At 37.7% G+C, this 109,568-nt stretch overlaps 1 long non-coding RNA gene across 1 annotated transcript; it reads right to left on the bottom strand.

Annotated features, from left to right (window-relative positions):
• Positions 1 to 24,455: 24,455 nt before the first annotated feature.
• LOC143664455 (uncharacterized) lies at positions 24,456 to 109,014 on the bottom strand. The gene is made up of 4 exons (XR_013166428.1): positions 108,890 to 109,014; positions 39,845 to 39,944; positions 35,371 to 35,426; positions 24,456 to 24,598 (listed from the first exon to the last, which is right to left on the bottom strand). It is a non-coding gene; the product is annotated as an uncharacterized LOC143664455 (long non-coding RNA).
• Positions 109,015 to 109,568: the final 554 nt, after the last annotated feature.

Here is a 109,568-nt window from a genome sequence, read left to right as displayed (position 1 = left end):
CAGTTCCACCAGGACGACTTTCTGAAAAAATAATACTAGTAAAGTAGGAATAGAAGAAAACATCCTCAACATGAGAAAGCACATATAAAAAAACCCCACAACTAACGTCATATTCAATGGTGAATGACTGAAAGCTTTTCCTTTAAGATTAGGAGCAAGAGAAAGAGGCCCACTGTCATCACTGTTACCCAATATCATACTTGAAATTCTAGCCAGAGGAATTCGGCCAGAAAAAGAAATAAAAGTCATCCAAATTGTAAGGGAAGAAGTAAAACTTGCCCTATTTGCAGATGACATGATCCTGCATACAGAAAATCCTAAAAAAAAAAACCTCACCCAACGCACCTAGAGCTAGTAAATGGATTCAGCAAAGTGGTGGGGTACAAGACCAACATCTCCAAATTAGTAGTGTTTCTATACATTAGCAATGAACAACTGGAAGAAGACATCCAGAAAAAAAAAAATCCATTTACAGTAGCAACTAAAAGAATCAAATATCTAGGAATAAACCTAACCAAGGATGTAAATGACACATAAGAGGAAAACTACAAATCACTGCTAAGAGAAATTAAAGAAGACTTAAATAAATGGAAGGACATTCTGTGTCCTTGAATTGGAAGATTAAATCTTATTAAGATGTCAATTCTATCCAAAATTTTTTACAGAGTCAATGCAATCCCAATCAAAATTACAACAACTTCTTTGCAGAAGTGGAAAAGCCAATCACCAAATTATATGGAAGGCTAAAGTGACTCAATAGGCAAAGCCTCTTGGAAAATAAAAAAAAAAAAAAGAACAAAGTTGTATGACTCATACTTCACTAACTTAAAATTTATTCCAAAGCCACAGTAATCAAAACAGTATGGTATTGGCAGCAGGATGGACATATAGACAAATGTAATCAAATTGAGAGTTCAGAAATCAATCCTTACATTTATGGCCAACTGACTTTCGACAAGGGGACAAAAGAGAAAGAATAGTCTTTTCAACAAATGGTGCTGGGAAAACTGGATCTTAAATGGAGATCCCCTACTTCACACTACATACACACAATCAACTACCTACATAGAAGAGCCAAAACAATAAAACTCTAGAAGAAAGTATAGGGAAGCATCTTCAGGACCTTATATTAGGTAACAGTTTCTACAACTTTACATATTTCTCTAAAGAAGATATACAAATGGCCAACAAGCCCATGAAAAGATGGCAACATCATTCACCATTAGGGAAATACAAATCAAAACCACAATGAGACACCATTTCCTACACACTAGAATGGCTATATATTTTTTGTATGCTGTATGGTGGGGGTCACATTTCATTCTTTTTTCCATGTGACTATTGCATTATTGCAGCACCATTTGTTGAATTTTGTTGCTGTTCTTGTTTTGGGGAAGTGCATGGGCCGAGAATTGAACCCGGGTCTCCTGTATGGCAGGCCAGAATTCTACCACTGAACTGTCCTTGCACCCCCATGGCTACTTTTTTTTTTTTTTGCTACTATTTTTTTTAAAATAGAAAATTACAGGTGTTGGAGAGAATATGTAAAAATAGTAATATGTGCTCACTGTGGTGGGGAATGTAAAATAGTACAAGTGATATGGAAAACAGTTACAGTTGGTGGTTCCTCAGAAAGTTAAGAATAAAATTACCATATGACCTGGCATTGAAATCAGAACTGAACATATATTTGTACAGCATTATTCATTGCCAAAAGATGGAAGAAACCCTAGTGTCTATCAAATGAGGAATGAATAAACAAAACGGTTGCATGCATACAAGAGAACATTACTGAGCTGTAAAAAGGAATGAAGTTCTGGTACATGTGACAATGTTGATGAACTTTGAAGACATCAATGAAAATATTCAATGATACAATGCATGACAAATAAGGAGGAAAAAGGGAAGACAAAAAATTGTATTATCTCACTGATTTGAAAGACTTAGAATAAGGAAATTCATGGAGTCAGAAATTAGAATACAGATTACCAGGGGCCCCTGTGGTTGTAGGTTATGGGGAGTTAATACTTAACTAATATAGAATTTCTATTTGGGGTGACAAAAAAAAAAAAGCCTTGATAATAGATGATAGTGACTATAGCACAACATTGTGAATGTAATTCCCATGAATACCTTGGGGTTTTTCAAGATGCTTAGAGACATCTAATTTCCTAACTTTTCCTTTTAAGACTTAGGTTAGTTTATTTTTTGCTCCAACTGCTACCCACCGTCTCAGGCAGCTGAAATGTTCAACAATTGCCTTTAACTGTTCTCCAGAAATGCTTCTGGAGGAAAGGCTGTTTGTTCTGTGTGAGCTCCGAGTCAGGTCTAATAAAAACAGCCTTGCAAGTGAGGTCTTCCAAGGAACCACCATTCATCAAATATTGACAATCCTCTGTGAACAGTGCTCTGAAGGAGCTCTGACCCCATCCCGACCCCTCCAGGTCTGCTGAGTTTTAGTGTAATCATAGGCTGTTGGTTTTTGAGGCTACTGTGGAGCAGGGGAGGGGGAGACGGGAATAGAGCAAGTTACAACATCATCAAGATCACTGTTCTTACTGAGAATCTGTCCTTTTTCTTGAATAAATGCTCCCCAGATTGCTGTAAGCCTTTGGTTAATTTCCAGAGTTCTAAAAATGTTGACAGTATTATTAATACTTGCTTTTATGGAGGGGAGCACTGTCAGATGCCCCTACTCTTCCATTTCTCTCATGTCACTCCACTCCAGTCTTGCACTTCACAGTGCATTCTCTCCATAGAAGTCAGAATCCACTTACTATTAAAAAAAGATCACCCCCAATTGAAACCCTTCAATGGCTTCCAATTTACACTTAAAATAAAATATGCATAATCTATACTGTCCCACAAATGCCTGTTGTGACCTGCACCAACCTCATCTCCTTTCATGTTCCCCTTCAATTTCTGTCGCTCCGACGCAATAGTTTTTGTTTGTTTTCTTTAATTCCTTGAACATGCCCCAATTATTCCTGTCTTGGGGTCTTTGTAGACATTGGTTACTTTGCCTGGAATGTTCTTACTCAAGGTCTTCGCTCTCTCCTGCCCTCCAGGTCTAGACTAGATGTCACAGCCTCAGAGGTCTTCGCTCTCTCCTACCCTCCAGGTCTAGACTAGATGTCACAACCTCAGAGGGTTTCCCAGGACACTCGGTGTAAAGCAGCAATTCCAATAAGCAAAGCACAGTGCTGTCTTTTATTTTTATCCTAGAACTTCGGAATGACCTGATATTATTTATTTAATTTTTTACTTTCTATTTCCACTTTCCCTCTTCCCCACAGGTAGACCTGGAGTGTAATTTCCATGAGAACAGGAGTTTTGGCTGTCTTCAGCAGCAATCTGACCTGCGAACCTAGAATGATGGTTGGTATATAGTACATGTATAATAAATATTTCCTGAATATATCTGCTTTACATTTTAAGCCTTGCCCAATTTAGTTAACATCTTTGAGCTTCTATTTCCTCAACTGTAAAATGAGAGTAGTAATAGTAATAGCAGCAGAAGTAGTATTATATTATGGCCTTGACCATAACTTCTGCTTGAGATGTTCAAGAAAAATCTATGCTTTCAGGAAAAGCATAGATAACTTGACCTCTGAAATCTTTCCTCTCCATCCCTAACACTACCTTCCAAGTCTTTTTCTCAGTGATGCTTTGCCTCCCGGTCACCTCATCTAAAGTACCTTGTTAAACAAGGAGATAATTTACATAGAGCTCAACTTTATGATTATTAACACATTACCTATTAGCTGCAATGAACAGAACCTCTGTGAATTTGCAGAAAAATGTGAAGTCTCACCTCCATATGAGATTGTTCATTTTCTTGTGACTTCTTCGTCTAGAAGATCCATGTTGATCTCGCTACTCATCTCACTGGTTTCATTACTGCTTCGACAATTGTGCTGAGAGAATGGCCAGTTACTTCTCAGCCAGACTTTCAATCCAGTAGCATGTTAACTACCTCTTATTTCTCAGTAATCAGGTTGCCAAACAAGGTTTGACCTTACCACAGACCTTTTTTTACATTTCATCATTAATCAAATGTTGCTTCCATGTGTGCTGTTTTCTGTTATTCTCATTTGCAAGTGCATTTGTGAACAGTGGAATTTTGGCCACTCTTATCCAACAGCCTTTGAATTAACTTTTACAAAAGTCATTATCCAAGATGACTGTATTCACATCTGTCTGCTAAATATCTCCAGCAGAGATCATCTGAAGGGGGTCTTGTTTTCAGACCAAGCCATTGTGTGAAGCATTCAAGCACCAGGCTTGCAATTATTGAGCAGCTGTAATATGTAATTCCAGGGTTATTTTGTTCTGAAAAGTCTATGGGCAAGAAGTAATCAGAGAAAAAGAAGAAAAGAAGAGCCAAGGTATGAATGAGTTAGGAGAAAATCAAAATGAGTACTCAAAGAACTGTATGAGTAAGCCACAAATAAGTTTTTTCTTTAAAATACAGTTTATGACCCACGGAGGAGGCGCCCATAGCTCGTGGAGTACTTGGGCCATGTGCGTGTTTTTTTTGCACAGGCAGACACCAGGAATTGAACCCAGGTCTCCAGCGTGACAGATGATCACACTTTAAACTGCATTAAAGGAGAGTCCTCCATGAAAATGCTACCTTTTCCAAACTGATAAAGAACCTCTGAGTGTGGAATTTGATGAAAGCATCACCATTTTGCTTACTCAGTGCTTATCTTGTTGTGAGTGTAAACCCAGAGGAAAACAATTCTCAGCTGAGTTGTTGACTATGCAGCCACTGTTTCTTCTCCAGGACACCTACTAGGGGAGTAGAAACGATACAGAAAGCGCCCAAAGCCACAACAGAGATAAAAAAGACAGCGTACCCCATCCTGGAACGGCTGGCTGGCTGAGAGAAGCAGCTCGGGTGAGATCGCCGAGGTGCGCAGGCCTTACCGGGCGGGGTGGCAAGCGGCCGGAGTTACTCCCTTCCCCCTTCCCGGGCCGGCTGGGAGAATTGGAGAGGTGGTCCCCTGAAACCAAGGCGACTGGCGCCCACACCACGCGCAGCCCCCGGACCAACTGAGAGAATTGGATCGGAAACCCCCAGACCGCGGAGAACGGTGACCCCGTGACTCCCGGGGAACGTGCACTCTCTCAGGCGGGCCGCTGCCACTGGCGCCCTCCCGCCACGCTTGTTGCCCAGGGCCGACTAGGAAATTCGGACGGGCTCTTTCCCTGGCTGCGGCGACCAGCAACCCTCCCTGCGTTCGGACACCCTCCCTGCGTTCGGACCCCGGGCCGGCTCAAGCCGCTTCGGATAGCGAACCCCCAGGACGGCGAGAGTTTTCCAAAGTTTAAGGTCCCACAGCACCTTTTACTGGTGGGACCCGCAGACAAACGTGTGCCACGAGCGCCACCTACTGGGCAGGATAAGAAAAACAGAACCCAGAGATTTCACAGAAAAATATTACAACCTTGCTGGGTCCAACACCAAGAGAAATCTGAATAAATGCCCAGACGCCAGCAGCAGAAGATAACTGTCCACGCTCAAAAGATTGAGAATATGGCTCAGTCAAAGGAACAAACCAATAGCTCAAATGAGACACAAGAGCTGAGACAACTAATGCTGAATATACGAACAGAAATGGAAAACCTCTTCAAAAATGAAATCGATAAATTGAGGGAGGACATGAAGAGGACATGGGCTGAACATAAAGAAGAAATAGAAAAACTGAAAAAACAAATCGCAGAATTTATGGAAGTGAAGGATAAAGTAGCAAACATAGAAAAAATAATGGATAGCTACAATGATAGATTTAAAGAGACAGAAGATAGAATTAGTGATTTGGAGGATGGAACATCTGAATTCCAAAAAGAAACAGAAACTATCGGGAAAAGAATGGAAAAATTTGAACAGGGTATCAGGGAACTCAAGGACAATATGAACTGCACAAATATACGTGTTGTGGGTGTCCCAGAAGGAGAAGAGAAGGGAAAAGGAGGAGAAAAACTAATGGAAGAAATTATCACTGAAAATTTCCCAACTCTTATGAAAGACCTAAAATTACAGATCCAAGAAGTGCAGCGCACCCCAAAGAGATTAGACCCAAATAGGCGTTCTCCAAGACACTTACTAGTTAGAATGTCAGAGGTCAAAGAGAAAGAGAAGATCTTGAAAGCAGCAAGAGAAAAACAATCCATTACATACAAGGGAAACCCAATAAGACTTTGTGTAGATTTCTCAGCAGAAACCATGGAAGCTAGAAGACAGTGGGATGATATATTTAAAATACTAAAAGAGAAAAACTGCCAACCAAGACTCCTATATCCAGCAAAATTATCCTTCAAAAATGAGGGAGAAATTAAAACATTCTCAGACAAAAAGTCACTGAAAGAATTTGTGACCAAGAGACCAGCTCTGCAAGAAATACTAAAGGGAGCACTAGAGTCAGATACAAAAAGACAGAAGAGAGAGATATGGAAAAGAGTGTAGAAAGAAGGAAAATCAGATATGATATATATAATACAAAAGGCACAATGTTAGAGGAAAATATTATCCAAACAGTAATAACACTAAATGTCAATGGACTGAATTCCCCAATCAAAAGACATAGATTGGCAGAATGGATTAAAAAACAGGATCCTTCTATATGCTGTCTACAGGAAACACATCTTAGACCCAAAGATAAACATAGGTTGAAAGTGAAAGGTTGGGAAAAGATATTTCATGCAAATAACAACCAGAAAAGAGCAGGAGTGGCTATACTAATATCCAACAAATTAGACTTCAAATGTAAAACAGTTAAAAGAGACAAAGAAGGACACTATATACTAATAAAAGGAACAATTAAACAAGAAGACATAACAATCATAAATATTTACGCACCGAATCAGAATGCCCCAAAATACGTGAGGAATATACTGCAAACACTGAAAAGGGAAATAGACTCATATACCATAATAGTTGGAGACTTCAACTCACCACTCTCATCAAGGGACAGAACATCTAGACAGAGGATCAACAAAGAAATAGAGAATCTGAATATTACTATAAATGAACTAGACTTAATAGACATTTATAGGACATTACATCTCACAACAGCAGGATACACCTTTTTCTCAAGTGCTCATGGATCATTCTCAAAGATAGACCATATGCTGGGTCACAAAGCAAGTCTTAACAAATTTAAAAAGATTGAAATCTTACACAACACTTTCTCGGACCATAAAGGAATGATGTTGGAAATCAATAATAGGCAGAGTGCCAGAAAATTCACAAATACGTGGAGGCTCAACAACACACTCCTAAACAACGACTGGGTCAAAGAAGAAATTGCAAGAGAAATTAGCAAATACCTCGAGGCGAATGAAAATGAAAACACAACATATCAAAACTTATGGGACGCAGCAAAGGCAGTGCTAAGAGGGAAATTTATTGCTCTAAATGCCTATATCAGAAAAGAAGAAAAGGCAAAAATTCAGGAATTAACTATCCATTTGGAAGAACTGGGGAAAGAACAGCAAACTAACCCCAAAGCAAGCAAAAGGAAAGAAATAACAAAGATTAGAGCACAAATAAATGAAATTGAAAACATGAAATCAATAGAGAAAATCAATAAGGCCAGAAGTTGGTTCTATGAGAAAATCAATAAGATTGATGGGCCCTTAGCAAGATTGACAAAAAGAAGAAGAGAGAGGATGCAAATAAATAAGATCAGAAATGGAAGAGGAGACATAACTACTGACCTCACAGAAATAAAGGAGGTAATAACAGGATACTATGAACAACTTTACGCTAATAAATACAACAATTTAGAGGAAATGGACGGGTTCCTGGAAAGACATGAACAACCAACTTTGACTCAAGAAGACATAGATGACCTCAACAAACCAATCACAAGTAAAGAAATTGAATTAGTCATTCAAAAGCTTCCTAAAAAGAAAAGTCCAGGACCAGATGGCTTCACATCTGAAGTCTACCAAACGTTCCAGAAAGAATTAGTACCAATTCTCTTCAAACTCTTCAAAAAAATCGAAGTGGAGGGAAAACTACCTAATTCATTCTATGAAGCCAACATCACCCTCATACCAAAACCAGGCAAAGATATTACAAAAAAAGAAAACTACAGACCAATCTCTCTAATGAATACAGATGCAAAAATCCTCAATAAAATTCTAGCAAATCGTATCCGACAACACATTAAAAGAATTATACATCATGACCAAGTAGGATTCATCCCAGGTATGCAAGGATGGTTCAACATAAGAAAATCAATTAATGTAATACACCATATCAACAAATCAAAGCAGAAAAATCACATGATCATCTCAATTGATGCAGAGAAGGCATTCGACAAGATTCAACATCCTTTCCTGCTGAAAACACTCCAAAAGATAGGAATACAAGGGAACTTCCTTAAAATGATAGAGGGAATATATGAAAAACCCACAGCTAATATCATCCTCAATGGGGAAAAATTGAAAACTTTCCCCCTAAGATCAGGAACAAGACAAGGATGTCCACTATCACCACTATTATTCAACATTGTGTTGGAGGTTCTAGCCAGAGCAATTAGACAAGAAAAAGAAATACAAGGCATCAAAATTGGAAAGGAAGAAGTAAAACTATCACTGTTTGCAGACGATATGATACTATACGTCGAAAACCCGGAAAAATCCACAACAAAACTACTAGAGCTAATAAATGAGTACAGCAAAGTAGCAGGTTACAAGATCAACATTCAAAAATCTGTAGCATTTCTATACACTAGTAATGAACAAGCTGAGGGGGAAATCAAGAAACGAATCCCATTTACAATTGCAACTAAAAGAATAAAATACCTAGGAATAAATTTAACTAAAGAGACAAAAAACCTATATAAAGAAAACTACAAAAAACTGCTAAAAGAAATCACAGAAGACCTAAATAGATGGAAGGGCATACCGTGTTCATGGATTGGAAGACTAAATATAGTTAAGATGTCAATACTACCTAAATTGATTTACAGATTCAATGCAATACCAATCAAAATCCCAACAACTTATTTTTCAGAAATAGAAAAACCAATAAGCAAATTTATCTGGAAGGGCAGGGTGCCCCGAATTGCTAAAAACATCTTGAGGAAAAAAAGCGAAGCTGGAGGTCTCGCGCTGCCTGACTTTAAGGCATATTATGAAGCCACAGTGGTCAAAACAGCATGGTATTGGCATAAAGATAGATATATCGACCAATGGAATCGAATAGAGTGCTCAGATATAGACCCTCTCATCTATGGACATTTGATCTTTGATAAGGCAGTCAAGCCAACTCACCTGGGACAGAGCAGTCTCTTCAATAAATGGTGCCTAGAGAACTGGATATCCATATGCAAAAGAATGAAAGAAGACCCATCTCTCACACCCTATACAAAAGTTAACTCAAAATGGATCAAAGATCTAAACATTAGGTCTAAGACCATAAAACAGTTAGAGGAAAATGTTGGGAGATATCTTATGGATCTTACAACTGGAGGCGGTTTTATGGACCTTAAACCTAAAGCAAGAGCACTGAAGAAGGAAATAAATAAATGGGAACTCCTCAAAATTAAACACTTTTGTGCATCAAAGAACTTCATCAAGAAAGTAGAAAGACAGCCTTCACAATGGGAGACAATATTTGGAAATGATATATCAGATAAAGGTCTAGTATCCAGAATTTATAAAGAGATTGTTCATCTCAACAACAAAAAGACAGCCAACCCAATTACAAAATGGGAAAAAGACTTGAACAGACACCTCTCAGAAGAGGAAATACGGATGGCCAAGAGGCACATGAAGAGATGCTCAATGTCCCTGGCCATTAGAGAAATGCAAATCAAAACCACAATGAGATATCATCTCACACCCACCAGAATGGCCATTATCAACAAAACAGAAAATGACAAGTGCTGGAGAGGATGCGGAGAAAGAGGCACACTTATCCACTGTTGGTGGGAATGTCAAAGGGTGCAACCACTGTGGAAGGCAGTTTGGCGGTTCCTCAAAAAGCTGAATATAGAATTGCCATACGACCCAGCAATACCATTGCTAGGTATCTACTCAAAGGACTTAAGGGCAAAGACACAAACGGACATTTGCACACCAATGTTTATAGCAGCATTATTTACAATTGCAAAGAGATGGAAACAGCCAAAATCTCCATCAACAGAAGAGTGGCTAAACAAACTGTGGTATATACATACGATGGAATATTATGCAGCATTAAGACAAGATAAACTTATGAACCATGTAATAACATGGATGGACCTAGAGAATATTATGCTGAGTGAATCCAGCCAAAAACTAAAGGACAAATACTGTATGGTCCCACTGATGTGAACGGACATTCGAGAATAAACTTGAAATATGTCATTGGTAACAGAGTTCAGCAGGAGTTAGAAACAGGGTAAGACAATGGGTAATTGAAGCTGAAGGGATACAGACTGTGCAACAGGACTAGATACAAAAACTCAAAAATGGACAGCACAATAATACCTAATTGTAAAGTAATCATGTTAAAACACTGAATGAAGCTGCATCTGAGCTATAGGTTTTTGTTTTGTTTTGTTTTGTTTTGTTTTGATTTTACTATTATTACTTTTATTTTTTTCTCTATATTAACATTCTATATCTTTTTCGGTTATGTTGCTAGTTCTTCTAAACCAATGCAAATGTACTAAGAAATGATGATCATGCATCTATGTGATGATGTTAAGAATTAATGATTGCATGTGTAGAATGGTATGATCTCTAAATGTTGGGTTAATTTCTTTTTTTCCGTTAATTAAAAAAAAAAAAAAAAAAGAGAAGGGATAATTGGAGATGAAGGGATACAGACTGTACAACGGGACTGGATATAAAAACTCAGAAATGGACAGCACAATACTACCCAATTGTAATGCAATTATGTTAAAACACTGAATGAAGCTGCATGTGAGGTATAGGTTTTTTGTTTTTGTTTTTTTGTTTTTTTTTCTTTCTATTATTGTTTTAATTCTTATTCTGTTGTCTTTTTATTTCTTTTTCTAAATCGATGCAAATGTACTAAGAAATGATGAATATGCAACTATGTGATGTTATTAAGAATTACTGATTGTACATGTAGATTGGAATGATTTCTAATTGTTTTGTTAATTCTTTTTTTAATTAATAAAAAAATAAAATAAAATAAAATAAAATACAGTTTATAAGAACTGAAGGCAGAGTTGTCTTTGTTAGAAAAGCAACATGCCCAGTTATATGAACCAGACACTGTCCCAATCCAAAAGGAATTCTCCCACAACTATTACCACAAACCTAGAGAGAAGAAAAGCCTAATGTTTTTAAAGGAAGATCATTTAATGGAAAAAGATAGGATCTATCTTTGTCACATAAATGATAGGATATCTATCAATCAATAGGATTGATAGGATCTTTCTCCTCTAATGTGTTCCATGTACTACTATCTTTTCTGACCAAAATAGTTTTCTCACCATAGAGTTTTTCCAGTAATTTTTCCCTCCTGTGAGGCCAATGCCCAGATACAACTCATGTCTTGAAGTTCTCTTCTCTAAGGTCTATAAATCAATGGAAAGTACCCTCTGTTTTGTAGGTTGCAGGAAACTTTCCAACCGGAGCCTACTAACAGTCAATTCCATCAGATTTACAAACTTCTCCTGAAGAGAGAGCATGAGGAGAAGATATTCTCCTCCAGGATAGATCTGAATGGTGGGCTGATATCTTCAAGGACAGCAATACCAGACTACAACTAGAGAAGGTGTATCATCTTCATCCCAGACTATAGCTTTGAAAGTTTATGGAACACTCCATTCAAAACTGATGCCCTCTGCATCTTTCAAAAGTTGCCCATGTGGGTTTTTCCCAGTCACGCTTTACAAAGGAGCATGTAGATGTGCATTGTTTCCCTCATCATCTAGTAAGGAATTCTACCAAGCACTATATTAAATTGTGTGCATCCTTCTTCATCTTTGGTTTAGTGGGCAGGAAAGAGTTTTAGGTAAGTTCCATGGGTTGAACATTACTTCTGTTTTTTTTAATTAAACTTGTTATTTTGAGATAATTTTAGATTCACATATCATTGTAAGAAATAATACAAAGAGATCCTGTGTACACTTTACCCAGTTTCTCCAGATGGTAATAACTTGCAAAACTATAATCCAATGTCACAACCAGCATATTGACATTGACAGAATCAATATACTCAACATTTCCGTCCCCACAAGGATGTCTCATATTGCCCTTTTATAGCCTCAAGCACCTTCCTTGCCACCCTTCTCTGACCTCTGACTTCTACTTTGATCCTAATACAGCATCACATTCACCCATCCATTTCTTTATTCATTTATTTATTCAGTGAACAAAATAACTGAACACCTCTATGCCAAGCACTAGGGATACCTGTATTAGTCAGGGTTCTTTAGAGGAACAGAATCAACAGGAGATATCTGTAAAGATGCCTCACGCAACCGTGGGAATGGAAGAGTTCAAAATCCACAGGGCAGGCTGTGAAGATGGCGGCTCTGATGAAGGGTCTGGATGAATTCCACAGGAGAGGCTCGTTTGCTGAAGAAGCAGTGAAATAGGCTCACTTCTTCCATAAAAGTCGTTAACTGATTGGATTATCTTGTTGGTGGGAGATGCACCTTAGTTGATTTCAGATGTAATCAGCCACAAACACAATCAACTGACTGATGATTTAATACACCAACCTTCCAGTTTATCAACCAGCCACAAAATATCCTTGCAGCAACGGTCAGGCCAGTGCTTGCCTGACCAGACAACTGGGCATCATCACTTGGCCAAGTTTTACACCAGGACTTAACCATCACAATTCCTCCATGTGTAAAAATCAGATTCAATCCAGTGGGTTTCACTAGCCAAGTAACATTCAAATAAACTCAAATTTCAAAAGTGATAAATGCCACAATGAGGCAGTAAATTCTATGAAGTATAGTAATAGTGAGGTTTAATGGGAAGGGAGATAGAGTAGGCTTCCCAGAGGAAGCAAAAATTGAGCTGTCGGTTGAAAGGCAAGTTGGAGTAACTAAGAGAAAAACTTACACAGAGTATTCCAGGTAGAGGGAACAGATGTAAAGCTCTGAAGGAAGCAGGGGCCTGGAGGACTACCACAGACTCCTCGACAGTTTTCCACCCTCAGCTATGCCTCTCACTCCTCCTCCCAACCCTGACATTCACCACGCACCAGCAGCCATCCATCTCTGCAGTAACCAGAGCCAATTTTTGAAAATGCAAATCTGATCACATCATTTTCCTGATTAAATTCATCACCTGTTTCCATTGCACTAGTAAACAGCTTCCACCAGGTCCTCTACAATTAGATGTCTTCCTATTTCTCAAGCCTCATTTTTTAAGTGGGCATTTTTTCTCTATTTCAGAAGCTTTTTTCAAATTATGAAATGTAACATTCATACCAAATATTACGCACATACAAAAAGACATATAAAATATCAGGTACTATAAAGCAAACACTAGTGTAATCCAGATAATGAAAAAGAAAATGCCAACTCCAAACAATTCCTTCACATGCACTCTCCAAAGCAATATCCTGCACCCCAAAAAGATAACTGCATTCTTTTACATAATTTTTTCTTTTCCTTTTAAAGATTTGTTCCTATGTATGTATGCATCCCCAAATACTATAATCTAATTTCTCCTGTTAACTTTAATACAAATGAAAACATATAGTATACATTACTTTGAGTTACATATAGGTCATTAAATACTATGTGAAATTTAAATTATTATTAAATTATTAATAAATTATTAATAAATAAATAATTACTAATAAATTATTAAATACTATGTGAAATTCATCCAAGTTATTGTGTGAAGCTCTGGTTTATTCTGTTTCAATGATATATAGTATTCCTTTATTAATATACTGCCACTTATTTCTCTATATTATAGCATATGGACATTTTGTGCTGTTTCCAGTTTAGCGTTATTATAAATACATTCTTATGCAAGTTTAGTGGTGAGCTTACTGGGTACTTGCTATTTCACATCCTTGCCAACACCTAGCAAAAAAATATATATATATATATATGTGTGTGTGTTTTCAATTTTTATAATTCTAGTGGACATGTATCTCATTGTCGTTTTAATAAGCATTTCCAAAATTATCCATTATGTTAAAGGCATCGCATTTATTGGCCATTGAGACAACCTTTTTCTGAATTGTTTTTTAAGTTTCTTGCCCATATTTTTATTGGGTTCTGCTTTCCTATAATTGCTTTGCAGGATATATCCTTTGTTGGTTATGTGTTGCACATATCTTCACCCACTCTGTGGCTTGCCTTTTCACTCTCATAATGGGGAATTTTATGAAATTGAAGTTTATTATTTTAATGTGGTTCGATTTATTAATCTTTTGTTTCTATTTAAGACATTCTTTCCTAGTTCAAGGTCATGAAGAGCCCCCATGGTTTCTTCCAGAAGCTTAATTTATCTTTTATATTTGTCTCTACAAACATCTGGAATTAATTTTTGTGTGTGATCAGGTTAAGTTCCTTTCTTTACCCACATTTATTTCAATTGACCCAGCACTATTTATTGAAAAACTTCTTTTCTAACTCATCTGTAAGGCCATCTTTGTCATAAATCAGTATCGATAGGATCTGTTTTTAGACTGTATTCAGCTCTTGTGCCAATACTATACTGTCTTAATAAATGTAGCTTAATACTAAGTCTTGAGATCTGGAAGTGATTCTGCCCAATTTTGTTCTTCTCTTTAAAATTATCTCATTATTCTTAACTTTTTTTGAATCTCCTAATGAATTGTAGAATTAAGTTTGTCAGTATCCACAAAAACAAAAATGTTGATGGGCTCTTAATTAGAGTTGCATTAAATCTATAGATAAATTTGATGAAAACTGAAATATTTACAATTAAGTTTTCCAATCCACGAACATGGACTGTGTCTCCTTTTATTTAGATCTTTAATTTTTAAATGGTATTATATGTTTTCTGCACAGAAGTTATACACATCTTTTGAGAGGAATATTCTTCTTTGGTGTTTGATTTTTTTATAATATTATAAATGGCATATGCATATTTGTAATTATATGTTCTAACTGTTCCTAGTAAATAAGAGTATAATTGATTTTTGTCTATAATGACTTTGTATCTAACAACTTACTAAACTCACTCTAATCCCTTTATTTCCTTTTTTTGCTTTTTTGCTTTACCAGGTCCCCCATTCAAGACTGAAGAGAAGTGGTAGCAGTGAGCATTTTATTCTTAGATTCAAAGGGAAAGACTTCACCATTACTAATTAAGTATATTTTCTTTGGGTTTTTGCAGCTACCTGGGATCTAATTAAGAAAGTTCCTTTCAATTGCTAGTTTATCAAGAGTTTTTTTAAAAATCATGAATGGTTGCTGACTTTTACAAAAATATTAAAAATATATTTTGTCATGGTCATATGATTATTCTGTTAACAAAGCAAATGAAATTGATTGATTTTCAAGTGTTAAAAGAACTTGAATTTGTTTCATTATATCACTCACAGTCACGATTTAGTAACCTTTTTTGTATATTGCTAGACTAGAACTAATACTGTTTTGTTTGAGACTTTTTCCTCTCTATACATGTGGGGACTGGCCTATAAAACTATGGCACTGGCCTTTTATTTAATGTCCTTATTTGGCTTAGGTAACAAGGTTGTTCTGCTTCTTTAATAACTAGAGGCTGCTTCCTCTTTTTCTAATCTCTGATTTCGCAAAAGTATGGCATTATTCCTTCCTTAGATGTTTTCTTTGTGGGAAAGTTTTAAATTATGGGTTCAATTCTTTCAAATAGTTATAGGAGTATTCAACTTTCTATTTATTCTTGGTTCTATTTTTTAATAAGTTTTTCTACTAATTGCCCATTTCATATAAATTTTCAAATTTATTGACATAAGGTTGTCATAATTTCCTTTATATATTTGCTATCTGCAGAATATTAATTCACGTCCCCTGTCTCATTACTGACATGAGTTATTTATACTGTCTCCCTGTTTACCTTGGTTAGTCTTTCCAGAGGCTTATCAGTTTTGCTAATCCTAAACAAACTTCTGGCTTTTCTATCCTATCTGTTAGATATTTGCTCTTTGTACGTCATTAATTTATTATCTTACTTTTATGATTTTCTTCCTTTTACTTTCTTTGAATTTACTTTCCTAATTTTTTGAGATGGATATTAGCTCATTGTTATTTCATCTTCACTTCTATGTATGCAATTAGGGCTATAAATTGTTCTGAATTTGGCTTTACTTGCATCCTATAATTTTTAATAACTTTTACATAAAGTATAACATTCATGTAATTCCCAATATATAGTTTAAATAATTCTCACAAAATGAACATATCCATAAAATAGAATAGTATATTACCAGTACTCCAGAAGACCTTCGCATGTTCCCCATCCAATCCTTTCTCCTAAAAGATAGCTGCTGTATAGACTTCTAACACCATAGGTCACTTTATCCTGTTTTTCAACTTCACGTAAATGAAATTATGCAATATGCATTAGTTTGCTCTTGATTTCTTTCACTCAACATTACATTGGTCTGATTTATCAAATTGCCACATGCAGGGGTAGTTCATTCATTTTCATTGCTGAATGATATTTGATTTGTGAATATACCTCAATTTATTTATCCACTGTAGACTTGATGGATATTTGAGTTATTTCCAATTTAGAGATTTTATGCTATTGGATACAATGTTGTATAAACCTCTAAATGCATATGTGTAAGCATTTTTCTGTAGGAATATATACCTAGGAATGGAATTGCTGTTCATAAAATATGCATATAGTCCTTTTTTTTTGTACGCTGTATGGCGGGGTCATATTTTATTCTTTTTCCGTGTGAGTATCCCCTTATTGCAGCACCATTTTTACTGAATTTTGTTTGTTTGTTTGTTTGTTTGTTTGGTTTGGTTTGGGGAAGTACATGGGCCGGGAATCGAATCCGGGTCTCCCACATGGCAGATGAGAATTCTACCACTGAACCACCATTACATTCTCTGTACATGTTCAATTTTAACAGATAACGACAGTTTGGAAAATGGTTTTACCAATTACCTTCCCAATGGCAATGTTTAAAAAAAAAAAAGAGTTCCAGTTCCATCATATCCTGGATAAATATTTGCCACTTTCATATTTCAAAGTTTTAAATATTCTGGTGGATGTATAGTATTAACTTGTGATTTTTATTTGGAGAACCAGTTTCTTGATTTCCACAAAAAAGCATTCTGGGATATTGATTAGTGCTTTATTAGAGTATAAATCAATTAAGGGAGAATTAAATCTTTACAATATTGAGTCTCTCAATTCACGAAAATGGTTAAAATTTGTTTGAATGGCATTTTCTAACTTTCAGTATAGAAGTCATGTAATTTATATCATTTTAGTTATGTAAGTATTTGATAGTTCTGAAGCTATTGTGTATGATATTTAAGTTTTCATTTTCTTTCTCGTGTTAGGATATTAAATACAAATTTTTAATATATTGACACTACACGATATTGCTGAATTTATAATTAATTCTAAGTGGATACTAGGTGCTCCTTTTGGATTTTCTTCATACATAATAATACAGCATCTTCAAATATTGATAGTTTTATGTCTTCCTTTCCAATTCCCCTTTTTTTTTTTTTGGCATTGGCAGTCTCTGGGCATCAAACCTGGGTCTCCAGCATGGCAGGTGAGAATTCTGAGCCATCGTTGCCTGCTCTTCAATGCCTATATTTAAAATTTCTTTTTCTTGCTTTATTCACTATAAAGGACCTCAAATACAATTTCAAGCAGAAGTAGTGGTAGCAAGCATCCTGGTCTTGTTCGTAATCACAAAAGGAAAGTATTAACAGTTAATTATTAAATATGTTTTCAGTAGGTTTTTTTGTAGATATCATTTTTTAGTTTAAAGAATTTTCTTTTCATTACAAGTTTCCTAAGTTAAATAACGATGAAATTTAAATTCTCTGCCGGAGCACTGCCTCTTACATGGCTATTTCTACCTTCCCTTACTCACTCTGATCTGGATAATTTATCTTAGTCTTTCAAGTTTCAACATTAATGCCAGTTCATTATGCAGGCCTTTGCAGACATGTTTAAATTCAAATCCCTCTACTATATGCTATCCTTCACTATCCTTGTTTTAATTAGTTATTCACCTCTAACCTTCACTAAAGTGTCACCTCCTAAAGCTGGGCCACGTGTGTTCCTCAGCGGTCTATCCTCAGGGTCCAGAACACAGACTGACCCCCACATGACATTGGCTTAATCAACAGCTATGGTAAGGAGGGAAGATGGGGAGAAGGGAAGGAGTCACCCGAAGTTACAAACCATAGAGCAGCATTTATCGTAAAGTCAGTGTTCCTTTTTATTCAGTGATCCCTGCTTTTCTCCAGTTGAGATAAACTGAAGAATTTTCCCCTTTGGAAAAGTAAGAGAAGAGAGAATGAACTATCAGCTGTGCAATCTTATAGTAGGCAGGGTACAGACAACAATATTCCCCAAAGAAGAAAACGTTTAAATAGCATCTAACAAAACAATGAGCAAAGAAATAGTGGAAGAATTATGACTGATGGAAGAGCAGAGAAAGTCTTTACTATAATAATGATCTGCCTTAACAGTGTCTCATCTCTACAAGGCAGTGGCAGAATCTTCGGACAGGGATGTAGAGAGCAGCAGTAAGAGTGTAAAACCCATTAAAGTAGCTATTATCAATCCCTATGGATATTCTATTGTGAGACGAAGCTACCAAACATAGAACATGTGCCTAGCTCTCTTAAAAACACAACTTCTAGCAGGGAGACCCTGTTGTTTACTGTTGTGCTGTTCTCTCATACAGTCTACATTTCTCTTAGTAATGAGATTATTTCTTCTTCATTTAATGGAGAGATTTAATATTCAAGAAATGTCCAGTGCCTTAAAAATCAAAATGGCTTTTGATCATATACTCCCATAAGAATATAGTCCTATGGAAAAACCCAGGAATAAAAAAAGAGTGTGTATATATATATATATATATATATATATATATACTTTTTATCCCATTGTTATTTACTGTAGCAAAAAAATTAGATATTAACTATCAAAAGATAGGGCATTGAGTACATGAATTATGGAAAGGCATATGACATAAAGTCATTGCTGCATTTTATAGCTGTGTTTTCAAAGTTTTTGTAACAACATTGGAAAATGTTTTTGTTTAAGGGTAAGCAAATAAACAAACAAACCAAAACTAGGATAAAACCTGTATATACATATAATGTCAGTAGCGTTAAGGAACAAAAGGAAATAGAGCCAATTGGTGGTGGTTATTGCCGATGGTGGGATTTTAGAAAACTGTTGTTTTCTTGTTTAGATTTTTCTTTAGATGTGCATTTATTTATTTTATATTAAGAATAAAACCAATAAACTATTACTTATTTTTTAAAAGTCAAGAATATGATAGGTGGAAGAAATCATAATATAAGTTTTGGTTTTACCTCTGACCTGACTAGATTTGTGACCTTGGCATCAGGGTCTGAATTTCACTCATCCACTGGAGAATTTGCCCTGCTTTCTTCACAGAGTTGAGCATAAAGAGAGAAATAAGAATGCTCCATACAATAAAAATGTAAGGCATCAAAAGCAGTATCAGTGACAGAATTCTGCCAAGTACTACATGGTGTAAAAATTAATGATTTTCCAAGAGCCCTGCCTTCCGATTCCTTGTCATTTAAGATGGAAAATTCAGAGAAGCACAGAAATGCAGTAGGTAAATAAATAATGTATCAATGTAATCATTTTAAGGCTGACTTACATTCTTTCTCAGTTGGCAATAATGATCTCTGATCCCTCTGCAAATTCTTGAAATTTTGGTTCAATGTGGTGGCTCTTTCTATGATTTAATTTATGTATATGTCATTTTTAAATCATTGCCTTGTAACTTTTTGAGATTCTCAAGAGGTTGAGAACTGTTTTTTTCCTCCAAGATGAGTACTTGACAGCTCAAACATGTTTTCAGCTGAATGCAAACCTTCAGCTGTGCTAGAAAACCATGGCATGCATATTCTATTTAAGGGGATAAGTAGATTTTTGAAGGCTTGGAGAATGTCACTATATATGCTTAGAAACAATAAAAGTTCCCAATCTGATGCTACCTTTTTAGAGAGAAGAGTCTATTTTGATGCCTTTCTTTTGTGAGATGTAACAGCTAGAGATACTTCTGCTTGCAGTGAAAGTGGTCTAGTTACAGACATAAACAGCCCTCTGGGAAACACGTCTGGAATGTGTCATTGTATTTATGCAGTAAAGAAGAAGTGTATCCCCGACAAACACTGTGCTCATCTTCAACAGGTAGCTTTGAGTCAGTGATCCGAAGCTTGGGGAAGGGAACTAGTTTCAATTCTGATCCTGGCCTGATAATAATTAAGCTGATCAACTGCTCTTGAAATAAATGGAGTTCTGCATAAGAGGAGGTAGGGGGCAAGCACCGGAATTAGGGCTTCCCTCTTTTATAGTTGTGGGTCCTTAAATAAGCCATTAACCTCTATAGGCTTCCAATCTCTTTTCTGAAAACAGGGGGTGACATGCTTCAAAAGTTTGTCATGTGGATAAATGCAAGATGATTGTGAAAGCACTTTGCTAATTCACAAACACTAATCAAATAATGAGAGGCTGGAGAGGGCAAGGAAAAGATGTTATGCCTATTTAGTCCTTTATAATATAATGAATTTGGGGATTGCCTGCTGGGGGAGATGGAAAAGCCACAAATTCTTTGTGATCTTTCCAATCAAGAATTGCAGTCTGTTTCCCCACTCCTTAGGTCTGGACTGGTTTTGTGACTTGCTTTGACAAACAAAATGCAGCAGAGCTGACAATGCGAGACTTCTGAGTAGGCTTCAAGTGGCACTCATGATATCCAAACCTCTCGTGGGGCCCATGGAAAGAAGCCTGAGCCTCTTGGAGGATGGGTACCATGAGGTGTGAGGGGGTCAGCTCCCCAGCTATCCCAGGGTCCCAGCTGAAGTTCCAGATGACACAAAGTGGAGCAGGAATAAGCCACCCCAGCTGAGCCTGCTTCTAAATTTTGACCCACAGACTCATAAACAAAGATTGTTCTTTTAAACTTCTAAGCTTTAGAGTGGCTTGTTACATAGCAAAGCTTAACTGATACAGTTGTCATGTCTCTGCTATATATGTCCAGAAAGAACACAGTGATTTCTCTTGAGTGATTTTGGTTCAGATGGTTAACAATTCAAGGGAGGAGGAAAAATCAGCTAAGAAAAAATGATATTCATTCCTCAGCATAGCAATACTTTCTATGCCTGGAATTCAGCTCTGACAATCTCGTTGTTTCAGAATACAATAGAAAACTCATTCTCTAGTAGAAAAGGTTGTTGTTACAAGGTCCATGCCCTAAAATTTAAGAATTTTAATCACAAGCAAAGACCTCTTCATCCTTATTTTTATACTTAAGTTTAACCAGTCCAATTTTCTTGTTTCTAAGCCAATAGAAAATTAAAAGGATGCAATGTTCAGGCATACTTTCACTGGTGACAAATGTGAGACTATTCAGAAAGCAAAGAAGAAATGGAAAAAAAAAAACCTCCAAAAATAAATGTCTGCAAGGACATCACTGGATTTATAGATTGATAAGGAAATTTAAAACATATTAGTAAATTTCAGAAGTTTTCAACTAAAAACAACAACTCAGTTTGGATGTTTAGTTTTGTGAGTCTTCAGGGGATCTAGTTAGCTCAACCCACCCTTCCCTCATAGTTCCAGCTAATCAGAGCCTCTGCTTCAAGACATAGGGCCAGACTATGCCTCAAACTGCCTGCAACTGGCTCACTGGCTGATTCACTTAAATCTGTTTCTGTCTAGTTTTCTTATCCCTGGCAGCTCTCCAGGGAAGTCTGTCTAGAAGGGATGGAGACAGTGTTTGTAGAAAGGCCAAGGTCAGACACCTCCTGTCAGATGCCCGTCAGGTCAGATGGGGTCTGAGTGTGGGTTCTTTGGTTGAAAGCCGTAGAAACCTACCCTGGCAAGCTCCAGCAGAAAGGAAATCTGCTGGAAGGATATGGAGATGCTTCAGGATCAAAGCAAAAGCTAAAGCTAAAGCATCTGGCTTAGAATATTCAACTGCAAAATGGATGGGCACATGCCGTGGATTTGCCACCACCACAGGACTGCACACTGTGAGATGCTGTAGTTGCCCCAGCAGAAATTGGAGAGCTCTTTGGAATGGAATATGAGTGAGGAAAATGGAATGGATTATGAGTGAGGAAAACGCCCAGCAAAAGCCCCACACATTCAGGACTGCATGTCTGGGCCCCCAGTGTGTCCAGCTTGGGCTCCTGAAGGGAGACCTGGCAGCGTCCAGCTCCAGGACTGGGGATGATGATGAAGTCAGATGCCTTCTGCTCTACCTATGATGTGGTAGGTTTCACGATGCAACTCAACTGGATGCCTGAGGCCCTGTACCTGTAAAAGGTGCATTTCCCTTTGGATCTGATCATTTGGATTAGACGCAGTTTTTTCTTTACTTTGGTTTCTATCATACCTCTGCCCTCATCTACCCAGCAGCCTATCCCATAGCTACTGCAGATGCTGACCTAATCCCACATTGCATGGCTGTGGCAGAGGGATCAGTCATGCAGGCATCAAATTCCAGTGACAGGAAAGGCTTTTATCTCTTTGGCTTGTTATGACAGGAGTTCGGGGATCTGGTTGGAGGGGCCTCTCTGACAAGTGTGCCTCAAGTCAGGTTGCTCACAGCTGCCAGTGACGCTGCTCCTCCCTGGGGTTCCCAAATCTGAGCAATAGGTAAGAGAAGCCACACACCGTGCACTGGAGCCTCTCCGGGACAGCCCAGGAAGGGGGCACACCCACAAGGATCCTGTCCCAGGAATGGTTCCAGCAAGGAGTCCCGACTACACTGCCACAGCTGTCAGCACACCCTCCAGTGTGGTGGCTGCTTTAACCCAGCAGAGCCACCTCGAGACGAGGGGAAACATCTGGAATGGCAGCTGGAAGGACCGCAGAGAGCACCTCAAAGCAGTCAAAGGTTTACTTGGATTACACAGTGTAATTATGCATACTTAAAGCGCTCAAATCAAATCACCCTGTTATTGACCTAGTATCTGGGGCTTAGCAGACTTAGTGAAGCTTCCCATTGCCTCTGCCAGATGGTCCTTCTCTCATTTGCAAACTGATTTATTCCTCGGGAGCAGTGATGGGTATAGATTTTTTTTCCCCAGATTTCACTTAAGTGGTTGTGATTCTTGTGTATTTAAACAAAAATACTAAGATAATATCCTGTGAACTGGACCTTCTTACTTTGATTATACCTTCTAATTTTTTTGAGCTGCTGAGACACACACTCCAAAAAAGACAACTTAAATATTAAGGTAGAGAACGAAGGAATAAGAACCCCTTTTAAAAGCACCGAAAGGATTGTGAGGATTTGAACAATGAACTAGACATGTTCCTTCATTCCTACCAGGGACCTTACGGTATAACATACAGAAAAATAGAAACAGTGAAAATCACATCAAACATTGGCAGAGTACTTCTGGTGTCCCAGGCACGCTGCTAAATGGCTTACATACAGTACACCATTGGATCCTCTAAAAACAACCTGGCGAGGGAGGTAATTTTAGAAGCCCCGAGTTTACAGATGAGGAAACTGAGGCTTATGAAGTGGTTTAAGTGTCTGCTCAAGGCCTCCCATGGGCAAGGGCTAGGGGCAGGATTTGGATCTGGGCAGCATGCCTGGACTTCTGACTGCGGGGCTATGCAGCCTCCCTAAAAGTACCATCAACAACAGGGAGCTGGGATAGAAGAAAAACAAGCTGAAGTGCTTCATGGGATGAAAGGATCACTTCCTGCTGCAACAACTGAAGCCGTCTTCAAGAAAGAGCAGCATTCGGCCTTGTCTCTAAAGGATGAGTAAGATTGCAAAAGGGGGAGAGGGCATGTGGTACAGAGGAACGCACGGAGTCAGCGGCAAAGGGCAGGAGACACACAGCCCTGTTAGATGTGGCGGAGAGCAAAGGGAAGCTGAGGGGAGATGTCAAAGACTTTTAAGTGCCAGCTGGAAAGTTGGGACTCGGTCATGAAAGCCATAGAGGTTTCTGAAGGGTGGAGGAACCTGCTCTGAGGTGCACTGGGGAGCAGCTGAGCTAGCAGCACGTGTCAGGTGGTAAGTCGGATGACCAACAGCAATAAAGCGAACACCCCCCGCCAGTGTGGACAGACATGGGAGGGGACTTCGAGAGCGGGGAAGCACCAGCAATACAACTGAGCAGTGCCTAGCTGGAAAGGGGATTCCAAGGTTACTGGAAAACTAGGATGCCATCAATTGAGAGAGGAGATATGAGTGAGAAACAGGTCTGGTGGGGAAGAAGACCTTGAGATAGGTCTGAAGTACCAGCAGGATGCTCCAGGGAGTTGTCCTTCTTGCAGCTGGGCACGCAGGGAAGATGGAGTGCTGGAACACTGATAAGGGATTCATTTCAGGGAGAAGATGGTTGAAGCCGGGAGTAGGGATCCGATGCCCACTTAGCTCTGTAGTTTAACATCCAGGGTCTCATCCACACTTCTGAAATGCAACAAGTTTAAAAGTAGATCTGTTTATTCGTAGTGCCCGACAAACTCACTTGGTTGCAAAAACCTGACATGAGGTTTCTTATTGTCTCTACTTTTCCCACTTAGAGTAGGCAGCCATACATATCAGTACAGAAATATTTCGGTATTTCATTATGGTGTGCTGTCCCAGACACTTTTTACCTTTCTAAAAATCTAAAAATTTCTGTATTCCTAAATAAACCTGGACCCAAGAATTTTAGGTAACAATTTGTAGAATTGCACTTATTGAAAACCTAAGTCAGTCAATAATCTTAACAGCTAATGACTTTTAAAGAGCTTACTCTATGCCTAGCACTCTTCCAAGTGCTTTATTTTAATTCTCAGAACAATTGTATGAGGTGGGAACTGTTATTACCATTATTTTACAGAAAAGAAACTGAGGATCAGGTAGGTTAGCTGTCAGGGAGAGGGCCGGTGTTTAACCCAGGTAGGCTGACTCCTGAAGCTGGGCTCTTACCACTCTGTTAAACTACCTACAGATTAATTAGTAAAAATATTAAGAAATGAATTGCATAAGTCTTTTATTAGACTGGTGAATTGCAGAGAACAAATGCCTTTGATCACATTTCCACAAATGATGCAAGGATATGGTTCTTCCAGGTTATTCTCTCTCATTTACATTCTGGCAAAGTTGAAGGGAACAATATTAGGAGATATTTCCGAGTGAGGCCTACAGTCTATGTACAGAGCTTTGCATAGTTTTTCTTTTCAGGTTAAGAAGCCAGGAAATTTATCCAGAGTATACAACCATTCTGTAATAGCAAAGCAGAGATAAGAGCATAGGCTTAGATGGCAGAGTGCTTTGACTCTACTGCCTCATAGCTGTGTGACCCTCGCCAAGTTATTTAACTCTCTGTGCCTCTGTTTTCCCTTCTGTAAAATGGAATTAATTACAAACTATATCACAGAGTTGGATGATTTAAATGAGATTAATGCTTGTAAAGTCTTTGGGAGAGTACCAGGCTAATAGTGATTTCTCAATAAGCCTTGAATATATTTTAATATTTAGCAAAGCCCCTGCAAGTCTAGAAATCCTGGTGGGGAAATTTTGATGACTTGTAAGTTTTGTGTATTTCTATAAAGGTAGGTGTATTAATCAGGGTTCTCTAGGGAAACAGAACCAACAGGATATATATATGTAAATATTATGAGGTTTTTTAAAAGAATTGTCTCATGCAACTGTGGTGATGGGCAAGTCTAAATTCCATAGGGCAGCCCACAAGCTGTGAATTCTGACAAAGATTTTCAGTGAATTCCCCATGAGAAGCTGGCTGACTAAAGTAGAGATGGAAAATCTCTCTTCTGACTGCTGAAATCATTGTTCCTCTTATTAAGACCTTCAACTGATTGGATGAGACTTCTCTCATTGCTGAAGGTAATCTCCTTAGTTGATTGTAGGTACAATCAGCCATAGATGCAATCAGCTCATTGATGATTTAAGTACATGAAATATCCTCACAGTAGCAGTCAGACCAGAGCTTGCTTGTATGTGTCAAACAACTGGACACCATAATCCGGCCAAGTTGACACATGAACTTAACCATCACAGGAGGGTTATTATTTGCCATCCTGCCATTTTCTGGCATTTGAGATTCATGAACATCCATCCAAAGGGCATTCATCCTTCCTAATTCATTAGTCAAAGGGCAAATTGTCTGGTGGGTCTATCTGTGATTAATACATGTCTGACTTGGAAGGATACTTTTAACTTCGTTTTCTCTCTAGTGTCTTCTTTGGCTCTTTAGTCAGTTGAGCAAGTATCTATACCCAATTGAACATGTGTCTGTTAAGACGCATCACCATGGCATGAGATGAAGCGCAAATTCCTGGAGCATCAGAACTAGGTCTGATGTGTGTTATATCCCATTCAAATGGATACTTGTATAAATAGTCTCTGAACATGGGGAAAGAATTACATTTCTACTTAATCTTGTTTCTTAGCTACTTTCTGAATTGGAAAGGGTGATTGGATTTTATCTAAACCTTCTTCAGCAATGATGAGGTCAATTGCACATTGCAGTGATGATGTGTCGCTACAGATCATACACATAGTAGGCATTTGATAAGCATCATATGGTACACAATGTGACCAATGACCACAAAATGGACTGATTTGGATGCTTTGTGCTCTGCAGCCCAGGGTTACCGTGCTAAAGTCTTCTGCAGACAATACTTTGTCAAATGTTAAGTGATGCTCATTTTCTGTGATCAGAATGGGTTGTTCTTGTTCACAGAAAACTGGAAAGTCTGAGTCTGTTTTCCTTGTTTGGCTCTTCATTTATCTCCCAGTTAGCGGTTCAGCTACTTGTATTGGCATGTTCTCTCACATAGAGAAAGAAAATAGAAGAATCCAACAAAGGGCTAACGAGGTGCTTGGCAGAGTAAAATTAGGACCTATTCATGTGGCAGATGAACTGATAATTGCCTTTGTTATTCTAGGCTAGATTGAGGTCATTGTCTGATGAAATTGGACAATTTAGGGAATGGAAAAAAATGAACACAACATTTTAGTCTGTTTAGACACAAATTCTATATTTTATTTCACTATCTTAGCAATTTTTGGCTTTTAGGAGGAGAGAACATGGAAGAACAAGAGGAGATGGAGGAGAGTCCAGTAAACAGGGAGGGATATATTGAGGAAAATAATCCTTGACACATTGTTTCTTTATTTAAAATAGGAAGTGATGAAGAAGCCAATAAATATAAAAAGTATTGTGAATTAGTACAAATACTTCCATTGCATTAATGACAGTTTATAACACTATCAATCTATTATCACATGTTGCACTTCTAATCCTGGCCTCTGACAAATGTGGCAGATTGAGTTATGTACCCCAGAAAAAAACCACGTTCTTAATCTTAATTCATTCCTGTGGGTGTGAGCGCATTGTAAATAGGACCTTTTGAAGATATTATTTTTAGTGACGGTGTGATCAACTGAATGAGAGGGGTCTTAATCCTATTACTGAGGCCTTATAGGACAAAAGCCATGGGGAAGAGCTGAGTTGGAAGCCTAAGCAACCCAGAACGCAGAAAATAAAGGAAAGGACATCGCCATGTGATAGGAAAGCCAAGGAATGCAAGGACTGCCAGCCAGCCAGAATGTTCCTAACCTCTGCAGGAAGCAAGCCTTCTAACCTCTGAGACCCAAGACAATAAATTCCCAATGTTTAAGCCAATCCCTTTCTGTCATAGCAGCCAGGAAACTAAGACAACTAATTTCCACCTCAAGTATTTAAAAAATACATCTGTCATGGATCATAACTTTTCTCACTATGCCTCGATTAACTAGAATTCAGAAAATGTTTTCTTTAAATGGCATCTATTGGATTAAAACCAAAAATGCCAGTGATTAAATGCTTGTAATAGCTCAATCCTACTAGGGACCTATTTCCTAAAACTTTAAAAGCATTTAAAAATGTCTGCAAAATAATGGTCACATATCACCTGAGAACAACTAAATATGAACACAGCAAAAGTTAGTGTCAAGATATCCCTGGTGGCCATAATTAATTTAGAGAAAAAAATCACTAGAGCCAATACCATCTATTGAAATGTACATAACTCACTTGCTCTCAAAAATAAGCTATATTCAATACACTCATCAGGACCAGAAGTTGATTGTAACTTGGAAGCGTTTATTTTTATGTTCTTTCCTTTCAATGGCCATGTTTTATAAATCCGAATTTAAAAGCCACAGCCTGGAAATAAAAAAGATGATCTGTCATAAAAATGTTCCTGGAAATAAAAAAGATGATCCGTCATAAAAATGTTCCTGGAAACTTGGGGATGTAGGTCTCTACTTCCATTCAATTTTGGAGGCAATACAAGCAAGAGTGTGGCCATGGGACATCACAGGATGTCCCTTCCTTACCCTTTCCTGATATTAATCTTTTTCTCCCCTCTCTCCCTACTTATTCTTATTTTCCATGCACTTCTGTTTTCTCTGTGTGTCGTTTCCTCTCCTAGCACTAGTAGTTCCTGACCACGTATTTTCTCTGCTGGGGGCTCTTGATGCTGTAGAATGCCCTTGATAAACCTCAGAGAAGCCACAAGCAGCCTTGGGCAGATTTAGAAAACAGATCAAGTTGCGGGCTCCTTAGGGATGAAAGCCTGCTTGCAATTTAAAAAAGAAAGTTATATGCGCTTTGTAGTAATCACAATGTCCCAACCTGTACAACTCCTTCCTTTCTCATCAGTGTTTGGAAAACAAATTATTGAGCAATACTGTACATGCTTAGATCTAAACTCTTCTGGTGCATGCTGTGGATTCCTACAACATTCTGCATCGATTCTGATGTCTCTTTTGTCAGCTGCTGTGTTGAGTAAGGAATCCATGGATAGCCTTCCTCTGTTGTTCCCTTGGCTCCAGAGTTTCCCTGATTGCAGAGAAGGAAGTAGTAAGGAAGTATGTACACTCCAAAAGACATGTTCTTAATCTGAATCTTAATTCCTATGGGCATAAGAGTGGCCTCCAGAATAGCCTCTTGGCTCCATTTGAAATCTCTTAGGCCATTGATACATTATTTTGTTACATTTCTTTTCCCCCTTTTGGTCTGGAAGACATTGTTGATCCCATGTTGCCAGGGCCAGGCTCATCCCTGGGAATCATGTCCCATGCTTTCAGGGAGACTTTCAGCCCTGGATGTCCTATCCCACACAGGGGGGAGGATAACAATTTTCCTTGCAGAGTTGGGTTTAGAGAGAGAGGGGCCACATCTGAGCAGTAAAATAAGTTTCCTGGGAGCAACTCTTAGTAGTCTTGGCTTCTCTGCTATAGAAATGAGTTTTGCATGGGCAATCCCAAAATCAAGGGTTTGGCCTATTTTCTTGGGAGTCCCTAATGTTTGAGAGAGTGCCAGGTGTTTCCCAGATGGAGAAATTTAATAGTCCCATGTTTTTTTTCCAGTCCTAGAAGATACTCTACAAATACTTTTTAATTATCAGTCTGGGATGTACCTGGATATTACATTAAGAATTTCTTTAGGATCCATAGCAACAACCCTACTCTCATTTCTTATTTTATTTGTGTCTCTATTTTCTTTGTCAACCTAGCTAGAGGTCCATCGGTTTTGACTTTCTCAAAGAACCAGCTTTTGGTTTTGTTGATTCTTTCTATGGTATTTTTTGTTCTCCAGTTCATTTATTTCTACTTTAATCTTTGTTATTTCTCTTATTCTATTTGTTTTGGGGTTAGTTTGCTGTTCTTTCTCTAGTTCCCCCAGGTGAGCAGTTAACTCCTCAATTTTTGCTCTTTTTTTTTTTTAATAGGCATTTAGGGCAATAGTTACCCCTCTCAGCATTGCCGTTGCCACATCCCACAAATTCTGATATGTTGTGTTCCCATTTTCATTTGTCTCCAGATATTTGCTTATTTCTTTACAAATTTTTTCTTTGACCCACTGATTTAGAGTTGTTGTTTAATTCCCACATATTTGTGAAAGTTCTGGTTCTTTGGTAGTTATTCCAGCTTCATTCTGTGTGGTCAGAGAAAGTGCTTTGAAAAATTTCAATCTTACTAAATGTATAAGGACTTATTTTGTGTCCCAGCATATGATCTATCTGGGAAAATATTCCATGAAAACTAGAAAGAATGTATATGCTGGTGTTTTGGGGTATAGGGATCTAAATATGTCTGTCAGGTCCAATTCATTTAACACACCAGGTTCTCTGTTTCTTTGTTGAGCCTCTGTTTGGTTGTTCTATCTAGAGAGGAGGGTGGTGTATTGATGTCTTCTACTATTATTGTTGAAAGTTTATAGCTCCCTTCAGTTTTGCCAACGTTCACCTCATGTATTTTGGAGCTCCTTGATTGGGAGCATAAATATTTATAATTGTTATTTCTTCTTGGTGAATTTTCCCTTTTATTAATATGTAATGTCTTTCCTTGTGACTTATGAAATCCTTACATATAAAGTCTATTTTATGTGATATAGCTACTGATAGTTACTCCTGCTTTCATTTGGTTACAGCTTGCATAGATCTTTATCCTTTCACTTTCAGTCTATTTATATCCTTCTGTCTGAGATGAGTCTCTTGTAACAGCATATAGATGGATCATATTTTTATTCATATTCTGTCAATTGATATCTTTAAATTGGTGAGTTTAGTCCATTAACATTCAATGTTTTTCCTATAAAGGAAGCTCTCCAATCTACCATAACATCCCTTTAGTTTTTATTTTTCAGATCTATATATTCTTTCCTTCTCTCTCCTTTCATCCTTTAAGTTACCCTTACTAATACTCTTCAGTTCTGTTCCCTTTTCCAGACCTCACTCTCCTGTCTATTTTTTCAGTTGTCAGAATTCCCTTTAGAATTTCTCATAGGGCAGGTCTCTTATTGACAAATTCTCTCAGCCTGTGTTTGTCTGAGATTTAATCCTCCCTCAATTTAAAGGACAACTTGTCTGAATAAAGAATTCTTGGCTGTAATTCTTTCTTGTTTAGGATCTTAAATATATCATACCACTGCCTTCTTGCCTCCATGGTGCCAGCTGAGTAGTACAAACTGTCTTATGTGGTTTCCGTTGTATGTAGTGGATCACTTTTTTCTTGCTGCTTTTGGGATGTCTCTTCAACATGTGGCAGTCTGATTAGTATATGTCTTAGAGTATGTCTATCTGGATTTATTCTATTTGGGGTTTGTTGGGCTTCTTTGATTTGCATATTTATGTCTTTTATGAGATTTGGGAAGTTTTCCCCAATTATCTCTTCAACTAACCTTTCTAGCCCTTTACTTTTCTCATATTTGTGCTCTTCGTGTTGTCCATCATTTGCCTGAAATCCTCTTCCATTTTTTTCCATCTCTCGTGCTATTTGATCTTTAGTGTATTTGAATTTCATCATCCTGTCTTTTAGCTCACGTATACTTTTTTCCGCTTCTTCAAATCTGCTGTTGTGTCTCTCTGGTGTATTTTTTTTTTCTTCTTCTTCTTGTTTTTGTTTCTTTTTTCTTTCCCTTTTTAAAATTATTTTTCTTTCTTTTGTTTTTTATCATCTCTGGTGTATTTTTAATTTGTTCTACAGTAACCTTTATCTCTGAGATTAGCTATTGTTCAATTTATTCTTTTAAATTCTTATCTTTGTTCCTCCAGTGTCTTCTTGATATCCTTTATGTCATTATGAGCATTCTTAATTAGTTGTTCCAGATTCTGTGCCCCTCCTGCTATTCTAATTTGGTCATTTGGCTGGGCCATATATGCCTAAATCTTCAGGTACTTTGTGATTTTCTATTGTGGTTGGTGCACTTGTTTATCTTGATGAGGTTACTTTGCAAGTTGATTTCCTCGACTTGTCTAAGTTTTTTGATGGCCCTCTTTCGCTCCTGGTTTGTCAGTAATTACTCACCAAACACCAAACTAGAGGCCCAGATCTCATGGAAGGGATGCAGATCAACTTGAGTATCACCAATAGATGGCATTCTTGAACCACCTCTTCCCCACAGCCCCACCTCTCCCTGACTGTGGTGGACAGCTAAGCAAGATGGTGTGGGCCCAGGGAGGGCTTCTATCAGAACCCCGCAGGGCTGCTATTCTCTGTGCTGGGCAGGGTGGCTACTGCACCTGTTGGGGTGGCTATTCTTGGCACCCAGCAGGACAGCTATTCTCTGCGCTGCCCTATCCCTGTCATGGTGGAGGGAGACAGCTACTCCTGGCACCCAGTGGAGTGGCTGGTCCCTGTAGGCCAAGGGGAGCTTCTCATTCCCTCAGGGAATCAGCCTGCTATGCCCATGGGGGAGAGGCACCAGCCTCCACAGCTTGGACAACTCACATTTCTATGTGGGTCCTCGGCTGTTCCATCATTCCAGACTGGTGTACGATATGTGTCTGGTCATTGAGGTCCCCAAAGAGTTGTTCCATACAGTTCCTAGCTATATACTAACTGCAATAGAGGATGAACTAAATTCAGCTCCTCACTACACTGCTGTCTTGCCCCACCCGTGTAAATATGACCTTTGAAGATGTATTATTACTTAAGGTATGGCCCGACTGAATCAGGGTGGGCTTTAATTTGTATACTGGAGTCCTTTACAAACAGAAGACACTCTGATGCAGTTAATCAGAGAAGTCCACAGGAAGAAGCTGGAAGTCAGTGGAAATTGGAAGAGAAGACACATAAGGAAACAGAGGTCATCATGTGAGGAGAGGTAGAGAATGCAGCCAAGAACTCCAAGGATTACAGCAAGCCAGCAACAGAATCCTACAGTCTTTGCAGAGAGAGCATGGTCTTGCTGACACCCGGTTTTGGTCTTCTAGCCTCTGAAACCATGGGCCAATAATGCTTGTTATTAAAGCCAACCTATAGTCTGGTGTTTGTCACAGCAGCCTGGCTTTAGCCTGGGATAGGCAGGAAAGAAGTCTGAACCTCAAGTTTAGCCACAAGGCAGAGCTTTCTAGAGCCATCAAGCTGACTTAGAATTGCTGAGTCAGAACATTCCAGAAGCAGCAGAGTCATGGGTTTGAAGATCTTATTCTTTCCACTAGACGAGACCCTGGGCAACTGTGATTAATGCTTGGTAAAACAACATGAGGCTGGCCAATTTATTGCCTGTGATCCTTAACCGGAATGAATCTCAGGGGGTGCTTATTCACAAGGCTATTTAAAATCAAACTGTGAGTCTGTAATCCAACAATCATGTTTGCTGTGATTAAATCCCAGTGAGCCGTATCACATACACTTTTATTTTCCAGGGAAAACCAAAAAAAAAAAGCCATGCATATTGAGTTTGGATGAGGTCAAGAATAAACCAATGGAGGGAAAAGACCATAGGGATCTAAGAGTATTTAGTTTCATATGAAAATGGCATAGCAATTTAAATCTGTGTAGGTCTTAAGAGTCAAACAGACTTGGAAGTATATTGGGGGGTAGGAAATGTGGGTAAAGATTAAAGAGCTCAGTAAGTAGAATAGTCATTTTGTGATGGTACAGGAAGACAAATTAGAGGCCAAATGCCTTTTATCTGGGTTTGTTGTGATTGATTAAAAAATGTAAATTGGAAATTGTTGGCAAATAGCTTTTTCAATAAAACTCCACACTATCACTTTGCATTTAATTTCCTTGCCTTTTTATCTTACCTGCAAATGCAACTGTAGCTATGGGACATTAACCCAATTCTGCAAGCAATTGGTATTGCAATGGGCAAACCTTATGCTTGGCCTTCTGAATGTTTCCCTAATAGCATCCTTGATTGTTTGAGATGAGGAAATGTAATCTTCTCTTCCATGCTGTTGATCCTGAGTGTGTGACCCTTAGAGGAGGAAGAACGTAGCCTCATTTCCTATAAGATATGTCCAGCTGAATGCTTTTACCCTACTGTTCCCAGGATTTAAGTATTTAAATGCCCATCCCCAACTGCCACTCTTTATTAGAAACCCTGTCTTATTTCTTTCTGCAGCAAGTTAGAAGAATATCAGCCAGTCTTGCATGGCTCTGTTTTATCCAGACCCATTACATCACCTGTCCTGATTCCCAGGACCCTGCAAAGTGCATTCTTACCTCCAGTTAACTGGTCCCCTCTCTTAACTCCACATACACCTCCAATGTTGTTGCCCTCTTTCCTGGATTCCCCTCTCTTCTTCACCTATCATAGTAATGGGTCAACATTCATTGCACACTCTCCTTTTACCACTGGTACTGGGCACTTTCTATGTCTTATCCCATCCAATCTTCACAGCAACCCTATCATGTATGGTTATTATCCCCATTTTACAGATAAGGTAATTGAAGTTCAGAAAGATGAAGGAATTTATTAAATCACAAGATGTGGAACTTTGGTTTAAGCCTCGGTCTGTTGCAACCAGAACCTTAGGACTTGCCCCTTTATCCCCTGCCCCATGTGTCTAGCTAGAGAGTGGGTAGCTTCCAGAATTTGGGTTTGAGCTAAGGATTTTGATGAGTCTGTAAGTTTTTAGGCTAGATTGAATGCTCAAGTCCAGCCTATTTCCAGCCAGTCCAGCTTTCCATTTAGGTATGAGCCAACAAATAATAAAAATAAATAAATAAAGCAGTAAATTTTTACCTACTTGCTCTTGTTTTCTGTATATATTCTTCTCTTAAAGACTTCCAGGGACAGAATTCAGGCTCCCCTAGACAGATGCTACTTAATACCCTAAGCCCCAGGATCTTTCCAATATCCCTCTTCCTGGGTTCTTCTTGGCTGTGGAAGATTACTAGAGCTGACCTTTGTGGAATTTTGTGGTATATAAATGCATATGTGTTTTCATTGCTTATGATGGTTGATGTGATATTATTAAGCTTCAGCTTTTCTATTAGTCTTCGTCTTCCAAGAAGAAGGTACCAAGTTGGATACACAACGATTTTTTTAGGACATTTTCCATATGAAAGGAAATAGGGAAAAATTGGGATAGACTAGGGAGTCATCAGAATGTAATAATAGTTGGGCTGCAGGTAAGAGAGAGGAAGAGAAGATGGAGTGGAAGGCTCTTAGTGTGCTGTGAAGTCAAAAGAAAATTCAAAAAAGACACTGAATTGGAATCATCCTTCGGCCAAAGGTTGCTTTCTTTAAAGAGTCTCATGTCTCCCAGGAATGAATCTGCTTTATTATCCTCACCACACTAAATTGCTGGCTGGGAGCAGCTTGTGCCTTGGCACAAACCTATGATGAGTTTCAAAGTGCAGCCGCTGGGGCCCTTAATAGTAAGAGGGGGTAAAATGCATTCTTATATCATCTCAACTTTCATCCTTTATCAATGAATGCTGCTTACCTTGATCTCTCATTGCAAAGCCATTCTGAATTTTTCCTTAGACTTTTGTTTTCAAGCTGTAGGGGGAGGAAACATGTTTGACAAAAGAAATACTCTGAATAGAAAACAGAACCACAGTATATTCAGGGAGATTTCAACCTGAGCAAATGCAGGCTATTCAGAGCCTCTGACTGTGGGAAGTCTTAGGAAAACTCAGACGAGATTGCACCTTCTTTGAACTTTTCAACTCTGAGGATCCATAAGGTTCTCCTATCCTTTAAGCCTGATTCTTGACTTTAATCATGTCTGGAAATGTATAACCCAGACCCAGTGCTCAAGGGCTGTGCCCTATCTGAGGCCCTGATTCTCTCTCTGAAGAGGAACCCTTTAGTGATACTGTTGGATCCTAGTCCTGTCACTTTGAAAAGGGAAATATGAACAGGATGTCATGGTCACTAGAACATTCTCGTGGTAAATATGCACTACAGCTCTCACTCCTCCACCACAATACCTTGCCAGAGGAGATAAAGATTTGCTAATTTGGCTACTGTGCAGATGCCATTCAGTTAGAAATGGGTAGAAAAAGTTAGTGGTCACCAACATTATGAATCTTTACTTCCTTGGCATGAAGCTTGCCCCTGCTTCCTGAAGCTGGTCTACCCTGTGACTACGTTCTGGCCAATAGAAAGTGAAGAGGTAAGTGCCATTTTCACTTGATCCCTTATTTCTAATGCATTACTCTCTCTTCTTCTCCATGTTCTGGTGAACTCTAGAGTTCTAGGACCTAGAGGAGGGTGGAGCCTGGGTTCCTAAATTACATTCCATCTCAACCCACATCGGACTATGACACAAGAAAGAAACAAACTTTACTGTGCAAAATTATTGAGAATCAGGGTTATCTGTCACAACAGCTGAAGTCAATTTACCTTTAATAATATGGATCCAAATAGCATTTTTCCTAAATGGCCGTGAGCTGTTCTAGCCAAATTCTTCTGACTAAGAACTGGTGGCATATGAAACAAGCTACATGTAAAAACTCTAAAATTTATAGAAAGCAATCATGCATATTCCAAAAACAATTTATGCATACAAAATAATTCTAAATGGGATTTCTTTAAATATCATATTCTCCAGGAATGGTGAATCCATTCACAGTTATTTGGGACCATATCTATTTTCCAGAATGAAATATCTCTGTAGCTGAGAGAGGATACATTTCTCTCAGGTATGCCTTACTCAATTTTTGGTCTTCTTTTGACCAGCACATTCTAAAAAATTCAGCATGTGGCTTGCTTCAAATATGAACATTTTGTTATTTTATGGAAGTGGAATGATGGGGAAAGAGTACTGGGCTATGGGCAATGAGCCCTGATTTGCTGTTTTAGTTTCACTGCTAATTAGTTATGTCTCCAGGCAAGCTTCACTCATTCTCCATGACTCATTTTCCTCAATGGTTAAATGAAAGTGTTAGAGACTCTCTAAGAGCTCTCCTAGTTCTAAAATGCTATGGAAACACATGATATTATTCCAGTTGCTCATTGCTAGCCTTCCAGATTTGCCTGCTTATTTGACACCCAGAGTGGATCCTTTAGTCTTTTAAATTGAGGTATGATTTACATAAAGCAAAATTCACCTTTTTTAGTGAATAGTTCTTGACTTTCAACCACACATTTGATCATTTTAAATACATCCCTTTTCTATCCAATATAATTATTTTCAGAAGTAATCACACATAAACAGAAATAATCATCCTATTCTTGATGTGTTTTTTTAGTTTTAAAACAAATAATTTTAAATAACCATTTTGATTTTAAAGATATTACTCAAATTCAGTCAATGATTCCAAGTATGAACTAAAATTTGCACTAGCTAAACAACAATATTGCAACTCTCAGTTCTCATATTTCACTGATTTAAGTTTTTAAGCATAAAAACCCCAAGTGGTCACATGGAATGGTAGAGCTGAAGTAATTTGCTATCATTGTGCTAGCACTGTTCATTTCAAATCAACTATTTAAATGCATGAATATGTAGTGCCACACAGCTGGAGACATGAACTGCACCCGAAGCAAGTGCAAATGATGCCAAACCATTATGAAGTTGTAACTATGAACATGAACTATATTAATCTTGAAATAAAAGCCTATAGCTCAGTCTACAAGTGTTGGAGGCTAACTGTATAACCAGGAGTTCGCCAAGTTATTTCATGTCTAATACAATGTTTATTAAAGGATAAATAATTAAGATGTGCTCATTTGAAGCATACATATATATATATTATTAAAATGCAATATTAATCACAGCAATTGTTTAGAACTTGGACCAACAAAATATTTTTTTGCAGCAGAGAATTTTATCACTGGCATTGTTCCGTATGTTGGCCCAAGATGATGATAAAAAGCGGACTGAATTTCAACTGGCCTTATTACTATTTATAAATTCACTGAAGCGATGCACCTCTCATTGCCTATACCAATGCCAGACAGCATCCACTGCCCTGAGTTTGGTATGCTTCTGGTTTATTAGGGACATTCACATCTATGCCATAAGTGGGATGTCTGTCATTAACTGGAAGAGTAAAACCAGGAGCTTTCTAAGAATGGTGCACAAAAAAGACAAAGGCAATCAGGAATTCTATAGAAAGGCAGAAATTGATGTGGGCTTCCACAGGGAAAATTTACCCCAGCTATGACTGAAATATCCAACTATAGCGGTGTTTCCAAAGCCTCAGTTATCTACATAACACAATTTGGGCTGTATCTGTATATAGTACGTACCATTTTCTACCTGTTTTCCTTTAAACCAACTCACTTTATTTACTAAAAAGCATTCATGAATAAAACCATACATCTCTATCATAATTAGAAAAACCATAAGTACAATAAAGCAAAACCATGTCATCTAATTAAAAATGAAATCTAAAAATAAAACAATATAATGAGTAATAATCAATAAAATCAATTTGTAGAGTTACACACTCAAAAATAAATTTCTAAGCAAGAAGAATGGAAATGTTTGTAATTAATCAGGAGTAAAGTAGGTGATCAAAGCCAATGAGTTTTAGAAGAGAAGTTCATCATCATCGATAAAATGGTTTTGGTGTTTAGTTATTATTTAACTAAATTCTAACTCGCACGGATATGGAATCATGAATTGGATCCTGAGAAATAATTCTTAAACAAAATGATTTTTTCCCCCAAAATTTTTACTTCAAAATATACCTGGGGCAGGCCACAGTGGCTCAGCAGGCAGAATTCTCCCCTGCCATGCTGGACATCCAGGTTCGATTCCCAGAACCTGCCCATGCAAAAAAAAATCTGAAGGATGCTTCAGACTGTTTCTTTCTTTTTATGATATTTGCTAATGTCTTCAAATTAAGAGAAAGTGGTTTTTTTTTCAAATTAACTTACCAACAATATCTCATTTAGAAAATAATTTTGAAAAGTTTATCTCAAGTTTTCCAAGTGCTTTTCATAACATTCAAAGTATTTTTAGTGGACTTTCAGTAAAGCTTCATCATCAGGTTGTCTGCACAATTAAGAAATCCCAACTCATTACCTGAGCCACAAACCCTAAGCTCCAGTTTGGTATCATCATGTTCACTTCGTTGTCTGTAAACCTATCTTATGAGCTATCTTTAAGTTTGACAAAATGAATATAAGTACGCCAATTTGCAAAGCCATTTTCAATTCAGCATATGACCTCACAGAAGGTTTCATCAGGAAAGTGTTGACACTCTTCTCAAAACCTTAATAACTGGTCAGGACCCTTCTATGTGAAAGCTCAGGATTATCAGAATAAAGCAGAAACTGTTTGGGTTTCTCCTGCCTCCCAGGAAACTTGCCAGAGTACGGTGGTCTGTGGATTTGGCTCCCAGTGCAACAGTTCAAATTCCAGCCACCACTTGCACTCACAGTCCAGCTCAGGCTCCCCTTTACACTGTAAAGGTCGTATTTTTAATCACATCTCTCTAATGGGCCCAACATAAGAATCAAAACACAGGACAAAAGTCCAACTCTAATATATTTATATTTCACTTTCTAATGAATGACAGCTTCCGGAAGTTAAATTTTCACACATTTCAGAAAAAAAAAACAAAGCAAAAACATAGATATGGATCATGGTATCAGAGCCTTCTGGTCACTGGGCTGTGACCCTCACTGCAAATGGGTTACAAGTTCCAGGACAGAGGTCTCTCAGCCCTCTGGAGAGAGACTGTAGCCAAAAGCCCCAGGGCCAGTTAATTCTGTGCATAAATAATCTTATCCATTTACCTGGCATATTAAAATTATTACCATTTTTTCTACTAGGACCATCAGGTTAAAAGAATAGTTGAAGAAGCATGGAGCTGTATTAGCAACATGTGTTATCCATATGGATTAGTTAGGACGCTTTAGGCTCAATTGACAGAAAACCCAACCTAAACTGGCTTGAATGGTAGTAAATGCACTGGCTCATGTAAGTGAAAGTCAAGTTAGAATTGTGTAATACAAACCTCTTTGAACTCTGTTCTCTGCTGTGAGCTGACTTGGTCCTCAATCTTCCTTCTTCCCTTATGGTACCAAGGTGATGGTATCATATCATGTCTGTTGCCTCTACATTCAGAGAAAGAGAGGGTGTCACTTCTAATGGTTGACTCTTAAAAGTGAGGAACACTTTCTCTCAAAGTCCCTGGTAGATCTCTTCTCATTGGGCTGAATTGTGCCATGTTTCCATTCCTGAAATAATCCATGTGGCCTGGAGGGTGGGACCACCCCATTCATATCCTGATTTTGCAGAACAGCTATAATCATGCAATCTGTAAAAATGGGGTACCATGGCACTGCCTACTATAGACCTTCCCAGGTAAAAATATCCATGAGGTCATTGATGCAATGTGACAATTTGTTTATTCCCTAATACATATAATACCTACTTTTAAAACGCACAAAATAAAGTTAAATGATTAGGTCTACCACCTGATTGTATAATGTTATACATACCACACTTTGACAATTCTGGGGTTAACCAAAGAAAAGGGAAGGAAGAAAGCAAATGGTGCTGGAGAGTGAGCTATGGAAGAGCAAAGGGTGCAGCATGTTACAGGGACAATGAGCCCACCAATTTAACTGGACAAGAAGACTCAGTAGGAAACAAACCACTGATGAGTCGTGAGAAGTCTGGGTATTGCTGCATATGTAAATGGAAGCAGTTTTGAGCAGTGAATGGTATGATAAAAGAATTGCTTTAATACTAGTAAATTAACAGTTCTATGGAGGATTGATTGGAATGGGAGATCTTTGCAAAACAAAGAAATACAGGCAATAAGACTTAAAGGGGGAGACAGAAGGGGATATTTTAAACAAAAAATCGACTAAAGTGGAGAAATTTGGCATGTAGCACAAAAAGAGTGAATAATGTCGAGTGATTCCAAGAATTATTAGAACAGCTTCTCTAATGCAACATCCATAAAACCCTATTTAGACTCACTGTGTGTGTGTGTGTGTGTGTGTGTGTGTGCACGCGCTCGTGCACTTGGGCCCGTATATGTACTCTCATTCAGATTTCTGGCTATCCAAGAATCAAAGTCCCAGCACAACAGACTCTTGAATCTTTTCTAATATATCACTGCTCTAGAAAAAAGAAGTCATGAGTAGGAAAATCTGACCTCAAAAGGACATTGACATCACGTCAACAGGTGGGTCCTGAAAATTAGACCCTATAATCCACTCAAACCTCCTTCCCCCAACAAGAGCAGGGCTGGACACTTCCTTGTGGACAAAGAACCTGCCTTGCTTTTTTTAAAGAATGAGAAAAATTCTCAAAAGCTCTCCCCAAAGAAGACTACTCCTTTGCTAGTGTAGTTTCGTGTGCCCATATCTAAACCAATAAATCATTATTGGCGTAAATCAGCTTTCTATCTTTTAACACAACTCACATATACTTTTTATATCACAAATATTACAATGTTAGTATACATATACATGGAACAGAAGATTCATCCTCATGGATCCCTAATTATCTCTCCCTCTCTCTGTTAACTGAACTTGGTCACAGTGTTTTTGTGATTTGTACAGTTATTATTAAGGAGCCCAGTGATATTTTCTATTCTACTTTCTTTCCACTCTTGTATTTTACTTCTACTGTATTCTATTCTATTTCAATTTTTATGTAGGTGATTGCTTAACCTAGTGTTTCTCAAACTCTAATGTGTACAGGAATCAACTGGGGGTCTTGTTAAAAATGCAGATTCTGGTTCAGTTAGTCTGCCCCTGCCCCTTTGTGATGTCACACACCTCCTTCCATCCCAGGGTTTGCATTATAGAACCATAAGGAGTCTATCATACAGAGGCTGTCAGAACCCTGCTTCTAGAACATGCAGTCTTCTGGATGCTGCTGGCCATCTTCCTGGAAGAGTGAACAAAAGGAGCAGGTGCTGGAGAGAAGCTGCTGTGGGATCAGTCAAACCCAGCACAAAATTGCATTGGCTGCCTTCCTATTCATTCACTGCAAGATATTTTACAATAACTTCCACCCTGTGTCCTGGATTCTATGACTCCTATTTCTCAGCATTGCTGGCTGCTAGCCACCATGGTCATCTAGGGGAAGCTCTTGGCAGCTGCATCCCAGAGCCATGGTAAACAGAGGCCCAACTGGACGTGGCTACCAGGCAGCTACCACAGCTGTGGTCTCAGAAGCCAGTTGCATACCAGGCAGCTGCCCCTGGAATGAAGGCTGCAGAGCACTTTGGCTTCCTGGTCAGGTGGTAGAGAGCTCAGAGTTGTCTCCGAGGTGCCAGAAAATGTAGAACTGACAAGGTGACTTGGAAAGCACTCTTTTGATAAACATCTATTCATTTGGCTGATACTATTTAAGCAAAATATAGCATTACTTCATAAACATCCTCACAATTCTCTTTTTCTGAGACTATTTCCTGAAGTTGTGTATTATTGGAAAATACATAAATCCAGATGGCCAAATATATCTTTCAACTTCCTAGTCTTTCTAACTATTGTGATTGGCAGGAAATTCTGAATACTAAATAATAAAATAATAATAATAATAATGTTAAGATAATAGCAACTATTATTCTGAAGTTTTACTATATGTCAGATAATATACTAAGCAACTTTCAATGTGTTATCCCATTAAATAAACTCAACAATCCTAAGACTTAAGGACTACTGTCATCACTGTTTTTCTGATGAGAAAACAGAATTGGGAGTATTAAATGACTTGCCTTAATGTCACACAGCAAATTAATGGCAAAGCCAGGGTTTGAGCCCATATCTGTCAATGTCAAGACCAAAGCACTTCCTAAGCACACCAATAAGCCCATCTGTAGAAACATAGTCCATGAAATTTACCTTTTTTTAAGCAATAATCAAATGTACAGATTTCACAAAGCTAAATATATGTTAACATAATAAAAAGCCTACTTTCTTCTCTTAAAAGTTAAGAAGAGGGCCCCACCCTGACCAAGATGGCAAAGCAAAACATATCAGGGCTGCGTCCCCTCATTGAAACTTTGAACAACCAGCAAGAACTGGCAGAAATATATTTCTCAAAGCTCCAGAAAACAGATAAAGGACTGTAATAACAGGGTGAGTATGGAATCAAGAACAAAGACTACTTTAAAAGAATTAGTATCACAAGAGGCCTTTGTCTTTTTCCCTTTCCTACTAGGCACAGTGCTGGCCAACACTCCCAGAATGGATCCTTGGTTCCAGTTCTGGAGGTAGCATAGCAAATCTTGTGGGCATACTGGAAGCATGTACATGTCTGGCCCAATCTGTCTGGTGGTGGCCTGAAGGACTTGTCATACCAAAACTTGTCCTTTGTGTAGCAGGTTGCTCATGGAACTCTGAGGAGCAGGTAAGTCAAGTTGCTTGAGTCAGGGGACTTAAGAAAGAGAAAAACTGCCAACCAAGACTTCTATATCTGGCAAAACTCTCCTTCAAAAATGGGGGAGGGGGAAATGAGGGGAAGTTTAAAATATTTACAGGTAAACATACTCTGAGAGAGTTCATGAACAAGAGACCTGCTCTACAAGAAATAATAAAGGGAGTACTACAGGCATAAAGAAAAAGACAGAAGAGGTCTGGAGGAAAGTGTGGAAATGAAGACTATTAGTTAGGATAAAAAGAGAGAGAAAAAAAGGTAACATAAAATATGAAAGACAAAATGGTAGAAGATAGTACTGCTTTTACAGTAACAACATTAAATGTTAATGGACTAAACTCTCCAATAAAAAAGACCAGACTAGCAAAATGGATTAAAAAACAGGACCCATCTATACGCTGTCTACAAGAGACTCATGGTCAAAAATGGGTTGAAAGTGAAAGGTTGTAAAAAGATATTTCATGCAAACAAAACTAGAAAAGTGGAGGGATAACTATACTAATATCCAACAAATTAGACTTCAAATGTAAAATAATTAAAAGAGACAAATAAGGACACTATCCATTAATAAAAGGAACAATTCATCAAGAAGACATAACATTCATAAATATTTATGCACTGAGTTAGAGTGCCCCCAAATACATGAGGCACACACTGATGACACTGAAGGGAGAAGTAGACACCTCTACAATAATAGTTGGAGACTTCAATACACCACATTCATCAATGGACAGAACATCTAGACAGATGATCAAAAAGGAAACAGAGATTTTGAATAATATGATAAACTAGACTTAACAGACATTTACAGAACATTACATCCTATAATAGCAGGATACACATTTTTCTCAAGAGTTCATGGATCATTTCTCAGGATAGACCACATATTGGGTGACAAAGTAAGTCTCAATAAATTTTAAAAGATTTAAATTATAAAAAACACTTTCTCAGATCACAATGGAATGAAGTTGGAAATCACTAACAGGTGGACAGTCAGAAAATTCACAAACATACGGAGTCTAAAAAACACACTCTTAAACAACCAGTGGGTCAAAGAAGAAATTACAAGAGAAAACAGAAAATATCTTGGGCCAAATGAAAAAGAAAACACAACATATCAAAACTTATGGGATGCAGCAAAGATGGTGCTGACAGAGAAATTTATTGCCCTAAATGCTTATATAAAAAAGAAGAAAAAGTAAAAATTGAGGAATTAACTATTCCCCTGGAGGAACTAGATAAAGAACAGCAAACTAACCCCAAAGCAAACAGAAGGAAAGAAATAACAAAGATTAGAGCAAAAATAAATGAAAGTGAGAACATGAAAGCAATAGAGAGAATAAACAAAACCAGAAAGTGGTTCTTTGAGAAAATCAGTAAAACCAGAGGACCCTTAGCTAAACTGACAAAAAAAGAAATGATGTAAATAAGTAAAACCAGAAATGAGGAAGAAAACATAACTACTGACTCTGCAGAAATAAAGGAGATAATGAGAAGGATACTATGAACAATTATATGGTAATAAACTAGACAATATAGACAAGGTAGACAACTTCCCAGAAAAGCATGAACAACCAACATTGACTCGAGAAGATAAAGACAACCTCAGCAAACCAATCACAAGTGATGAGACTGAATAAGTCATCAAGCAGCTCTCAGAAAAGAAACCAGATGGCTTCACATGTGAATCCATCAGGACCAGATGGCTTCACATGTGAATTCTACCAAACATTCAAGAAAGAATTATTATCAATCCTACTGAAACTCTTCAAAAAAACTGAAGGGGAGGGAAAGCTACCTAACTCATTTATGAAGCCAACATCACCCTAATACCACAGCCAGACAAGATACTTCAAGAAAAGAAAATTATAGACCAATCTCTTTAATGAATAAGGATGGAAAAAGTACTCAACAAAATACTTGCAAATCAAATCCAGCAGCACACTGAAGAACTATACACCATAACCAAGTGGGATTTACTGCAGGTATGCAAAGCTGGTTCAAAACAAGAAAATCAATTAATGTAATTCACCACATCAATAACTCAAAGCAGAAAAACCACATAATCATCTCAATTGATGCAGAAAAGGCATTTGACAAAATTCAATATCCTTTCTTGATGAAAACACTTCAGAGGGTAGGAAGAGAAGGGAACTTCTTCAACATGATAAAGGGAATACATGAAAAACCCACAGCTAACATCATACTCAATGGGGAAAGACTGAACACTTTCCCTCTAAGATCAGGAATAAGACAAGGATTCCCACTGTCAACATTGTTATTCAGTATTGTGCTGGAAGTTCTAGCTAAAGCAATTAAACAAGAAAAAGAAATAAAAGCTATCTAAAATGGAAAGGAAGAAATTAAAATTTCACTGTTTTCAGATGACATGATACTGTATGTCAAAAATTCCCCCCCCACACCCAAAAAAAAATCTACAGCAAAGCTACTGGAGCCAATAAATGAGTACAGCAAAGTGGCAGGTCACAAGATCAATACCCAAAAATCAGTTGTGTTTCTATACACTAGTAATGAGCAATCTAAGGAGGAAGTAAAAAGAAACCCATATACACTAGCTACCAAATAAATACAATATTTAAGAATAAATTTAACTAAGGCCTCAAAAGACCTAAATGTAGAAACCTACAAGAAATTGCTAAAAGGAATCAAAGAAGACCTAAATAAATGGAAGGACATACTGTGTTCATGGCCTGGAAGACTAAATATAGTTAAAATATCAATTCTACCCAAATTGATTTATAGATTCAATGCAATGCCAATTAAAATTCCAAAACTTACTTTGCAGAAATAGAAAAACAGCCAAATTTATTTGGAAGGGCAGGGTGTCCCAAACAGCTAAAAATATCTTGAGAAAGAGGAATGAAGTGGAAGGTGTCATACCACCTGACTTTAAAGCACATTACAAAGCTACAGTGGTCAAAACAGCATGGTACTGGCATAAAGATAGATAAAGTGATGAATGGAATTAAATTGAGTGTTCAGAAATAGATCTTCTCATCTATGGACAATAGATCTCTGACAAAATGCTCAAGCCAACTCATCTGGGACAGAGCAGCATCTTCAATAAATGGTGTTTGGAGAACTAGATATCTATACACAAAAGAATGAAAGAGGATCCATATCTCACACCCTATACAAAAATTAACTCAAAATGGATCAAAGACCTAAACATTAGAGTTAAGACCATAAAACTGCTAGAAGAAAAATGCAGGGAAATATCTTATAGATCTTATGATAGGAGGTGGTTTCCTAGACTTTACACCCAAAGTGTGAGCAATGAAAAAGAATAGATAATTGGGATCGCCTCAAAATTAAACACTTTTGTGTATCAAAGGACTTTGTCAGGAAAGTAAAAAGGCAGCCTACACAATGGGAGATAATATTTGGAAATCACATATCAGATAAGGGTTTAATTTCCAGAATATATAAAGAGATTTTACAACTCACAATAAAAAGATAAACAACACAATTTAAAAATGGGCAAAAGACATGGACAGATACTTATTCAAGAGGAAATACAAGTGGCTCAAAAACATGAAGAGATGCTAAACCTCATTGGCTATTAGGGAAATGCAAATCAGAACCACAAAGAGATATCATCTCATACCTACTATAATGACCATGACAAAAAAAAACAACAGAAAACTACAAGTGCTTAGAGGATGTGTAGAAAGAGGCATACTTATCCATTATTGGTAGGAATGCAGAATGGTGCAACTGCTCTGGAAAGCACTCTGGCAGTTCCTCAGGAAGCTAAGTATAGAATTGCCACATGATCCAGCAACCCCATTACTAGGTATATATTGAGTGGAACGGAAAGCAAGGACATGAATGGACATTTGCACACCAATGTTTATAGTGGCATTATTTACGATTGCCAAGAGATGGAAACAGTATAAATGTCCATCCAATGAAAGAGTGGCTAAACAAACTGTGCTATGTACATATGATGGAATATTATGCAGCTGTAAGACAGAATAAAGTCATGAAGCATGTAACAATGTAGATGAATCTTGAGGACATTATGCTGAGTGAAATTAGCCGGAAACAAAAGGACAAATACTGTATGGTCTCACTAATCTAAACTAACATTAATGAGAGAACTAACGTTGAGAACACAGGTTATCAGGTGATAGAAACAGGGTAGAGATTGGGCAATTGGTGCTGAAGAAATGCAGATTGTACAACAGGACTGACTGTAAAGACCCAGAAATGGATAACACAATACTCTCTGATGGCAGCACAATATTTTAAGTACCCTGAACAAAGCTGAGTATGAGTATGGTTGAGGGGGGAGGGCTGGGTCATGTATGACACCAGACAGAAAATAAAGGATAAAGACTGGGGCTGTATAACTTAGCAATGCCCGGAATGAACAATGATGGTGATTCAATGTACAAATACAAGAATGTTTTTGCATGAGAGAAAACAAATGAATGTCAACATTTCAAGGTGTTGAAAGTGGGATGGTATACAGGGAAGAAATACAATCAATGCAAGCTAGGGTCTACAGTTAATAGTGACATTGTAATATGCTTCCACGGAACGTAACACACATTATGCCAAAACTAAATGTCAACAGGTGGGGGTTATAGGGAAGAGGTATGGAACTTTTTGTGGAAGAAATGGAAATGTCTACATATAGATTGTGATGGTGAAGGTATGGCTATGTAATTATACCGGGAACCACTGATTTTTATTACTTTGGCTGGATTGTCTGATGTATGAATAAAACTGTTAAAAAATGAACAGCACAAAACAAGTGCTGGAGAAAATATAGAGAGGGAAACGAACCTATTCACTGTTGGTAGGGATATAGAATGAAGCAGTCCCTCTGGAGGGCAGGCTGGTGGTTCCACAGGAGGCTAGGGTTGCCATATGATCCTGAAACCCACTAGCAAGGTCTATACTTGGAGAAACAGAGACGTGAATGGATAATTGCACAGTGGTCTTTATATTGACAGTGTTTGCAATGTGCCTAGGATGGAGGTGTCCTAAGAGTACACTGACTGAGGAATGGAATGGGAGACTAGTGGTGTATACATACAATGGACCTACTTAGTGGTGGCTACAAGAAGGAACAAAGTGAGGCAAGCAACTTAAGTGAATGAAACTTGAGGACAGTATGTTGAGAGAAATAAGCTACACGCCAAAAGACAACTACTGTAACACCTCACTAATATGGACTAACTATAATATGCAAAATCTGAAAATTGAATTTGAGAGCAGAGATTATCAGGCGAAACCTATTGTAAAGGTTCATAGATTGTAAGCTTTTATAGCAGTCACATCTATTCCAGAATTGTAATAGTTATTTCTAAATTCTGAGTTGCTGAGCTATTTGTGTATAACCTAGTCGTTCCTTGGAACTTTGGGCATTTACGTGACACCTGAGACTCAGAGCTACAGTTCTGCAGCTATGAAAGTCAGCATTACCCCACACAACAACTTTTAAAAACACTAAAAAAGTGATCAGACTTCAATTAGAGATATGAATGAAGCAGAGCTGGGTAGGACTAAGAATATAAGAATATATATCTTAATAAAATTGCATTTAAAGAGTAAAGGATAATATCATATTTTAAAACTTCAGCTTCTGTGTGAGACCAAAGAAAGGGATGTTTATTTGGTGCAAAATTTATATTTTTGGTAGCACACTATCTAATTTGACTTGTGTAGTCAGCTTATTTGAACACCATAATTACATGGAACATTGAATAGGGAGTGAGATCTTATTGGTTTGTACAGGTTGGTGTGATGCCCCGTATATCCCAGAATAATCTGGGCTGAAGTTAAAAAAAATATTTGCAATGTCCCCTTCAGGGACTGGGGTATAAGACAGAAATATTAAACCTTCCCACTTGGAGAAGACCTGATAATCTCACAAGCATTGGAGACTGCCAATTTAATAGGCCAAGCCCTTGATTTGGGGGCTTGCTTTTATGATACTTATTCCTGCAAAGAAGTTAAGCCTGCTTAGGATTATGCCTAAGAGTCACCCCCAAATAACCTCTTGCTGCTCAGATGTGGCCTCTCTCTCTAAGCCAGCTATGCAGGTGAATGTACTGCCTTCCCCCATGTATGGGACATGATTCCCAGATGTGTAAATCTCCCTGGCAATATGGGACAGGACTCCTGGGGATGAGCCTGGCCCTGGCATTGTGGGACTGAGAAAGTCTTCTGGCCAAAAGGGGGAAAAGAAATGAAACAAAATATATTTCAGTGGCTGAAAGATTTCAAATAGAGTCGAGAGGTCATTCTGAAGGTTATTCTTATGTAGTATACAGATATCCCTTTTCAATCTTGGCTGTTTTGGAGTAGATAGAGGAAATGCCTTCAACGGTTGAACTGTCATCCAACAGCCTAGATTTTTGAAAGTGATTGTATAACTATATAGTTCTAAGTTGTGACTGTGTGATTATGAAAACCTTGTGACTGACACTCTCTTTATCCAGTGTATGGACAGAGGTGTACGGAAAAAGGACAAAAATAAATAAATAAAGGGGGGTGGGGGGATGGGGGATGGAATGTTTTGGGTGTTCTTTTTACTTTTATTTTTATTCTTATGTTTACTTTTTTGGAGTCATGAAAATGTTCAAAATCAGTTGTGATGATGAAAGCACAGCTTTATGATAATATTGTGAACAACTGATTTTACACTGTGGATGATAATATGGTCTTTGAATATATATCTTAATAAAATTGAATTTAAAAAGGAGGGAAATATTAAAATATTCTCAGAGAAACAAAAACTAAGAAAGTTGATTACCACTAAAGATGCTAAAAAGAGTTCTGCAGGTTGAAAAGAAAGGATAATAGGCAATAGATTGAAGCTATATGAAGAAATAAAGATCTCCAGGAAGGCTGACCATAGAGGTAAATACAAATGCCAGTACTATTATTATATTTTTCAGTTTGTTACTCCATTTTTTTACTTCCTATGGGATCTAAAAGGCAAATGCATAAAATGTCATGATAAATCAGTGGTTTTGGATTCATGATATATAAATATATAATTTGTGACAAGAACTCCATAAAGATGGGTGGACAGGAAGGGTATAAAACATAGTTCGTGTATGCTGGTATCAAAGCAAACAAGATTGGTATAGATCTAGGATATCAAAGTTAAGCCCCATGGTATCTACAAAAAAAATATTGGAGAATGTGCACACTCACAGAGTTAGAGTACGGGTTGCCAGTGACAGGGATTGGGGTAATGGAGATTTATTTGGTGACATGGGAAAGTTTTAGTATTAGAAGGTGGTAAGGTATCCCAACACAGTGAATGTGATTAATCCTACTGAGTGTTATGCTTGGGACTGGCTGAGATGGAAAGTTTATGTTACATATATTTTTCCATAATAGAAAAAGAGAAAGAGCAACTAAAGAGGCAATGATGATTAAAGGCAATACCATATCCTGGACAGGATCTAACCAGGGAGGAGAGAAGGCTAAAATGGACATTACTGAGATATATGAAAAAATTGGAATAAAAACTACAAGCTTTATATCAATGTTAAATCTCTTGAACTTGATAACTGCACTTAAGGTGGATACCTAAGTGAATATCTTTGTTTTTAGGGAATGCATATGGCAGTACTGAGTGCTCAAGGAGAAAGATATACACAACCTACATTCATGTGTTCCAAAAATGGATGGAGAAATAGAAGGACAGATAGGTGGATAGATGGATTGATAGATTAATGGATAGGCAGAATGATAAGGCAATTGTGAGAAAACTGGTGGATCTGAATATGTGGAGGTATAGGGGTTTGTTGGCGTTATCTGTTAGAGTTTGTATTTTTTTTTTTACACTGTTTTGTAAGTTTGGAAGTATGTGTGCTGGTTTGAAAGGATGTATGTACCCTAGAAAAGCCATGTCTTGACCAAAATTCCATTTTATAAAGGCAGAATAATCCCTGTTCAATACTGTATGTTTGAAACTGTAATCAGATCATCTCCCTGGAGATGTGATTTAATCAAGAGTGGTTGTTAAGCTGGATTAGGTGACAACATGTCTCCACCCATTTGGGTGGATCTTGATAAGTTTCTGGAGTCCTATAAAAGGGGAAACATTTTGGAGAATAAAAGAGAGATTCAGAGAGAGTAGAGCAAAACGACATAGCCATGAGAACCAGAGCCCACCAGTCACTGACCTTTGGAGATGAAGAAGGAAAATGCCTCCCAGGGAGCTTCATGAAACAGGAAGCCAGGAGAAGAAGCTAGCAGATGACACCATGTTTGCCATGTGCCCTTCCAGATGAGAGAGGAACCCTGACCATGTTCACCAAGTGCCTTTCCAGATGAGAGAGAAACTCTGACTGTGTTCGTCATGTGCCCTTCCACTTGAGAGAGAAACCCTGAACTTCATCGGCCATCTTGACTTAAGGTATCTTTCCCTGGATGCCTTAGATAGGACATTTCTATAGACTTGTTTTAACTGGGACATTTTCTCAGTCTTAGAACTGTAAACTAGCAACCTATTAAATTCCCCCTTTTAAAAGCCATTCCTTTTCTGGTATATTGCATTCTGGCAGCTAGCAAACTAGAATATTATGTCAAAATAAAAAAGTTTGCCTGCCATGCAAGAGGACCCAAGTTCAATTCCTGGTGCCTGCCCATGTAAAAAAAAAAAATTTTTTTTTAAAGTTTAAAATTAAAAAAAGGTTAAGAAGAGAATTATCCTGTACTTTTCATGAGAGTATAAACTGAGGCAACCACTTTGTAAAATCATTAACAATATTTACTAACATTGAAGATTCACTTATTATATGATCCAGCAATTCTATTCCTGAGTATATGCCCAAAAGAAATGCAAGCACACATGCATCAAATGAAATTACATGGCGTCGTTATTTGAAGTGGCCCTACACTAAAAATAATCCAAGTGCTCACCATCAGGTGCTTGATTACATAACTGGGTTTATCCATGCAATGAAATACCATACAGCAATGAGAACTAATGAACCCATAGATGAAAGCTGTGCTTAGGAAACCAGACATGACTCAATTTATTTAAGCTTCAATTTATTTTTTTTTTACATGGGCAGGCACCAGGAATTGAACCTGGGTCTTCTTGCATGGCAGGCAAACTTTTTTATTTTGACATAATATTCTAGTTTGCTAGCTACCAGAATGCAATATACCAGAAAAGGAATGGCTTTTAAAAGGGGGAATTTATTTAAACTAAACTATAGTGCTTAGAGATGATAAAATTATAAAGTAAAACAAGGAAGCGTTTAACATAAAAGTCATGAAGGTGGAAAGGGGAAGGGAAGTTGTTGTCATGGGAAAAGGCATTGCAGAGGTGTCTGAGGTGCTGGCAATGTTTTACTTGTTGGAGTAGAATATTCTATTTCTTAGAAGGTAGTTGCATGTGGTTTGCTTTATAATAATTTGTTATAAATGTATATGTGTATGCATATTTTGCCAATTTTTCTGTATGTATATAATATTTTATAACACAAATGGCTTAAAAATAAATTTAAGGGAGGAAAAGGCCAAAAAAGCAACAACAACAAAGGAACATTGAGCTTGTACTTTAAACTTAAGGCTAAAGTGTTTCATAAGCAGCCCAATTTAGGATATATTTTAATTGGCAGGGTTTGACACCTCTGGAGTCACTTCCACCCTCTCTGCTGTACTGAAATACCCCCTCCCCGGTTCCACCATTTTGATCATTAATGTTTTACTTATTAAAGACATGTTTCCTTGCTCACATTATGAATGCACTCAAGTGTTGTTTCTCTAAAAAGGAATGGATCGATTTTTGGGGTCTGCTCTTGTAAAAGTAATAATGAGTTTTTGAGTCACTCTTGACTCAAGGATATTTCTGCCATTGGAAAATGGGAATGGCAAGGTTTGTTTTAATTAGTGCACCTGAAAAAAGGCTTGTTAGAGCTAGAAACATGGGTAGCCACGAGTCTAGGCAAGGACATTACTGGGGATGGGATACAAGGAAGACTTGAGTCCAAGCCCACCAGGTGGCCAGTTGAGGTACCTCAGGCCAGAGCAGTCAGTGGGTCAGGGCCCAGCTCCTTGGGTTTTAATAGTGTGAATAGTCAATAGATTACATTCTGATATTCAGTTGGGGTATCTGTAATCTCTACATTCTGAAGGATCTGACCTTTTAAGCTAAGAGAATTCAGGATATGTTGAAAAGGAGTTTTTGAGTTCCAAGTTCAATGGCAGAGGAAACTTAACTGGTACTAAAGAAACAGTGCCCCATGTTCCTCAAAGCAGTTGGCTATCAACCTTGATTTGTTCATTCTTTATCTGTCAGCAGTCACCTCTATCTTCAGGTGCTTTGACCTCTAGCTAGCAGAAAGGAAGCCCAAGGAAAGAGTCAGAAGAAAATGGAGCAGGGAAGAGGGTGCTTGTTCATTTATGAGCAACAGCATGGAATTTGATTGTGATGCATCAGCTTGATCCATCAAATGATGGTAGCTACTGGAATTAAAGGTCTTGTATCCAAAATGAGGACCACTGATGTTACCATCAGAGACAAAGTCAGTACAGAATGGACAATGGGCATTTAGAAACTTTTACAGAAATATGACTGAGTAAATTTATGTCTATATAGTCGAATAACAAAAAATGGGGGCTTAATTTGTATGTCTTTTCTATTTTATGTTTCTAATACTCATTTTATTATATTTTACAAAAGTATCCATCCACAATGCACTGGGGGGATGGGAGGTGGGGTGGAAACAAGTCCTCCATGGCAAATAGTTTGAGTAACGCCATCCTTGAGAATACAGTTTCTGAGGAATGTGCTTCATCAAACCAAACTCAGTTCCGTTGTTCTCAGGGTGGAGGATAGGCATAAATGAAACCTTTGACAAGCCGATGTGCACTGTGCTTCAATCTCTGAAACAGCAGTATAAGCAGTAAATACTGATCGAACCCTTATGTTTTACCAGGCACTGTTCTAAGCTGTTTAGACACAGTGTTTCATTTACTCTTTACAATAACCCCATGAAGGTGGTTTCATTTTCATTACCCCATTACGACCAAGGTAAAACTAAGTAAGGCACAGAGAGGTTGCATAGCTTATCTTATTATAAACCACTCTAGAATCCTCTTGGGAAGATAGTATGCAAATTAAAATTCAAATTAATCTCTGAGTTTTTATTTTTCCTCTTTACTTCTCTAAATCTTACTCATCTTACAAGGCCCAGCTAGAATTCCACTTCCTTCATGAAGCCTTCGCAGATAGACTTATTGTTCTCCGAGTTAGTTAATACTCTTGTTGAACTTGGCATTATTTCTGTGCAGCATTTGTGATCCTGAGTATACACTGTCTCCCGAAACAGACTGTAAGTTCACTGAAGACGAGGTCTAGCACATACACCTCACACACCCACGCCGCCTTACGTCCCGAATGGTGACGCCTGCAGACCCATCGTAGGGGCTTTAATTGTTTGACCTGAGTTGAGCCATCTAATAGGAACGCAGATTTTTGTTATTTTCTTAAGTACCAAATGCAGAGCTATATGCATACATAAAAATTTCATATGTGGGGGAACCAAAGAGATACATTCCATTTTTACTCTCTATATTACTGTATTGTTCAGACTTTTATAGAAAAATTTTACCTACAAAATTTAAAATTAGTCTTAATATTGAGCTTAAATTTAGGGCAAGAAGAGTGAGATAAGGAGTCAGAAGAGCATGAATGGAAGTAGCAGACGTCAATTCCATGTTGATTCTACATTGGGCAAGTCTTAAACCTTTCTGGCCTGAAGAGAAGGAACTAGGTAGAGGGACTATAAAGTCCTGCCCTGCTCTATGACTATAAGCCTAAGAATATGTTTAAAGTTCCAAAATTTCATTATTTAATCATGTTCATTGTAAATGATATAATCCTATAAATCAGTACATTTTAGGCTTGACATTTGTTTTCAGTGTCATTCAGTATGTGTTTTCGTGGATATGTGTTTGTATATATTTCCTCAGCATGATTAAGAGGGAAAAACATCGGTCAGGGACTTCCGGAGAAGATGGCAGCTTAGTAAGACGCGCGGGTCTTAGTTCCTCCTCCAGAACAGCTACTAGGGAAGTAGAGACGATACAAAACAGCTCCCAGAGCCACGACAGAGACCAAGAAGACAGCGTACCCCATTCTGGAACGGCTGACTGGCTGGGAGAACCCACTCAGGTGAGATCGCCGAGGGGCGCGGGCTTCCCCGAGCCGGGGCGGCAGGCGGCCGGAGTCCCTCCCACCCTCCTTCCCGGGCCGGCTGGGGGAATTGGACAGGTGGTCCCCTCAAGCCGCGGCGGCTGGCGCCCCCCTCCACGCACGGCCCCCCAGACCAGCTGGGAGAATTGGATCGGAGATCCCCAAGCTGCGGAGAACGGCGACCGGGGTCCCTTCCAAACACGTGGCTTCCCAGTCTGGCTGGGAACGGTGGATAGGCATTTCCCCAAGCCACGGCGGCTGGCGCCCCCCCCCACCACGCTTGGCGCCCCGGGCTGACTGGGAAATTTGGACAGGCGCTCCCCCAAGTCGCGGAGGCCGGCGCCCCCCACCATGCTTGGCGCCCCGGGCCGGCTGGGAAATTTGGACAGGCGCTCCCCCAAGCCGCAGAGGCCGGCGACCCTCCCCGCGCGCGGATCCCCGGGCCGGCTGGGAGATTCGGATTGGCACTCCCCCAAGCCACTTCGGCTAGCGACCCCCCCCTACAGCGAGAGTTTTCCAAAGTTAAAGGAGCCACAGCATCTTTTACTGGTGGGACCCGCAGACAGATGAGCGCCACGAGCGCCACCTACTGGGAAGGATAAGAAAAACAGATCCCAGAGATTTCACAGAAAATACAACTTGCTGGGTCTCACACCCAGGGAAATCTGATTAAATGCCCAGATGCCAGCAGAAGATAACAGATCACGCTCAGAGAATTGAAGATATGGCCCAGTCAAAGGAACAAACCAATAGTTCAAATGAGATACAGGAGCTGAGACAACTAATGCTGAATATATGAACAGAAATGGAAAACCTCTTCAAAAACCAAATCGATATTGAGGGAGGGCATGAAGAAGACATGGGCTGAACAAAAAGAAGAAATAGAAAAACTGAAAAACAAATCACAGAACTTATGAGAGTGAAGGACAAAGTAGAAAAGATGGAAAAAACAATGGATACCTACAATGGTAGATTTAAAGAGACAGAAGCTAGAATTAGTGAAATGGAGGATGGAACATCTGAATTCCAAAAAGAAACAGAAACTATAGGGAAAAGAATGGAAAAATTTGAACAGGGGAAAATACATGAGGCAAACACTGCAAACACTGAAAAGGGAAATAGACACATCTACCATAATAGTTGGAGACTTCAATTCCCCACTCTCATCAATGGACAGAACATCTAGACAGAGGATCAATAAAGAAACAGAGAATTTGAATATTACAATAAATGAGCTAGACTTAACAGACATTTATAGGACATTACACCCTACAACAGCAGGATACACCTTTTTTTCAAGTGCTCATGGATCATTCTCAAAAATAGACCATATGCTGGGTCACAAAGCAAGTCTCAACAAATTTAAAAAGATTGAAATCATACAAAACACTTCCTCAGATCATAAGGGAATGAAGTTGGAAACCAATAATAGGCAAAGCGCCAGAAAATTCACAAATATGTGGAGGTTCAACAACACACTCTTAAACAACCAGTGGGTCAAGGAAGAAATTACAGGAGAAATCAGTAAATATCTCAAGGCAAATGAAAATGAAAACACAACATGTCAAAACTTATGGGATGCAGCAAAGGCAGTACTAAGAGGGAAATTTATTGTCCTAAATGCCTATATCAAAAAAGAAGGGCAAAAATTCAGGAATTAACTGTCCACTTGGAAGAACTGGAGAAAGAACAGCAAACTAACCCCAAAGCAAGCAAAAGGAAAGAAATAACAAAGATTAGAGCAGAAATAAATGAAATTGAGAACATGAAAACAATTGAGAAAATCAATAAAACCAGAAGTTGGTTCTATGAGAAAATCAATAAGATTGATGGGCCCTTAGCAAGATTGACAAAAAGAAGAAGAGAGAGGATGCAAATAAATAAGATCAGAAATGGAAGAGGAGACATAACCACTGACCTCACAGAAATAAAGGAGGTGATAACAGGATACTATGAACAACTTTACGCTAATAAATACAACAATTTAGATGAAATGGATGGGTTCCTGGAAAGACATGAACAACCAACTTTGACTCAAGAAGAAATAGATGACCTCAACAAACCAATCACAAGTAAAGAAATTGAATCAGTCATTCAAAAGCTTCCTAAAAAGAAAAGTCCAGGACCAGACGGCTTCACATGTGAATTCTATCAAACATTCCAGAAAGAATTAGTACCAACTCTCCTCAAACTCTTCAAAAAAATCGAAGTGGAGGGAAAACTACCTAATTCATTCTATGAAGCCAACATCACCCTCATACCAAAACCAGGCAAAGATATTACAAAAAAAGAAAACTACAGACCAATCTCTCTAATGAATATAGATGCAAAAATCCTCAACAAAATTCTAGCAAATCGAATCCAACAACACATTAAAAGAATTATACATCATGACCAAGTAGGATTCATCCCAGGTATGCAAGGATGGTTCAACATAAGAAAATCAATTAATGTAATATACCATATCAACAAATCAAAGCAGAAAAATCACATGATCATCTCAATTGATGCAGAGAAGGCATTTGACAAGATTCAACATCCTTTCCTGTTGAAAACACTTCAAAAGATAGGAATACAAGGGAACTTCCTTAAAATGATAGAGGGAATATATGAAAAACCCACAGCTGATATCATCCTCAATGGGGAAAAATTGAAAACTTCCCCCTAAGATCAGGAACAAGACAAGGATGTCCATTATCACCACTATTATTCAACATCGTGTTGGAGGTTCTAGCCAGAGCAATTAGACAAGAAAAAGAAATACAAGGCATCAAAATTGGAAAGGAAGAAGTAAAACTATCACTGTTTGCAGACAATATGATACTATACGTGGAAAACCTGGAAAAATCCACAACAAAACTACTAGAGCTAATAAATGAGTACAGCAAAGTAGCAGGTTACAAGATCAACATTCAAAAATCTGTAGCATTTCTATACACTAGCAATGAACAAGCGGACGGGGAAATCAAGAAACGAATCCCATTTACAATTGCAACTAAAAGAATAAAATACCTAGGAATAAATTTAACTAAAGAGACAAAAAACCTATACAAAGAAAACTACAAAAAACTGTTAAAATAAATCACAGAAGACCTAAATAGATGGAAGGGCATACCGTGTTCATGGATTGGAAGACTAAATATAGTTAAGATGTCAATCCTACCTAAATTGATTTACAGATTCAATGCAATATCAATCAAAATCCCAACAACTTATTTTTCAGAAATAGAAAAACCAATAAGCAAATTTATTTGGAAGGTCAGGGTGCCCCAAATTGCTAAAAGTATCTTGAGGAAAACAAACGAAGCTGGAGGTCTCACGCTGCCGGACTTTAAGGCATATTATGAAGCCACAGTGGTCAAAACAGCATGGTACTGGCATAAAGATAGATATATCGACCAATGGAATCGAATAGAGTGCTCAGATATAGACCCTCTCATCTATGGACATTTGATCTTTGATAAGGCAGTCAAGCCAACTCACCTGGGACAGAACAATCTCTTCAATAAATGGTGCCTAGAGAACTGGATATCCATATGCAAAAGAATGAAAGAAGACCCATATCTCACACCCTATACAAAAGTTAACTCAAAATGGATCAAAGATCTAAACATTAGGTCTAAGACCATAAAACAGTTAGAGGAAAATGTAGGGAGATATCTTATGAAACTTACAATTGGAGGCGGTTTTATGGACCTTAAACCTAAAGCAAGAGCACTGAAGAAAGAAATAAATAAATGGGAGCGCCTCAAAATTAAACACTTTTGTGCATCAAAGAACTTCATCAAGAAAGTAGAAAGACAGCCTACACAATGGGAGACAATATTTGGAAACGACATATCAGATAAAGGTCTAGTATCCAGAATTTATAAAGAGATTGTTCAACTCAACAACAAAAAGGCAGCCAACCCAATTACAAAATGGGAAAAAGACTTGAACAGACACCTACCAGAAGAGGAAATACAAATGGCCAAAAGGCACATGAAGAGATGCTCAATGTCCCTGGCCATTAGAGAAATGTAAATCAAAACCACAATGAGATATCATCTCACACCCACCAGAATGGCCATTATCAACAAAACAGAAAATGACAAGTGCTGGAGAGGATGTGGAGAAAGAGGCACACTTATCCACTGTTGGTGGTGGGAATGTCAAATGGTGCAACCACTGTGGAAGGCAGTTTGGCGGTTCCTAAAAAAACTGAATATAGAATTGCCATACGACCCAGCAATACCATTGCTAGGTATCTACTCAAAGGACTTAAGGGCAAAGACACAAATGGACATTTGCACACCAATGTTTATAGCAGCGATATTTACAATTGCAAAGAGATGGAAACAGCCAAAATGTCCATCAACAGACGAGTGGCTAAACAAACTGTGGTATACACATACGATGGAATATTATGCAGCTTTAAGACAGAATAAACTTATGAAGCATGTAATAACATGGATGGACCTAGAGAACATTATGCTGAGTGAGTCTAGCCAAAAACTAAAGGACAAATACTGTATGGTCCCACTGATGTGAACCGACATTCGAGAATAAACTTGGAATATGTCACTGATAACAGAGACCAGCAGGAGTTAGAAACACGGTAAGATAATGGGTAATTGGAGCTGAAGGGATACAGACTGTGCAACAGGACTAGATACAAAAACTCAAAAATGGACAGCACAATAATACCTAATTGTAAAGTAATCATGTTAAAACACTGAATGAAGCTGCATCTGAGCTATAGGTTTTTTTTGTCTGTTTGCTTGTTTGTGTCTTTTTTTTTTTACTATTATTATTTTTATTTTTTTTCTATATTAACATTCTATATCTTTTTCTGTTGTTTTGCTAGTTCTTTTCCTAAATCGATGCAAATGTACTAAGAAATGATGACCATGCATCTATGTGATGATGTTAAGAATTACTGATTGCACATGTAGAATGGAATGATTTCTAAATGTTGTGTTAATTTCTTTAATTAATAATAATAAAAAAAAAAAAAACATCGGTCAGGGAGAGGAAAGTAAATTTTTACTGGAATTTAGACACCGAAATTTTTCTTGGGGTTTTCTGAGAGACCAAACCAGAATGGAAATAAATTAAGCCATAATCATTTAGACATGTTATTTCCTTTTAGTGGGTATTAACATGCAGCATTTGCTTCTTACAAAAAACTGGTTCTATATGATGTGGACGACAGAGTGCATTATAGACCCTAACGAAAGATGTGTTCTTAATCGTAACCTCTTCACTTTGGCTGTGAAGCCACTGTGCACAGGTTTTGAAGCTGTACTTTTTAGTTAGGGTGTGGCCCAACTGACTCAAGGTGGGTCTTAATCCACATTAGTGGCAGCCTTGTCAAGAGAAGAAAGCCAGAAGGCAGAGACGGTCAGCAGTCAGCAGCTGGAATGCAGCAGAAACTGGAAGAACAGACACAAAGAAAGAAAGACTGCTATGTGACAGGGGACACAGATGCAAGCCAAAGAACCCCCCAAACTATGACAAGCAAGTTCCAGAATGGTACAGATTTCAGGGAGCAAATTCTGCTTTGCCAACACCTTGATCCCGTGAAAGCATGAGTCTATGAAAGCATGAGCCAATGAAGTCTCACTGTTTAAGCCAACCCATGGTGTGGTATTTGTTATACTCTGATCATCCATCAGTCACTTTCAAATGCAGGTCTGAGTTAATGATGTGACTCAGTACAATGGGAACCAGAGACATTTTATGGGTTTTGAAACTGTCAAACAATGACATCCAAAAAATCACTTCTGTTTGAATTTTATGCAGCGAAGTTCACCTAATAACTGATAAAGAGAAAATGTGAATGTGTGTGTATACAGTAGAATTATTTCAGAATCAATATACTTTTTCTATTAGCTTTTAAAAACTGTTTGTGTAAATGTTTCTTTTACAACCCAGTTCCTCCGAGGGTTTTTGTGGGAACAAACGGCTGGGGACACGATCTTTGCAATATTTCATTTTGTTATCTCTTATTATTACACAGTGCCCAGAGCGTGGCATGAATAAAGCTGTCTTGTCATCAAAATGCATTCATTCATTTAACAAGTTCCTGAAAATAATGGAATGGTTGCTAAGCAATGGGGAAATTATACATTCCCAGTGATCTGTGCAGATTCTAAAACAAAAAGTAGTTCTGGGAATTGGTATTACTGTCTCTGAAACCAAACTAAACAAAACCAAGATTGTGATATGCTCTACCCAATAGCCAGGTTTTATTTTCCCTTTGTTCTAACCCAGGTTTTCAAAGAAACAATGTAGGTAGAAAATTTCCAATCAGACAGTGATATGTGTCAATGTATGGCCTACAGATGATTGGCAACTTTACAACATTTATTCTAAAAGAACTGAAGTATGAGAGAAGGTATTTTTTTAACTGGGAAATAAATTTTATCTTAAATATCTTAATAATATTTTAAATGATAAAATACATATTTTATACAGAAAACTTAGGTAACACGTTGACTCACTGTTTTAAAAGCCACAAAGTAAAAAAAACTTTTAAAAAGAATAATTAAATCACCCATAATTCAATGCTTCTCAAAATCTCCAATATTAATATATTGGGATATATTTATCTGTCTCTTTTCTAGAAAATATGTAGAGTTATCATTTATTATCTAACATATTATAGTCACACACTACACACACACACATATTCCAGATGCTGTGAAGGTATCATTCTTTTTAAAAGAATTTTTGAGGGCGGGCCGCGGTGGCTCAGCGGGCAAAGTGCTTGCCTGCTATGCCGGAGGACCTCGGTTCGATTCCCGGCCCCAGCCCATGTAACAAAAACGGAGAAACAGAATACAATAAAAAACAAGAAAATGTTTAAAAATGTTTCCCTTTCTTCCTTCCTTCCTTCCTTCTATCCTTCCTTCCTTCTCTCTGTCTTTCCTTAAAAAAAAAGAATTTTTGAACCTTTAGGTTGTGCCCAGATGATCATTATTATAAATTGTTCTTAATTATCCTGTAAAAATATTTTTAAGTAAGTATTTTTATATTACAAAGTAATGCATACAGAGAGGTACTTCTGGAATGGCACAGTAAGAATCTTTGAAAATCCACTCCTTCATAAAATTAACAAAACACTAACAAGAATTGTCAAAATTAATTTTTTAGGACTCTGGAAATTAACCAACTGCTTGGAGCAATATGATGAGCATTTATTTTTAAAAATGCTGAATCTCAGGGCAGCAGGTTTTGTGCAGTTTTATCCTGCATTATTCCCATCTCCCTGTCTGAGACCCACAGTAGCCTTGAAAACCTGCAGGCTTGCAACCACAGCTGCTGAAAAATCAGCAGCCTAACAGCCAATAGAGAGGACAAAATGGGTTTTGGAGCTCATCAAGAAGCCCCATATCCAGAGATAATCACCATGTGACCTGACTGTCTGCTCCCTGAAAATTCCTCATTCACAGTGTTTGTCTTTATGTGACCCTGCCTCAGAGCTCGCTCGATGGGAAAAGCCGTATGCCAAGGCAATTGTGGAAAACAATCAGCAGAAATCATTTAGCATCATAGCTGTGATAGGCAGAAACACTTTTGAGACAATGAAGAAACTGAACAAAAAAGTAAAAGAAAAATCTGTGGAATAAGATGTCCATAGGGAGTTTAAAAAGATGAAATACATTCCTTGGAATCCAGAAGGCCATATACATACATAGGACTGTGCACATTTCCAGGAAAAAAATTTAAAAACTGAGAAGGTCCTAAAATGGGCTAAAGATATGAATAGGCATTTTTCTGAAGAGCAAATATAAATGGCTCAAAAGCACATGAAGAGATGCTCATTTTTACTGCCTATAAGGGAAATGCAGATGAAGACTACAATGAGATACCACCTCACATCTATAAGAATGGCTGCTATTAAATAAACAGGAAACTACAAATGTTGGAGAGGATGTGGAGAAACTGGGACACTTACGCACTGCTGGTGGGAATGTATAATGGTGCAGCCACTATGGAAGACTGCTTGGCGGTTCCTTAGGAAACTAAATATCAAGTTGCCCTATGACCCAGCAATAGCATTATATACCCAGAAGAGCTGAAAGCAATGACACAAAAAGACATTTGCACACCGATGCTCACAGCAGCATTATTCACAATGGTCAAAATATGGAAACAAACCAAATGCCCATCAAGAGATGAGTGAATAATATCAACAACATGTGGTAATACATACGATGGAATATTATGCAGCAGTGAGACAAAATGATGTCCTGAAGCCCACGACAAGATGGATGAGCCTTGAGGACATAATGCTGAGTGAAATTAGCCAGACACAAAAAGATAGATACTGTATGATTCCACTTTATGACCAGCATAAAGGTATAATCAGAGGCTTATAATATAGAAGTTAGGGGACTTAGAGATACATAAGAGCTAGAGATGGGTGAACTGTTAGCTAATGAGGTTGAACTCCACTGTAAGGGAATAGATAGGAGTGAAGGTGGTTCTCTAGTGGGTCTATAAGTAATATTACCATATTGAAGATGAACAAGATTGAAAGGGGTTGCATAGACCTACATGTCCCACTGATTAACACTAGAAATATGAATTAGTTCTTGCGAGAATTACTTCAAAGATATGATTCTTGTACAAGAACTGTTTAAGTCCAGTGTACAGGCAGAAAACTGCTATTGCATACTATGAGCTATGTTCAAAAGGAAATCATCAGAATGACCACTGCAATAACAGAAGTAAATAATGGGAGAAGGAACAAGAGTTAAGAGGAGGTTTAGATTTCCTATTTGGTGAGGGTGTGTGTATTGGTTTCCTTACTCTTGGGAACAATGAAATTATCGAAAATTGAGAATGTTGATGAACCGCGGACTTTGGGCCCTCTACATGATGCCCGATGAATGCAGGTGGCTGAAGGATGCACTGACAGAGAAGCAGATTGGGGAAAGATGGTATATACTTATGAATGAAGGTCGTGCTGCTACAAAGAGGAACAAAGTTGAGGTATGCAATGATGTTGATAAACATGTGGGGCATTTGATGAAACAAAATAAGCCAGAAACGAAAGAACAAGAATGGTATGGTCACCTTTAGAAAACACTTATAAGAAAATGAAGGCCTAGATTGTTAGCTTTTAAAGCAGATACATTAAGTCTGGAGTGATGATTATTATTTTTGGATTTTGAGAGGCTGTTCTACATATATCACCTGATTATTTAGAGACAAGAACAAAGTCGAACAGGTTGGAGTTAAAGTAATTCAGAACACAGGGGTAAGGAAGACAGTCTGTATATTTTAGAACCACACATACTCTGTGAGACCAATGGAAGAAAGGTTTATTTGGTCTGGAACTGAAATAGTCTGTACTGCATAATCTAATTCAACCTATCTGCATAGCTCATTTGAACAACTGAAACACAGGGGGCACAGAATAAGAAAGAGGTCCTTTAATCCTGTATAGATTATTGTAATGCCTGGATACATCCTAGAGTATATTAAGCAGATAATCAAAAAAAAGTATTGGCAAAGTTCCCCAAGGGGAGGGAGAAAGAATATAGAAACTATTAAGCCTTACCATCAGGGAATCCTGATGTCAAAATTAAGGCACACCCAAACCAACAGGCCATGCCCTCGATCATTAGGCTTACTCTTGTGAAGCTTATGTAGGTAGCGGAGAAGCTTAGACTACCCATAGGCATGCCTAAGAGTTACTCCTGGAGGTCCTCTGTTATTGCTTAGATGTGGCTTCAGTCTCTCTTAGCCCAACTCTGCAAGTGAAATCATTGCCTTCTCCCCTATATACATGTCCCCCATGTGGGACATGACATCCAAGGGTGAAAGTCTCCCTGGCGACATGGAAGATGACTTCCAGGGATGACTCCAGATCTGGCATTGTGGGATCAACAACTCCATCCTGAGCAAAAGGGGAAAAAGAAGTGTAACTAATAAAGTATCAGTGGTGGAGAGAGTTCAAATAGAGTCGAGAGGCTACTCTGGAGGTTGCTCTTAAGCAAGCTTCAATTATACCTTGCTACCTATCATAACCTGCCAACTCCCAACCAAGACCATTCCAGACAATCCTAAAGGCAATATATAAGATTCCTAGGGCAACATATAAGATTCCACAAGATTTCCATGTACTAGAGTAACTTCCCAGAAACTTAGAACCTCCAGATGGGTCTCTGGTGCAGATAAGTCCTGAAACCTAGAGGGCCCAGCCTCTCCAGAACATCAGATAGTTCCATCTCCCTACCCCATATTAGTGACAGACCCTTCTTATATGAAAAATTTAGAATGGCCATAGCCCAAACACCCCTAAAGAGTGAGATGGAAAGGTAATGGTAGAGTTATACAGAGAAAATAGGATTTAACAAATGATACAACTGCTGAATCATTAAATTGATATCTCTTTTAGTCACCAGTATTTTAGAGCAGCTAGAAGTAAAAACCTAAAATTGTGGAATTGTAGCCCATGTCAAACTCTGAAATATGTTCTACAACTAACTGTGGTGCTGTGCTCTGAAATTTATAGCTTTTTTGTATAGATGTTATTTCTCATAAAAAAAGAAGGAAAAAAAGTCGATTGTGATGATAAAAAATATTTAAGCCCTTTAGCTTCCTATATTCTGAAACAGCTAGCAGGAAAAACCTGAGAGGATCATATGGTAGCCTATGACAAACTCTGGGATCTGTCCTGTAACCACTTGTTGAAGAGTGCTTTGAAAACCATTGCTTTTTTATTTCTTTGATTTGTACATATGTTATACTATACAACAAAAAAAAGTTTAAAAAAATGAAATAAAAAAAGAAATCACTGTCAAATCATTGACTGATCATTGAGCTAACCAAGCAGAAACTTTGGTGGCTCCACAGAATAAAGACTGCAGACTTTACAGAATTAAGCCAGCAAAGCCCCTAAACAAATAAACCTCAATAACAACAGAAAACTCTAGGGAAGGGGAAATCCAGCTTCCAGAGTAGCAATATTTGTTACTTAAAATGTCCAGTTTCTGACTAAACTCATTAGACATGCAAAGAAATAGGAAAATAGGACCCATATGTGAGAAAATAGTGAGCCAATCAGGAATATGCCTGAGGAAGCACAGAAGTTGGATGTAAAAGACAATTACTTTAAATGTGATATTATAAATATGCTCAAAGAGCCAAATGAAAGTATGGGAACAATGTCTCACCAAATAGTGAATATCAACAAATAGACAGAAATTATAAAAATAACTAAATGGCAATTGTGCAGTTTAGAAGTATAATAACTAGAATGAAATTTTACTAAAGGAGTTTAATGGCAAACCTGATGGTTTGAGGAAAGAATCAGTGGATATGAAGATAGGTCTTTAGATTAACCATTCTAATGAACGGAAAGAAAAAATAATGAAGGAAAATGAGCAGAATCTGAGACATGTGAGACAACTCCAAGTGTACCAATAAATGTATAGGAATAGTTATACAAGAAGAGAAGAGAGAAAAAATGTCAGAAAGAATAACTGAATAAATAATGGCTGAAAAATTCCATATTTGATTTAAAACATTAATCTAAATATTCAGCAAGCCAAATGAACTAAAAGTATGATAAACTCAGAGAGATCCACATATGCATCATAGCTAAACTGCCGAAAGACAAAGACAGAATCTTGACAGTAGCAAGAGAGAAATGACCCATCACATACAAGAGATTCTCAGTGAGATTAACAATGTAATTCCCACCAGAAAGTAGGGAGGACAAAGGCAGAGGGAAGACATATTCAAAGTGGTGGACAAAAATGGGTCTCAACCAAGAATTCTATATCCAGTAAAATTCATCAGTAGAAGAACTAGCCTCCAGAAATACTTCAGGAAGTGCTTCAGGCTGAGATGAAGGGACACCAAGCAGTAACTCCAATCCACACGAAGAAATAAAGAATACTTATGGTAAGGATCATACCACAGCAAAACCGTATTTTTGTTAGTAATTCCTTTTTCTAATTTAAAAGACAACTACATAAAAGTAATTATAAAACTGTGCCGATGGCTTAAAATAAATAAAGATATAATTTGTATGACAATAATAGCACAAAGACAGGGAAGAGAGCTCTATATTGAAGGAAAGTTTTTGTATACTTAAATTAACATTAAGCTGGTATTAATCCAAACTAGATTGTTTTAAGATGTCATTTATAATCACCAAGGCAACCAGTAAGAAAATAACTAAAACATGTAATATTATTCATAAATAAAAAATTATAAAGCATAGATATTATTTTGTTAAAGAAATAAAAAGTGAATTAAAATGGTACACTAGAAAATGTACATTTAACACACAAGAAGTAAGTAATGGAGAAAAACAGGGAATAAAAGACATAAGACATAGAAAGCACATAGTAAAATAGCAAACAGAAATACAAAGTCATCAGTAATTACATAAAACTTAAGTGAATTAAACATTCCAATCAAAGAGCAGAGATTAGCAGAATATATATATAATTTAAAAAATTTTTAATATACTTTTATTGAGCTATCTTCACGCACCATATAGTCCACCCAAAGTATACAACAGTGGCTCAAAATCTCATCACACAGTTGTGTATCAATAGCATAAATGATCACTTCAGAATATTTGCATCATTCCAGAAAAAGAAATAAAAAGAGAAACTTCATCCATCCCATACCCCTTATCCCTCCCTCTCACTGATCACTACTATTGCAATCTACCCAACTTTTTTTTTTACCCCTTATCCCTCCCTATTATTATTATGTATTTTTTCCTTAGTCTTTTACTCATCTGTCCATACACTGGATAAAGGGAACATCGCATGGTCACACTGTAAAAGCTATGTATTTATACAATCATCTTCAAGAATCAAGGCTACTGAAATACAGTTCAACAGTTTCATGTATTTCCTTCTAGTTATTCTAATACACTAAAAACTAAAAAGGAATATCTACATAATGCGTAAGAATCATCTCCAGGAAAACCTCTCAACTCTATTTAAAATTTCAGCCACTGAAACTTCATGTTGTCTCATTTATCTCTTTCCCCTTTTGGTCAGGAAGGCTTTCTCAGTCCCATGATGCTGGATGCTGGCTCATCCCTGGAGTCATGTCCCACATTGTCAGGGAGATTTACACCCCTGGGAGACATGTCCCACGTAGAAGCAGAGGGCAGTGAGCTCTCCTACCAAATGGGCTTAGAGAGAGAGGCCACACCTGAGCAACAAAAGAAGTTCTCTGGGGGTGAGTCTTAGGTATAATTATAAGTAGGCTTAGCTTCTCCTTTGCAGGAATAAGTTTCATGGGAGTGATCACCAAGATCTAGGGCTCAGTCTATTAAGTTGGTTGTCCCCACTGCTTGCGAGAATATCAGGAATTCTCCAGGTAGGGAAGCTTAATATTTCTTCCTTTCTCCCCAGTCATTCAAGGGGACTTTACAAATATTTTTTTTAATTCTCTGCCCAAATTACAGAATATATATTTTAAAATGCTCCAACTATATGCTATCTGGGCAGTGCAATGGTGGCTCAATGGCAGAATTCTTGCCTGCCATTCCAGAGACCCAGACTCAATTCCCCAAGCCTGCCCATGCAGATAAAAAAAGGACCAACTATATGCTGTCTATAAGAATCACATTTGAGGGCCAAAGATACAAATATGTTGAAAATAAAAAGAATACTATGCAAGTAGTAACAGAATTCAATTAGAGGCTCTATAATATTATAAGATAAAAACAGATTTAAAGACAAAATTTGTTAACAGAGATAAGGAAGGGCATTATAATGATAAAAGAGTCAATCCATTAAGATGATGTAGCAAATGCAAATGTATATATAAACAATTATAACCATAAACAGAGTCCCATGAAGCAAAACTGACAGAATTGAAGAGAGAGAGAAAATTCAACAATATTAGTTAGAAACTTCAATACCTCATTTTCAATAATGGGTACAAATATCAGACAGAAGATCAACAAGGAGGTAGAAGACATGAGAAACACTATAAATGAATACATCTAACAGACATTTATAGAATACTCCATCCAGCAACAGCAGGCTACAGGTTTTTCTTAATTGTGCGTGGTACATTCTCCAGAATTGACCATATGCCAGGCCATAATACATGCCTTAACAAATTTAGAAGGGAATGAAGTCATACAACAAATATGCCATAACCACAAAGGAATTGAATTAGAAGTCAATAACATAAATCAGCAACAGAAAATTGGTTTATGGATATTAAATAATGCATATCTAAATAACCAATGGGTCAAAGAAGAAATCATAAGGGAAATTAGAAAATACCTTGAGAAGAATGAAAATTAAATTACAACACAACACAAATTATGGTATCCAGCTAAAGCAATATTTAGAGGAAAATCTATACCTATATCTGCCTTTATTAAAAAAAACAAAAGAGCTACCATCTATCAATAACTAAACATTCCACCTTAGAAAGTAGAAAAAAAAGAGAAACTAAACCTAAAGCAAGCAGAAGAAAAGAAATAAAAAGATCAGAGAATAAATAAATTAGAGAATTAAAGAGAAAATTAATGAAACCAAAGTTGGTTCTTTGAAAAGAGTAACAAAATTGACAATCTTTTAACCAGACTGAACAAAGGAAAAAAAGAAAAGAAAGAAGACTGAAATTACTAATCAGGAATCAAAGAAAGAACATAATCACCAATCTCAAAGACAAAAAAAATTATTATAAGGCATAATATGTAAAACTACATGACAACAAATTAGATAACATAGATGAAATGGGAATTTTCCTAGAGAGACACAATCTACCATAACTGACATAAGAAGAAACAGAAAATCTTAACACATCTATAACAAGAGATTGAATTAGTAATTAATAACTTCTGACAGAAAACCTTAGAACCAGATGTTTTCTGTGGTGAATTCTACCAAATATTTATATGATAGCCCATGACAAACTTTGGGATTTGTTCTGTAGCTGCTTGTTGAAGTGTGCTTCAAAAATTATTGCTTTTTTCTTTCTTTGCTTTGTTTATATGTTATATTTTACAATAAAACCCATTAAAAAAGAATTAACTGTAATCCTTCACAAACTTTTCCAAAAATAAGAGTTGGGAATACTTTTCTAGTTTGTATTGCCCTAATTTCAAAACCAGAAAACCCATCACTAGAAAAGAAAAACTAAGTAAGGATGCAAAAGCCTTTAACAAAATAGTAACAAAACAATCTAGCAACACATGAAAGGGGTTATACACCATAATCTAGTGGGATTTATCCCAGGAATGCAAGGTTGTCTTAACATCCAAAAATCGATCAACGTAAAGCACGATTTAATAGAATAAGGGACAAAAATCACATGATCATATAAACGATGACAAAATACAACATACCTTCTTAATAAAAAACACTCAAAAAACTAAGAATAGAAAAGAAATTCCCCAACCTGATAAAGGATATCTTGAATAACCACACTATACTTAATAGTGAAAGACCGAAATCCTTTCAACTAAATTCAGGAATAAGGCAGGGATCTACTATCATCATTTCTATTCAGCACTGTACTGGAGATTCTATACAGGATGATTAGGCAAGAAAAGGAAATAAAAGGCATTCAGAATAGAAAGGAAGAAATAAAACCCTCTCTATTCACAGATCTTGATTTTACTCTTGTGTATAAAAATGCAAAAGAATCCACAAAAATCTATTACAGTGAAGAAACAAATTCAACAAGTTTCCAGAACGTAAGCTCTTTATATTTTTCAATATAAAAACTCAATTGCTTTTTTAAAATACTAGCAATGAACAAAGCAAACAAAATTATGAAAAAAAATCACTTAAAATGCTATCAAAACAATAAAATAATTAGGAATAAAGTTAACAAATGAAGTGTAAGCTGAAAGCTACAAAGATTAGTGAAATAAATTAAGACATAAGAAAAGGAAAAGACAGCTTATGATCATGGATCATAAGACTTTATATTGTTAATATGGCAAAACTTCCCAAATTAAGTTAGAGATTCAGTGTAATCCCTATCAAAATTCCATCCGGTATTTTTTCAGAAATCAAAAAGAATATCCTAAAATTCATAACGAGATGCAAGGGACCCAGAATAGCCAAAAAATATTGAAAAAGAACAAAGTTGGAGGACTTACATTTCCCTATTTTAAAGCAAGCTTATAGTAATCAATAGAGGGTACTGACTCAAGGATAAACATGTATATCAATGGATAAACCCTTACACTTAAGGTCAATTGATTTTGATAAGGATAGTAAGATAATTTTATAGGGAAATAGTCTTTCAATAAACATTTCTAGGACAACTGAACATACATTTGCAAAAGAATGAAGTTGGACTTCACACCATTTAAAAAACTAATTCAAAATGGATTATAGATCCCATATAGAAAGAACAAAAACTCTTAGAAATAAACAGAGCAGTACTTTTTTATAACCTTGGGTTAAGCAAAGCCTCTTGGGTATGACACAAGAAAGCATAAGCAACAAAAACATAGATAAATTGGACATCATCAAAACTAAAATTTTTTATGCATCAAAGGGCACCATCAAAAAGTAAAAATATAACCCATGGAATCAGAGAAAATATTTTCAAATTTGATTTATCTGAAAGGGATTTTATCCAGGATATGCAAAAATCTCTGACAACTTAATAAAAAGACAAACAATACAATTAAAAGTGGGGAAAAAGATACGAATAGATATTTCTCTAAAGAAGCTATGCAAATGGTCAATAAACAAATAAAAAATGGTAAATATCATTAACCACTAGGGAAAGGCAAATCAAAACCACAAGGAAGGAGTGCATGGGTAGTTCAGTGGTATAGTTCTCACCTGCCATGAGGGAAACCTGTGCTCAATTTCTCAGCCCATACCCTCCAAAAAGAAAGAAAAAGAAAAAAAAGAACATTTAAAAAATGGTGCTGCAATAATGACATATTCACATGGGAAAAACTGAAATGTGACGCCCACTGTACAGCATACAAAAATTAAAATTAAAAATTATTTTAAAACCACAATCAGATACCACTTCACACCCAATAGGATAGTAAATGTTTGCAAAGTTTTAGAGAAACTGAACCACTTATACATTTCTGGTGGGAATATAAAATGATACAACCATTTTGGAAAACAGTCTGGAAGTTCCTTGAAAGGTTAAATACAGAGTTACCATATGACTCAGCAAATCAACTCCTTAGTTATATACCCAAGAGAAATAAAAACACATTCCCACATGAAAATCTGTACACAAATGTTCACAGCAGCATTAATCATACTAGCCAAAAGATGGGAAAAAATAAATTTCCACCATCCTGCTGAATGGATAAACAAAATATAGTACGTCCATACAAGGAAATATTATACAGGCATAAAAAAGAAAAAAGTATTAATAACATGGGAGGAATCTCAAAACCATATTGCTAGGGGTTCCTTTTAACAAAATGGTGGCATAAGACTCTCTAGGGTGTCACTGTCCCACAGAATATTTGAACGACCAGCAAAAATGGGCAAAGCCATCTTCCTAAAAACTTCAAGAAACATTTAGGATTGCAGTAACTGGGCAAGTTTCAAGAAGAGATAGCACAGCTTTAAAAAACTGGTAGGAAAAGACTACGGTGCCATTGCTGGCTCCTCTCTTCGCCCTTCCCACAGCATGATGGATCCAGACTGCATTCCCATTATAGGTCCCTGGCCCTCTTCTGAGGAACTAGAGAAACCTCTGTGTGCATGCTGGGAGCTTGTATGTGGGTGCTAATCTATCAGATAATGGCCTGAAACACTGACCCAAGAAATTCATCTCAGGCTTGCCCTCCCACAACTTTCCAGGCAGGCAAAAGCAACTAACAGACAGCTAAAGCAGTATAAGAAGCAAGTCAAAGCAGCTGAGACAAAGGACTACCTGCTTCAAGATAAATAACAGAGCAACTGGATGAGGGAGAATGTCCATTTCATAGGTAGTAATGGAGGCATTTGAATTCCTGCAAATGGGTGACTATTCCTAGTGCCCCAAGCAGGCACAAGAACAGGACAGAGGCAGGATCAGAAAAGATGGAGAGGACCCTGCACTTGCCATTTGCCTCAGGCTGATCTTCTTGACAAGAGGGTGCGCCAGTTTTAAAATATCATGTACCCACAGAAAAGCCATCTTTTAATCCTGATCCTATCTTGTGGGGGCAGTCATTTCTTTTAATCCTGATTCAACATTATAAGTTGAAACTTTTGATTATCTCCCCAGAGATGTGGCACAACCAATTGTGGCTGTAACCTTTTGATTAGCTAGAGATGTGACTCCACCCATTTCAGGTGGGTCTTGATTAGTTTTCTAGAATCCTTTAAAAGAGGAAGCATTTTTGTAGAGGGCCAGAAATGACAGAAACCTCAGAGCCAACAGAGAAAAGTTGGAGGTGCTTGGAAAACAGTTGCTTCAGAAAACAGAGACACAGATGTTTGGAGATGCTTAGAGCCTAGAAGACATCACCATGAGATGTTAAGCAAACCAGAACCTGGAGAAAGCTAAGAGAAGCCAAGAGATGAAAGCCAGCCCAGAGAAGCAAAGTGAGAAATCCCTACAGGAACAGAGGCTGAAAGCAAAGAAGCCCAGGAGCAAGGGACCAGCAGACGCCAGCTACATGCCTTCCCAGCTGACACAGGTGTTCCAGACCCATCAGCTTTTCTTGAATTAAGGTATCTTTCTCTGGGTGTCTTAGTGTGGACATTTTCTTGGAACTTGAACTGTGCACTTTTAATTTATTGAATTCTCTTTTTAAAAGCCATTCCATTTCTGGTATATTGCATTTTGGCTGCTTACAAACTAATACAGAGGGCTAACAGTTGAAGAAGACACCAGCCAATGCAGAGCCAATTTGCAAAGACTGTGAAAGGATTTAGGGGGTTACTTGTTTTTGTTAGTAACTTGTCACTCAGTGAAATCACCAATATTTCAAACTGGATACAAACTTAAGGAACAGACAGCTTAGGAACTAAATCCCACAGTTAACACACTAAAATATTAAAATTCTTTGTACGAAACAAATGGTTACAAGACAAACAAAGAAACAGGAAATGATGGCCCAACTGAAGGAATAAGATAGAAATTCAGAGACAATCAATGAACATCAGACTTTGGACAAAGTGGACAAAGACGTCTAAGAAATGATTCTCAATATGCTCAAAGATATAAAGCAAAAACAGAGGGGAAGAACTAAAGGATATTAGGAAATGATGAATGAACATTATGAGAAACTTAATAAAGAGATGGAAATTTTCAAAAGGAACCAAACAGAAATACTGGAGTTGAAGACCACAATGATTGAAATTAAAAAAAAAAAAAAAAAAAAAAAATTCCCTAGAGTGTTTCAACAGCAGAGAAGAAACAATAAGTACATTTGAAGAAAAGACACTTCAAATTATTCAAGTTGGGGAGACAACAGGAAAAAAATTTTTAAAAAGTGAACAGAGCCTAAGAGATATTTGGGACACCATCAAGCATACCAATAGATGCATTATGACAGTGCCAGAAGGAGAAGAAAAAGAAAAAGAGGCAGAAAAATATTTAAAGAAATAATGGCATAAAACTTCCCAATTAAACGAAAGACCTGAATAAGCACATTCAAGAATCTCAACAAATCCCAAACAGGATAAACTCAAAGAAAACCATGCCTAGACACATAATAGTTAAACTGTCAAATGTCAAGAACAAGAAGAAAGTTCGAAACGCTGCAAAAGAAGAGCCATGTGCTACGTACAAGGGCGTCCCAATAGGAATAAGTGCTGAATTTCTCATCAAAAGCCATGAAGGTAAGAAAGCAGTGGGTTGAAATATTTAAAGTGCTGAAAGAAAAAGTTGCCAACAAAGAATTTTATACACAGCAAGACTGTATTTAAAATGAGAGAGCAGTTAAGGCAATTCCAGATAAACAAAACCTTAGGGAGTTTCTCACCACTAGTTCTGCTTTACAGAACTCCTTATAGGGAGTTCTTTGGAAAGGAAAGGTCTACAGACTGTGGATCAAAGCACCAGAAAGAATTAAAGACCTATGGCAAGGTAACCACACAGGTAATCATAAATGCCAGTTGTTTTTTTTTCAGTGTGTAACTCCATGTTTTTGGTATGTAACTCCAGGTTCTAAAGCACAAATGCATAAAAAATAATGATGACTCTATGGTTTTGGATATCCAACATATAAATACATAATTTGTAACTAGTACAACTAAATGGTGGGGGGATAGTGGGGGATAGCAACAGTGTAGGTGTATGTGCTTAAAGTTAAATTGGTATCAAATAAAACAAGACTTTCATGGATTTAGGATGATAAGTGTAAGCCCCAAGGTAGCACAAAGAAAATATATGCAAAAATACAGAAAGAAAGAAAAGAGTAGGGACTCTAAATGGTACAGTGTAAAAACCAAATACATATAAATGTAGACATTAATGGAAGAATTAAGGAACAACAAAAGTATAAGACTTACTAAAACCAAATAGCAAAATGATAGAAGAAAAGTCCTGCATTACTTTGACTGTAAGTGGATTAAACTCTCCAGTCAAAAAGAAGAGATTGGCATAATTTATTTAAAAAGAAGCATAACCCAACCATATGCTTTTTACAAAAGAGTCACCTTAAATTCAAAGACACAAGCAGATTGAAAGTGGCAGGAGGGAAAAAGTATATATACCTTACAAATACTAACTAAAAGTGAGCTGGAGTATCTGTACTAACATCAGATAAAATAGACATTAAGTCAAAAATGGTATGAGGAAAAAAGAAGCTCATTAAATGCTGGTAAATGGGTCAACACAAGCACAACAATTACAAATATATGCACCTAATGGCAGAGCCCTAAAATGTATGAAGCAAATATTGATAGATTTAAAGGGAAAAATGGACAATTCTACCTTAATAGTAGGAGACTCCACAACATTTTCAATAATAGAACATCTAGGAAATAAAAGTACGACAGCAGCAGAACACATATTCTTCTGTAGTGTACATGGATCATTTCCAAAATTAGACCATGTCTTAGGTCACAGAAAAGTTTCAATAAATTTAAAAACTATTGAAATCATGCACTGTATCTTCTCTGGCCACTATGAAATGAAGCTAGAAATCAATAAGCATACATGTGGAAGTTAAACAGCACACTATTAAACAACAAATGGCTCAAAAAGAAATCACAAGGGACATTAGGAAATATCTTCAGATGAATAAAACAGAAAACACAACATACTAAAACTTATGGGATGCAGCAAAGGAATCGTGAAGAGATACAGTGATCCACACTCATCAAAACGTGGACCAAAAACAGAGAACTTGTTCAAACTGAGGTCTACAGTTCAATCCACCACAACCGCTAAAGGGGGTTAAGAGGTGATGGAAAAGTTTTGGTGCTGGGTGTTGCTGATGGTGGCATAACACTGTGAATGCAAATAACACCACTAAATCAAATGTTTGAATATGGTTAAAGGGGAAATCCTAGGTTGTATATATGTTACTAGAAATCCATAGGACTGTACAACACAAACAATGACCTAATGCAAAGCATGGACTATAGTTAATAGTATAATTATAATGATATTCTTTCATCAATTTTAACAAGGATACCAACTAATGCAAAATGTTCATGATAGGAAAAACTGTGGAGGCGGTATATGTGGACTCTATTTTCTGTATGATTTTTCAGTAAACCTACAACTTTTCTAATAAGAAAAGTGGAAGAATCATGCTAAATGCAAGAATTGAATCCAGGCCACATATTGTATGATTCCATTTATATGAAATGCACAGAATAGGCAAATCCCTAGAGCTAGATAATAGAATAGCGGTTGTCTGGGACTGGGTGTAGGGGTAAATGGACAATTACTGCTAATGGGTATGGATCTCCTTTTTAGAGGGATGACATTGCTCCAAAATTATAGAGTGGGGATGGTTACACAAATCAGTAATATACTAAAAACCACTGAATTGTATACTTTAAAAGGATGAATTTTATGGTATGTGAATTATGTCTCAATAAGCTGATTTTTCAAAAGTAATACATGCATTTAATTTTTAAGCATCAGGTTATATACGAATGTATATAATGAAAAATACCCTCTTAACCTAGATATGCCTTATCCCATCTAAATTCTCAGAAGCAAACATTAAACCACTTTCTGTGTGTATCATAATACATATTCTCTGCATTTCTAAGTATGTATAATTGTATAGACACATGTTCTAGCTTGCTAGCTGCTGGAATGCAACACACCAGAGATGGATTGGCTTTTAATAAAAGGGGATTTATTTCATTAGTTCTTTAGAGGAAAGGCAGCTAACTTTCAACTGAGGTTCTTTCTTACATGGGAAGGCACAGGGTGATCTCTGCTGGCCTTCTCTCCAGGCCTCTGGGTTCCAAAAACTTTCCCTGGGGTGATTCCTTTCTGCATCTCCAAAGGCCTGGGTTGAGCTGCGAGTGCGGAGATGAGGTATGCTGAGCTGCTTGGGCTGTGCTACATTGCGCTGTCTCATTTAAGCACCAGCCAATTAAGTCAAACATCATTCATTGCAGCAGGCACGCCTCCTAGCTGACTGCAGATGTAATCAGTAACAGATGAGGTTCACATGCCATTCACTGTGGCGCATGTCCACAGCAATAGATCTAGGCACCTTCACCTAGCCAAGTTAACAACTGAATCTAACTACCACAACACATTTCTGAGCACATCATTTGTAATTTTATAAGATAAATTCTAAAATAAGTATTGTTAGATCAAAGTGATTGTGCATTTCAAGTATCGATCTACTATTCCCATTAATTTATTATCTATCATTAATATATAGCCAAATTGCTTTACAGAAACATTGTATCAGATTCCTTTACTTTTTTTTTTACTTTTATTAGATGGGACCAGAGTAGCATTTAGTCCAGAGCTAAGTTTGCCCCACTACTGAAGTTAAATCCAAAAGTTAAATTTTGATGTAATTGTGTTATGTATTGCTATATTCCCTTGTATAGGGATTGTATCATTTTTCATTCCTAAAATACATTATAAGATATTCCTAAAATACATTATAAGATAATAACTCTTATAATGAGTGCCTATTTACTCAAATCTCATCAACCAAGTGAGTTGTAAATGTACAATGGTATTTCAGAGTATTTTACTATACATTTCTCTTATTATGAAATGGAGCATTTTTTATTTTTCAAATGTTTTTTCTTTATTAGCGAAGCCATGGGTTTATAGAACAATCATGCCCAAAATACAGGATTTCCCAACACCACCCCACCAACAACTTGCATTGGTGTGGAACAACTGTTAAAATGGATGACAGCACATTTTACTAACTGTGCCATTAATTAAAGTCCATGGTTTAACACAGGGTTCACTTTTTGTGTAAATTCATAGAGTTTTTTAAAAAAATTGTATTCTGTTACAATATATTCAATCTAACATTTTCCCCTTTAATCATATTCAGATATATATTTCAGTTATATAACAATACTGTTAACTGCATCCACAGTATTGTGTTACCATCACCACACCCATTACTAAAACATTTTCTTTCATTTTAAGTGGGTTTCAAGAGTCCACACTTCTTTATACTTGTTATAGTCCTAAACATTACCCTTCATTTTAATTTTGTGAGCCTCATATGTGAAATACTTACATCTTTTAAATCTGTATATCTTTATGCAAGATTAGGAAGTCCCTGTTTACATCCTTTGTGCATTTTTCAACTGCTGTGATTATGTTTTCATATGATTATTGCCTGATGAAATATTTAAAATACAGAATATGGCAAGGGATAATGAACATCAATAACCTGCCATTCAGAGAAACAAATGCTAACACTTTTATCATAATTGTTTCAGATTTTATGAAGAAAGTTCTAAAATTAAAGTTGTTGTTCCTTTGTTCTCTACTACACTACTATGCTCCGTTCTACCCCCCAATAATAAATTTGGTACATAACCATGCCATATGCTTTAAGTAGCAATATATAATATTTTCACATAAAACATATTATAATATACATTGCATTTGGCAATTTTCTTTTTTTAACCTAATTTTTTTCTAAGATCTATAGCGTTTGGTCAAAGAGATCTATTTCTTCTTTTTCATTGCATTGCATTTCATTTTTTGTTGTATTTCATTTTTATGAATACACCACAGGCAATTTCTCCTTTCCTATATTTAAGTATCTCCTTTCCCCTACTGAGGAACAGTTGGGTTGATTCCAGGTTTTTTCTGAAACAAGCAGTTCTGTAGAGAAAAGATCCTCGTCCTGCTTTGATCGGTGCATGGGTGTCCGAATTTGGGTCACAGGCTTTTCTCATCCTCAGTTGTATTAGCTTCACTGAACTGCCTGCACAATCTCACTCTCCTGTCCAGACAACCGGCCTGGGGTTCTTCATTCTCTGGGAGAAGGGAGAGCAGGTGAGGGGGTTGGTGCGTCCCATTTCTTTGTACCCCTGACCATCCCTGACACTGTGAGATATTTGAAGCCATCTCATTTTGGTTTTGATTCCAATTTTCTTTTGAATTGCCAGTAACATTGAGAGTCTCGAGAGTCTTTTCATGTGTTTATCAGCCAACTTTACTGATTTTAAAACATAACTCCCATGTTACATGTATACCTCTAAGATTTGACTCCATTCTTGAATGCGCCAGCTGCATAGATCCAACGGGAGCAAAGAGAAAAACAGAGGAGCATATTTTATCAAGGAAATTGATCTTCATCAACCAAGAATGATTTTATTGGACATCTGACCTTATGAAATAACAAATGATTAAAAAAAAAAAAGCAAAATTTCTGATCAGGAAGTCAGTTCGGAAGATTTATTTCTAAAGAAAGTGGCCTATCCTCTTGGTTCCTTTTTGATTGAATTTTTTTAACCAAAGAAATAATTTTTAAAAGCTAATCTATTTTCTGTAAGTCATTCTAGTTAATTCTGAAAATGTCATTCCAAAAGACTTTCTACCTTGAAAATGCATGCAGTGTTTAGAATCACAGTAGCCTGGGGAAGAGGCAAAGTCAGGGGTGCGTCCCAAGCCAGCTGGATGATGACAGCATTCCAGGGTAAGCTCGGGTCCTCACATCTCTAAGAGAGGATAGAGAGGACAAAAGTTTCAAAGTAAACTCTCTCAAACTTACTTCAGCCTGGAAGAAAGTTTGAGAGATTTCCCCATTTGAGCACTGGACAGAATTCTGCCAAAAGCCACTTGACTGTTATTTGGAGAGGATCTAATAAGCTTGAAATTCAATCTATTGCAAATAAATGGGCTAATAAATTAGTGGGACTCAGTGCATAGCCCAGAATGCTATTCATGGCTTATCAATTGTGACTTAGTCATGATTTATTAAAATTTTTCATGAAATTTTTCAACTGATGGATTACAGCAATTATAAAGCTGTGATCACAAAACACAGCAGTGTATCTTTAAATGAATATTTGACAGATTCTTCACTGTGGCTTCATCTTTATCTGGCTTTTATATGCTGATGGGTGATAATATACGTGTCACTGCAGTTTTTAAGATTAAACCCACGTCGGAGCTGTAGTACAGTTTCCTTGAAGGATGGGCATATTTCAGTCGAACTCTGACACGTGGCTCTTCCATTATATGACAATATATGTTCTTTAAAACTCCTCCAACACTTCCAGCCCCAGATCTTTGAGGACATTACTTTCTGCTAATTTTTTAAAGCAGTTTTATTGAGATAAATTCACATACCATAAAAACCATCCAATGTGTAAATAGAATGGCTTTTAGTATAATCACAGGTTGTGCATTCATCTCCACAGTGAATTTTAGGATATTTTCATTACTCCAAAAAGAAAAACCCCATGCCATTTCATAGCCACCTCTCAATCCTGGAGCCTTCTCCAGCCCTACATAACCACTAATCTAATCCTATCTATACAGATGTATTCATATTTACATTTTATATAAATGGAATCATACAATATTATTTTGTGTCTGGTTTCTTTCATTTAGCATGTTTTCTTTTACTGTGGCTATTATTTTTTAATTAGAAAAGCTGTAGGTTTACATAAAACACAACAATCCCATATATCCCCTATTTTTACAGTTTGCATGGATGTGGCACCTTTTTACAACTGATGGAAACTATTAAAACATTACCGTTACCTAGAGTCCACAGTCACATTAGATGTATGTTTCCCATATACCACCCTACTGTTACCTTCTTATAATAGTGATGTAATTAGTTAAAATTCATGAAAGAACAGTCTTATATTTCTACTATTAACCACAGTCATCATTCACAATAGGCTTCTCTGTTATACAGTCCCATATTTTATCCTCAAGCTTTCCTTCTAGTAACATACACAATCACACACCTAATTCAGTGCTGCCGATTACACTCATAATAACATGCCCCCATCACCACTATCCATTTTCAAATGTTTATACTCAACCTAATTAGAAATTCTGAACAAATTAGGCATCAGAAACCCATCCTCTACCCACATTCTAGCTCCTGATAACCTATCTTCTAGATTCTAACTCTATAAGTTTGCTTATATTTAGCCGACATCAGTGAGATCAAACAATGTATGTCCTTTTGTGTTTGGCTTATTTCACTCAACATAATGTCCACAAGCTTTATCTGTGTTGTCTCATGCAGGACTTCATTCCTTCTTACAGCTGAATGATATTCCACTGTATGCATATACCACATTTTGTTTATCCATTCATCCATTGATGGACACTTGGGTTGCTTCCACCTTTTGGTAACTATAAATAATGCTGCTGTGAACATCAGTGTACAAATGTATGTTCACATCCCTGTTTTCAGTTCTTTTCCTTGCATAACTGCTCAAGCTAGAACTTCTAGCATAACATTGAATAATAGTGATGACAGTGGGCATTCTTGTTGTTCAGGTCTTAGAGGAAAAGCTTTCAGTCTTTCACCACTGAGTACAGTGTTAACTGTAGGTTATTTATACATTCCCTTTATCATATTGAGGAAGTTTCTTTTGATTCCTATCTTTTGAAGTGTTTTTATCAAGACAGGATGCTGGATTTTGGCAACTGCATTTTCTGCTAAATTGAGATGATCATGTGGTTTCTTTCTCTTCAATTCATTAATGCGGGGTATTATATTAATTGATTTTCTTGTGCTGAACTACCCTTGCATACCTCGGGGAAAAAAACACTTAATTATGGTGTCTAATTTTTTAATTTGCTGTTGGATTCAACTTACAAGTATTTCTTGAGGATTTTGCCATCTATATTCATAAAAGAAATTGATCTGTAGTTTTTTTCTTGTATCTTTATCCAGCTTTATTAGGGTTATGTTACCCCCATTGAATGAGTATTCTTCAATTTTTTGCTATTTTTCAGAATTGGTATTAATTCTTGGAATTCATTGGTAAAATTCACATATGAAGCTATGCATCTAGGGTTTTTCTTGGTAGGGAGGTTTTTGATGACTGATTCGGTCTCTTTACATGTAATTAGTTGTTGAGGTCTTCTATTCCTTCTAGAATCAGGGTAATTTGCCCAAGTCCATTTCATCTAAGTTCTCTAATTTATTGACGTAGATTTGTTCATAGTATCCTCTTACAATCCTTTTTATTTCTGTGCAGTTAGTAGTAATGGTCCCCCTCATTTCCAGTTTTATTAATTTGTCTTCTCTCTCTTTCCTTTGTCAGTCTTGCTAATGTCTTTGTCTCTTATAAAAGTTTTGCATTTAAAGTCTGTTTTGTCCAATATTAATACAGCTACAACAGCTAGTTTGGTTATTGTTTATGTGAAATATATTTTTCTAACTTTACACTTTCAATCTATTTGTGTCCTTAGATCTAAAATGAGTCTCTTGTATACAGTACATAGATGGCTCATACTGTTTTTTATCCATTCTGCCAATCTGTTTTTTAATTGGGGAGTTTAATCCATTAGCTTTCAATGTATTATTGTACAGGCAGTACTTACTTCAAACATTTCACCTTAGTTCATTTATATGACACATCTTGTTTTTGTCTTTTTTACCCCTTTATTGGTAAGGGGTAAATTACCTTTATGGATAATCTTCATTTTTACACTCTCTTCCAAGCCTCTTTCTCCTGTATTTTCCTTTCAGTCTGCAGAACTCCCTGAAGTATTTCTTGCAGGGTAGCTCTCTTGTTCATGAATCTCTCGGTTTCATTTTATCTGTAAATATTTTAAATTCTCCCTCATTTTTGAAGGAGTGTTTTGCTGGATAAAGAATTATTGACTGACAGTTTTTCTCTTACTGTACCTTAAATATATTATACCACTGCCTTCTTACCTTCATGGTTTCTTATGAGAAATTGGACCTTAATCTTACTGTGGTTTCCTTGTTTGTGATGAATCGCTTGTCTCTTGCTGCTTTCAGGATGCTTTCTTTATCTTTGGCATTTGGCCAAAGATAAAATTCTGATTAGCAGGCGTCTTCAGGTAGGTATATTAGGCTTTATTCTGTCTGAAGTTTGTTGTACTTCTTGGACCTGTATATTGATGTCTTTCATAACAGTCTGGAAATTTGGGGCCATTATTACCTCAAACATTCTTTCTGCCCTTTTTCCTTCTCTCTTCTATCTGGGACACCCATGATACATATATTTGTGAATTTTGTGTTGTCATTCAATTCCCTGACACCCTGCCTAATTTTCCATTCTTTTCTCTACCTTTTCTTCTGTCTGTAATATTTCAATTATCCTATCTTTTAGTTTGCTGGTTCTTTCTTCTGAATATTCAAATCTGCTTTTGCATGTATCTAGTGTATTTTTAATAAAATCTTCTATTGTGCCTTTCATTTCCATAATTTTGTTAGGTTTCTTTTCAAACTTTCAAATATCTTCTTAATATCCTTTATCTCTTTAGCCATATTTTACTTCATCTCCTTGAATTGATTTAGGAGATTTTTTTGAACATCTTTGATTAGTTGTTCCAAATTCTATGTCTACTCCTATGTTTTCATTTGTTCCTTTGACTAGTCCCTGCCTTCCTGTTTCTTAATATGGTTTGTGATATTTGCTGAAGTCTAGGCATCTGATTTATCTTGATGAGTTTACTCTGACAGTCGGTTTCTCCGTCTTTCCTCAGTTTTTATTGTTGATTGGTTTTGTATTGTCTGTTTTTTGACATTTGGTTCAACTTATTCTAGGGCTACAGAATTGTCTGTATTTAAGTGATGAGATTTGTTCCTTGGTGCAATTTTTAAGATTGCACTATTTGTGCAATTGTTTCACCCCCAGGAGAAAGTTTATTTTCTTTTATTCCTTCTCTAGAAATCTTAATCTGTGCTGTTTGTTTTTGTTTTGCCCCTATAGTTTGTTTGTTTGTTTTTAACTTCCCTTTTGTTTCCACTAGCTGCTTTTGCCTGGAGGGTAAATTCTGGAAAGAGAGCCACCCCAAAGAGGACTTTCCCAGGTCAGTATTCCCCAGCCAAAACATGAAGGGGATGCAAACCAGTTCCAAACAGCCCTGTGGAAAAAGTCAGGAAGATGTCAAAAAGCTTTTTTGACAACTTCCTGAAGCTGCTCTTTCATGGCCTACCCAGTAGATGGTGCTCTTCAGCAAACTGTTCCCTGTAACCCTAAGAAAGAGATGAAGAAAAATATGACTAAAGAGATAAAAGGATTTGAGAAGTCACTGGATGGGATGCAAAGGTAGTTCAGTGGCAGAATTTGCACCTGCCATATGGGAGACCCAGGTTCGATTCCTGGCCCACACATTTCCCCCAAAAAACAAACAAACAAAAAATTCTACAAATGATGCTTCAATAGGAGATACTGACATGGAAAAAGAATGAAATGCTTTAAGTACACATCTCATCCCTTCCACCACATGCAGAGCTACATAGAATGTACACTTAACAATCTGTGAGTTTTCTATTTTGTCTTTCTTTTTTAAAAATATGTGATCTGAGAGAGACGGGTAAGGGGTATGGTATGTATAATCTTTTTTTTTCCTCTGTTATCATTTTATTTCTTTTTCTGTTGTCTTTTTATTTCTTTTTCTGAATTGATGCAAATGTTCTAAGAAATGATGAATATGCAACTATGATGATATTGAGAATTACTGATTATATACGTAGAACAGAATGATATGTTAACGTTTTTGTTTGTTCTTAATTTTTCTTAATTAATAAATTAAAAAATAAAAAAATAAAAAATAAACAAGCTTAACATTAAGCTTACTCCCAAAGATAGTTACAATACCCACCTTTCCATTCAGTAAAACTTGAGCCTAAATAGATCTTTACTTTACTTTTATTTGTGCTCCAAAGATTTATCACAATATTAAGTCCACTGATTTATATTTCCTCTTGTCTTTTCTCTGTATAGTAAAAGAACATTCATATAAAAGCAGTTTCCAAAAAATGGGAATATTATGGTGTGTGAATTGTATCTCAATAAGAAAAGAAAACAAAGGAATGATTAGTTTAAAAAATATGTATATATGACCTGGCATCAATTTCCCTATGAGGGCCTTTGCAAGGTTTATATCTAGAACAAACTGTAGCTATGTTTTGCTATATTTTCCCCACTGTCTAAGTAGTGGTCTTCAAAAACAATTTCAGCTCTAATCTTTGTATAAATAAATAAATTGCTTTGAAAAATGTTTTGTTGACTTGGTGATCCAAAATGGAATCCATTAGAGACAATTCTTATTCCCCTATTGTGGCTTAACTAATAAATACTATCACAAATATTCTGCAAATGAGGCATTCTGTTTTAGCTCCACATTTCCATTCTAATAGCCTGCAGGACTGAGACATTCCATTAGCGTGTTGTCTAAGTGTTAAGGTTATGAGTGAGTTTTGAGATTTGAGTGATCAATTTCCAGATGGAAAATCAGAGGTAGACCGTATCACCTACCTCAATGCAATGGAACTGTGACCCTGTCCCAGAAATTTAGGTTGGCAACCTGAAGTGACATATTGAGCACATACTCAGAATTTAATAAACAGAATGTTCCATTCTCAAAAATATGAGTGGAGAAATGTAGATGACTCAGGGTGACCCAACAGCAAAAACATTACATGGAAGTACTCAGAAGGGTGTCCATAAACACTGAAATTTCAAAAGTACATGAAATCAATTACGGATACTGGGCAACACTGGTCATAGTTTTATTTGCTCTGCGGCAATGAAAAACTGATTTCCTTTCCTTGTTCCTGGTTTGCATCCTCCTTTCCCTTCCACCACCATCCCTTCCCTAATCTGGTTCGAGATCCCTGGGAGAGTTTGAACAAGAGACAAAAAGGGCCAAGTAAGGGGACATCTCAATATGAAGAGGCACTTCCTCTGAAGAGACAGGCACTCACCTGTCCTAGGAAATTTTAGCTATTCTGTGCTTCAGTCCAATCACTACTTCCAGTGATCAAATTTGAGTCTTTCACATTCTTCTGCTTTAGTAGGAATTTTTCTCTAAGGAAATGCATGTATTTGTAAAGTCTGAACATCGGCCATGATAATTTTCACCCTGCATGGCTGGCTTAGAATTTCCTGCTCTGATAGGGCTATATGTTAAGGTCTTTCATTCCATAAAATATCCCTTTAGCACATAAGACAGTATCATGGAATCTGCAGAAACCCATAAACAGCAATCCTACTAAATTAAAACAATCCCTTTCCCTCAATACTGTACAATGGCATTCCTTGCCTTGTATAATCAGAAATCCAATGATACGTTTGCCTTAAGGCACAAATTGCTAGCTCCAAGTTCCTCAAATTTTGGCCTGGTTCCCAGTCCTATTTTCTCTCATAATAAGAGCAGAGGCTCAGCTGCTGCCTACTGCCTCATATATCATTTCCTTATTACATGAACATCCAGAAACTTTATATCCCCAGAAATAGAGAACAGAGTCTGGGTGGTCAGTTGGGGCCCTTTCTTCACCTGATCAGCCTGTGTTTAGCCTTCGTATTCTAGGCAGAACTTCTAGTTCTTGCCAGAACTGTTTGGCTTACTTAAACGTATCCTTGTATCCACGCTTTATACTTTCAAAGAAAGAGAGAAATGAATACCTACAGTTTAGAGACTGAGATTTCTTTAATTAAGGAAAGAATTCACTCATATATGTCAATGTGGGGGACCACAGAAAAATCTGATGGCACTAGCAAGCAATATGATATTAATATTCTAAATATTGCATTAGTCCTAACATATTTGGTCAGATTTATACCTAAATATTGCTTACTTTCTTGTAATTTTGAAAATAGTAATGTATTTTATTTAGTTTTAGTTGCTCATTGCTTGTATATAGCTGTACATTTTTATATTGAATCCTATGACCTTGATAAACTCACATATTAGTCTTAGGAGAATTTTTGTAGATTCCTTCGTGTAAGGCCTGGCCTGGTAGCCTCTGGCTGGAAGGCCCCCACCCGAACCCGTGAACATCCGGGCTTACAGCTGTTCAAACTCAGCCAATCAGGACCTGCCCTGACAAACAAAGGACCCCCCACTGCACACAGCCCCGTAGTTATGCCCGCTGGCCACGGCCCATAGCTATGCCCCCAGCCCTAAAGCGCAGGAAACTCCTAACTTACCACAGGAGGCCCTGTAGGCATCGTCAGCACCCCCACTAGCTAGCCTATATCTAACCCCGCCGATCCTGGGGGGGCGACTTCCCAGGCCCACACCCTGAGCACCCAGACCAGGAACCTCGCCCCAGGACAATAAAATTTTAAACTCCAACTCAGTTTCTCTGATTTCTCAGTCGGCTACCGTCTAAAACCTGACACTTAGGATTATCTATCTATCTCATTAACCTATGTCATATGTGAATAAATTTTATTTCCTCCTTTCCAATCAAGATGTCTTCTTTTTATTTTTCTTGCCTTACTGCATTGATTAGAACCTCCAGTACCATGTTAAAGAGAGGTGGCAAGAACTGATTCAACCTGTAAGTTCATGTCTTCCACCAAATTTGGGGAGTCTATGATCAGTACTTGCTCAAATATTTTACTGTACCAATCTATTTGTCATCTCCTGGGAACCACTGGCATTAATATTAGAAGTTGTGATATGTTCTACAAGTTTAAGAGGCTCTGAACAGATTTTTCTTTTTTTCCCTCTTTATTCAGATTGGATAATTTCTCTTTACCTATCCCCAACGTCACTGACTTTCCACTGTCTTGGCCATTTCTACTATTGAACCCACTCAGTGAATTTTTAAATTTCACACACTGTATTGTATTTTTCAGGTCTGAATTTTCCATTTGATTCTTTTTCGTAATTTCTAATTCTCAGGTAAGAACTTCTATCTTTCCATTAATTTCAAATGCATTTAACTTTACCTCATGGAGCTTAGATACAATACCAACCCTAAAAATCTTTCTATGATAATTCCTACATCTGGATCATCTCAAGGTTGTCGGTTTCTGATTGCCTTTTCTTTTGAGAATTGATCACACTTTCCTGGATCTTGGTATGTTGTGCATTTTGGATTGTATTACAAACATATTGAATATTTTGACTATTAATAGACATAGATTCTAGATCTCGGGATCCTTTGGAGAATATTGAGTTTTGCTGTTGTTTTAGTAGGCAATTACCGAATTGGTTCAGATCACAATTTCTGCCTCTATCTTCTATGAGCAGTGGTTCACATGTCACTTTAGATTTTCAAAGGCTTTGCTCTGTTGCTAAGAATCAGCTACTTAAGGGTTAGTCAGGGACTTGAGTAGTGTTTTAAATTACAATTTCAGAGTTCTCAAGTAATTAGCCATCTTTTGTATCGAGGCTCAGTCCTCAAACCCTTTGCTGTGCTACTTTGCATTTCTCCCAGGTAGGCTCACCTCAGAAGTGAGCCGAGCACTTATGCAGGTTCATACACGGCATAAGGAAGCCCCTGCTCCAGCGCTCTCCTCCCTGTAATTGCCCCCACATTCTTCTGCTCAGAGATGCTTTTTTATCGCATTCCTCTGACCAAAAGATGGAGGTTCTCTCAGAATTTTTACTACCTGAACTACCACCCCAGAAGCAGGAGTGCAATTGGGGCCTGCCCTGAGGCAATCAGTGAGAGAGAAAATAGAGAGAGAGAACAAGAAAAAATTAATTGCTTTGGATCACAGGGGCCCTCTCTCTGCTTCCTCTGGTCAGAAAAGGGAAGTTTCTGTAAGAGCTTATCTGCGGACACCTCTGACAAGCAGCTCTGCTGGGAACTCATTCTCACATCAAAGCCATGAGAACAAAAAAAATTAAAAAAGGGAAATTCGCCCTATGCAAGTCACTATTGCAAGTTTAACTCCCCTCCTGTTCTGAATTGATTAAGTAGGATTTAAAATCTGGGTTCCGGTGGAGCTTAGGTATGGCTCAAATGGGAAGCCAGAAGCAAAAGTGCATGAAATAAGACAGTTTCCTTCTTACTTACAAGCCCTGGAGAGGAGGAGGGTTGACAGATGGGCTAACAGGGAAGTGCAATGGGCTTAGGGGCTCAACCAGCAGGTGGGGAGCACGCCAGCAGGCTGAGAAAGACCCTGGACTTGCGCCTTTACTATGGTCCAGGGGAAGTGGTTAGTAGGTTTCCCGCAGAAGTCAAGGATTGGTTAGTTTAAGGCAAACGTGCATGAAAAGGGAAAGGGATTAGAGGTCTGAGGATGGCGGGATAGCTACCCTATCATTTAGGGCTGGCTGTGGATTCTGGGTGATGTGTGCTGGGCGTAGGTGACAGACACATCAAGGCCAGGGAACAGAAGTGGGTGAATGGCTGAGCAAAGGCCAGAGGCTCTGGCAAAATGTGCCAAGGCAGCAAACACTTAATGGCGTCTCAGAACATCTCCCCAGTCTGCCTGCTTTTGCTTTCCAAATCCTAGGGTAACTGCGTTTTGCATTTTATCTAGAGTTTTTTACTCCAATCAGTAGGGCCCATAGGCTGTGGTGGGTTTACTTTGTGTTGGCTGGTACTAGAAGTCCTTATGTAATCTTTTACAGCATTTTTATTCTGCTATTTCTGTATCTCTAACCCAAAGTTGGTGCACAACTCAAAAACTTTGACATTAATCAATCGCTAAATTAAATTAAAACAAATAGGGAAAATGATTATCTATATAAACTTTTGTAGAGACCTAACCAAGGTTAAAGTGAGGCTGTGGAACTGGAAAAAATTGAGAGTCATAAAATGGGATCTCTGCCCCTAACCTTGTCCAGCAACCCCTCCTGGACCTAGAATCCTGAATCAAGTAGTGAACCACTCAGAGATCTGGTTTCTTCATATAAAAAATGGCAAGATTTCTGAAGCCCCTTTCTCGCTTTCAATTTAATAAGAGAAGGAAACCCTGAATTTCATCTACAAATTTTCAGTGTATGCCTGAAGACCTCAAACCTTACCTTTTCCTTCAAAATTCTTTGGTAAGTTGACAGCAGGACAGCTGCCTTCTATTTCCTTTCCCAAAATAGGACCCTGAGATAAAAATTCCAAAGTATTGCCATGCATCACTAAGGTGGGTCTTTATTATATTGACCATATCATTCATTTATTTAATTATTCCATCCTTCATGCATTATTTTTTAGCAAAAGAAATATTTTTAATGGAAATGAAATACTATACTCTGAAATAATATATTTCAAATATGAGACATAAAATTGAGTCGATAACTAAGAACATATGACTACATATGGAACACTCAAAACTTATAAAAGAAAACATGATATGTTAACCTCACTTTTCCTAATACAGGCCTAGACTTTAAAGCAGATAAAACATTTCTCTAAGGAGTGTTAGAAAGATCAGCAGCAGCTACACTTTACAATGCTAACAGCTGTCTTGTCTTATGTCCAACTAAATTTATGCCCTATATTAAACACGCAAAAAAACAACAGTGAAGTGTCATTCCTAGAGGAGTTAAGGGTGCTAGAACAGTTGGTGCTAACCGCAAGATGCTGACAGAAAGAGAGATGCTGAACTGAGCCACCCTAAAGCTACCCTTGAGTTTGGCAACATCTACCAAATTAATAATGTATATCTCTTTTGACCAGGCAAGCTCTCCGATGGAAGTATAGCCTACAGAAGTTCCTGCACATATACTTAAATCTATACTTGCAATAATGGTTATGACAGAATTTTTTTGTAACAGAAAAAAAAAATCAAAACAACCTACATAGTCAATAGTAGGGGAATAGCTAAATAAGCTATGGTAAATTCATCCAATGAAATTCAATGCAACAATTTAAAAGAACAAGAGGTATATATATGAACTCAAACATGTTAGTGAATAAAAACAAGTTGGGAACAATAAATGATTATGCATTGCCCCTGTTTTTGCAGTAAAACGCACATAAATGCAACTCTATGTGTATAGCACAGAAAAATGGCTGTAAAGATATACAGCAAACAAACTTTTTTCTACTTTTCTACTTTTTATAATAGACTTAATATGGTATAAGTCACATGCTATACAATTCACTCACATAATATGTACAATTCACTAGCGTTTAGCATATTCACAGAGTTGTAGAAACATCACCACAATCAATTTTAGAACATTTTTGTCAACTCAAAAAAGAAACCCCACACTTCGTTTCCTGGAACCTACCCATACCAAAAAAAAAAAAAAAAAAAAAAAGAAAAAAAGAAAGAAACCCCACACCCATTCATTAGCAATCACTCCCCAATTTCCCTCAACTCCTTCCCCCAGACCTAGGCAAAGACTCATCTGCTTTCTGTCTCTATAAATTTGCCTTTTCTGGATATTTCATACAAATGGACTCCTACATATGTGGTCCTCTGTGACTGGCTTCTTTGTAACCATTAATATAATATTTTCAAGGTTCATCCACATCGTAGCATGTATCAGTACTTTGTTTCCTTTTAATGCCTACAAACTATTCAGCTGTATGGAAACACAATATTTTATGTACCCGTTCATCAATTGACGGACATGTGGATTATTTCCACTTTTGGGCTAAAATGAATAATGCTGCTATGAACATTTACGAACAAGGTTTTATGTGGACATATGTTTCCATTCCTCTTGGACACTAGGACTAGATTTGCCGGGTCATATGGTAACTCTGTTTTATCTTTAGAGGAACTGCTAGGCTGTTTTACAAAATGCTGTACAATTTACATTCCCCAAATGTGTGAGGCTTCCAATTTCACATCCTTGCCAACACTTTTTATTTTTAAAATAGTAGCCATCCTAGTGGGCGTGGTTGTGGTATCTCACTGTGGCTTTGATCTATACTTCCCTGATGGCTAATGATGTTGAACATTTCTTCCTGTACTCACTGGCCATTTGTATAGCATTTGTGGAAAAATTTCACTTCCAGAGAACCACTTTTGTTGCTCAGATGTCACCCATCTCTCTCTAAGCAATAAACTCATAACTTTCCACTCTACATGGAACGTGTCTTCCAGGTGAGTAAGTCTCCCTGTCAATGCGGGACATGACTCCCAGGAATGAGCCTGGCCCTTGTATTGCAGGATTGACCATACCTTCTTAACCAAAAGAGGGAAAAGAAATGTGACAAAATAAGGCTTCAGTATCTAAAATATTTCAATTAGAGCTGAGAGACTATTCTGTAGTTATTTTTATGCAAGCTTCAGCTAGGTATTGCAAATCATCACAGTATGCCAAACCCCAACCAACACTGCTCCTAAAAACCCTAAAGAATACCCAGGGCTCTATTTCAGACTCTATAATAGTTTTACTCAGTTTATTTTTCAGAAACCTAAAACCTCCAGATTTTTCCTATGCTAGATAACCCCTGAAACCCAGAGGGACCAGTCTCTCCAGGAACATTAACCAGTTGTATCCCCCTATCCCTTCTCAACATGAGCAAGTTAGAAAGGTCATTGCCCAAATATCCCCAAAGATTGAGAGACAGATCAAATGAGAGGGAGGAGTTGTAACAGAGAAGATAGGATGTAATGAATGAGTATGACACCTGAATCACTATATTGATATCTTTTTTAGTCTTCAGTGTACGAGAACAGCTAGAAGAAATATCTGAAATTGTGGAACTGTAACCCATGCCATACTTTGATGTTTGTTCTATAATTACTTGTTAAAATATACTTTGAAATGCATTACTTTTCTGCATATAAGTTATAATTCACAATAAAAAAAGTTTCTAAAAATTGAATGAACTATGCCCTGCAGGTTTTTGAAACTGTTTGGGTCTGGTGACCTCTGTTTTCCTTTCAATTTCTCCCTTTGGCAATGGGAACCTTTATCCTATGACTGTCCCTATGTTGTATCCCGGAAGCAGATAACTTGTTCTGAGTTTCACAGTTCTACAGCCAGAGAGTTTTGCCTTTGGACAGACATGCCTGTAGCTGATTTTGATGAGACTTTGTACTGTTTTTTACTTTGTGTTGTATTTGTATTGTTAATGAAATGGTTTAAGGCTTTGTGATGTTTTTATGGGATGAACGCATTTTGTATTTGAAAAGAATGTCTTTTGGGGGTTCAGAGGGTGGGATGTGTTGATTTGAAACCCCAGAAAAGTCATACTCTTTTAATCCAGTCTTGGGGGTGCAGTCCTACTATGGATGGGACATTTTGATTATGTTCTTTCCATGGAGATGTAACCCACCCAATTCAAGGTGGGTCTTAATCCTTTCCTGAAGCCCTTTATGAGAGAGAGTTGAGAGAAACAGAGAGAAAGAAAATACCCACAGAGACATTTAGGATTGAAGGACCAGCAGACATTATCATGTGCCTTCCCATGTGACAGAGGAACCCCAGATGCCAGCAGCCTTTCTTCTGAGAAGGTATCCTTTTTTGGTGCCTTAATTTGGACATTTTCAAAGCCTTAGAACTTTAAAATAGTAACCTAATAAATCCTCTTTGTAAAAACCGATCCATTTCTGGTACCTTGCATTCCAGCAGCTTTAGTAAAATTCTTAACATCTTGCATTGGTGTGGTACAATTGTTACAGTTGGTTAAAGCACCTTTTCATAATTGTACTATTAACTATAGTTAATGAACACTTGGGTTGCTTTCATCTTATGGCAGTTGTGAATAATGCCACTATGAGTATCAGTGTGCAAATATCTGTTCAAGTCCCTGTTTTCAATTTAGATGTGGGATTGCCAGGTCACAAGTTAAATCTATACTTAACTTTTAGAAGAACTGCCACATTGTCTTCTACAGTGGCTGCATATTTTACAACCCCCCTAGCAATGAATGAGCATTCTTATTTTGTCACATCTTCTCTAATCCTTGTAATTTTCTATTTTTTTTTAATAGCCAGTCTATTTTTGGATCTGAAAATAGTATCTCATTGTGGTTTGGGTTTGCATTTCCCTAATGGCTAATGATGTTGATCATCTTTTTGTGTGCTTTTTGGCCATCTCTATGTCTTTTCTGGAGAAATGTCAAGTATTTTGCCCAATTTTAAATTGGGTGGTTTGTCCTTTTGTTGTTAAGGTGAAGGATTTCTTTTTATATTCTGGATATTAAACCGTTTTTGGATATGTGAGTTCTGAATATTTCCCCAGTTTTTAGGTAAGTTGTTTTACTTTTGTGATAAAGTCAGTTGAGGAATAAAACTTCTTTTCATTTTGATAAGGCCCCATTTATCTTTTCCTGCTTGTGCTTTTGACATAAAGTCTAATAAACCATTGGCTAGTGCAAGGTAATAAAATGCTTCCTTAAATTTTCTTCTAAGAGTTTTATTTAGGGTGTGATTTTTCTATATGGTATGAGGTAGGGGTCCACCATCATTCTTTTGCAAATGGAGATAGTTTTCCCAAAACCATATGTTGAAGAGACTACTCTTTCCCAATTGAACAGTCTTTGCCCCCTTATCAAAAACCAGTTGGCCATAAATGTGAGGGTCTCGATTCCTAAGCTTTCAATTAAATTCCATTGGTCTATATATTTGTTCTTATACCAGAACCATGCTGTTTTGATTTCTGTGGCTTTGTAAAAAATTTTAAGATCAGAAAGTGTGAGTTCTCCAACCTCATTCTTTTTTAACGTGGCTTTGGCTTTTCATCTTACATTGCCATAGAAATTTGAAGACTAGCTTTTCTATTCCTGTAGAGAAGGTTGTTGGATTGGGATTGGGATCAGGTTTTGGTTGAATCTGTAAATAACTTTAGGTAGAATGGACACTTAATATTTAGTATTCAAATCCATAACCATGAAATGACCCTCAATATATTCAGGTCTTTTACATTTCTTTTAGCAATGATTGTAGTTTTCTTCTATAAATCCTTACATCCTTGGTTAAATTTAGTCCTAGATATTTGATTCTTTTAGTTGCTATTATAAATGTGTTTTTCTTGATTTCTTCTTCTGATTGTTCATTACTAGTATATAGAAACACTTCTGAGTTTTGCATGTTTGTTTTGGTATCCTGCCATTTTGCTGAATTCATTAATTTTAGGAGCCTTGTTATTGATTTTTCAGGATTTTCTGATATAGGATCATGCCATCTGCAAATAATGAAAGTTTTCCCTCTTCCTTCCCAATATTGATGCCTTCTATTTTCTTTTCTTACATAAATTCTATGGCTAGAACTTTCCAGTTCAGTAGTGCATAACAATGATGACAATGGACATCTTGTCTCCTCCCAGATTTTAGAGGAAAAGTTTTCAGTCTTCATCATTAAATATGATATTAGCTGTTGGTTTTTAATATATATCCTTTATTATGTTGAGACAGTTCCCTTCCATTCCAAGTTTTCTAAGTGTTTTTATAAGAAGGGTGCTGGACTTTGTCAAATGTCTTTACTGCATCAAGTGAGGTGATCATGCGTTATGTTATCCCCTTCATTCCATTAATGTGGTGTATTACATTAGTTGATTTTCTTATGTTTAATTAACCTTACAAACCTAGGATAAATCCACTTGATCATGTTGTGTAATTTTTTAAAATGTACTGTTGGATTCATTTAGCTAGTACTTTGTGAGGATTTTTGTTTCTATATTCATAAGATATACTGGCCTGTAATTTTTACAGTTCTTTTATTTATGCTTTGCCTGACTCATTTCAATTGCCCTGTCTTCAAGTTCACTGATTATTCCTTCTCTCAGCTCCAATCTTCTGTGGAAACCCTTCTGGGAATTTTTCATTTCAGTTATTGTGGTCTTCAACTCCAGTAGTTCTGTTTGGTTCCTTTAAAAATTTCTATCTCTTTATTGAGATTCTCATATTGTTCATTCATTGTTTCACTGATATTCTTTTGTTCTATCTCTGTATTTTCCTTTGTCTCCTTGAACACATCTGTTTTGGTTTGTTAACACTGTCAGAATGCAATATACCAGCAATGGATTGACTTTTTTGTAAAAGGGATTTATTGTTACAAGTTAACATTTCTAAAGCCATAAAAATATCCAAACTAAGGCATCCAGAGACAGATAACTTGACTCTGAAGAAAGGCTGCTGTCTGTCATAAGGCAGGCATCTGCTGGTCCTGATTTCTGATTCCCAGTTCCTTTGCTTTCAGCTTCTGATTCCAGTGATTTCCTCTCAAAGTATCTGTGGGTCCTCACTTAGCTGCTATGGGACAAACTCTGGGTTTCATCTCTTAGTTTAGCATTTTCTGGGGCCGGAGATTTCTTCTCTTTGGGTTCTAACTGTTTCTGTGAGTCCTTGATTAGCATCAGGGTATTTCTGTCTTGATCTCCAAAGTCTGAACTCTCTGCTCTGTCAGCTTTTTTTAAGGATTCCAGTATATAATTAAGAACCACCTTAAAGGAAAAAACCTAATCAAAATAACCCACCCAGGGCCACAGTGGCTCAGCAGGCAGAGTTCTCGTCTGCCATGCCAGAGACCCGGGTATGATTCCCAGTGCCTGCCCATGCAAAAAATAAATACATAAATAATATATCCCACACAAACAATAGGTCTACCCCCTCGAGACTGGATTAGGATTAGGAGAATTGCTTTTCTGGGGTATAAAACAGCTGCAAACCAGCACAACATCAAAGTCATTTTTTAAGAAGTGTTTTTCCAGTATGTTCACAGTCTGGTCTTCTTCATGGTGTTTTCTGGATTTTTATCCTCTCCCTTTCAATGGGTGATCATTTACTGTTCCTTTGTCTTGTAATCATTTGTACACACTAAACATTTAAATATTTTAAAATGTTATCTCAGGAATTTATTCCCTGAGATGTCTATTCATGAGCTTGTAACCTGTTGATGATATGACAGAGATTTTCTTGACTTCCAGCCTTCCTATTAGGAAGGTCCACCCAAGATTAATGCAAAGTACAGGGTCTTCCTTCTCTTTTTTTGGGTCGTGTTTTGCTCTCGGCTAGTGCTTGCTAGTGGCTTAGGAAGTTCCCCTGTTTAATAGTTTGAATATACCCTCCATGTTCCAGGAGACAGAGCTTCTACCCCTCCCAGGTGTTCTACCTGGGTCTTAAAGTAGTTAAGCCTATGCCCTAGGCCATCTGCCTCAGGTGTTTCTTAACACCACTTTGGTTGTCTCGGGCTGTTTTTTTCCTGGATGGCAAATTCTGGGAAGGAGAGTACATTGGGGAGGATTTTTCCAAAGTCAGTCATTCCTGGCCAAAACAGGGTCAAGGATCCCCAAAGGGGACACCAACGGGCTCCAAACTCCCCTGGAGAGGGGATAAGGGAAGGGCCAAGGAGGGAGCCAGGGGCTACTTCCACATCTCCCCAAAGCTGTACTTTTTTGACCTACTAATTCAAATGCAGCCCTCATCTCTCCTCCACAGTCTGAGGAAGTGTCTTGTCTTTAAGTTTCCTCCACTATCTGTGTCTGGGGAGGGCTGGAACATGGCCATCCTCAGAACTGGGCACCCAGTGGTCCAAAGTAGCTACTCCAAAGCTATGGTCAGTGATTAGTCCATGCTCACCCCACTAGGGGAAGTGCATCTTTATGTCCCTTTCTGACACCAGCAAGCTATGTTAAGGGTTAGACCCAGAGCTGCCTGCTGCAAGAGTGGTAGGTAGGTGTTGGGAACTGCCACAGGGAGAAAGCAATTTACAGGTATTTGCTGTAATTTACCAGCCTATTCTTCCCCACTCTTCCCTGGATTCTGTAGTGTTCTGTTCTACTCTGGAGCTGCAAAATAGTTTATGCATACAGTTTCTGTCTGTTTAATAGTTGTTCTGGGGGAGGGACTGATTCCTGGAGCTTCCTGTTTCGCCATCTTCCTACAATCCAACTTCGTTCACTAGTAGCTTTTTTGTGGATTTTTTGACGTTTTCTATACAGAGGATTGTGTCACTTGTGAACAGAAATAGTATTACTTCTTCCTCTCCAATCAGAAGTCTTTTAGCCCTTTTTCTTTACTAAATTTTTGGCTAGAACTTCCAGAACAACTTTACTTCTGGAAAATGAACTTCCAGAACATTTGAGTAGAATGTAGGGAAGGGTTCCAAGTTATTCTTTTGTATGTGGATATCCAGTTGTTCTACCTTCATTTGTTGAAAAGACTATACTTTCTCACTGAATTGTCTTGGCATCCTTGTGAAAAATGAATTGACTACAAATGTGAGGGTCACAGCAAACCTTTAACAATGACAGTCTTTACATGTTTATATCATTTGTATTTACAATGAGTACATAACTCTTTTTAGCTCAAAAATTTAACTAGAAAACAAGACAGTTGATGTACCTCTCCTGATGAGTAAAAAAACTTATTGTTAGAATAAATATTTTAAAGATTCAAAGTACATTTCTCCATTCTCCCAGCTCTACCTGTAATCTACTTCCCTATGGAAATAACCTTATGGATTGTCATTGTAAAAGGTCTTCTGTGACCCTCATATTTATAATCAACTGATTTTTGACAAGACTGCCAAGAAAATCCAATGGGAAAAAATAAAGTTTTTCAACAAATGGAGAATATTATATATTGATAATATATGTCCTGATAAAATATTTTATAAACTGCTTTGAAGGCAATTTAGGATCAATTTCACATATTCAAATATTAAAAAATTTTATAGCCATACAATATTTGCATTTTTACTCTTCAGAACTAAGAATTGAAATACGAAGTACTAAAGGAGCATATTGATATTCTGAGAAAATAGATAAAAGAGGGGTTGTTAAGTGTAATTTGAAACACCTGTTCTGTTTCTCTTTGGCAACCCCCTTTGGTCATTCGGACTTATAGGGCTTGCTGATATTCCTATAGTTTAATTAGAAGATCTGAGTCAGTGTTTTTTTGCTAAAGACTTATCCAGTCTCTTGCTCCCCTTTCATTTTATTTAATGAATATGCAACGTGATCTGATTTATCTTATAGCTTCATAAGCAGATTCAGCATAATCAAATTACTTCAGCACCTGAGTGTAACGGTGCCTTTCCTGTATTTCTTGATGCCAGCAGCAACCAGCAGATTATAATTGTACTGAAGCAAAAGAAAATCAATATAGTTCACCCAATGCCTTTTGCTCTCCATGTCTGGAGTCATGACACTTGTAACCATTTACCAGTTCTCCCTTTTCCCTTGTTATCTGAGTAGGTGGATGTAGATTGGTTAACTCTTGGGATGTACTCTTGAGTTCCCACATGGAGATCAGACCACAGTGGGAGACAGACACCAGTCAAATAATGACATGTTATTAACAAAGGAAGGGAAGGACTCTGAAGGAAGGGAGCCTGGTGCTGCAAAAGGCAGCACTTCAGGGAAGGCTTCCCCAAAGAAGTGATGCCTGAAATGAGACGGAGTTACAAGACGAAGAAGACAGGAAGGTTGTTTCAGAGGGAAATACACATGGGAAGGGAGATTACACTGAAAGTCCAGCATGGCTAGAGCACCGAAAGAGGAGGAGTTGGTATGAAAGGCCAGAAAAGAGAGAAAGAACCAGACACTTGCCAGCCTGATACCCGGTATAAATCACTGAGTATAAATTACATCTTGGCATTTGTCTCCCATGGAAGCAAGGGGGTTGGACCTTCTCATACCCTCAAAAGCCAGAACCTCCTTAGTGGCTGTCTACGGGAAGAAGTCAGACTTTTGACTTTCTGTGCCTCTGAAAAAAGTCCCAGGTGTAAGATATTATAAGCAACCTCAGAAACTGGACATAGCAGTTGGGTGTGGGGAAACTGGATGAGCAGAAATGGTAAGAGAGGTTGGAGGGAATCTGGGCAGGGGAACTACTGTTTCAGCATCAATAATTGCATTATACTGACCTGGTTGCAGAAATTCTCTACAAACTATTACATAAGTCATCAAATGCTTAATTTAAGGCACCATTTTAGGCATCAGCCCTGACACCTTGTATCTCTCTCCACATACCCAATCTATCAAATTTTCCACCCCTTGGCTGTCACCAGCTCTCACCGGGACAATTACAAGTCTTCTAGCCTCCCTGCTTCCTCCCCAACCCCCTATTCTACTTCCTTCATAGTAGACAGACTGACTTTTAAAATATCTGAATTGTACACTGTTTAAAATCTTGCAGTGATCTCTTATGGCTGTTAGGACAGAGTCCAAACTCTCACCAAGGTCTTTGCTGGGGTGTGACCCCTGCTGACTCTTTCAGGCATGCCTTTCACCATATTCCTTTTTACTCTTTATTCTCAAGACACACTGGCCTGCTTTCAGTTGGTGAATTCCCTTTGCTCCCTTGTGGTATTGGGCCTTTGGACATTCCCCTCCCTGGAACGTTTTCTCCCTTCCCCTACCCCATTTAGTTCTCTTTCACCCTTCAGATCTCAGGTGTCACTTCCTCAGATAAGTACCCCCTGACCTGTTGGTCCAGGTCAGGCTCCTTGAATATGTGCTGTCTTTCCTTTAGAGACCTCATCTTAGTTTGAAATCACACAGACAGCAAATGGCTCTATGATTACTGTGTTTCCCTCAACACACTCCCAGCTCACGGGAGAGGAAACGGTACCCGCCTCTGCCCTCCTCTACACCAAGCACTGGGTCTGACAGAAGCACCCAATACGTATCTGTTGAATAGATGGATAGTCCCAATCCATCCCAGTCCAAACACTTCCATTATCCTTGACTGATAGATCCCTTTGGAGTCCCCAAATAACCTCTGGAATATACATGTCAAAACAATCCAGGGATCCGAAGGAAAAACAGGGATTTCTGCTTCTTTTTCCTGAAGAGCTCAAAATACTCTTGGTGTGCTAACTTGTTATGTACCAGAATCAAATGTGTTGTTATAAGACCAAAATGAGAATTGCAGCTCTATACTCATTATTATTTCAGGTTGCATATTGAGATCATTTAGTAAGTTTAGGAAGTCCATGAAGTCTAATGTTTCTATCTCGGGTTCTGATAGATGAAAATCTGAGAGAGAAGGTAAAAGAAATCCTCTTCGCAGGTGAATTCTGGTTCCCATGTTTTCCAAGTAATAGAAGAGCCCTTCCTCCCTTCCCCAGTAAATCTTAGGCTTCACTAATGACAGTGTTTCACGTTTTCTTTTTGCAGGTAAAAAAAACACCTGGAATACAATAGAATCCTAAGGGCAAGGGAGACTCTGTTAGGAAGTATAGATTGAGAAGAATCCTTCTTTATAGACTCAGGGTCACCTTGAAATGATGTCCTCCAGCACTTTATCTTACATACACACTTAGTTTTGGAACTGACAGGGACTGCAGAAAGCTTCTAGTCTAGTCTTCATTCCATAGGTGAGGACATCTGGAAGTGATTATAACACAAGCTGTGAGACACTCCGTCGTACAGCATTTCTAAAAGAGTGTTCCTTGGAGAACAAGTTTTGTGAGATGTTAGTATTTGCTTCACAAAAGGGGGGAAAGGAATATCATCAAATTAGTTTGGAAAATACTGGATTAAGTAAAGTGCAACAAGTATCTTTACTACAGGACTTCTCCGGGCCTTTACTTTGTTGATAGATGATGAAGCTCTCCAAAAGGGAGGCGACAGTAAACAATTTCACAGTTAGAGCTGTTTTCATGGACTGCTTCTCAGGACTGTATTTGTTGAGAAATGTGCAAAATATGCTTCTTGGAGAAGGGAAAGAGAGTTAAATTGAGTCTCTGTTCAGAATGATCAGCAAAACAAGACAAGGAGGAAAGGAGAGCCTTGCAACTTGTTCTAGTTTGCTAGCTGCCGGAATGCAACACACCAGAGATGGATTGGCTTTTAATAAAAGGGGATTTATTTTGTTGGTTCTTCAGAGGAAAGGCAGCTAACTTTCCACTGAGGCTCTTTCTTACATGGAAGGCACAGGATGGTCTCTGTTGGTCTTCTCTATCAAGCTTCTCACGACTCTTCCAGATTCTTCCCCTTATCCATTTAAAAAGCCGTTCCAACATGTTTGGTATTTGCAAACTGCAGCAGCAGAACCCCACTCTCTGGTACCAAAATCTGTTCTGGTTTGCTAGCTGCTGGAATGCAATATACCAGAAACGGAATGGCTTTTTAAAAGGGGAATTTAATAAGTTGCTAGTTTACAGTTCTAAGGCCGAGAAAATGTCCCAATTACAACAAGTCTATAGAAATGTCCAGTCACAGGCATCCAGGGAAAGATACCTTGATTCAAGAAGGCCCATGAAGTTCAGGGTCTCTCTCTCAAGTGAGAAGGCATGTGGTGAACACAGTCAGGGCTTCCCTCTCAGCTGGAAGGGCACATGGCGAACATGGCGTTGTCATCTGCTAGTTTTCTCTCCTGGTTTCTGGCTTCATGAAGCTCCCTGGGAGGCATTTTCCTTCTTCATCTCCAAAGGTTGCTGGCTTGTGGACTCTGCATCTCATGGCTACATCGTTCTGCTCTGTCTGAATCTCTCATTCTTCAAAATATTTCCTCTTTTATAGGACTCCAATAAACCAATCAAGACCCACCCAAATGGGTGGAGACATGTTGTCCCTTAATCCAGTTTAACAACCACTCTTGACTAAATCCCATCATTCAGGGAGATGATCTGATTACAGTTTCAAACATACAGTATTGAATAGGGATTATTCTACCTTTAGGAAATGGGATTTATATTAAAACTTGGCTTTTCTTAGGGGGCATACATCCTTTCAAACCAGCACATTCCACCCTCTGACCCCTAAAAAAGATATGTTTTTTCCATATACAAAATACATTAATTTCATAACAATATCAGAAACCTTAAACCTTTCAGTAGCAATACAATGAAGTACCAAATTAGAGAAAGTATAAAATCTCATCAAGTCAGTTACAGGCATGGTCTGTCCTAAGGCAAAATTCTCTCCATTTGCTCTGGACCTTTGAAAACTCATAACAAGTTATTTGCTGCCAACATATAAAGGAGGAACAGTCATAGGATACATATACACATTTCCATAGGGAGGAAGGAACACAGGGGTCACCGGACCCATACAGTTTCGAAAACCTGCAGGGCAAAGTCCATTAGATTTCAAAGTCTGAGAGTCATTTATCCTCAGGGCTTACGGAGAGTGGGGTGCTGCTGTGGTTTGCAAATGCCAGATATGTTGGAACGGTGTTTTGGATGGCTAAGGGGAAGACTTTGGAGGAACTGTGAAGAGATTGATGGAGAAGTCCTGGAGGGCTTGAAGAGACTGTTGGTGTAAATGGAACCACTGCCAATCTTGACAAAGGAGGACACAAAAGGGAGAGATTGGAGTTTGCAGAGTGAGAACCATGGAAGCTTGGGTCTGAAGCCAAGAAACCTCGGCCAAGAGAGTGGACCCACCCATATACATGGAGAGGGTGAGTTTACCCTGAAGGGCAAGGATGAGTCTCCCCTCTCATTGCAGTGGAAGAGTTGTGCAGCCTCGGGCCTTGGAAAAGGTGTAGCACGCTCCTTGGGGGACTGGGAGAGCCTGGCTGCCACCATTTGGAGGGGTTGAGCGTGTGCCCCAGAAATGGCAGAGAGCCCAGGGGTGGCCCTGATGCCTGGAGAGAGTGGAGCCCAGAGGTGGTCTCCTCGGTGTTCCCCGAGGTTGATTTGGAAAGAGGCGGGCCACTGCATAGGCCCTTGGAAGGGGTTGGACTGCCACTTTCTACAGCTGAAGGATAAATGACTTTCAGACTTTGAAATCCAGTGGTGTTTTCCTGCAGGTTTTCCTTCCAGTTTCTCCCTATGGATCCTGTGTTTATCCTCCTTTGCATATTGGCATCAGATAATTTGTTTTGAGATTCACAGGCCCACAGCAAGAAGAGAAGTTTTGCACCTGTTTAAAGTGATGCTTGAACTTGCCAAGTTGACAAGGGGTGGACATGTGTTAGTTAGATTCAGTTGTCAACTTGGCCAGGTGAGCATACCTAATCTTGTTGCTGTGGACATAAGCCAACGATACGTGAACCTCATCTGTTGCCAATTACATCTGCAGTCAGCTAGAAGGCGTATCTGCTGCAATGGGTGATGTTTGACTTAATTGGCTGGTGCTTAAATGAGAGATAGCTAAGCAGCTCGGCATTCCTCATCTCAGCACTGGCAGCTCAGCCCAGGCCTTTGGAGATGCAGAAAGAAGTCACCCTGGGGAAAGTTGTTGGAACCCAGGGGCCTGGAAAGAAGACCAGCAAAGACCATCCTGTGCCTTCCACGGAAGAAAGAACCTCAGTGGAAAGTTAGCTGCCTTTCCTCTGAAGAACCAACAAAATAAATCCCCTTTTATTAAAAGCCAATCCATCTCTGGTGTGTTGCATTCCGGCAGCTAGCAAACTGAAACACAGCTGAAAGAGAGAAACCCCATGGTTTTGACAGAAGCACTTCTTGATTGAAGGGCGCTCTGCTCCCGTGTTTACCTAGACAGCCTGTGCTCTGAGGTCAAGCAAAGGCTCTCCTGCACTGGGACTTGCATCCATCTGCTTTTCACCCCCCCAAAAAAACCCAGGATGTAACCCAAATTTAGAGTTGTGCCATAACTGGATGCCTTTTAATGCCCCTTCACAGGGGATGTAAAATGGAGATCTGGAATGTTTGAGGTAATTGCATTCTGCTTAAATCAATTCTGCCTTTGGTTACAATTGGGTACTCCTGCCTTAAATTGTTGTCTAATGTGTCCATGGGTTGTTAAGCAGCAAGTGCCTCTCATTTCATAGGAAATGTCCTTTGACTGTGTTAAGCAGTCCTTGTGGGAAGTTTATATTTCTTTTTATGCTTGTGAAGTGATTTAGGACAGAGGTCAGTATAAAATCCAGATTTATTACTACTATTAACAATACTAAAAGTGTTAGGAAACCATTTAGTCTGTCTTTGACATTGATAGCTATAAACAAAAGAATTCTCCAACGTGGAATGGGAGCTCAGCCTCAAATTACTAACATCCATCTATACCATGCCCTACCAGCTACCAGCTTCCCCCAAATGGAGAACAGTTAGGAAAGGGTTTTTGCAACTAAGCTCTAGGGTGTGGGCTTTGTAAAGCTCAGACCCCTGAACTTGAGCAGGGCTGAAATTCACACCTCCCTAGGTGTTGTGGAACCATGTAGTACACATGTGAATCCAATATTTCTTACACCATTGAACAAAATACCAGAATATATCTAATGTATAGTCCCAAACAACCAGAAGCAATTCTGTTTTGGTGCTAAGATTTGTTTTGCTTTCTTTCCATGTTTATTTACTTGTTTCACTAGCACTATTTTACTTGAATTAGCTATAAGCTATTTTTTTATTAGAGTAGTTGTGGGTTTACATGGAAATCATTCAGAAAGTACAGAATTCTGATATAAACCCCATTCCCCAGCTGTAAGTTTTTAACAGTCTAGAAAAGAAGTACAAAGGAGTGATTTCATTGGCCCATAGGAAAATAGCTCCAAAGAAGTGTAACTTGACTCTCGCATCCAAGCTGGTTGCCCGCCAGGTACTCTGACATGGGTTTTCTTGTCCATTCTTTAGCTTAAATTCTTACATTTCCCTCTTGATCAAACTGATAATTTCTATTGAACATGTGCATTGAGAAGAAGTGGAGAAAGATATGCCTTGCATGAAGATGGAGTGCTAGCAGCCTTCAATTATTTAATTTTTTATGCCTGTTAATTTCAGTTCTAAGAATGGAAGGGTTGTTTCAGTAAATATTAACAAACATCTTATGTAAATTGCAGTCCATGCTGCCTCACAGTTCTTGCCACATAAATTTAGTAAGGCTTAAAGATGCACATTTCCCTCAAAGTCCAGCTTACAGTAGCTACCTCAACAAAATCAATGTCCATTATGTTGGTGTGTAGTAAATTAGAGGAAGAGTAATGAAACTGGAGGGTTCAAGGAGAGTTGTTTTTAATATGGGAGAAAGAACATTTTTAAGGGCCACCAAGGAGGATCAAATAAATGGCTTTTAGTGATGGTACAGGGTACAGTGTGAATAATAGATAGCACATGGGTCCTGAGCCTATGGAATGGAGAGGATCCAGAGCCCAAGTGCGGTTGAGAGAAGGAAGGCAAAAAGGTTTTGCAGATAAAGGGGTGGGAACTCCTTTCTTATGCCTTCTATTTTCTTTTTAACAGAAGGTCATCTTCTAAGGGGACTAAGGGGGGGGGAGGAGATTTAGTGGTCTCCTGAGGATATCAGGAGAAGAGGAGGAGCCAAGATAGGTCCACAGTGAAGCCCCCTTTGAAGCTGAAACCAAGAGTTTATAATGGCACCAAGTTCCCAGATAGTGTAATTTTCTCCACTAGCTCTTGGCTAACCAGGTACCAACCCAGAAGTGAAAAGAAATATGAAGTGTTGTAGTCCTCAAGGTTCATTTTTTGTTTTCAAGCCACAGGGATCTAGACACAGCTCCAGTGATGAAGGAATAGAAAAACATCCAATGGAGCTCACATTTCTTTTCCATGTAATTATACCCCTTTTAGAATGGACATCCTGTGTCTTAAAATCATACTTGTGGTTCAGTGGTAGAATGTTTGCCTTCCATGCGGGAGATCTGGGTTTGATTCTACTGTATCAAACAGTACAGTAATGATTCTACATTATCATACAGTAGATACTGTAGTATCTACTGTATGATAAGCTTATAAGCACTTCCTCTTCATATCCAAATTAGAAAGAAAGTGGAGCTTCAGAGCAGGCTAAAAATGTGCTCTGGGATATGCACTGGTGGATGATTTCATGAGTGACAAGTTGGTGACCTGGTCCTGTATACCAGATAATCAGATGTTTAAGTATTTAACCATAATTCAGTACATTGCAATTTGAAAATATAAATGTAAGTATTTGTCTCTCCTGACTGTAAGGACATTCTTTCTTTGGCATACCTTCCTTGAATAAGGCATTATGTGGAGTTATTTTGGTGAGCAAATTAAGAATAGCATTTTAAGAAGACACAGGATATCCATTTTAAAAAGGGCATTTTTCAGGAGGAAAAAAGCAAGCTCTACTGGATAGTTTTTTCTTTTCTTCCATCATTAAAGCTGTATTTTGATCTCTATGATATTTTTTAAAAAAAACTTAGAGGACTACAATTTTTATTTCTTTCCACTTCCTAATTCAAATCTAATGGCAGCTGTGCAAAAGCCATACATTTCTGCATTGAGTTTTTTAAAACGTAGGGTAAGAAAATGACACATACAAGAGTTACAATTCATTATAATCTAGTTTCTGGTTTATTCTTGCCTGGTAGAATCCCTTAGTGAGTGACTGGTAAGTTTTAATGATTCCAAATATCACTTCTTTTTTTCTGATTCTAAAAGCAATATATGCTCATATATGTTCCTATCATCTCACCCGCAACAACTAAACCTATTTTGAAAAGAGAAAGTAATCATAGTGGTTAAGAGCTTTTGCTCTCGAGTCTGCAGAAACTTAGTTCAAATACTGGCCCCATCAGTCATTAGAAACCTCACCTTAGGGAAATCACTCTACTCTCCTAGGCTTCGGTTTTATCATCTGTAAAAGTGGCTGATAATATCTATCTCCTGAGAATATTGTGAAGCCTCAAACACTTAGCCTAATCCTTAGTATCCAATAAGTGCTCATAAATGCCCTATTTTAGTAGGGATGGGAAGAGCTTTGAGGAGCTTTCACCCTTCCTGCATTGAGTTATCTAATAACAACTTGGCAGGTTCTCCTTCCTGCCTTCTCCAAGTATGTGGGTTTCTCAATTGAAACAGAATATATGTGTCAGCCTTCTCAGTTCTGCAGCTTAAATCTTAAGGGGTCCAAACATTAAGCCATTTCTAAAGCATGAATAATTTCTAATTCATTTTTCTTCTGGTTATTAAAAGAGCAAAATACAATTAGCATTGATGAGGGTGAGCCTTCTTTCCAATGCCAAAATGCAGATTCCTATCTTGATTTAATTCATGATCTCAGAGGCTTCCAGTGTCACCATGGAATAAGCTGCACCCACTCCCACCCACATCCCCATCTTGACAAAACTAACGATATCTTAAGATGCAACATGTTTTTCAGTTACAATACACTTTAAATAATTATATCGCAATAGTCCTGGGTGATAGGTAAAATGAGTGTCATCAAAACCATTGAACCCATGAGAAATGTGAGTTCAGGTACTGAAGCAATTAGCTCAGGACCCCTAGCCAATGAGTAGCAGGTCCAATCTCAAAATTTCCAAAGGTAAATTTTCTAATTTCTTGTTTACTGCCTCTTTACTCACACATTTTAGTCTTAGGTAAACATCTTGGCCAGCAGTTCTGAGATTTGGATTTGGACAACAATCATCTGAGGACCGATATAAAAACGCAGATTCATAGGTCCTACCTCCAACAATTCAGATTCACAGTCCGGGGTGAGGTCTGGGAAAGCACATGCTTATCAGGCTCCTCAGGCAATTCCGGTGTGGCAATGCATTGGAGAAACTTCAAATTCCTGGAACTCTCTGCTGTGCTTTAGGTTGTCACCACTCCTCTGAGAACAGAAGGCAATTTTCTCAATGCCTTTACAAATATACAGACTCTATTGTCAGCTTAGACTAAGTGTGCAGCAGTAACAAATGACCCCAATCTTAGTGATTTACAAAAGCCAAGGTTGATTCACTGATTTATCTTTATGTCCATCATGAATTGGCTGCAACTTAGCTACATATTCTATTCATTTTGGGACAGAAGCTAAAGAAGCAGTTCCTATCTGGAACATTCAGATCTCAGGGCAGAAGAAAAAGAGAAATGGCAGAATCTCATGATGCTTCATAACACTTTTCCTCATAAATGTCATATGTCACTTCCACTTACATTTCAAATGCCCAAGTCTGCCATCAGGGGCAGGAAGTAAACCACTCCTAAGGGATGGGCTGGGAGTTAGTGCCAGTGATTATTTTTGCAATAATTTAATGAAGCACAGAGGTCTTGTGCAGTCTTGAATGAGCCTAATTGTCCATTTTTTCTTGGCCTATCCAAGATTCCTCCTTCCAACCAATTACTTACTGGTTAAGCTTAATATT

The sequence above is a fragment of the Tamandua tetradactyla genome, chromosome 20 (genome assembly GCF_023851605.1).
Source record: "Tamandua tetradactyla isolate mTamTet1 chromosome 20, mTamTet1.pri, whole genome shotgun sequence".
NCBI lineage: Eukaryota > Metazoa > Chordata > Mammalia > Pilosa > Myrmecophagidae > Tamandua > Tamandua tetradactyla.
This window is presented reverse-complemented; position numbering and strand designations above follow the sequence as displayed.